Source organism: Buteo buteo, chromosome 8 (assembly GCF_964188355.1).
Source record: "Buteo buteo chromosome 8, bButBut1.hap1.1, whole genome shotgun sequence".
NCBI lineage: Eukaryota > Metazoa > Chordata > Aves > Accipitriformes > Accipitridae > Buteo > Buteo buteo.
Genome location: NC_134178.1, coordinates 47,112,177 through 47,234,374, shown reverse-complemented (window position 1 = coordinate 47,234,374; position 122,198 = coordinate 47,112,177). Strand labels below are relative to the sequence as shown.

General features: G+C 42.1%; 4 protein-coding genes across 11 annotated transcripts; 3 read left to right on the top strand and 1 right to left on the bottom strand.

Moving 5' to 3' along the window:
• The first annotated feature begins 10,617 nt into the window (after positions 1-10,617).
• LOC142034085 (taste receptor type 2 member 40-like) lies at positions 10,618-11,553 on the top strand. The gene has a single exon (XM_075034796.1). The coding sequence runs from the start codon at positions 10,618-10,620 to the stop codon at positions 11,551-11,553; it is 936 nt and encodes a 311-aa protein (XP_074890897.1).
• A 17,181-nt stretch (positions 11,554-28,734) lies between these two features.
• LOC142034084 (antigen WC1.1-like) lies at positions 28,735-57,472 on the top strand. Its single transcript, XM_075034795.1, has 16 exons — positions 28,735-28,804; positions 35,337-35,651; positions 36,268-36,576; positions 38,163-38,477; positions 39,212-39,523; positions 39,947-40,264; positions 40,962-41,276; positions 47,546-47,860; positions 48,614-48,676; positions 48,763-49,077; positions 49,273-49,308; positions 49,614-49,751; positions 50,053-50,148; positions 50,747-50,830; positions 52,740-52,892; positions 55,933-57,472. Exons 1-16 carry the CDS (start codon positions 28,735-28,737, stop codon positions 56,037-56,039), a joined length of 3,261 nt encoding a protein of 1,086 aa, XP_074890896.1. The 3' UTR covers positions 56,040-57,472.
• Positions 57,473-60,695: 3,223 nt separating this feature from the next.
• GSTK1 (glutathione S-transferase kappa 1) lies at positions 60,696-68,645 on the top strand. Its single transcript, XM_075034645.1, has 8 exons — positions 60,696-60,852; positions 61,454-61,535; positions 62,314-62,442; positions 62,787-62,887; positions 63,307-63,342; positions 66,158-66,274; positions 66,799-66,892; positions 68,196-68,645. The coding sequence occupies exons 1-8, from the start codon at positions 60,787-60,789 to the stop codon at positions 68,243-68,245; spliced, it is 675 nt and encodes a 224-aa protein (XP_074890746.1). The 5' UTR covers positions 60,696-60,786; the 3' UTR covers positions 68,246-68,645.
• Positions 68,646-68,706: 61 nt separating this feature from the next.
• LOC142033966 (rap1 GTPase-activating protein 1-like) lies at positions 68,707-114,517 on the bottom strand. 8 transcript variants are annotated; one of them, XM_075034639.1, is made up of 24 exons: positions 114,122-114,517; positions 108,194-108,287; positions 107,701-107,736; positions 104,008-104,055; positions 102,834-102,872; positions 102,517-102,708; positions 95,159-95,262; positions 93,578-93,656; positions 93,233-93,286; positions 93,059-93,142; positions 92,707-92,807; positions 91,937-92,066; positions 91,522-91,677; positions 89,179-89,250; positions 88,907-88,993; positions 88,081-88,215; positions 86,383-86,529; positions 85,050-85,153; positions 82,568-82,684; positions 77,556-77,682; positions 77,365-77,467; positions 71,822-71,907; positions 71,593-71,664; positions 68,707-69,636 (listed from the first exon to the last, which is right to left on the bottom strand). In XM_075034639.1, the coding sequence occupies exons 1-23, from the start codon at positions 114,205-114,207 to the stop codon at positions 71,641-71,643; spliced, it is 2,205 nt and encodes a 734-aa protein (XP_074890740.1). In that variant the 5' UTR covers positions 114,208-114,517; the 3' UTR covers positions 68,707-69,636; positions 71,593-71,640. The 8 variants fall into 8 exon arrangements, with proteins under 8 accessions (XP_074890740.1, XP_074890738.1, XP_074890739.1 ...); XM_075034637.1 differs by adding an exon at positions 72,951-73,010 and having other exon boundaries at positions 68,707-71,664; positions 82,568-82,681; XM_075034638.1 differs by having other exon boundaries at positions 68,707-71,664.
• Between the last annotated feature and the right edge of the window lie 7,681 nt (positions 114,518-122,198).

Here is a 122,198-nt window from a genome sequence, read left to right as displayed (position 1 = left end):
GGAAGTCCAAGTATGAAGATAGGAGGGTAGAGAATATTAGGCAAGAAAGCCAGAAGGGGAAAGACTTGAAAGTAAGAATGGCAGGAGAAGACATTGAAGATGAAATTACAAGACACCCATCTTATTTTCTTGAGTTTCCCTGGGCATAATCCTGCCCTACATGAATGTTTTGTATTATTTTCTATGTTACTTTAATATCTCATTTTATTGCTTCACTGGGCACAATCTCTAAGAATAACTAGGCTTAATTATAAAATCACTTCAGGCTATTGTTAATGATTTTGTAGTTTGTTGCAGTTACTGTACTAGTGAGAACTTGAATTTTTTCTATGCAACAGGGTAAAGATTTATATTAAAAAAGATTTTTTGTAGTTTATCTTTTTACACATTCAGACATTAACTGTGAAACCATCCCAAAACACCCATGAGGCATTGTTTTCCATTCAGAAAAGCAAGTCCTAGTCTCTGACACTTTTATTTAAAATGAAGGCGGGCAAGAAAGAATAAAAACATAATCCCTGAATAAGCAGCCACAGAGCCTGCTGTTGAGGAGGCATGCTAAGGCAAATGAAATGGCTGAGATCAGGAGACTACCAGAGGGATTCTGTTAGAATTGACTCTGTACCAACTCTGTTCTTGCTTCTTCACAGTGCACCACCTTCCCAAATACACCCTAGAAAACCATTTTCCACAGTTCTTTAAAGTACTGGTTACCTACTTTGTCTTTTACAATTGCTTACAGGCTGATTTAAAAGGATAGTTGCTCTAAAATTCAGTTCTGATTCTGAAAAATCAGTAGAACAAAAAAAATCCCCTTTCATATTCCACATAATCAGAAGTGGTGAATTTAATAATACAAAAGCTATGTCCTGTGTTTTACTGCATTAGCCCTACAGATCCAATTGATATGAGAGACAAGCTTGTGTGAGATGTGGAGCTGTTCACTAATATCTACTTATGGCAAACTGAGGCTAAGTTCTGTGCTTGGTGACAGTAAAACAGAATTAAGCCTTATAAACAATGGATGCTAACGTGTGAGGTGAAAAGGGCCTTGAATTTCAGAGATTATGGGGCAGAATCAATTATAATTCACATGTAGATTAAGTTCTTCTGATGCAGAATCACTTGAGTCATGACTGTTAAAATGCAATAGCCGCGTGACCAAAACTCAGGGACTTGTGTCTCAACATGTATATTTTAACTGTTATGCCACAACAAGAAATTATGTGGAAGCATAATTCCATGGCCATTGGCAATGCTTTAGAAGGTGTCAGCAAGAATACTGTTTTTCAATATTTTTTTGGATAGAAGTACGTCCATATTATTTACCATTTGTTACAGCTGTGGACCAGATATTGAAGTGTCATCAGTAATAAAAATTCTTCTCTTCTGTTCAGTCTCCAAATCTGCTGTCCCCATTTGTGTTTTAGATCGTACTTGATACTAAAGCTCTTCATATACTTAGCAATATCACAAATAACACTTGTGAAATGCAAAGAGGACTGACATATTTAAAAAAAAAAAAGTGATTGTCCTGGTTTCAGCCGGGATGGAGTTAACTGTCTTCCTAGTAGCTGGTACAGTGCTATGTTTTGAGTTCAGTATGTGAAGAATGTTGATAACACTGATGTTTTCAGTTGTTGCTCAGTAGTGTTTAGACTATAGTCAAGGATTTTCAGCTTCTCATGCCCAGCCAGGGCACCTGACCCAAACTGGCCAACGGTGTATTCCATACCATGTGACGTCCCATCTAGTTTAGGAACTGGGAAGGGGGGGGAGGCAGTTTTTTTTTTTTTTTTTTTGGCCACTCGGGGACTGGCTGGGTGTCGGTCGGCGGGTGGTGAGCAATTGCCCTGTGCATCATTTGTACATTTCAATCCTTTTATTACTTACTGTTGTCATTTTATTAGTGTTATCATTATCATTATTAGTTTCTTCTTTTCTGTTCTATTAAACCGTTCTTATCTCAACCCAGGAGTTTTACTTCTTTTCCTGATTTTCTCCCCCATCCCACTGGATGGGGGGGAAGTGAGTGAGCGGCTGCGTGGTGCTTAGTTGCTGGCTGGGGTTAAACCACGACAGTGATCTCATCTCTCCTGAGCAGAACCCTCAATTTCCTTGCTCTGTATTTCCACCAAGTTTTCATTTTATGACTTCTCTTCTTACCCTTTTCGTCCTGTTCGGTATCTCCAGCTATTGCACTGTGTTTCAGTAGTAAGGCCTAAACTCAGGATTCTGGTAATTTAAAGTTCCACTCCTATCTTTGATCCTGATGTAATATGTGGGGTTGAGTCATCTCCTAACTTCTTGTTTGTATCTGCCCAGCAATGTGGCATTTTTTTAAATTAACTAAATAATTTCCTGTGTGACTATGAGATATTATGAAGTACCAAAGACTCCAGTACACAAAGTCAAAAGACAAACTGAACAGGCTAATTAGCAGGGAAAGATTTTTCTCCCAGACTGAAACGGAAACAAATGCATTTTTAGTACACTTCTATGTAGTTAAATGAGTAAGCTGTGCTTTCATTCTCTTCTCAAGAGCAGGTTCAACTTTCCCTGTGACATTCCTGCAGCTTCTTGTTCAAACTTTTCTAAAAAGTTTGCCATGAGAATATATATGACTTTTTTTATCTAAATTTTAACACTCTGCTCATGAAAAGGATCTGATTTTGTAATTATGAAGCCTGCCACTCCTTGCCCTTCCCACAATGTACGTGGAGAAAAGTTTATTCTTCAGAGTTATTTTTCGCATGTGTAAGCCCTTTTGCAGGGGCTTCTCTCTCAACTAAACAAGGCTGGTGCTTTCAATTTTTGCAAATGTTTTTAACTTTTGGAGTTCTGCCACATAACCTTAATAGAGCTACATAGAACAGTACAATGCCTTAATTCGTACAACAAACAAAAATTGCTGTTTGTATATCCCAGCATGCCATTTGTCTTTTTTACAATTGTCTTCACAACTGTTGCTGTACCCACCAGGTCCTTCTCTGCAGTTTTGCTGACAGCTTCTTCCCTATCAAGTGTTTATGCATATGTTTATTCATATCTATAAGCATTTGTCTGTATTTTTTCACTCTGCATCTCCAGTTTGTCAAGATGATTTTGAATTCTGAATCTGTCTTCCAAAAACTTTGTGGCCAGTCCAAGCCTGATGTTATCTACAGATTTAATAGTCTCCTGTCACTAGAAAAATAAAATTATCCCTGAATATTGGATGCAGTATTCCAGATACTGTCTTAAAAAGTGCTGAGGGAGAGAATCACTTCCCTTAATCTCCTGTTAAAACAGCTCAGAATACTGTACACTGTATACTTATTCTCTATACTTTCACTGAACTACTTTATGTACTTAACTACTCACCTACTGTGGTAGTTAATTCTGTTTAAACAAACTGTTTTCTTGGTCAAACCCTTGGAATTTACTTGTGTTGAATAGCACTGATATTATTCATTTTACCACCAGGTGGTAGAAAGATGGTACTGGGATGGACTCATTGATAAAGTTCTCAGGTACTGCCATAGTGCATATTGTCAGGGCCTTGAGTGCACTCCTCCTCCACTGCTTCTGGGGTTTTGGCTGCCTAGATTCAGAGCCAACTTTCAGAGTGCAGCTGGCTGACCTTAAATCAAATCGGTGTGAGAAGCCTCAGTGGGGCTTGCCCTCCCTATTTTCAGGAGCTGCTTCTAAGCTGAGTGCTCACCCTTGGTCTCTACCTGAGCTATGCTGCAGCTATGCCTGTGTCTTTACACATGCTTAGCTGATCTGAATACTGATTGTGACCTGCAGACTTGAATTCCTGGCTTGATCTTGGACTTGCCTTATCACTATGGACTTGTCTAACAATCACTGGACTGCTGGCTGACCCTAGGTACCATTTCTCTGGCAATCACCGGACTGCTAGCTGACCCTAGTTACTATCACAGAGCTTATCTGTTATTCTTGCTCATACGCTGTGGGACTGCATGCCTGACAGTGCCCTTACTGTCCCTGCCTGCCTTGCGGTGGTGCTAACTTCTTGGCTCACCTTCTCTTATGGAACAGCTCCTCCTGCTGCTCCTTGACATACGTGGCCATTGCAATCCATGCTTCATCCATAATTCTCCCTCTTGACTTGCAGAACCTTGAGTAGCTTTTAAAATTGATTTACTGGTAGTAGCCTCCCTATAAACAGCGTATGGGGATATATACTTTGTTAACTGTCTCCAAGAAGATGGGGAGTTCAGGTTCAGCTAACACCCATCTAATCTCTGTGATATTGTTTTTGACTCATGGCTAGACAGTCTGGAAGATGGCCTGGAAGACCTCCATCTCCGTCTGCACTATGGACTTCAATTTCGCTGCCTAGCAATCAACATCAAGATGGTAAGGCTACACAATTCAATGGAGGACCTTCTTCACAGGTGTTGGCACCCAGAATGTGATATGGTGACACTTGGTGACAGGCAGTAGGTCACTGCATAGAACCTTGAAGGTAACCTTCATTATGTCAAAATTTGGCACTTCCTGCTGGTCCACCCAAGTGCACAACACCATATGACCCCAGGAACTGGAGGGTCATTTTCTGCAGTGTGAAGAAATTATCTACCCTTCAGCAGCTCACTTTGCCCCTTCCTGGAAAAAATTATTGGTCCAGAACTTTCTAGATAATTACCGAGCATGAGTGTAACTGAGAATACAGCAGCAGTAAAATCAAAAACAGCAGCTAGAATGGCAGCAGTATCAGTCAGCTTGTCAGTTAGTTGCCAGGCGGGGTAGGCTTGGCCTGGCTTTTGAGGTGTGCAATGAGTAAATGCATGTGAGTCACTCCAGGTGTCTCTTAGCCATGGAAACAAAGATCATTGCCTGGAATGGGTCACCAGGACAATAGAAAGTTGCATGAAAATGCAACGGGATGAATTGTAACATACTGATTTAAATACGGGATGAATTGTAACATACTGATAGTCTACCAAAACTAAATTAAGAATAATTTTTGTAAGCAATTTGGTGACATGATCTGTGCCCAATTCGCTAATTGTACAAACAACTTGTACCACTAGGACTGTACTGTAGTATGTTAATAACTACTAACAGACGTTAGCACATTGTTACGTAATTTCATTAAATGTAGAACTAATCTATCTTGTTGAAACATCACCAGCATTTAAAGTATTTATGATACTTGTTTAAAGCAATCTCTATACTTACTATTCCTCTTAATTATGTTCTATTATCTAGGGATTGTACTGCTGCAGGTTGCTTAATCCATTATCCTGATGATGCATGGATGCTGCTCTGTCTTCCTGAGGTTGAGCCAGTAGTGAGGCTGAGCACATACTCCTCAGGCATATACGGAAACACACAAGCACATACAGTCAGAATACTCAAGCACACTGCTGGCCACAGAGATCAGCACGCACAGGAAGTACCTCACCCCATATAATGTGCCTTGAAAAGTTAGCTAATGATCCTATGAAGCTATCAGAAACAGCAAGACATTTAAAAACTAAGCATCCAGAACAGGAAGACAAACCTCTACAATTTTTTCAGTGATATTTCAAACTATGTGATATTCAATCCAGTACTTTACAGAATTTCACTGAACTTAATGATAAATGTTTAGAAGCCTTCTTTGAGGTTTCTTACTTCATAGCAAAAGACAAAAAGCCACATACCACTGGGGAAACACTTGTTCTTCCTGCCATGGTAAAAATGGCTGCAGTGATATGCAGAAAGCAATATGGTGGCAAACAAATGCATTCCTTTGTCAGCAAACACTGTTGGAAGATGCATAGAAAACATTGCTGCAGATTTGAAGGAACAAGTATCAGTACAAATTACACAGGGTGAGAGGTTTGTTATGCAGCTTATGGTATTTGCTAGATTCTGTTTTGATAGTGAAATGCATGAAGAACTACTTTCTGTGAGCCACTAAAGGAAAGACCTACCAGAGAAGCTACATTCTCAACAGTAAATTACTTCTTTAATAAAAATGTTTTATGGAAAAGCTGTGCAAGTGTAATGACTGCTGGAGCAGCTGCTTTGGCATAAGAAAAGGATTGCATGGGAAGGTTACATAGACAGCAACACACCTGAAATTCATTCCCTGCGTTGTTCTTAGGCAAGCTATTGCAGCAAAGAAATGGGAGCCAGATATGCACAAAGTACTACAGGATGTCATCGATGTGGTTAATTTTGTAAAAACAAGACTTTGGAACAGCAGAATCTTTACAGTACTTCCTAATGAGATGGGGAGTGACCACGAAAATCCTTTGTACCATACAGATATTTGCTGGTTATCTCGTGGCAATGGGCTTTTAAAAGACTTGTTGAATTTAAAGACCAGTTATATGTTTTTCTTTTACAAAAAAAGAAGTGTTCTGAATTTGCTGATCTTTTCTGTGATGACACACGTCTGTCAGTAGCATGCTACCTAGCAGTTATTTTTTAAAAAATAAACACATACATCCCTTCAAGGTGAAAGTGACATTGTAACAGTGGGTAAGAAAATAACTGCTTTTCAAAATAAACTTGTGCTGTGGAGATTTTTGTGATTTTCTTGCCAGAAATGATGCGTGTCACCTACAAAAATTCTCATACATGAACACTTACAAAATTTGGAAACAGAACTTTCTAACCTGTTTAAAAATCTTCCAGGTTAAGACTTTCAGTGGGTTTTGAACCCATTTATTAAAGATATAAGAATGCAACACCTTCTGATTAGTTTGCAAGTTTTGACATCAGGCAGATGGAAATTTGCTAGCCAAATTTCAACAAAAATGTTTGCATATGTGGTAGATGGGATTGAAAAATGAGTATCATGATTTAGTAAGCATGGCCAACAATATATTTCTTCCATTTGGATCTATGTATTTTTGTGAGGTATCTTTTTCAGCTATGACAGCCATTAAGACCAAGTATCGAAATAAACTGAACATAGAACCAGACCTTTGGATCACTGTATCACAAAGTGTTAAACCAAGATTTTAAAAAATAATGAAACATATCCAATCACACTGCTCTCACTAAAAATAATTATTAATAATACTTTTAGTGAGAACAAAAAAGGGGTTTGTACCATTAATAAAATAAAACAAACATTATTTTTAATATATTGCTTATTTAATCTTTAATCCTTTTAAAATTTCTATTTTTGTGTATGCTTTATAATGTACATAATATGTGCACTGGTACATGTATATAATTTATAAATAAATAAATATACATATATCGGGGGTGCATGCTCAAAAATTTTTTATATATAGAAGTGTGTGATCAAAAAGTTTGATCACTGCCCTAGGCAATCATAGATTACATTAAAGCATTTGTAAATTCAAACTACACAAAGAAACAGCGTTGAAAAAATATTTCAAAATTTCTCCCTTGATAACTGCCCACACCTTCTACTGTACTACTGACAGCAATTTGTATCACTTAGTTTCTAAAAAGTCTTTGGGTTTTTTCTTCAGTGGTCTATCCTACATGTAAAACATCCTTCCCAAACCTTTTCACTGAACCCAAACCTGTCCACTCATTTAGAAGACCCTTAAAATTTTTCTTCTTGTATGTGGAAAGTGTTTGAATTCACTCCTTTTAGCAAGTACAACAGATTTAAAAGTATGCACATTCCATATTGGAGCAAGACTCTGACTCTTTTAACACTTGTGCCATTTCTCCTGTATTTAATGCTGTATATTTCCAGATGTTAAATTCCTCAGCTAAATCTTGTATTTTTTCAGGACACTAGAGTAAAATGGACTGGTGAAGTACTTTGGCAAAATAATTTTCATTTTCGCTTTTTCTATCTTACTACAAATTTATTATTTTTGTTTGGGACACTCAGAACAAGCCTGTAATGATAATTATAATGCTTAAAAATCTCCACATGCATAAGAAAAACATGATAATCCACTTTGCAACAACCCTTTTAATATATCTAATAAAGTTAAGGAGCTGACCTGAGGCCCCAGTAGAAGGACATCCATTTTGTTTCTTAATGCAGAAGAGGCCATGGTAAGTATTTCTCATAAACTCAGAAGTGATAATTGTGCAATCCAGGGAGAGGCTTAGGCATCAGATATAAAATACAAATATAGGCATGTAAAGTGGGGCATCAGATGCCAGAGTTCAAAACCGTAGTTGTGAAAACCCCAGTTCAGTGGCTGCATAACCTTAGACATGCTTCATAGCGTTAGGCTGTCTATATGCCTGGTCTGTCACCTCTTCCTCTGCCAGTGCTAAGGAAAGCATCTGGTTTCCCAGTCACCACTGAACAGACACAAAGGAAGAAAAGGAAAAGAAAATGCCCAAATGTCTCTCAATGGAGCGAAAGAGATGTAGATACTTTCCCATCCAGACTACTATTCACCTTGAAGTACTTTTTCAAGGTGGAGATACCTGTTCTTCTTGCTAATGTCACCTTCAGATCATTTCTGAAGTTACAATGCCTTTTTGTCATGGGAAGTGAGGCAGGGTCCCTATATCTTTCTCCTCTACTATATAGCAGTTAGGACATTGTTATGGGTTTGTGTGGCAGTTTTTGTTTGTTTTTTTTTTTTGTAGCGGGGAAGGGGCCGCAGAGCCGGCTCCTGTCAGAAGCTGCTCGAAGCTTCCCGGGCTCCAAGCCGGCCCCGCCTCTGGCCCAGGCCGAGCCCCTCAGTGAGAGTGGTAACACCTGTGGGAGAACAGATTTAAGAGCGGAACCCCCACTGAGTCGGGGGATTGGAATGTGAGAGGAACTTCTCTGTGGATACCGAGGTCGGAGAAGCAGGAGCGCCTGAGGAGGTCGATGCCCCCCGCAGCCCGTGGTGAGGCGGCAGGCTGTGTGTGTCCCCCCCACCCAGGCCATGGAGGGGAGCGGGGGAGCAGATGCCCCCCAAGATGGCCGGGACTCTGTGGTAAAGCCCGCGCTGGAGCAGTCTGTGACTGAAGGACTGCACCCTGTGGAAGGGACCCACGCTGGAGCAGTTTGTGAGGAACTGCAGCCCGCGGAAAGGACTCACGCTGGAGAAGTTCGTGAAGGGCTGTCTCCCGTGGGAGGGATCCCACGGTGGAGCTGGGGCCGAGTGAGGAGTCCTGCCCTTGAGGAGGAAGGAGCGGCAGAGACCAGGTATGACGAGCTGACCCCGTCCCCTGTTCCCCTGCGCCGCCGCGGGGAGGAGGTGGAGAGAACCGGGAGTGGAGTTGAGGCGGGAAGGGGGGAGGGCTGGGGGGAAGGTGTGCTCAGGTTGGGTTTTGCTTCCCAATATTCTTGTTTTACTTTGTTCCTTCCCCGACTTGAGCCTGTCTTTTGCCCGTGACCTGTGGGGAGTGATCCCTCCCTGTCCTTGTTTCGACCCACGAGCCTGCCGTTATATTTTCTCCTCATCCCACCGTGTCCGGGGGTGGGGGGGCAGTGAGCTAGCGGCTGCCCGGTGCTTTGTTACCGGCTGGGCTGAAACCACGACAGACATTTAACTGAAAGTTGGAAGGCAAGGCCAGATTCTCTTCTGGCCAGGGTAAGCAAGCTATCCTCCGGACTGCTATGCTCCAGCATGGTGGGTGAATAAAAACAAGGACAAAAAGTGGGCTCACAGCAGCCAAAACAAAGAAACAAGGCGGTAGATCAGATCAACATCATGACATGATGATCAGCAAGAGCAAATTGCATGCTTGCTTCATCAATTAGCTGGTAGGAATGGGCTGCCAGTCAGTGTAAATCATACCTTTCTCTTCAGTTGGCCTTGGTGTGATTGGTCCTTAAAGGTGTATTTAGGCTGCTGGCTGCAGAACTTTAATGGTTAGGGGCTAGCACTTCTGACTGGTCAATACATAAACAAAACACCATAGATTCAGGGAAGGAAAAAAAAAGGACTGTAAAACAAGTGTACTAAAGCATCCAGTTCCCTGATGAGTGGGAATAACACTAGCTATTCCATTACAAGTCATAAGTGGAATTGAACCAAGGTCTGAACCCTTTGTTTTGTTAGGAGAAATCAAGTATATAGTAGCCAAGCTGTGAATGTCTTTTCTGCAAACCTAGGACCCACAGTGAGAATGCCTGCCTAACAGTTGCAGGAGTGAGGGAGGAGGAAGAATGTTAACTGCATGATGACCAGATGTGGAAATCAGATCAGGCTCCTCAAATAGGTTTGAGAGACTTTAGGCATTTGTGTACAAAAGTTAGCTCATTCTGTATTTTCTGAAAATATCTCATATTTCTTGCATGTTCTGATATTGAAATGATCTTTCTTCCCGATAGGGCTATGGGGCCCAATCCTAGCATGAGAGAGAATACACACATTTGAAACTCTTCTCCATCTTTACATACATAAATTCAGAGGGTTCTGTGCAAACTGGATTACAACACACTTTTAAAAATGCATGAGTCCTTTAAATGCAAATCCTTTCTCTGAATTGAAAAGACTGTAATTGAATCTTCATCTAATTTGCATGCTTAGAGAAAGCAGCTGAGCTATTAATCATCAAAAAGATGTAAAATAATTATTAAATGACTTATTATGATACTTCTTCCTTTGAGATAAATAGGCGAGCATGTGCTGATAACAGCTAGTTGGGATTGGCATTGCCCTGCAAATCTAAGGCTTTCAGGAGCCCATGAAAAGCTGAGTAAAAATTGTGAATTCTTGAGGCGCTATGTATGCATTATTTTCTCTCCTTTTTGTAGCAATTGCTATAATTGAATCCATGGCAGGACTTCTAGGAAATGGAGCTGTTTTGGCTGTCTGTTCAACTAGCTGCATCAGGAGCAAAATATTGTCCTCGTATGATATGATTATGATCTTTCTGAGTTTATCCAGATTCTCTTTGCAGTCCTGGATGATGCTGGATTTGTTCCTAAGTCTGTTTTGTGAAACCTCCTATTACGAAGAAAATTTGTTTGTAATTTTCAAGACAGTTTTTATGTTTCTGAACTACTCCAGCCTCTGGTTTGCTGCCTGGCTTAGTGTCTTCTATTGTACAAAGATTGCTAGTTTTACTCAGTCTTTCTTCATCTGGCTGAAGCAAAGAATTTCCAGTCTTGTGCCCTGGATGCTGATAACATCATCTCTTTTCTCCTTTGCAACCTCTCTTCCTTTTGCCTGGGATGTCTACGATGTGCACAACAACTTCACTGCTCCTTTAACCATGACAAACTCTTCAGAAAGGAGAGTCACAATGAAAGCTAGTTTTTTTTTATTGCTTCTTCTCTGTAATGCTGGTGTAGCACTGCCTTTAATAGTGTTTGTTGTTTCGAGTATCCTGCTGATTAGGTCTCTGTGGATACACACCAGACAGATGCAAAATAATGCAACTGGCTTCAGGGGTGCCAGCTTAGAGGCCCATATTGGTGCCATCAAGTCAATCTTTTCCTTCCTTATCCTCTATGTTACATATTTTATTTCTTTGGTTCTCATTTTATCCAACATTTTTTTACCTTTAAGCATTGGGGAAGCCATGTGTTTAGCTGTAATGGCTGCTTGTCCTGCAGGACACTCTATGGTCTTAATCTGGAGCAACCCCAAATTTCGAGAGCTGCCAGCTAGGATTTTGCACTACGCAAACTGTCATGTCAGAACTAGATCCACGTAAAAGATGCTGGGATAGCCTGGGCTTTCTAGTTTAGATCCAAATTAATTAAACTGAAGTCCCCAGAGGTATAAAATAATAGAAGCATGAATGAGTAGACTATGGCCCTGATCTGGAATCATGAAGCTGGGAATTTGCTTTACTTGGATGTGATCCTTGTAATGAGGAATTCTGTAAGTTCTCTCCTATTTTAAAAGATGATTGCCTGCAGAATATAAGTAGTGTACTTGCTGTACTTTATTTAGAAATTACCAATATGTAATCACTTGAGATGGTTTAAGTTATGAATCAGACTCTCATGATAGTAACAGAACAGACCTGCTTAAGCACAGGCATGCTCAAATTTTATACATGAATATGAAGCTTGAAGGCTGTTTCTGGTTAGTGCAAGCACATATGAGGATGCTAAGGAATTCCCAAGAATTTGGGAGTTTCTTACTGGTCATTTTTGACTGCTTGTTGATTATATTAGAAGAAAAATATTTGTTGGTTCTAAAAGCATCTTTAAAAGATTCCAGTATGATTCAGTAAAGGATGACACAGCCTTTTGCACTTCCTGCTGTTGCTGAACTAGTAATTAGTGTCGCTGTTCCCAACAGAAACATACATTGGAAGACTCTCCAAAATCCTGTGACTAGAGCTAATAGGAAAAAGAATTTCCTCAATATCAGACTTTTCTGAAGAATGAATTGAAAGGTTAATTTTTGGCTTTTGCTAGGGAGAATAGATTCCTCAAATCGGAAGCATGGATTTGTCATTTAAATATTGTCAAATATAATTAAATTACTAAAATAGTGAGAAAATAGTTCACCAGTGTTTAAATATATGGCTTGAAATTCTCTTTAAAAGTTTCTAGAAATTGCACATCTTCATAAATTGTCTCAATTTTGACAGGCTGTGTCCTGTAATTTTTTTCTACACAGGAATTCCTTCAGCTTTAGAAATAAATTACAGTTTCCTGGACAAATCACATATTTTGTCAGAGTCCAAAACTCAGCACATTGGGACTGGAACTTTATGATTCTTTTCAGCTGCAGTGGGAGTTTACATTCTTTTAAAGTGATCATCAGTGAAATATATATGGCTTGAGGCTTGTGTTGACTAAGCCCATTCTGATTTAAAATATCTGGTTTTGATGTTGTCACAGTCAAATCTGTTTGAAGCAATATATCTGTATTTAAACTGAGTTTGTGTCAGAATTGGGTTTTTAAAAGGATTTAAAAATACCAAGTTAAAGAATTATTTCTGTTGGAGTCTTTCTTCCCCTTATGACATAAACTGTTCCACAGGTGACAGCAGTGGCTTGCAGAAGAATTTTGTATGGCATTTAACAGAGCTGGTGAAAATTCAGGGCGTGCCATGTCATGGTCTCATTGCCATTTTCACCATCTGTGAAATACGGTGGTTCCCAGTTTAGCACCATGAAACACGCATGTAAGGAGGTTTGGTCTATCCTCTGCCCCTCCATGGTGTCCCCTCACTGGCCTTAGGGAAAAAAACTCAGATCTCTCTTGACCACAGGAACAAGCAAGACACATGAGGTATGGTCAACCCATAGAACATGTCTTTTGTCCTGCTCCAGGCTGAGCTATAAGGTATGTGGCTGCTCAGCAGGGATACTCTGAACAGCCTCTGTTACATAATTTGGTTTACATTTTTCTTTTCCATTTCCCTCCTTGTGAATAAACAACCTAACCCCATTCCTCAGTGGATATGAGATTTGAAAGAGGTTGCTGTGTTATTTTTCAGACTCTTTAAGTGGATCTTCCCTCCAAAGCTTTCTTTGCATAGAGTTAGATGAAAAAGGTACCTGTGCATCAACATGCATTTTGGAACCTAAGAGGGAAGGTAGACAGACATACTGGAAGGCACCTTATAGGGTCAGTCTTCTGGTAGACCTTTGTTTCTGTAACTGACCAGTGAACTAACTTGTCATATTAATAATATCTTTAAAATGCATTTTATAAACAGTCTACTAAATCCTTGTTGTTGATAAATTAAATAAGATTGATAAACATTTTTTGTGGGAAGAAAAAAACCCCATGTACTAGTAGGAAAATAATAGTGACTAGAGTTATGATTCTTTGATGTTATACATCTTATCTGATAGTAGGCATTTTTCTCTTTACTCTGTTTTGTTTGTATGCTGGACGTTGGTTTGATTTCTCCATCTTAAACTTACCAGTTTGCAACCTGAAGAAAGTTTGAAATTCATCTTATGAGACCCTTCCAAAACATTCCAACTATTTCCACACACACCAATGCTACTTAGAGGCACTGGCAGCTCTATTTAAAATCCGTATGGTAAATCAAATCAGGAGACAAGCCAAGGTCAAAGCTCATCCTGTTCTTGGCTGGTGGTGATGGCATAACCCGCATGTCGATTACCATTTAGGACGTAACTGCTTCTGTCTGTGAACCAAGCTTCCCCGTTTTCCATGGGACTGTCTTTCAGGTCTGGGCAGCTTGCGTAGGTTGCTTCAGTGGTTTCCAAACAGTCATGATGTACCGGTTCTCCTGTGTTCCCGCTGAGAAAAGAAGCTGGGTTGACAATGTTAGTGACTACAATCTCCATGTCATCCTGCTACCAATATAGCTTGATATCTCGGGAATCTTTGTGGAGAGAGCCAGTGTCCGCCTTTTGCTTCCAGTACTGCTGATACTGTGTGGGACACCAGAACAGTCATTTTCTGGCCCAGAGTAAACTTTCGGGCTTCCTGTATATTCAGTATTACGGCCGCAACCGCCCGCAGGCATCCAGGCCAACCTTTTGCAGTCGTGTCTAACTGCTTAGAGAGGTAGGCAACTGCCTGTTGATATGGGCCCAGGTTTTGTGCTAATATTCCCAGGGAAATGCCCTGCTTCTCGTGGGAGTAAAGAAGAAACTGCTTACTCCCTAAGTCCCTACCTTTTGACTCCCTTTGTCTCATTCTAACACTAGCAGAATGAGATGATACAAATCATATTGTCTTGTAGCTCTTTTCATTGAGGATCCAGAAAATAAAAATACAAGATTTTCGAGGAAACTGCTCAAATATAGCATAAAACAGATGCCAGCATTTGAAACAAAGCTCTTTTGCACTAAAGAGACTTTTCTGGATTTCTGTAATTTACAAGTTCAGGAGCCTTTCTTTTTGCCTGAGGAGCAAATTCCTTGTAATCTATGATGTGATGTGATTTCTGTTCCCTGAAGGAGACATATTATAAAATTGCAACATTATGACTATATTTTAACAAGGTGTATGGCCTTTAGATTCTTTTGTAGTGGACAGACAGAAAATTACTTCAATTACACTGCATGGGACTGTGGACTATTGAGTACTGATTAAACTATACACAGAAAAGGCCCTGAACAAAATGGTTAAGAAAGGGATTCACAGACAGAACTTCACTTTTGTGATAATAACAATATATTGTATTAAAGTAGCCTATAGATGACTGGTAAATCATAGAATCCTTCATAATGATAAAAAAAATCATCAATGAGTAATTCAGAGAAGAAAGGACAACAGCCCTCATTTGTTTTCTAAATCACAGTCTGGCCTCTTTTCCAAGTAATGAAACAGTAATTTGATTCTAGTCATTAGCTCAAGGCAAAAAATGCAAAGATGTGCCATGTAATTGACAGATCACTACAGGACCCTTCTCTGATTTGCATAGCTGAAAGCACAGCTGGAATTTTCATAACTGAAATTCTGGAAAACATGCTACGGAGTCTATTTTCACTGCCCGTCAGAACATGATTTCCAGAAATTGGAACACCTAGCAATATACACAGATACAGTTCATTCCTCATACACCTTCCTGAAATGAAGGAACACTTCAACGTATGCATGCACGTGTACATATTGCCAACCAGGCATTTTGTGTGATGGTTCTTTATACCTCTGTATATGCATATAAAAATAGAAGGCAGGACTTCGACATTAAACTGGTAGCTACTTAAACCAAAATATACATCTTTTTAGAGGGCAAAGGTTCTTCATTACCCTTCTTTTTCTTTCATCTTCATGTGGCTTAATTTGTGGAGATATGGAAATGCAACTGTTAATGCATGCCTAAACCAGCATATCTGATATGGCAGGTTGCAAGAGTCTTACACAAGCCCAGTTTTGCTGTTTATTTAGACCAATTCACTGAGCTCTCTTTGCAGCCACCTTCTTCCTTTTTACTTAAGCAGTGAAACCTCTTAGAACAGTATCTTTGTTGCATGAAGGGGAGTTAAAGTGGTGATACCTACACATAACATTTGAATTCTTTTCTTTTCTTTTTTGACACCTGGAATGCTACACTAAGCTCAGAGATGAAAAATGGGATTTCTATTATCTTCAAGTTGTTGCAAAGATATGTGTTGAATGAATCTAAAATACAGCATGGACAGAAATTCCAGTTTATTGTGATAGTATATATGTGTATGTGAAAGCCCAGGAGCAGTTAACATCAGTTCCTCCAAAATGAAGGAAATTTCTGCTAAAAGGAATTGTCATCAAAACACAGTTTATTGAAACACAATCACAGTATGGGTGTATTCTTACATTCATATGGATTCCTAGATCACTTATTTTAAAGGGGAGAAAAAGAGACCTGTATAGAAACCTCATCTTTCCCAGTAAAAATGTTCATTTTAACACAACTCAGCTTGTGTGTGTGTGTCTGAAAAGTTGTCCTGAAAGTACATGTTTCACCAAACCCATTTTCTGCAGAAATCTCTTTGTAAGGCTTCTAAATTTAAACAACTTCACTGATTACATAGACACCCAGGTTTGAAAAGCTGAAGTGACAGACATCAGCCTTAGTAGTATAAGAGGAATTAGCTGCTAAATTCTTTTCTAATATTGTTTGAACAAAGCCTAAGAAGATCCCACTGCATGTGGTAACTGGCACTCTCTGAAGCTGGGAAAAAGTTGAAAAGGAACATAAACATGACACATACTAAGTGCAGGACAGAGAGAGCAAAAGGATCAGACAAAAACTGATGGAAAAAAGTAGACTATTGTATGACTGGTTATGTGTACAAGAGGCCAGCAATACAAAGGGAAGTAATTAATTAATTGGTGGAGCTTTCCTTAATCATCTGTATTGTTTTTTTCTCAGCATCTGTGTTTCTTCATTTATATTGGAGGTCACCACATTTTTCAACTCTTGGACAGGCAGGATCATCAAAGTCTTCACTGTTTTACACATTCCTTCCAACCAGAGGCAGGAGCATAAGGACACATACACGAATAGCCCGTATTATTTCTCAATGGGTTGTGTCTTTTATGGCAAAACTGGGTCATCTTCTGAAAGAGAAGCAGGGGGGAACATGTTCATATATGTTCCAGTTGCTAGAAGAACAATATAGCCTTTCTCAGGAAGCAAGAAATTAAGAGAAGGACATTGAATTGTAGAAAAATTTTACAAAGATGGATTTTCTCTGCGTATTTAAAAACAATTAAGACTATTTTTGAGGAAGTCACGGGTTTTGTGTCTAATATTTTTTAGCAGAGTAGCTTAGTCTTATAGTTACACCATAAATGAGGCAGAATTTTGTATATTCCTGTGCTCATTAAACACAAATGAGTCTCAAGGGTTAAGTGGATGACTTGAAACTCCATACATACTTTTTTAAGTACCCAATATTTTAATGAATAACTGAGTGTAAGGTAATGTTTCAAATTGTTTTGAAACTCCTTTGTACAGTTATCATATAATTGTATAATTATTTGGTTCAAATGTAAGTTTTTACTGTAAATGGTATTACAGTTTCACACTATATTTACATACAGTTTCAGACAGTTTATAGATAATTTCCTAAGTTTGAATAATTTTAGCTTTTGCATTTTTAAGGAAAACTTTTTATGATTAAATAAAAGTAAACTGTGCTTAGTCCTGTAAATTTTTTCATCAAATAACACCATGTTATGGATTGAAGTGTTCGGCATCTCATATCTGAATTTACAGGCATATGGTATCTGTGGGGATTTTTCAGACTATTTTTTCAAGGTTACCTGACAACAGTGGCTTTGAGAATTTGGAAAATAAGATGACTGTTACAACTGCTGTTATCTGGTGTAGTTCTTTACTAACGGGTTAATCAAAACACTTGAGAACTGTAGTATGTGCCTGCTCTCTGACCACAGTAAGAGCTCAGAGATACCAGGGCTACAGATAGCTACCTATTTAGGAGAGGACTACAGAGGAATTAACTTGAGAAACAGTATTACCAGTCTCATGTATGGGCATCATTATGCAAGCAGGTTTGCTGTTCTTGAGGAGTAACTTTTCTCTGTTTTTTATTGCACTTCTTTACATTTTTGTGACTTGCCAGCAATAACTCATCCTAAACAATAGTTGTGTCAAAGATAAAGATAACTCATTGTCATTCTGTTAGGAGCAACAACCATGCTATTTCTGCAAGCCAGAAAAGGACTTAACCCTTACTGTTGCCTTTATATAACACGTTGTAAGAAGACCAGATTCAGAATAGAAATCCAAAAAACACTGGAAGGAACTCCTAAAATTTTCTATGTCTATCATTGCTTGTCTTTGAAGTTTATATGTGCCTAGAGTTTGAGTTCTGCACACACCAAGAAGTACTCAATGCTATTTCTGACTCGAATTCTGGTAGAATAATAAAAAAAAAAAAACAAACTAGGTAAAGCAGCACATATATTCGCCATGCATTATGTTTGCCCTGCCCACATGCAGCATATATCGATAGAGTTGAGCAGCTTCAAAGATCTAATCACAGCTGCCTTATTTGCATTAAGAGTTAGTAGGAGAGGAATGTGGTTCTCCTCCCTTTCCTTGTCTACTGTCTAGAATACTTCTTCAAGAAAGAGAGCCTGGATTTAGTGTCTTGTGCAACCTGATAACATGCAAACAAACATACCAGCAAGACCTTACAAGGCTGTAAGCATGAAGGAGGTTGGGCAAGTAGGAGGTTCTCTCCACTTGCTTGGTGGAGATGTTTCCTGGTATAATACTAATTGGACACAACAGAGAAAGTGACTGCTACTTAAAATATTAAGTGTCCTGAGCTAAGAGACCAGAGTCCTTGTTTCTGGTTCCTTTTCTATCCATGGATTATCAGGTTTACACGAAACATTTATTGGACAAAAATCCAGTAGAAATGGGGAAAAAAAAAAAGCCAGATGCAATCCTACATAGGTGCTGAAGTGTCTTCCTGGGAATCCAATGTTATGCTCATGTTTGGGCTATACACCCTTGGCCTATGTTTTTCTATAGACCAGTCCTAGGTGTTCTTTCTTTGTACATGGGTTATCATTTCCCTATGGGGATCCTATCACTTTGCTTTACCAAATCAATTTCATACAATCACCAGAGCCTTGGTTATTGATATTAGCTAGGTTGGCTTTATTCTAGTTGTATGATACTCAGTTTTACTTGTGTAGACTGTTCAGGCAGCAGTTACAAAGCAGATGCAGTTTAGCTGGCACAGCTCTGAATGAATTCCTAATTTTTTTATTGCCTGTTCTTTCTGGGCACAAGATGGAATTGTACAGAAAGATGATACACAGGTTGAACATAGAAAGAGTTAAATGATCCAAGCAGGAGATGCAAACAGCCATTCACTGTAGTTTGCATCCTTGTGATTACTGATTGGGCTTTTAAAATCAAAGCATTCTTTCCAGAGCTAAGAGAAATGGAAAATCCTATTGCATCTTTGAGGCTTTCCCAGAGATCCACAACTTTGTCTTTATCTGGGTACATATCTTAAAAGCAGTACTATCATACTGATTTTAGTTTGATTAATGCCTACACACATATGGTACTTGTGAAAGGTGATAAATAATTTTAAGACAGCATCTTGAAAATATGCCTAATATATGTTGTATATAATATAAAAATATAAACACCTCGGAAGATTAGTCAAAAGTGACTAATCATACTTGATGCCTGAATTTTCAGTGCTGAAATTATTTCCTTGGAGAATAGAAGAATGCCTATATCTTTACAAACTTGAAAAATTAAGGATTCAATCAGACATACATAATTAGAGCATTTAAAACTCTTGAAAAGATTTTCTCCTGTATATCAATACATGGGGCATTAGGGTTATTGCAAATTCCACTTTCCTTGACAGAAGATTATGCTGTGGTGAAACCCAGTCCACAAACAATATTTACTTTAATGTCTGTTATTAATTCAGCTGCTATTTTATTAGAATACATTTTTTATTAATAGATAGATAGTCACACAGTAAATATGCTTACCCTCTTACACAGTTCCCTCTCTCTCTTTCTGTCTCCCATACACCCTCCCACACACCCTGTATACATGCTCACTCATAGTAACCTCATCAGAATAATGGCTGAGAGACCAATCCCAGCTGTTTATTCAACAGCTGTGCAACAGTAGCTTTTAGGTCAGTGTTCAGAAAATTCCTAAAGGGATATTTCTCTTATCAAATATACATATATATGTATACATATGTATACCTGTATTTGTATATAATCTTCTAGTCTAACAACTATTGCCTCCTTGGCTGTGCTCTGAGCTATTCAACCTGCTGTTGACACCAGTGTATGCTGGTCACTGTGCATCCATTCAGCAGTCTTCTCGTGTTCTGAATTTATCAGTACCTGTGTATTCAACAGTACCACTGGTCTCTGGAGTGTATCAGCTCTTGGGAGACTTTCTCATTATACCTCTAAGGATGTAGTTTTCAGTTCTTCCACCTGCTGTTTTCTGGTAACTATTTCTCCACCTACACCCTACACAAACTCACACAGAACAATTTAATGGTGTAGTGATGATAATTTTTGCAAGAAGATCTTGTGCTAGAACAGTGAGCATGAAGAGATGCTCAGACCTTTTTTGGACTCTTTCTTCCCACTCCTTTGACTTCCTTTAAATGTATTTTCTTTTTTACAGTACCAGATATAATTGGGTTTTTTTCTGTATTTCTCCTGTACGAGTAGGATACACTCACACACTCCTAATGTAATTACAAAAGGAAAACAGAATTAAAATATTAGCAATAATCAATCACTAGCACTGAAGGAAGAAAATATTGTGAGCAGCAGTAGAAAGTTGATTATTGACTGATTTGCATCCCTAGAATCACCATCTGAAATCACTTTCTTAAGCTAGAACTGAGTTATTTTCAATCTCACTCTTTCTGAATCTTTCTTTGATACCTAGGGAAAAAAAACCCTGAAGAACAGATGTACAATCATGCTCTAGTAAAACTTTTTAGCCCAGAATAGTTCCTATGTTTACAAGGAATGGAAAGGATCATGTTATAGAGGGAAATGGAGGAAGGGGAGTATAAAAGATGCCATTGCACATAAGCAGGAAACTTGTCTGGCCAGTACCTGCACTTGATCACTACAGACTGTCCTGTCTAACTGCTTTCACATGAGTATGCTCTCTGTTTCTTCTCTGTGTGTGGTGTCACAGCAAACTTCAAGCTGGACTTGCTGGTGAGTGGAGTAAGAAGTTTAGGAGCTAGGTACTGGAGAATCTGAGGGTCGGGAGGCCAGCTACCAGAAAGACCTGATCCACTGTTTTTTATCTGTGCCTTCAAATTCAGGGATAAAAGATTTAAGTATTTAGAGGAAAAGTGTAGAAACCTTATCTTACCAAGGGGACAAACACAGACATACACGTCACCTCATTCCTGTTGAAACTTGAAGGAATCATTTTGATCTTGAGTATTGAGATGCTGGCATTTAATTAAAAACTAAAGGTGACCTCACAGTTCTCTGAAGCAAAGGTCATAGCATAATGCACCATCATTAATGCAACTTTTCAGAAGCCATTGGATCAGCTCTTCTGTCATTAGTTGATGGCATACTCATCATGAAATCCTGGACAGTCACCTCAAGTTAATTTTACCATACATGGCTTGAATAAATAGTGATTTCATGACAACTTGGAATTAATAAAAACTGGAAAGAAAAAAGTAACAGAGAATCATATTAAAAGATTTTTTATTATTATTTTAAGGAAAAATGGTACAGAAAGAAATAATAGCCACAAAAAGAAACCACCAACGTTTCCATGTATAAAGTAAAATGTCTCAGAGAAAGTGCACCAAAACCATCTGCCTTAGACAACAATTCAAAGAAGTCACTAAAACTTTACTTTCAATTTGTTTAACTCTTGGGGGCAGAGACATTCAATGGATCATAAGATCAAAATACAGTTTATTCTGAAACTGGATGACATCTTAGCTTTTCTTACAATATAAATCATATTAGCCTGCACTTGAGCCCTCCCTAAAAACAAATTTTGTCAAATATATCTATTTCTTTAAAGTACGCTTTCCTCAAGTCATACTTTTATTGGAAAATTTCTGACTGCCACTTCTCCAAAAGCATTTGGGCTCACAAGAGAGCAAAAAAATGTATGACTAGCTTTTGGAAGTTTTTGAAAAATACATTCATAAAGATTCACAAAGGTAAGTACCACTCCAGCTGACTTCATTTCAGATGTTTGTTTAAACCATTGTCAGTTTGAGATACAGAGATTAATCCTTCTCAAGGCTCAGGTTTAACTTAACCACAGGATACATCTCATTTCTCTGAAACTCAAAATCCCTCCAGCACAGCCCAAGTAAGGAAGAAAGTGGTTTCCTTCCTAACTGCTTGTTTTCCTTCAGATACCCCCATCTTTACCTTAGCATTAAGTATTAGCTCCATCTCTTAGCTCCATCTATGTTTTGTTTCAAGATAACATCAGTTCAAAGACACATATATAGCCCCAAAACAAGTTTTGAAGCAGCCTGTATTAACTTTGGACCACAAGACGTGTTTGTGTGTGTGTTTATCTTCCTTACTCACTTTCAGAGACGTATGCGACTGAAGGTCTTAAGACCTGGAGGAGGCTTTTAGAAATGTGTACAGCATTCTGTACAAAAGGGTTTATATTCTGATTAAATCCATTTAATAGTACTGTAGGATATATATTTAAGAATTTGTTTTTACCTGTAAGCCTAGTAGTTTGAAAGCTTACCAGAAGCCCTTACTGATGGCACTGTCTGGTAAGCAGAGAGTACAGCATGTCTTCCTGAACACTACAGAGCAACAGTCACCCAGTGTTGGGGCAGTAGCTCCTTCCCCTGCCTACCTTTAGCATGTTGGAGAGGCTGACAGGGATAAGCAGCCAAGGGGCAGCGAAAGCAGCGGCAGGATGACAGTCACTGGAACGCTGTCTGGCTGTGCTGGGTGGAGACTGACAAATTACAGACAAAGATTTGCTGTGCTCTGCCAATGTTAACCAGAAAACTGTGTGCCCCTGGAGTTAAAAGTGTGGAAAACAGAGCTCTACAGGGATACCGTTCCTGTCATTCGAGGAGGAACACACTGTTGGCATGTGGTAGAGGGAATTAAAATAGTCAGGCAAGAGCTCCTTGCCTCTTAGTTATGTTGCAGTGAGTGACATATTTTAAAATTCTAAGTTTTAATATGTAGGAGCCATAAAGGTATAAATTTCACATAGATACAAGAGAACTGTGTCCAAAGGGATTGGAAGTAGAGATTGCTGCTAGAATCTGAAACTGTGGGATAGGAGAGTGTCTTGTGGGACAAGTGCTGGCTTATGGATCAGCTCAGGCACTGCATTTTGCCATAAAAGCCCGTATTGGGTGAATTTGCATGAATGACCATTGCCTATGTGTGTGAATGGAAAAACAGTAACCAGAAATCAGATCAAAGAAAGGACAGATGGATGCTGAGAGGCAGCATGTAAAAGTCTCCCAAGAATACATAAGGTGTGGAGACGCTCAGTCCTGTGCATCCACAAGAAGAGAAAAACTCAGAACATCAAGAAATCAAGAATCTCAAGTCTGTCAGGGCCCCCAACACACAATGATACCAACAGTGGGTTGTAAACTTAGACCACATCCTAGGATGCAGTGACTTCTATGTACAAATATAACAGAATTATATACACAGCTGCTGAAAAATGGGCCCTAAAGGACCTTTCTGAGCTCAGTGAGAAACCTCTGGCATGATAACCCTTTGGTCCTGGAATGGGCCTCCCAGCTCTTGCTCTAAACAGGTAACTGTCAGTGAGTGTCTGAGTGTGAGGCAATAATTGAGCATACCGTGTGAATAGTTATCTGCTATTAATAATAACTTGATTCTATTAACAATTTTACTAGTAAAAGGTGATCTAATAAACACTGATTGTGATCTTTTTCTCCCCTGATGTGAACATCTATCAGGAAAATTTACAGTTCTGCTCATGAAACCGTTCTGTCCTTGCTTGACTTTAGGATCAGCACAGGCTCATCAGTAGTTGTCTGCCAGAGTCCCATCTGTACCTCACTTGACCAATAAATATTCCATTAATACTGTTCATTCCCCCTTTACTGACCTGCCTCCCTTGCATTTTGTTGGTCGCGGTGTCAGGAAATCTGAGATTTTGCATGTTCACAGGGCAGAGTCCATTGTCAAGTACCAGGTGAAAATGCTGCATGGTTTCTATGGAGTAAGGTCTTTTTCTCTACTCTACAGCAATCTTCTCTTGTTCATATTCAGATTTACTTTTCTGGATAGTTTCAGGAAACAGAGGTGGTTGTAGTTCTACCACATCTTGCACTATGTATTCTCTATCTTTTTATGGCAAAAGTATGATTTATACGAAAGGTCTGTTGTGGTAATTACTGAATTATGGGGCAAGGGATTTAAGGGGACCACCTCAGTCATCAAGTCTACACTTGTGTTAACTGAAGGAAACATACCCGGTAATTCCTTTCAGTGATTATGACCTTGGTCATTAATAGAAAAGTTTCTTTCTGTTACCATTTTTATTGGAAGCTTATTTCAGGGTCTTATTTTTCTGATAGTTAGAAGCCTCCTTGTGACATCCAGTCTTACATGTCTTCACAGCAACTTTATACTTTTCTTCACATTATACAGTCCTTGTTCCGGTTAGTGTTAACCTGTCTGAAAATACTTAGAAACAGAAGGGGTTTTGTTAGACTGACATTTTTTGTTAGTCTCTTCATCACCCTTTGACCGTAAGATGGACTCTGTATTTCCCTGATCATCCTTGAAGCCCTTCTTTGTATTGTTCCAACTCTAGTACATCATTTTGGTTATACGTGAGTAAAATTGTTTACTGTAAAAAATACTCTGTAGAGTTATCTTAATAATACTCTATCTGTACTGCAAATTCTCAACTGATACAGCCTAGAATTGCATTTGCCTTTTTTTAATATTGATGTCGTTCCTGTTCATTGATTGAAGCATGACAAGATCTAGGCATTTTTCTTCCTTTTCTTTAGTAATGTATTTCATCCAGACACTTTACCCTTATCCTCAAATTATCTCCTTCCTCCTTGGTACTGTTGATGCATCCTAACCTTGCATCACCAGCCCAGCTTACTCTTCCCACTGTCTTAAGGCAGCACCATATGCTTGTTTCAGTAGACTGTCTTGACCACTTTATCTTCCAAAAAGTACAGTAGTACCACAGCCCTGTGCCAGTACAGGTGAGGTACCCATTCGCATTCTCTCCCATCCCTCTAACTATGACTTTCTCTGCTTCACCTCTGTTGCTCAGAAGATGGTCTGTAACAAATATTTTCCATGTTTCCTTTCCCATCCTTTAAAAGGGGCTGTACTGCCTCCTTTGTTGCTTACTCTGCATCAGTGTGCGTGCCTGGAATCCTGCAAAGGCTCCTGTGTAGTCCAGGTTATCCAGCACAGAGCTTGCTAATGGGTCTTCTTAGCGACATCCACTACAACTGCTTCCTAAGAGATCTCCCACTAGACAGCTCTGTATTGCCTGGTCTTGAAAACTCTTTTAGAAGGTTTTTTACAGACCACAAGGAAGGACTTTTCTTGCTGACTTCCTACTCTATATACTTCATATTCATGTGCATGGGGAGGGATTCCCCATGCTGCCATGGGGATGAATCCTGTCAGGTGTCAAGAAGATCAGGGCGCTCTTTAGCTGCAGGAAGGACAGATGGGAGGGAGACCCTGTGGGTACCCCTACACTGCACAATAAGCAAGCAAACTCAAGCACTTAACCTCTGTCTGTGGCTCAGGTGCTGGTTCAGTCTCTAGCTTTGGTTTGGCCCACTTCGAGGGAAATATGATATAGAGGGAATTAATCCTATGCAGTGTGGGTGCAAGTCAGTCTGTGCTACTTGACGCCAGACCCAGGAATCAGTCCCTGAGCAGCTTTTACTTAGTGCTGTAGACAATATTTGTGCTGATTGCTTCAAAAATGAGATGAGCCTCTAACCACATCCTTAGTTGTTTGCTCCAGGAGATGAAAGCCCAAGTGTCTCCATGGTATTTCTGTCTTAGGTGAGTCTGTGTGAAAGCAGTCCCTACACGCTTCTCAGCTGTGGGGTCCTGCCACATGAGTCTTCCATCTACTCTCGCTGCACTACCCATGGGTGGTAACCATGCAGCCTGCTTCAGAGCCATGCTGCAAGAACATCCTTAAGCGTGTCAGTTCCCTATGCTACATTTCTTTGCAAATGCAAAGTGGTAGGACTGAGGAGCATCAGAAGAGAAGAGAGAACCCTCTCTTCTAGCCTACTAATCTCTCACTATACCTATGATATAAGCTGGAGATTTCCTTATGGAACAGTGGGCTATTTATTGGCTGCTCCCGCCATGTATGTCCATTTTTCAGGAAGGTAAGTATCTCCTGTATATAGACAGACCCTGAGAACAACAAAGCTTCACTCTGTGCTCCAACCAGATTGGAGCCCTGCCCCATATCTACTTCTCTTCTTCCTTCCTTGCAAGCTGGAAAACAATGGGCTCTGCCCACCTCTTAATTTTTGCTCATCCCAGTAAGGAGAACTGAATCAACATCAGATTTTTCTTGCAAAAGAAGCAAGAAGTAATCCTTTAGCCAGAAGGTACCACTAGAGCTGACAACAGGAGCCCCTGGAAGGAAGTGCTGCTTGGGGAGCAGTATGTCTTGAAGCACCTACTTGGCAAACACAGAAACAGCTGTGAACCAGTATCCTCAGACCCCGTTTTCATTTCTGTGAAGAAATATACTTCATTCTACTCTCAGAATGTATAGTAGGGAACTGAGGAAATTGATACTAGTATGATGCTTCTCATGCAGCACAGGATTTTCTTCTTGTGTTCTCAGGCACTCTAACTATTGACTGCAAAATTTCACAGTTTATTAGGGCTCATGTGAGCTTCTATTTTTTTCAGATTCTAGACACCAATACCTGTTACATCTTCCTGTCCAAAGGTGTGTACTAAGCAGTGTCATTGCAACTTCATATGCAATATGATTTTTAGTTACAGAGTTGTAAAGTTTGTTCTCAAGCACACAAGGCTGAGTCTTGTCCCCAGCCCATTCTGTTGCATACCTCCAGTCCACAAGGGTTGTTTTTTGTCCATCTTCTCAGGCTTTTCTGATGGGGAAGCCAATTCTGAAAGAACCTTCACAAGCAACAGAAACCATGCAGAAGGCCCAGAAACTCATGTGAAGTCAAAAAAAGAGCACCAAGAATTCAGCAATATAAGGTCACACTGGGAAAACTAAACCTAAAGTAAATATAATTCAGTATTTCTTCATAAATCTTGATGTAATTCCTAGTCCTCCAGACCCACTTGACGACCTGCTGTCAGCTGCTCTTGCTTCAAACTTTCAGTTCCCCCTCTTTGCTCTGTTACAGATTTTTGCTGTCATGACCAATTCCTTGTGGAGAAGAGAGCATCTACTTCTAAGGCCAACAGTGGAAATACAGTGTGGAAAGCTGTCCTGGGAAAGCACCACTTCTGAAAAGGCAGGGATGGACCTGGCTTATAAGTGGGCAGGGAAAGAAGTGAAGAACAGAGAGAGATTGACTGAGGAGGGGTAGGTGGGTTCCTCAGAGAAGAAGGGTTTCATCCATCTGAGGAAGGAGCAGAACTTCTGGATATGTAGACCAAGATGTTTGTGCTTACTGGAGATAGTGCTGTTTTTTCTTCTGCTATCCGAGCATAGATGGTGTCCCAGAATGCCCCTCTATCCAGATAAAGGATACCAACAGTAATGATGGGCTGTGCAATGGTAACCAATGGGTTACTTTTCCATATAGGAACATTCTGTGTCCAAGTCTAGTGAAAAGATATCCTTAAGGTCCTGCGCAAACTTTACTAGGTAGATACGGCTGGATGACAGATGTGGTGTCATGTTGCTTTTTCCACAGCAGTCTGACCCAAGCTTACACTGCTGCAAGGTTATACTAGGCCTTGAACAGGCAGACAAAGCCCAGTGAGAAGGGGAGGAGGTTGCAGAGCTTGTTGGTGTACTAAGGACCTAACAGCTTGGACGTCACTGAACTTGGGATTGTGGATAAACACCAGATAGATGCCATCAGACAAAAAGAGTATGTGTGTCAGTGTCATAAAGAGGATTGTGTATTTAGACTGGTGTAAACAGGTAGCACTCCGCAACTTGTTCCAGTTGCCAAGAATTAGTCAAGTAGCTACCATTTGATTAAATTCATCATTCTAGAGTGAATGAGAGACTAGGCAGAACTACCAGCTATGGTCATACATAACCTGAAACAAAAAGAAACTTAGCAGAGGAAACAGGAAGTCCTGTAATTAGCATCCTAAGGAAGATGGTCTTTCAAGAGCTTCTGCCTATACAGTTCTCAAGTTTTGACTGAATAAGGAAACCCTGAGCAGTGCTTGCCTCAAAGACAGAGCGGGTGTCATTTTTCTACTCACAGAATTACCACTAGTGATAAATGCCATCTGTTGATTTTATAGTGAGAGTACAATTTCTCCCAAGGAGATGGATGAGCTACAAAGTTAGGGATTTTCTTTGCCTTTTTCTCTTCCAAAGTGATTCATAAAATGACCAAAGTTTTGTACTTTCACATTGCTTTGTCAGGTGAGAAATAACCATTTTGTGTACTGCTCTACCCTTACCGCCAATGTAGGTCTCATAGTAAAACAAGGCAATACTGATGATGACATCAGAAGCGCAATCATCCTTCATATAAGGTCACAGGCACAATTTTCAAATTTTATTGGAGGTTTTGGTTCTTTCAGATTTGAGATGAATCTGTTGATAATGTCTAAAAAGGTGAACAATATTTCTATTGGCTCCTTAATGTAGTTCATGCTAGCATGTGAATCTATATATTTCCTCCTTTGTAGTCATTTGTGAGACAGAGAAGCCCATGCAGAGTTTGGTCTAGGCAGCGCCTAACAGACAGTGAAGTTTCATCTGTCTGCAATCAGGATGGCAACAAAAGGACATCTTTCTACCCCAGTGTTGTGGCTGCTTCTCCTCTCCATTCAGGTCTCCCTGGGTAAGTACATACTTTATTTCACATAAGGCAGTGAGATAGGAAAAGAATGTAAATTCAGTATAAATACGTTGTTATTCCATCAACCTGTAAGGCAAAGTGTGAAGAGGGTGTTTAAGTACATTTCTGCCTTTGATTCCATCTCCTTGGTGATCCTGAGAGAAAGAAGGGTAAGCCATTTGTAATAGTTTTGTATTTTACTCAGACATCAGTGACTGGCCATTCTTACAGGAATTCGAGTCCAAGTTCAGTAAACAGCCAAGCTGTAATGGAAACCAGCTGGGTATTCTTACTACTGTCTTGCCTCCCCTGTTGAGCTCTGTGTAGACAGAATGAATAACTCCACATCTTTGTTCAACACCAGTTAAAATGATGTTGCTGTGCTCTGTGTGTCTAGTGGAGTTCGGCCGAGTATCATACTGTCCCCCCAGTTGTTGCTGTATATCTGAATCTTATCGCTATTTGCCTCTCTGCTCTTTAGAGCTATGTGTACATGTTGGAAGCTGATGATGAGAGATACATTTTGGAATCCTCATTTTTGTCTCTATACACATGGAGGTGGCACTGTGGCATTCTGGTGGTGGTCGCATCCCCATATGATGAGAACAAGACTTCATGGTTGATACTTCGATGTAGCATGGCCCTAGTCTTAAAGGTTCTCACCAGTTGTGTGGATGCAGTCACACTTCAAGTGGGCAGGAAGAGGAGGCACAGGCCTTTCTGTGCAAAGGATTGTGAAGGACAATCTTAAGCATTTGTATTTAGACATCTTTGTAGCAATGTTTGAGTGTCAACTGAGCAGTACCGTAGAAATGAGAGTGAGTTTTCTGCCAACTTCTTTTTAATAACAGGGAATAGTAATAGAGTGACTGACTGGCAGATGTAGAGAAGAGTAGCTTTACCTTGCCACCATCATCAGCACCTATGACCCCCACCTCTGTTCCACGCTACTGCAGCCACTGGCTCTTCCCCAGGGAGGGTGCACCACGCGGGCAGTGCAGGAGGCACAGCCCTCCGGGAGTGAGCGGGCAACCTGCAACTGAGGCAGCATGTGTGTGCTGAATACCTCCACTTAGGGTCTGGGTACAGGGATTCATGGCTCATTCTCATCCTTGGCCTATAAGGGGAACCAGGTCTTCAGCAAGAGCAAGCCAAAATCTGATGCCTTCTTATCCAAGCGCAACCTCACTCTGTGACTAGTACTGCTGAATTCAGTGAAGGCACTTGTGGGACATGCTAAGGAGTGTGAGGAATACAAAAGTGGTGCCTGTACGTATCATAAAAAATTCACATAAGATTGATTACAGCAAATTACAGTTTTGATCAGGGAATATTTAAATCTGTTGATTGGGTTATGCCTACCTTTGCCTCCAGCCTTGCATGCTGTCACATGTTGAAAACATCAGATGTTGGTTTATTTAAAAATTCAAGTGCAGAGATGTCAATCACTCAAGTGAGGAGCTGCTTGTTTTGCTCCTGCATATGGCTAATGGAAATAGGTTATCTGGTTCCTTTAATAATGTATTATGAATTTAACTTTTCTTAGAAATTATTTCTCTTTTAAATGTACATCTTTTTAAGGTAAGAAAACTCTTTTTTGGACTATGTTCTTCAAATAAACTGTGGGTTGTCCTCCAGAACATCTTTCAGAAGAGTCTTAAAAGACTTATTGCAGAAAGATTATACTCCTTCTGAGGCAACGTGTTGCAAGTACAAAGGGATTTATTTTGTAGTTATCAGAGGCTTATGCTATGTATGTGAGAGACTTTCTTACTCAGGAAATTTGAGGAGACAGACAGGGAAGTTTGCAGAAAAAATAGGGTTTGGAAGTTACTAGTTGTCATTCATTTGAATAATCTCCCTTAGACTTCTTGAGTTTCAGAATCTAAATGATAGGCAGGAAATTGTGAGGAAGTCCAGCACTGTTAGCAAAGAGGTAAAACTTTTGCCTATGTATAAGAGGTGATCATGTGTCAAATCTATATTGTCTGTGTCTGATGAAGCAGGGAAGAATCAGGCTACAGAACACATGGAGGTGGAGGCAAACTTGCCTTTCAGTTAGCTGCTGCTAGCAGTTTACTCTGGAATGAGAAACGAAACAACGGTTGGTTACTGAAGGAAGTGGCTGCATTAGCATCAGTTCTTGGGCTAAGACTGACATACTTACACGGAATAGATAGAGGAATTAGATTCATTTTCAAATGCAAAGAAAAATGATATATTCTTGTTTCACAATCTCAAATGACAGCAAGCAGTATGATATGTAGGAACGCCTTCCTCTTTTGAGGAAGAGAGGGAAGGCAATATTTTCCACACCAGATTGTTTTGAAAACTCTTACTGGAAAACCCAAGGCTCTTAGTGCAAATTCATTATCTTTTGTTGCTTATCAAATACCATCATTGATAGGCGGTGATCTCTGAGAGGTGTCTTTCTGGACTATTTGCAAGATGTGCACAGCTGCACTGTTTTCTGTTCACATCACTGCCCAGTGCTGGGTCATAATGAGTACTGCAGGTGTCTCTTGGTACCTGGTTCAGGTTCTGATACCCTTCTTGCTTCCAGTGCAGTCTTACTAAGAATTGTTGTCTGTCTTAGCTAACTGTGTCACCTTTGGAGAGGTGACTCATGAGTCATGAGCTGTAGAGTTGGTATGAGGGTACAGCAAGGGCCAGCTGCTCCAGCTGTGATAACACGGCTGGCAGGGCAGGGGCCTCACCAGCCAGGGTCAGCCCTGCCGTACCCAAGAGAGGCAAGCAGGGCAGACATAGGGGTGGTAGTTGGGTTCAACTCTTGTTGCCAGCTTGCTTCAGATGATCAGGCAAGTTCATGGTGATGAGTCAGGTCCAAGGTCAAGCTGAGAAGTCAGTCTGTGGCTCAGAGAGCAGACCGACAGGGCCCATGGCCAGGCATGGCTGTGCCTGAATTGAACACAGGTGCACCTACAACATAGCTCAGGCAGGGACAGAAGGTCCAGGCCTGTGCTTAAATGGAGGCCTTGGCCCATGGGAAGAGTGTGTGGGTGGAGACCCCAGGTGGGGAAGGTCAAGGCCATTAAGGATTATTAGTGCACTCCGGGCACTGACAATTGGATCAAACCTGTCCTATAGATGTTTGCTTTAATTTTCCATTGTGTGTCAGGTTTGAAGGAGTGCTAATTTGGGACCAAAGTTACTAGGCTTCTTACATGACTGTCCTGTAAACCTTCTCTAGTTATATGGTCAATCTGAATGATCCTCCAAGCCCCAAAAGAAGTTGCCAGCCCTCTTCAGTTCCATAACGTGATTAAATCTTAATTCGTGCACCTATGAGAAAAAAAAAAAAGAATTAGTTACCTAGCTAACAGTGAGAGTGCTCATCCTTCCTCCTCCATCACGATGTGGGTGTCCTCTCTATCACACCGGGAAGCACAAAAGCCTCAGCAGTCCAGCTGCTGTTGCATCTGCTTCAAAGGCTTTTGGGGTAAGCTGATGTTTTATACCTTCCAGCTTGGAAGTTTGGTCTATATTATTTCCATAAGTTAGCAGATTCTGCCAGACAAAGATGATGGCTGTAGGAACCAGCAATCTGCAGGTGACAATGGCTGCATAATGGCCCTGTAGCTCTTTCTGGGCACCTGTCCCGCCTACGTGGTGCTCTTGCTTTGACCTAATGGCGCTGCTCCCAGCGTACATCAGGCCTTAGCACAAGCTGTGTTAGCCAGAATCTGAGCAGGAGCTGAGTCAACAGTCACAGGTCTGGGAGAGAATCGGAAGGTTAAAAGTGAGAAAACTCATGGGTTGAGATAAAGACAGTTTAATAAGTAAAGCAAAAGCCACGCACGCAAGCAGAGCAAAACAAGGAATTCACTCACCACTTCCCATCGGCAGGCAGGTGTTCAGCCATCTCCAGGAAAGCAGGGCTTCATCATGCATAACAGTTACTTGGGAAGACGAATGTCATAACTCCAAATGTCTCCCATTCCTCCTTCTTCCCCCAGCTTTTATTGCTGACTACAATGTCATATGGTCTGGAATATCCCTTTGGCCAGTTGGGGTCAGCTGTCCTGGCTGTGTCCCCTCCCAACTTCTTGTGCACCCCCAGCTTCCTCGCTGGTGGGGTGGGGTGAGAAGCAGAAGAGGCTTACTCTGTGTAAGCACTGCTCAGTAATAAATAAAACATCCCTGTGTTATCAACACTGTTTTCATGACAAATCCAAAACACAGCCCCATTCTAGCTACTATGAAGAAATTTAACTCTATCCCAGCCAAAACCAGTGCAGCACCAAAGACACGTGCTTCTGTGACCTGTAGTCCAGCTCCAGTTGCTGGCACTTAGACCTCCATACACACACATGCACAGAGTGTATGTATGCACAGAGTCACCTCACCCAGGAAAACAGTTAGAAATAGATTTTAATGAGAAGACACAATGGACAGTGTTGATTAGGTGCAGGGCATAGCCAGAGGAGCATACTGACGAGCAGCCTGCTTACCCACCACTGGCTGCTTTTCATAGAATCACAGAATGGTTGAGGTTGGAAGGGAGCGCTGGAGGTCATCTGGTCCAACCCACCTGCTTGAGCCGGGCCACGTAGAGCCGGTTGCCAGGACCATGTCTAGATGGCTTTTGAATATCTCCAAGGAAGCCAACTCCACAGCCTTCCTGGGTAGTGTGTTCCAGTGCTCAGTCATCCTCCTGGGAAAAAAGTGTTTCCAGATATTCAGATGGAAAATCCTGTGTTTCAGTTTGTGCCCATTGCGTCTGGTCCTTTTATCCAGTTACCCTTCTATTTTCCCACGCTTACTCCTACCAAAACATCCTTGATCCCTCCCTTTCCCCACCTTTAAGTCCTCTCCTAAACATCCCATAATAAGCCTTGTGCAATTCCAAGATGCTTTTCTTGCATTCCATAGAGTGTCCCATACTATTTAGGCAGTCTCTAAGGTGACAGGGAAAGCCCTCATGTTGATTCATCTGATGGGTTTCACACCTTGACAGTGAGGGCTGATTGCTCTGCTGGGAGAGCCCTAGAAGGGGTCAAGGCAGGGCCCTGATGATTATTGGGATTTCCTCACCTGCCATTGTTTCTCTGTTCTCCTTTGCACTTGGAGACAAGCCTTCTATCACCCTAACAAATGAATGCCATCCATATTGTTGTTTAATTACAGTAGTGACTGTTTTTGATGGAATTTGACAGGTTTGGGGGTTTTTTTGTTTCAATGTTTTCACAAACATCTACAGAAAATCATTGTCTGTTTCAATTCAGAATATTAACTCAACATGTTCTATGATTCTGTGATTCTGTGCATACTTTTTACTCAAGCAGATATGAATCTTTCTGTAAGTAAAGAATCTTTTTTATGAAAAGATGTTCCAAAACTCTTGCCTTAAAATTCCTGACTGGGAAAAAAAACCTTAAAACAATTCCTGAACAAGTCCACTTTTTTTCTTTGTGTGTCATTACATCTTCGGTCACATGCTTCAGTTTTTCCAATGTTTACTGTGTCTGTGTAAGACACAGACTCAGACCCATTCCCCTGTGTTTCTTGGATCCTAGCAGGCCTTTGTGTAGCTTGGCTTCCTAAGAACTGCACCTGTGTTCCACCATCATCCCTGCATTTGAATGTAACAAAATTCTCCCTGTGTTTTCTAGCCTTTAAGTCCCTGTGCTAAGCTACTGTATAATTTTTGGTGCATCTATAGTAGCCGTCCAACACTGTAAGGCAAGAAACCAACATGTGCATCTTCCCTCTTCTGTCAGGCTCTTTATCAAGTGCTCTGTGATGACTGTAGTGTTATTTTGTGAGTCCACAGTTAAAAGGGCTGGGAAATGTGTACCCATATCAAAGGAAAGAGGCAGACCTGGGAGAAGAGCAGGAAAAGAGGGTTCTTTGGGCATCAGCTTCACCCTCACCCCAAGAGATGGTGGGGCATGAGGAACAACGTGAAGACCTACCTGTCTGTCTTGCTTATGCTGCTGCATCTCCTGAGATAGCTTGCCACCCCTCATGAATAATTCTCTTCTCTTCGGGTACCCCTGACTAGGGTACCCCATGGCTAGGGCAAGAGAAGAGGGAAAGAAGAGTATTGGGACACTGAGTTGCAAGTAATAGTTTGTCTGAGAGGAAGAAGTTGAGGCAGACAAGGGAAGTTGCTTCTTCACATAGTACTGAACACGGAAATGAAGAAAGTGGTGCTCAGTGAACGTTTTCAGCTGGATATCATCATAGCAGAACAACAAAGAGAAAGGAAGAGTTTCTGTTGAAATCTTTGTGAATCACACAGCAGGGACATTACTCAGCTTTTCCCACCCCTGATAGGTCAGAAGAAGAGAAAGCTCGCCTGTCATTAGAAATAACTTACATTTTAGCAGTGCTGTTAGCTCAAACTTGTAAATACAGACACAACACCCTGCAAAAAACCTTGAAGTTGAACTATTTAGAAAGGTGAACTGAATAAGTCTGATTTAAGAGTAATAACAATCTCGTTAACCATCTGCAATAGATAGTCGTGATTAGGCACTGTCCTTTCCATAACCTTGCTCTGTGTATGAAGGTGCTGATGAATTGAGGCTGGCAAATGGAACTAGACCCTGCTCTGGGAGAGTGGAAGTAAAACATCAGGAGCAGTGGGGAACTGTGTGTGATGGTGACTGGACCATAAAAGATGCTGAGGTTGTTTGCAAGCAGCTACGATGCGGATTTGCTCTTCAGGCCCTTAATCGAGCTCCTTTTGGAGAAGGATCTGGACCAACGTGGTTGTATCGACTTGATTGCCGTGGTGATGAATCCGCTCTCTGGAATTGCTCACATGCAGGATGGGGTGTTTTTACTTGCCCTCATTACTTTGATACTGGAGTGGTCTGCTCAGGTAAGAAGTCACCCAACCTTGTATAATAGAAAAATGCTACGAGGCTGAGGTCAAACTTTGTCCTAGCTGGAAAAAGCCACGTACTGCACAGAGGTAACACTTTCTCCATAGCCTCTGCTCAGCCAAAGCAAGTTGCACAAGCATTAAGTCTTCTGCTTACTAGAAGTGTATGTCTCCTTTGCCTGGGCACAGCAGTGACATAATGGAAGTAGACATAGTAAATGACATAGAAGAGTGTGCTGGTTTTGGCTGGGATAGAGTTAATTTTCTTCTTTCTCATTTGAATAATGAAGCCTCGAGGACAGACACTAGTAAATGGCTACTTATTTATTTGTTTGTTTGGGGATTGCTACTTCTCAAGCATTTGGAAAATGTTCAAAACTTCCCTCCTGTAGCTTCCTAAGGATTTAGTATTTTCACATACTAAGAAATAAGCATTCCCACACAGCATTTTCTGTCTTGGTGGTGGCATACAGGAATTGTCACAATGTTTATTTAAAAGTGTCAGTGGTCGTCAGAAAAGTGACATGTGTGCTGCCCATGAAGGTATGGGAGTTATTAAATTAGGTCAGTACAACCAACCCTTGATGCTGGATTTCTTGGATTTTTTTTCCAGGTTTCTCTAGGCTGCGTCTGACTGGAGGGGACACTGCCTGCTCAGGACATCTGAAAGTACAGCAAGAAGAAACTTGGGCTACAGTCTGTTTTTCACATATTGATTTCAAAACTGCCTCTGTTATATGTAATGAGTTAAAATGTGGCCAGCCTGTGGGTATCTTGAGAGGAACTCACTTTGGAGACGGACATGAACTGATCTGGCAAGAAGAGTTTCACTGTGTAGGGAATGAGACTCGCCTTGCAGAGTGTCGCAGGATGCTGCACCATAATAAGACATGCTCTTATGATGCCACTGTTGTATGTTCAGGTGAGACTTTGGACTGATGGATGTAATTTACATATGTCCTATATGTTTTCTTCCTGTCAACCCACCGTTCAGAGCCTCTGCATATTTCTGTGGTTCTCAGGGTTCTTGGGTGCTTCCCTAATCATGCCCTGAGCCATCCAGGGAAGGCCAGGAAGTAATAAAGTGCAGCCCCACAATCTCTCATTCACTCGAGAGTGTGCATTTAACATGGGCTGTTCTAACCACTTCACTTCTGCACCAGGGATGCAGATCTCAAAAGGGCTGTAATTTCTTTTATGCTACTAGAGGTATGCACTCAATAGTGCTGAGAATTCCTTCCATGTCTTTCTCATATACATAAAAGGAGAGATGGCCAGAGCAGACAAGCAGCAACATGGAGAAATGAATTTATTTTCTGTGCTGCCAGTGTGTATGTTAATCGCTGGCACTTCAGTTAATTATAAAACTGGGAGAGGTACCATACCTCCAAAAGGTCAAAGGAGGCACAAGTTACAAATTGAAGTTATCTAAAAAAGAAAAAAGAAAAAGTTGTCAAGAGGCCTGGATGACTTTAGTTGTGACTGCCAGGTAACATTATTTAAAAACTCCGTACAGTCATGGCTGCTGGGGGCTCTAAATACATCTAACTTACTGCCACCAACTACAAAAGTGATGATTAGACCTAGCAAACACAGGGCACAAATCAAAAGGGGTAAACTGAACATGGGGCAGAGCTACTGTCAACACCCTGTCACAAAACAAGCCTGGAAAGGACTGCAGTTCATGCCCATTTCCCAGTCAAAGGGCTGCAGTCTGTTTCAAGACTGCCTTGGGCACTGTCCCACTGGCCATGGCAATCTGGAGTGCTGGCTGGGCAGCTGTGACAGCCAAACAGCGCAGTTAAGGTATCAGTAACTGACAGGTCTTGGGTCCTTCCTCCATCTTGCTAGAGTCACAGCTCAGAGCGGAAATCCAGGTCTCATTAGGGGGAGTATGATGCAAGGACCAGGCAAGGGTAAGAAGTAACAGTGTGAGGAGACAGAGGGACTGCATGGGGCTGGCAGTAGGACACCATGGTCCTACCCATGCTGCACTTAAATTATTGTGAATATGCTGATGGGCATGGCCTGTTGTGTTCAGAGCCTTATGCTGTGGCATAGGTGAAAGTTGAGAATTGTACGCCGCAGTTGCTGCTTACTGGGTAATGTGAGATGACTAACTACTGGGAGAGGGAGTGCTACTGGTAGCTCCTACTCTGAGCTTCTCACGTGCTCCAAATGCAAGGCAATGCTGGAACTGCCTCTGCAAGAAAAGATGTTGCAAGGTAGCAGCAACAACCATTATGGGGGAGGAGAGAGCAGAGAAAAGGAGGAGAGACTGAACTTAAAGAGTCAAAGACTGTTAGTGATGTAGTGCAGGCTACAACATGGACAATAAAGACCTTTTTTATTTTCAGAGCTGGCTTATGAGCATACTGGTCTAACATGCTTCCCAGTAACCTGAGACACAGCAAGTATTAGTTCCTTGCAGTTAGATCTCTCTTAAAATTTTCAGTGCAATGACACACAAAAAAATATAACTGCTAAGTTCCTTTATTCTTCCTGCAGGCTATGGTGGGTACAGGCTGGCAGATGGCAGCACCAGATGTTCAGGGAGAGTAGAGCTTCTTCATGGAGGCACGTGGGGAACCCTGTGTGACTACCTGTGGGATTTACCAGCTGCTGACGCCCTCTGCCAGCAGCTGGACTGTGGAATTGCCCTAATGATACCAGATGGACAGTCCTTCGGGAAAGGAAATGGATCTGTCTGGAATGGCACATTCAGCTGCAAGAAGAATGGCTCACGCCTGAGAGACTGCCTTGTGAGTGTGCGAGGTCATGATGAATGCCCTGCTGGAAAAGTTGCTCGTGTGGTATGTTCAGGTGAGCAGCGGAAAGGTCTAAGAGGAGAACTGAAAAACTCCTTTGAGGACTTCACCTGTATCACAAGGCTATTCTTTGTGAAATGCTCCTAGTGTCAGGGAACAGCAAGAACAGGGCTGCTCCACAAGGTAGGATGAGCTGGGGGCAGCGAGTGAGGACAACACAGTCAGTGTGTCCTTACCCACCAAGGCACAACCCAAAGCATCTGCAGAGAGGACGGAGGAAGGTACAGATAACAAGGTCTATGCACAGTCCTAGACAAGGCAAAGTAATCAATCAGATGTAGGGTGCAACTGGAGAGCACAGTCAGGAGTAGCAGGAGACAAGACTGGAGGCAGTTACACCAGCCACATGGTTGAGGCAAGGACTGAAGGCCTGGTCCAGGTTTAAGTGAGGCCTTGGACAATTAGCCCAAGCGTACATAGCTGGAGGCCCTAGGTGAGGTGACTGGTCAGAACAATTAAGGTCTATTGGTTCACCCAGAGCCCTGAAACCTAGTGCCCTGGGTTTAAAAATGGCAAAGGGGACCAGATCCTGACTTCTAGTCATTCTTCTTAGTAAAATAGGGTGGGCTGAAGTCTAGTTATGAGTATGGAAGTTCCCGTGGCCCAGTGGAGTAATTTTTACTACTGAATGCTAAGGAAAACTCATTCCCATTTCCCAGTCACTTTCAGGTCATGCCCATGAGCAGTTATGAACATGACATCTTGGTACTCACTTTCTCTTATATTCAGGGTGCCCAGGTGTCAGGTTGGTGAACGGCACCACATGCTCTGGCAGAGTGGAGGTCCGCCATGGAGGCACGTGGGGAAGACTCTGCCGCTCCCACTGGAATTTGCAAGCTGCCAGCGTTCTCTGTCATCAGCTGAACTGTGGCTATGCAATGTCAATCCAGACAGGAGACCATTTCGTGGATGGGGATGGGCCCATATGGAGAGATGTTTTTCACTGTGAAGGGACAGAGTCCTGCCTATGGGATTGTGCTCAAGTGACTTTGGGCAATCCAGCCTGTTCAGCCAGAGAAGCAGCCACTGTTATTTGCTCAGGTAAGTCAGGAGCGGCTTTTTATGGGTAGTGCAACTTCAGACCAAAGCAGCGTTGGTGATCTCACACTGCTAAGCAAGTCTGTTATGTCAGCCTGTCTTTAATGCCCTTTCCTTTCCTTTTGCCCATCCCTCCAACCTTGGTTTCAGCATAGAAACTTCATTTAGTAGAGGGATTCACATTGTTTAGATGTGCCTGACTCCTCACAGGATCTAGTGTTTGAGCTGGGGAAGCTTTTCTCGCTTCCCATTGCAGACCCCTGTGTGCATGAAAGCAAACAAAGCCTTAGCAGTGGCTGCCTCTTTAACCAGTGGTGAGAATTATTTTTTTACCAACATAGAAATTTGTCTTCCATCTCTCTTCTGCATGTTATTTCTACTGCAGTAGATGTTATTCAATACATTTTCCAACCCTCTTGAGCCCAGGTCTTGCTGAACCACTCAGACTCTCGGGTGGTGAGAGCCGCTGTGATGGGCGAGTTGAGATCTCACTCCATGGCGTGTGGAGGAGAGTCCTGGATGATGACTGGAACATTAAGGATGCTCATGTGGTATGCAGACAGCTCCAGTGTGGAATTGCTGAGAAAGCCTATTACCTTCCAAGGTCTGAGCGAGGCGTGGGTCCTGTTGGCTTAAGAAGTGTCCAGTGTGCTGGACATGAGACTCAGCTGATGCTCTGTAACACCTCCTGTTCTCAGACAGTGCCAACAGGAGTTGCTGAAGACATTGGTGTGTTTTGCTCAGGTGAGTTACTATGTGAAAGGTACAGAATGCTTCCTAGGGTTGACTCTAGCCCACCTTGTGCTGTGGTCTCACCAGATCTATAGGCATGGGTCTGAGCTTGTGATACCCACCTGCTTGCATACTCTAAGGGACAAATGATAGTTGAGGAAGCAAGTGGAATTTACATAATGCTTTCTTCATCTGAATTTCTTCAAGAATTTCTCTCACAGAATCAAAAAGAAATAATACACATTCTGACTGTCACTTGGGAATTAAATAGGTTTTATTTTGTGACACTTCTGTATTTAAGATAAGTGCAGCCTTTCAAAGTAAATGAGAACTGTTTCTACTCTTGTCTTATTTTGTAACCCATCTGTAACAGAAACTGTCTCTGTCTAACTAAATGAGTTTAGATAGAAAACAGCTTCTCCAGCATTCTAAGATAAGGTGATCTCTGTATATAATTAGCATGACTAGACACTCCTCCTTGTTTGCAACATTTCACAGGAATTATTCAAATGTTTACCTGATGCAGGAGTAGGCCTTTCCCTTTATGCGGTTTTAGCATCACAGGAGTTCTGCCCAAGAAACCATAACAGAAGAACTGGGATATAACAAGAAGATGGTGCCTTAAAAGTGTTTTAAACATACAGCCATTATGCTGACCCTGTGCATTATCATTATATTGCTTGTTGATGGTTGGGTTTTCTTCCTGCAGGTAGCAGACAGATCAGGCTGGTGAATGGAACAAACCGATGTGCTGGGAGAGTAGAGCTTTATCATGACGGCATCTGGGGCACCGTCTGTGATGATAACTGGGATCTATCAGATGCTAATGTTGTTTGCAAACAGCTGGGATGTGGACATGCCATCAAGGAATTTGTCTCTGCTCATTATGGTGAAGGCTCAGGACATATCTGGCTGGATGATGTGAACTGCACTGGGGCTGAATCTGATCTCTGGGCATGTCCCTCTAGGGCATGGGGCCAGCACAACTGCCAACACAAAGAGGATGCAGGAGTCCTGTGCTCAGGTGTGTTCAGAAAAGCCTTTTCTGAGCCTGTGGGTTGAAAGGGGAGGGTTACGTGAGGGGAAGCAGAGAGTAGTGGAGGCTTGCTTGGACAGCCTCTTGCTCTCTGGCTACAAGCATAGCTGGTCAGCGTATCCCCTTGGTCCCACCAAGATGGAAAGGGTCTGCAGAAGTCCTAATTTTGCATTAACACACACACACAAAGAAGTGTGTGGTGGGGTGGTATATTTGGGGGGTAAATTGGAGGGTTTCCATAAAGATTTCCACAGCAAGGGGCTGTGGGTATTCCTTGTGCAGGAGGAGGTCATCAACTGCCATGTGCCCGTTACAGTCAGTTATAGCTGGCTCTGAGACCAATGGAAAGAACACACTGTGCACCAAAGAATCAATTAATCAGAAGAGCACACGGTAGCTCTGCTCATGCATATTTGAGACAGAGTGGCAGCTGCAAGGAGAGGAGAAATGAAGAAGTAGAAAAAGACACTGCTGGGGACATGGCTGGAGACACGGTTTCCATGCTAGAGGAGGTATCCCTCTGAGAGGGCTGTGGCCTGTGGATAAGCCACACTGGAACAGATACACTGCTGAAGGGACTGCAGACTGTGGAGGACCCACAATGGAGCAGGTACAAGCCATGAAGGGACTGGTCAGCCACGTTGGACCAAGTACAAACCCTGAAAGGACTGCAGCCTTTGGAGACCCCGTAATGGAGTAAATACAACCCCTGAAGGGACTGAAGCCTGGAGTAGAGGAAAATGAATAAGAAGCAAGGAGCAGCAGAAAAAAACCACAACCGCCTGCACTGCCACCCTCACTGAAGGAATTGGGAGGGAAAACAAAGGAATTTAGGACTAACGGAGTGGATCAAAGGCTTTTTCCCTAAATGTTTGTTCAATTTTTAATGTTTTCTTTTATTTCCTCATTACCCAAAGCAATAATTAAGATTATGTTAAGTGCAAAAAATAAAATTAAGTTAAATTTCCCAAGTGGGAACAGTTTTGTCCATGATAGCAGACAGTAAATGTGGGAGAAGCTCTGGCAACACTAGTACCTGGCATGCCCTGGGACTGGAATAGTTGTAGTGACTTCAAAGCTCCAGAGAAGCCTTGATTCTGATATTGGAAATTTGTCTTGTTGTGGTGTCATGTAAATGGCACATTCATTGTCGGGGGGGGGGGGGGGGGGGGGGGCAGAGCAGGGAAGGGTACAACCTATGTGTAAACAGGTGGGAAATGGAGAGTGTCACAGACCCTGTTGGAGGGGAAGGTGATTGGGAAGAACTCCAGTGGCCTGGAGCCTGGATATTTTTTGTGCAAGAATATCAGCCCAGGACATGCAAAGGGGTTATGTTGCCTGTGAAACCCCAAGAGAGTGGTGTGTTGCTTTGCTGTGGGGTACACCAGACCGTACCATGTCCTCACAGCAGGGCTTCAGGAGGCAGTGGGACAGCTTAGCAGAGCTGAGGAATCTGGTTGATGGTTTCTGTCAGAGTAATGGTCTGGTAAAGTGTTGTTAACTAGTGCTCAGCACAAAAGAGAGGATTCTGGCCAGAAGTTAGCCACTAGTAGCACTGAAATGGCCAAATTGCAAGCTTCAGGGCTGCTCTTGGGAGCACCTACAGCTTAGATTGACTGACCTGGAGGGGGACCCTGACACCTTGGGAGGGAAAACTAGGGGCTCATGATGGATTAAAAAATTAGTCCTTTCAGGCAGCCTGAGTTACAGTAATTAAGGAGCCCTACAGAAGAGGGTACGCTGCTCCCCAGACTGTGACCACTCAATGGGTCTTTACTCTGAGTGTAAATGAATGGAGAAATGTGGAGAAACTTACAGTCATTGCTCCAGGGAGAGGCCTCTACAGTGGCTATGGCATTGCTGGGACACCAGAGCAGAAGAGAGACAGCTGAAAGCTTGAGAAAGTAGAATTTTGGGGAGTTCAGGGCATAAGCCATTTGTAAAGACTGTACTGCACAATGTAGGAGGGCTTTGGTATCAGTTTATGGAGAGATATGTTGAGTAGTGCCTAATCGTGCTGATCCTACAACCAGAATACCCCTTTGAAAGAACTGGGAAGAAGGGGATAATGAACTGCAGTTTCCTGGACTGCCGGAGTGTGGCAAAGGGAGAGGGACACTGAAAAGCATGTGGTAACTAATGTTAGGGCTTGAAATCTCCAATGGCTGGGCACAGTTACTAATGCTCCTCCGGTGCCACCTGGTGGGATGCCCTGTTGATCAAGGAGTGACCTACGTATACCATTCTGGAGTGAGGATCCCAGAAAAGGAGTGCAAGCTTAGCAGCGTGAATGAGGTTAATACCAAGGATCCAGCAGTATGGTCAACCTCAGGAAACACATGAAGAGAGAATGAGAATTCTGCACGTCCCCCTTCTACACACTGAGACTTAAGGATGTATCTGAAAGAAAAGGGAGACAACATGAGAGACTGGGAGGAAAAGCCCTTCACAGACCTAGCATTGTGAGCACAGGAGAGAGTTGAGAGCTTATTTAAACGATTCCCTTCTGCTACCCCTGCTTCTGGACCACATACTGCTCTAACAACTGATTTGAACTTACTGTGTCGGGGGGTTCTCCCCTGGCCTGGCAGTGGATGAAGTTAACCAAAGTCATTAGACTGTCCAGATAAGGCAGCCAGGCACCCTTGCCTCAACAATGGTGTGTGCTAGTTGCTACCTAACGATAGCGGAACTCAGTGCACCTTATTGTCCTCTCTCTGTAGCAGTGATAAACAAATAGTTCTTGGAGTGACTGGAGGAGAAACGTGCCCAGCTCTCGAAGAAGGGAACCAAAACTTGAATAGATGTGTTTGGTACACCTTACTTGCTGCCACTGGCCCTACTGCCCCTGTCATTCTTGACACTGACTTTCTTGACCACTGGAGGTGGATGGATGGGACAGAAAGGCTTTGGGTTTTTTGGAATAGGCAGCATGACTTGCATAGGTGAGAACCAGCTATGGGACTCCCCAGGACTCTCTAATCACCCAAACATTGCTGAATTTGCTTAAATAGACCCAGGTGTCAGTCCCTTGGCAATCCAAATAATTTGCTGAAAGTGGTATCAAACTGACCAATGGACCACCGATAAAATCCCCAAAATAATTGTTTCCCTGGAAGAACAAGGGGTGGTCTTAAACACATGGTCACCTCACAACAGTTCTGTTTGACCGGTATGGAGGTCTGCTGGAGAATGATGGTTTGCAGTAGACTTCAGAGCTCTGAATGAAGTCACACCCCTGTTAGCTGTTACAGTTCCAGACACATTGCAGCTCTTGTATGAGCTAGAAGCTAAAGAATATACCTGGTATGCTATAACTGATACTACAAAGGCTTTTTTTTTTTTTTCAACCCCACTGGTCAAAGAAGCAAGACCTCAGTTTGCCTTCACCTGGCATGGTGTGCAGTACATCTGGAACCAGCTGTCCCAAGGGTGGAAACACAGACCTTGCTATCTGCCATGGCATCATCCACCAAAATTTAAAGCAACGGAATTCCAAAGAACTTTCTTCTACCTTGATGATGTATTGGTTGGAGGAACAACTCCAGAAGTACTAAGTAAAGGGCTATAGGTAATCATTACCTTTCTCAGTGCTGGATTTGCCATTAAGCACTCCAAAGTAAAAAGGCGCCCTCAAGATATACAGGTTTTAGGCATGCAAAATGGATGCAGGTATGTGACAGCTGACCAAATTGCTTGGATAAGCACCCTGGACCTCCACACAATAAACAAGAACCTGGGCTTTCTTGGGCATTACTGGATTTTGACGTATGCACATCCCTGGTGACAGCCAATTGACCAAACCCACATATCATGTGACCTGAAATAAGCCTCAATTTGAGTGGGAAGAGGAACACTGGCAAGCTTTGGAGCTGATCAGCAGGAGATAGTCCATGCCATGGCATTAGGACCAATATTGGTAGGTAGCAATGTAAAAAAACTTGTTATACACACATGCAGGAAAGAAAAGCATCATATGGAGTTTGTGGTACTGAGCATCTCAGGAGATGAGAGACACTGTTGGCACTCTGGTGTCAGAGCCACAGAGGAGCAGAAAACAACTACTCCCCTGTAGAGCAGTAAGTTATAGCTGCATATGCAGAGGGAGTATGAGTGCCACTGAAGTGAGTGCAGAGTAGTCACTGTGGTTATGCCCTAGACTAGCTGTCCTGAATTTTAGGTTCAAGGATTCAAAACCACTGAGGGAAGAAAAACTGCAACTACACGGCAAAAAATGGCTACTGGTCCTTTGCCAATCTGCACATACTGGTTCAAGCTCCAGACCAGGATTAGTTGCATTTACTAAGTCAATGGCCAGCAATCAATAGTATGAAGATGACCAAATGCCTTTGGCTGTCAAAGCCCTAGCATATGATGAATTAAGTACTGAAAATAAACAACAGAGTTTGTTTACTGATGGATCCTGTAAAAAGCACAGCAGGAAACAGGAGGTGGAAATCCTTGGAACCCCTCTACAGGAGAAGCTGCCATCTGGAAGGAGACTTGAAGAAGTTTGAAAGGCCTTGAAAATAGCTTTGGAACATACTCAGGAGCATGAACAGACCCATGTGTACAGATTCCTGGATGGTGAATAATGTGGCAAGGAAATGGCTTGAAGAATGAAATTGTGGTAACTGGCAGCAGTGAGGAAAACCATTTTGAGCTGAAGAAGTATGGAAAGTAATACAACAGCTGCTTGAAGAAAGACCTGCTTAGTATGTCATGCTAATAATGCACATATCCCAAATTCAAAGGCAACTCAGGAAGAGAAACACAGCAACCAAGCTGACTAGCTGGCTCAACTTGACAGTAGGGATTTGGAAAGGGAGCTTAAAGGAAAACTATTTTTTAGATAGTGAGCCTAGGAAACTGCTGAGAACGCTGCGAGGGATCTAGCACAGAGAAGGCTGTGTAGGCTTGTCTTGGGAAGACATAATGCAAGCATTTAGGCAGTGTGATGTCTGTGGAATAACACAACATAGAGCGTGAGTGATGAAACAGTATGCACAGTGAGAGAAATGAATGTTTGGAGATGCCTGGCAAGTGGATTATATAGACCAACACCTTCCTCCCCAGCAACACTGGCAGATGCTATGTTCTCATAGTGGTAGAGCATCACTAAGGTGGCTAGAAGATTTCTCCACTCAGACAGCAAACGCAGGTAGCACCCTAGAAGGTGTAAACAAAGATATCTGTTGGCACCATGGAATGACACTTAGGCAGGAACCAGACAATGTAAGTCATTACAAAAATACAACCATTCAAGAATGAGTAGAGTGGGTACATCGCCAGGCAGCTGGAAAAGTAGAGCTGTGCAATGGTTTACTTAAACCCATGCAGCCCAAAAGAAAACCTGAGCTCATCTGGGTGATAAAGTACCAGCCAGGCCTGAGGATGCTTGGATTGAGAAGCCTGCAACAGTTGAAATCCCTAAGAAAGTGGTCTCTATTGTTTGAAGAGCAGGGTTTACTTACTGGTTGGTCTTTGGAAAAAGAACAATTAAATGTATGCCTTTACATAAAGTAAATAGAAGAGAGTAGTCTTACTTCACTTCATAAACTATGTTCTTGTTCATGTGTTTTGAAGGGACAAGGTCTGAGTCTTGTAATTAATATATGTTGAGATTGGTATGATGTTAACTCCTATAGTGTGGTTCCCAGAATGAGAGATAGTGTTTTATTGACTATATGTGCACATTGTTACAATGTCAATGCCTATTGTCTGGGACTAAGGGTAGACTTTATAAAGTATGTATTTTATGACTATGATGATGGTAAAATAGAGTTTATAATGGGTGTATGTTCAAACACTTCTTAAAGAGGTGTTTCACAGAGGTGAGGGGTGAAATGTATTGGCTACAACTGGCAGTCATCAGAGGCTGCAGGGGTGCCCTGTGCTTCTGCAGGAGAGCCATTCCAGCTGGCTCTGAAATTATCGTAAACAAGTCATTGCACACCAAAACTTCAACAAATCAAAGGAGCACATGGTACCTACACTTCAACATACCAAAGAAATATGCCTGTAACTGGAGGGGGTGGCCATCACTGTTGTTTGTTGATGTAGATGCTGAACCAGAGAGGATCACTGTATGATTTTTGGTTTTAAGTGTTTGTCACTTTTAGGGTGCGTTTCCTCTGGCACTTTCTCATTCAGAGTGATGAACAGGATTGTTAGCAGATTCTGGATTTTGCTCATCACAGCCAAGTTCCTAGCAGAATCAGGCCCCTCTAATTCTACTTTTATGTCTTCACGTCTAGAGTTCCTGTCTCTGAGGCTGGTGGATGGCAATGGCTGTGCTGGGCGGCTAGAAGTTTTCTACAATGGGACATGGGGGAGCATTTGCTCCAATCGTATGTCTCAACGCACTGCAATAACTGTATGCAAGCACCTGAACTGCGGAGACAGTGGGGAAATCGCAGAAGACTTCAAATATGGCAGAGGTTTGGGGCCCATGTGGCTGGACCACATTGAGTGTACTGAGCAACATACCTCTCTCTGGCAATGTCAGTCAGACCCCTGGAATCCTCAGTCGTGTGATAACCGAGCAGAAGAGACCCATATTTCTTGCACTGGTAATTAGAAATGCATCTCTACAGGACTGCCCAGACATATACATAAACCTATGCATGCGTATATGGACATTGTAGTAATTACCTCATGTTCGTTTGTTACCTGGTATATATTATTTCTAGTTTCATGCAAACAGCACAAACATTTTTCTTTGTCTATATCCCTGATGTAGATGAGTGAATTAAAATTACATGACTGTCACCAAGTGCAGTTACCCAGTGGAAATCCCAAGGAAGTCCCTGATAGGATGCTGCTATTTCATATTTTTAAAGCAAAAATCTATGCTATACAGTCAGTCTGTGAGAACTGAGTTAGGATCAGGCTTCTCAAGAAGTCTAGAGGCATGTATGTTTCTACATGTATGGAGGCATATCAGAACATATGTACTGTGCATTCACGTAGCCATGGACAAGTGTATGAATTAGTTCAGTTCTGAAGGTCCATTTCTACTGCCTGCTCTTATGACAGTATTTCATATCTGTGGGTTCCCACTATAATATAAATGAATTCTAGATGACATTCAGATCTCCTGAAAGGCATTGCAGCTGCCTCACACAAGAAGAAAGAAAGCACAATCATCAGGAAGTTTTTTTAATTCACAGCAATAGCCAAACAGTGATCCACCAAGTACTAAATAGGCCATATATATATTATAGGGAAAAATTAACGTGATGATTGATTTTCAGGCATTTCATACTCCCTGACTCTTTTCAGAGAATAATAAAATTATTTACCTCAGTATTTAAATTCTGCAGGAAGAAAACAGGCAACGTCTCCAGCCCCATTTGCTGAGTGTCCAAATTCTACGAGTTGTTCAGGTACCTCTATCTCTTTGTTTCTCTTTATTGGTCCCTAAAGACCTTCCTGCTGTTTCAGCAATACAGAAGGTTTCTGTGTTTTGCAGACAAGGAGAAGTTACGAGTCATAGGAGGAGAGGACGGATGCTCAGGCAGAGTGGAGATTTGGCACCAAGGTTCTTGGGGAACAGTCTGTGATGATTCCTGGGACGTGGCAGATGCTAATGTTGTATGCAGGCAGCTGGGTTGTGGATCTGCTGTGTCTGCTCTGAGTGAAGCTGCCTTTGGGGAAGGGACTGGTCCCATCTGGTTGGAGAAGGTGCACTGTAAAGGAACAGAGCTGTCTCTTTGGGACTGTCCTGCCAAGCCCTTGTTCGGCAAAAACTGTGATCATAAGGAAGATGCTGCTGTGAATTGCTCCGGTTAGTGACTGGTCCTTTGGTTCATGACACAGATCTGGGAAGGAGGTGGATAGAGGAACATTATGTCAGCTGTACATCCCAGTGACTAGCCCCTTCGTAATTTTGACTGCAGGAACCTCACAAATTATGTGAAGATATTCTCCCTATTTTTCACACTTGCCTCTTCCTTAACCTGGACTCGCCTTCCTTTTGCAGGTATGACAGAAACAACAGCATCACCCACTAGAGCAGGTAAAACATTACTTCTTCCCCCGTTCTCTCTCCCATCAAATGAGGATTTAATGTCCCTGATACTGCATAGCAGGTAAATCACCAGTACATTCCAGCTCACCAGAAAGCATCTCCTGCAGCCTTTTGTAAAGGACAGCCGAGTGGCGCTATCCCAGCTGCTGAATTCTGGCTGCTTAAGCATGACCCACAGCTGGGCAGCAGATGACCTGCCTTACCCTGCTAGCATGGGCACAGCAGGAGGCTACAGAGGAGCAGCCCTTTGGGTCCCCTGGTTCTCTACATGTTGCTTCTTCATTTCCATTCAGATCTTCCCCGCCGCCCTGCCACAGAGAGTATGAGAATTTCAACGCCTGTCATTTTCTGCATTATTCTGGGGGCCTTTCTCTGCCTGGTCCTTGCCGTTTTTGCCAGACAGATCCGAAGTGCCAGGGCACAGCAGAGAGGTAGGTCCCTCAGAACTGGTAGGAAATGCCTCCTTGACATGGCTGGTGAGTGTTTAGTTGGCTGGGGAGGCTGGGGGGATGGGTGACTGAGATGAATGGCATCTGCTGCCACACTGAGATTTTCACTTACCATCTGGCAATAAGACACCCCAGCAGTTCTTATTCTCAGTCAGCACTCTCTCGGTGACTTTCTGGGTACCAACCAGGCCATGTAGACCCCTTTAGGTCACTTCTCCATTTCATGATCCCAGCCTGAGTATGAGCAGAGACTGTGTGAGTGATTGTTGCCTTTTACTTTCAGGCTCCAGACTGTCCTATGACCCCTTCTCTGAGGCTGTCTATGAAGAGATCGACTATAACGTGATGAGAGAAAAGCAGGGCATGACTGGCCTCTCAGGTCTGTGTGTCTTGATCTTGTCAAGACGAAATTCCTCTTGGTGGCCCAGATCCCAGTTTGATACTTTGCAGCTCCCAAATCTACTGGGAACTGGAAAATTCCTAGATTTGAGGAGAGGGATTTCCTGTCCACTCAACTCTGCCAGTTTCTCTCCTAGGGACAATTCATTTTGTGCTTTCCTCACTGCAGCCATAGAGCATAGATCAGTACAGGTCAAACAAACAAACAAAAAACCCCACAAAAAACCCAAGCAAAAAAAAAAAAAGGCTTTTGCTGTAATTATTTAAAGCAGGAACAAATAAAGGAATAATTTGTATCTCCCTCCCAGCAGCTATGTGTCTCTGTAGGCTTCCTCCTGTCGATTGCTTTTCTCCCTTCATGGCTTGCCTCCCCCTTGAGCCACGAGAGGTGTTATGGAGCCCCTGAGGTATTTTTGGGTGTTCCACCGTAAGCCCTTTACCTTGCAGGAGTAATACTGACTGCCCAAGAATCTGTTGGACTCAGATGGTATTACTGTAGCATACTCTTTTCCTCATGATGCAGTCTTAGCAGCTAAGGAGAGTTTAATCTGATGTCACGCTCTTTTTCATTTACCTAGATTCTTATTCAGAGAGTTCAAAACCAAAGGCACAGTTTTACAGTGGGGACAGTGATGAAGAAAATGATCCTGGAGCAACTCAAGGTAATGGAAGACAGGGATCCTACAAAGAAAGAGACCCCAAGTTGGGGTAACTTTTAAGTTCCAGAGCATTTTTGGTGATTAAACCTTTTTTCTTGCTGCACTTCATGTCTACTAGTGATGTTTTGCTGTGAACCAAAAATTTCTGTTTAACTCTTGTGGTAGGAGAATGTCATACAATCTCGTATACGAGTGCTAGTCTTCCCTTCTATATGAGAAGTTGAAAGTAAAAGTATTGCACTCTTCACAGGATCCAGTCACATGAATCCAACAATTTGACAACTGCTTCTCGCAGAAATCACAACTGTAACAGCTTGTAAGCTGTTGCTTCATTTCTGAGATAAATGGAGAGAATTAAGACAGAGGAAAAACCCGCTCCAAATAGGAACGTTGGCATACAATTGGAGTTGATTAGAGAATTTTAATCCGAGTGATCTGAAGAAAATGCAGTTTGCCATATATGTTTTTTTTTTTAATTTGAAAAAGCTGAGGGAGAGCAAGTGTTTGGAGAAGAACTGCATTTTCCTAGAGCTGATCAAAAAGCTCTCTTAGCTATAGCCTGGTCTCTGAGAGATCAACCGCCAAAGGCACAAGCAGTTCTGGACCTCAGCTGGCCATATCCCAGACTCTCTGCTGTGCTGTGTCTTTAATTTTATTTTCTATGGTTTTTCTTATATTAAGTTTTTTTATTATTTAAAATTAAGCTAAAAGCTTTTCTTTTCCTTACTTGCTTTGAAATGCTTGTCACGAAGATAATTATTCCAAATAAGATCTCTTTTTCTTCTTTAGATTGAATATTGAGTACTAGGTAAAAAGTGAAATAGGAGTGCTTTGATAGACTTTTAATTTTATATATATATTATTTGTAAGTCCACGTGTGTATGTATATACCATAAAACAGTGAAAACTAATATTCTCTGAGGGATGGATTCCAGTTAAGTACAGACCACAGAGCAAGCTGCCAAGTTCAACAAGGCCAAGGGCAAGGTCCTGCACCTGGCTCAGGGCAATCACCAGGATCTGTATAGACTGGGGGATGAATGGACTGAGAGCAGCCCTGTGGAGAAGGACTTGGGGATACTGGTGGGTGACAAACTGGACACGAGCTGGCGATGTGCACTCGCAGCCCAGAAAGCCAGTTGTATCCTGGGCGGCATAAAAAGCAGCGTGGCCAGCAGGTTGAGGGAGGTGGTTCTGCCCCTCTGCTCCATGCCGGTGAGAGCCCACCTGCAGTACTGCGTCCAGCTCTGGGGTCCCCAGTACGAGAAAGACGTGGACCTGTTGGAGCGGGTCCAGAGGAGGCCACAAAAATGATCAGAGGGCTGGAACACCTCTCCTATGAGGCAAGGCTGAGAGAGCTGGGGTTGTTCAGCCTGGAGAAGAGAAGCAGAACTGCAGATATTTTTCTCCAAAGGTTTGGCCTAAGTTTGTATCCACATGTCAATAGGCAAATGGCCAAGGGTGGCTACTTAGCTAGGCCATTTCAGAGAAATTTAACAGGTGTTTAAAGTAATGAAAAGACAAGGAAGCAGGTGAGACAAGGAAGCAGGTGCTACTCAGAGATAAATGAGGAGTAATTTGTCATTGTGCAATTATGAAATGCAATGGGGAATCTTACTCTGAAATAAACGCTGTCACTAACTACGTCCTTCTCCAGATCTTCTTCCCCCGCCTGTCCCTCTTCCACATTGATTTTCGCTTCCTACTTGTTACAGCAATGTATAACAATTATTGGAGCTATATCATTGTTGCCTGGAATACTTTAGAGTCCTCAGGAGGATTCCTGGTTTATTATTGTTCATTATCATCACGATAATGTCAGTATTACAGGCCCTTATAGCTGGAGCATCAGCTACTGCTTTCTCTAGTGGAAGATCTCTCCCCATTATAGTTAATATCTGTACTGTTCCAGAGGTCTCTCCACTGCCTGGAAATGCCCTGGAAGATGGTTATGATGATGCGACAGAAGCTCCTGGACCTAAGGATGCTTCTCTTTCTGGGCAGAATGAACAGGAAATCATTGAGATCCCTCAAGAACATGACAGAAACAAGGATGCACGGACAGGTGAGGCCAGATGAGAAGTGCTGTTAGTTTTCATCATCTATAGTTACTGTACTGAACTCAGGGAAAATTAAGGTGGAGGGTACCTCAAGGGATCACCTCAGTTTTTGCTAACCACTGTCAGGAAGGAACACTACCTACCTACACAGAGAGTGTTGGTTAGATGTTTGTTATGCTGTTCCTACAGCCATTCAATAGCAGTGTTTCCACAGCCTCTGCAAATAATCTTGTTCCCATGCTATGTTTTCCTTACAGCTATAAAATTCTTGCCTGTGGCCTAACCTAAGTCTTCACTGCTGCAAATTAAAATTGTTACTGATTATAATGACTGTGGGAATAGAGGAGTTGCATTCATTTTGTAGCAGCTTTTTAAGTACTTGAAGATTGTTAACATATCTCCCCACAGTTCTGTTTTGTATTTTGTTTCTCTAGACTGCTGCAACCTAAATTAGTCAATCTTCTACTTAGGTCTCGTTGACTAGATCTCTGCTCATTCTGTATGTCTCCACTCAGGCTATGTCAGTAGGTCCATATCTTTCAAAAAGTGTTTCAAACACAAAATTTTACAGTATTTCTGTACAGCGTGGTATTAAGACCTTACTAGTGTCAGGTAGAGCAGAAGGACCACTTCGTAGGTGTTAGAGGATATCCTTCTGTTTATGCATGCTAGTGTGATGTTTCCTTTTTTTGCAACAGCATGACTCTCCTGACAGTGTTCAGTGTCTGGCCTGATGCAACTTCAAATCCTGCTCTGTAAAATACTACATACCATTAGACACCAATCTTTCTAATTATGCAGTTGATTGTTTCTCCCTTCATTTGTAGTCCTTCAAGCGTCATTAGATTTCATTCTATCTTCATCAAAACTTTGCCAGGATCATTTGAATTATAGTATAGTATGGTACCATCTGGAGAACGTAATAACATGTGTCTTTCATCTTAGGACTTAACAAAAATACTTGGTTGTATTGAGGGCTGTCAAAGAATCTTACCTGGTACAGTGAGCTACATAAAGAATAGCATTTTTGACTGAATTTGTACCCAGTCTACAGAGGTTTGAGTTAGACCATATTTCTATAGTTTACTTGTGAGTTGAGTGACAATTTGCTCTACTCCCTTATAAAAGCACTTTTAGATAATGAAAAAGAAAAATCAGATTTATCTGGTGTGATTTATTTTTGATAAATCCATGTTACCTGTTATCTACCTGCTTTTTTTCTTCTGTGTCGTTACAAGTAGTTTATTTGTTCTCATGTCTTTCCGAAGTCAAACTTTCTGCAAGTCCTAATCTTGATTCTTCTCCCACACATACCGTCTTAAAAATAAGCATATGTTGTTCATGTTTTCCCAGTCCTTCAGAGCCTGTTCTCTGTGAGTTCTTAAAGACAGTGGATAGTGCCTGGAGGATGGATTCAGCTAGGTTTTTATCCTAGAACTAGATTTGGTCCATCTAAATCAAAAAGAATTAACAAAAAATTTAAGACAGACTTTTATTTCTCTGTGCACTTAATATAACTGTGGAACACCTTCTGATCAGCGGCTGAACTCCACCTTTTGGGGGAGTGATAAATACATTTGATAGACTGAAAACATGAAAAAATACTCAAAACATTTTAGGACTCAAAGTGATTAGAGAAACATAAGAGATTTTTTTTTTTAACAGCCCATGATTATATTCATTTTAACATTATGTAAGAAATTGTATACATTTCTGCCTTACGTGAACGAATTCTCAGTGTCTTTGTGAACCTCACTTGCTGTTGACTTCATACAAAGCTGCTCTGCTGTATTGACAAACTTTGCTGTTTGCAAAAACCATGTATAGTTAAGGTATATTCATCTCTCTCATCTGTTGTTTGTCTTCTAAAAATTAGGAGATACTAGGGGTTGCTAAATCTGGTAGTCTGATGGAGTTTCCATGACCCTAGGCCCAGCCAGTAGTGAGGCTGAGCACGCGTTGGCATGCACACACATGCACGCACATATAATACGTATATGCAGGTGCACAAGGCTGGCTTGTAGAGCCAACGCAGACAGAAAACACAGCACTCAAACACGAGCAGCACCGATGGCCTTTTCCTGCTCCCCTCCCTGGCTGACCAGGATGAAAGCCTATTGGTGGAAAATATGTATGTACACACACAGTATGGATCCCTCCAGCAGTTGGCCTTAGACACTTAGTCTATCCACCAGCTGCCCCTGGATCCTAGGTCTCTCAAGTTGCTGGCACCTGCATGTACTAACAGATCTACACACACCCACCCCTCCCACACCCACATGCGCACAAACACTACGTTTCCACCAGTAACTGGCCTTAGACACTCAAGTCTATCCAGTACTCACATGCAGACAGACAGGCACGCACATGTGCACACGCACGCGCACACACACGCATAGACCTTTTTATCCCCTTAGCATTGTATTTTCTCATGTTTCTTCCTCCCCAAACTACATCGGTCCCTCCTTCTCTGTGCTTTTGTTTCCTCCTCTAAGCAGCCCATAGTAAATTGTCTCTAATCCCAAGATGCTCTTCCCCTGTATCTCATAATAAGTCTCATACCTTTGTGGGCAACACCACCCCTCAGGCAGTAAGGTGGGTTACATCCTCTTAATGGGTTTCAAACACAGACAAGGGGCTGAGCACTCTCCTGTGATAGCCCTGGGAGGAGCCAGTTCAGGTCACATTTGTGGGATGGACAAGGACAGATCTACTAAATTTGCAACGTGTCAGGTAACACTCGAGGCAATAAAAACAGAGTTGGGTTATTTAGGGATTTTGAAGAATTGGCTTTATTAGAAGTGTTTAAAGTTGGATCAGTAACCTGTTTTCTGGGAACAGCAAGCTTGATCCTTGGATATGTGTACATGTAGCAGGAGGCAGGACGAGACAAGCATTTTTCAGGTCTTTCACAGCCATGCATATCTAAGGTTCTAATTTCTGGAGGTGGCAACTGACAGCCCATGCTGCCAGCTGCATAACCATGTAAAGGTAATATGTACAGAATATGCATTTCTCTCAGTGTTCTTCCCTTCATGTTTTCAGACTGGAGTCCTAATGTGTCAGGAAGCAGGACCTCTGAGGCTGCGAGACATTCATCCCCTGCTCTTGAAGATACGGGCTATGATGACATTGAAGAGCTAGGACAGTGATAGAGGCTGCTGAGCTGTACTGACCACTTTTGGAAATACACCTCTGTTCATAAAATGCTAATCGGGTACTAGTAGAACCAGAACAACCTACATTTAGGATTAGTTTACCTAAGTTTGTCTTATTTGCAGAGAAGTGATTACATACTTAGAAGATATACCAGCACGACTGTTAAGAAAATCTTTCTAACTTCCCGTATAATTTCTTGTTGCCAAGACTGCCTGGACACTTTTTGCGTTTTATTTCTGAATATTTTCATTGTAATTTTTTTTTTCTACTGAGATAATATATCATGACATTTTCTTATTAGAAACTGTTTAAAGATCTCCTCTCAAATTTATGCTTCTCTTCACAGATACACAGGACAGCTTTCTGGAGATTGTTAGGAATGGAGACTGAACTGCAAGAAAATCATCAAAGTTCTGTTTCATCTTTTGGATATTCTTACTTGTCACACAGAATGTGAGGACTAGAATTCATTTTCTAGGTAGTGCTTTGTGAGATGAGAAACTCAGCAAGAAGTTATTCTTGTCCTCACTTTAGATGCAGCTCTGCCATTTGAATTACGTACAAGAGAATCACACATTTGATTGGAGGGAAAAGCTTCTCTTTTCTTTCCTCCCTCCATAGCATGATGACTTATTGTCTCCCAAAGTCATACCAATTACATAGTAAGAGAAAGTTTAATTTCTTTCCATAAAGGGCAAGTGATGGTCATACCTATACATGTCTGTCATTTTTTTTAATCGTATCAAGGCAGATTGAAAAAGTCCTCATGTTGATGGAATAGAAGTTGAAGTATTGTTGTCTTGGCTCATAATGAAATTTCTTTCAGGTCTTGAAACAAAAAGCCTCCCTTGCATTCTGTCATCTCTCTTGGACTCCACTTATCCCTCAAAACCTGAGCCCTACCCTTCCAGTAGGCACTCCCTCTCCACCCAAGAAAGCTGCTAATTTATTCAAGAATGTGAAGGAAATTGTTTATAAACCTTATTCAGATCAACTAAGTATCTCAAAAGAAAAAGGTCTGAACCTTCAACATAGGTATGATTTTTTGGATCAGAGGTTAAATGTAGTGGAAACGCAGGCTGTTGAGAATTTGCCTAGAGCATGCCAGTGTAATGATGTGTCTAGAAGAAAAACCTGTGAGAGTCACCATAAACTAGATGAGACTTATTTGTACATAAAAACAACAGTTGTTCTAGCCATCACGATACATCAAGAAATGTGAGTTTGTCCCAGGCAGCTGAGAAGACACACAGACAAGCAAATCCTTTCCCAAACAATCTCACTATCCTCATTAGCCCAGCATCAGGACACCTTACAACCCTGTGCCAAGGACTGAGGCAGAAGAGATTGCACTGAGATGAACTGAATACTTCTTTGTATTCAGTGAGTATCCTGGCAAATCTACGCTTCCCTGGCTGTCTCCCTCTCTGCACTGAATGAAGCTTCCTGTGCAGTATCATGAGAGCACAGGTGTACTCTGTACTGCTATGATTCTGTGATGCATAGGATGTTTCTATCTGTGTAACTCTACCCTTTCCAAGCCAGACGGGAAGTAGTGAGGAGGAAATTCAAAAGGATAGACAAGTCTGGCAAAGACAAGACACTTTGTTAAAAGAAATCCTAAGGGAAAGGAACCACCTTAACATTTAGCTCCAAGCAAGAGTCATTTACTTCTTCTCTGGTTAAACCTAGGATCACAGGAGGACATAAAGCCATCGCAGCAGCCAAGTCTTTGAGAAAGGAATTCTTACTGATTGCTTCTCCTGCAGCATCAGCAAGACCTGACAGGCATGCTACAGGCATGCTGTGAGACACAGAAGGAGAGAAACACATACATCTGTGTAATTTAACTGCATCACACCATCTGCTTTTGCTGGCTCACTAATAGACAAACTAGAGTGGAAATAGAGAGCGTTTGCCAGGAATAGGAAAAGGCAGCAGAAACTGACAGGGGCAACCAATTCTGCACCAGAAATAGGTGTAGCAGATGACTTTTCCCTGTCAGAATTCCCTATACAGAACAGGACATCCCCTCCCTGGGTGCACTGGGCTGGGCTCCAGCGACCGGGAAGGAGGAATCCCCTGGGCATCAGAGATGGCAACAACTGATGTCATTGGCATGATCCAGTTGAGCTGAGTACTCCCCAGGTGACGGTATATAAGGGCATATAATCCTCAATGTGGCAAGTGGACTGATCTTGGAAATATGCCCACAGTGTTAAAATTTGTAACCAAAAGCCTATAGCATTATGGATGCACCTGAATGGGACCTGCCCAAGGAAATTTTTAGGATAATTGGAGTAATCGGTTTGAAAGCGTATTAACACAAGAATAAGAGATGTAAAGTGGCTTAACTATGTGTCCTGGTTTCAGCTTGGATAGAGTTAATTTTCTTTCTAGTAGCTGGTACAGTGTTATATTTTGGGTTTAATACCAGAAGAATGTTGATAACACACTGATGTTTTCAGTTGTTGCTAAGTAGTGTTTATACCAAGTCAAGGATTTTTCAGCTTCTCATGCCCAGCCAGCAAGAAGACTGGAGGGGCACAAGAAGTTGGGAGGGGACACAGCCAGGGCAGCTGACCCAAACTGGCCAAAGGGGTATTCCATACCATGGGACATCATGCCCAATATATAAACTGGGGGGAGTTGGCCTGGGGGGGATCGCTGCTCAGGAACCGACTGGGCATCTGTCAGCGAGTGGTGAGCAACTGCATTGTGCATCACTTGTTTTGTATCTTCCAATCCTTTTATTATTATAATTTTCTTCCTTTCTGTCCTATTAAACTGTTCTTATCTCAACCCATGAGTTTTACCTTTTTCCTTCCGATTCTCTCCCCCATCCCACAGTGTCGTGGTTTAACCGCAGCCAGCAACTAAGCACCAGGCAGCTGCTCACTCACCGCCCCCCCCGCTGCAGTGTCTGACTCCAAGGCCCATCCAGACTCTCCAGATTATAAAGGCTGAATGTCAGAACTGTGTTGTCAAGCTTATTAAGGGCCAGATTCCTGCAACAACTGTAAATTAAAAGGATATTTGTACTTCAGATTACTACATATAAAATCCTATGAGATTTCAAAATTCCTTTAATTTTCCCTACTATCTTTCTCTCTCTTTATATAAATACACATAATATGTAATATAAAGAGTAATTCTGAGCCAGTTTGGCTTCTCCAAGGGAAAACTGAACCTCTTGATTGTTTATAGTATCAGTGAATGACGAATTGAATAGAAAATTCAAGTGGATAAAACTCCTAGAAGGACTCAGAATCATTTAGAAAGTATGTATTGATTACAGCTGTTAATAATGTTGGCCCATCCTTACAATGTCATTTCAGAACTACATGTGAAACAGCACATTTCCTTTCCAAGGCTAGATATATAATGATCAATCAATATAGTTTCATAGGTGAAAATATTAAAGACAAACAGTTCTACTATAATGAACATCTATTTTTCTAACACATAGAAGTTTGTAAGCAACCATAGTTCTATGCTCGAAACTTATAATCTCAACATTTAAAATCTGTTGTCTGAAGTTAGACACATTCATATTTTAACTTCTAAAGAGGAACAGGCCCATTTTCAGAGCTCCTGAGTGCTTGGAAACCTGTAAAACCCAGTGGGAGATGCCTATCCAAGAGCTGAATTTAGCCCAGCGTACTCAATATGGTTCACTGATGTAAGGGAGGAAGCAAAGACCAAGGAGCTGAGTCTGTAGATGTACCTCGGTTACTTCAAAGAGCAAATACTGAACGGTGGAAGAAGCATACTGCACTTCCTGATCAGGCAGCATGAAAGATGAAATTCACTTCTCTAAGGCCAAACTGCGATCATCTCTGCACACGAGGAGTCACCCGAGGAAAGAGGTGACGGAATTCGCACGGGCTGCACGCTTCTGGAAGAGCCGACTTCGTGCTGTTGCCCGTGTACACAAGCCGTGCTTAAAATAATGAAACGAACTTACCGCGGACATCAAAAAGGAGACGGGAAGTCGCAAGGTAAGTGTTTTGCCGCCGTGTGCTATATGCTGCAGTGGGATATTGGAATATACTTGAGAAGACTTTTAAATATCATGAAAGGAGACAGAAAGAGACTTGACTTACAGATTATCTGACTGACGTGTGCAATGCAATACCAAAAAAAAAAGGGTAATACAAGAAAAGGAAAACCAGTGATCATCTCTTTGTTTTAGATTGCCGCGTAAGAAAATCCTTAAAAATGTCAGTGCACTTAGAAAGAATGGTTCATAACCGCATGATTTTTCCGGCTAGCAAGAACTTCAATTTGCCACCCCAACCGGTCAGTTTCCGGCGGGGATTTTTTTGCCCCTTGCCGCCCCCCCCTCCGCCGGCCGCGGCAGGGAAGCCGCGCTGCCGGGAGAACATGCCGGCCCGCTCGGCCGAGTCAGCTGCCGGCTGCCCTCCTCGGGAGCCTCCTCTCCTCCCGCCGCCCCATGGAGAAGGGCTCGGGCTCCCCCCACCCCTCCTCTTCCTCCCGAGCCGGCCTTCCGCGGGGAGACGGCGGCAAAGGGCACCTCACAGCCGGGAGCGGGAGCGGGGCCGGGGCGGGAAGGAGCTAACGAGGAGGAAGGGGACGGCGGCCCGAGGGAGGGAGGAAGGAAGGAAGGAGGGAGGGAGGGAGAGAAGGGCTCTCCGCCTCCGCCGCCCCTCGCCCGCCCCGGGGGAGGCGCCGCTGCCGCCGGGTCGCGCTGGGCAGCGGGAGCGGGTCGGGACGGCGATGGCGCGGACGCTCGTGGAGCTCTTTTACGATGTGGTGTCCCCCTACTCCTGGCTGGGATTTGAGGTGAGGGGGGCGCGGAGAGCGAGGGAGGGGAGGCCGTTCCCGGGGCGGCCCGCCCTTCTCCGGCGGCGGGCTGAGGGGCCCGGGCGGCCGCTGGCTCCCGCCGCGGGCTGCCCTTCGGGAGGTGGCTGAAGGGCGGCTCGTCCGCAGGGCCCGCCCCGCCCTTCCTCGGGGTTTTATTTTTATCTGGCCTGTGAGGGGTGCTTCGGTTTCTGCCTCGCGTGTGGAAGAGCAGGGACGCTGGGGAAGCGTGTCTGGGCCAAAGGGCAGCGCGGCCCGGCGTGTTTGGGAGTTATTGCGGAACGTTTTGCTTTTAACTGGTTTTGCTGTTTACCGAGTGCAAGGGCCCACTCAGGAGCTTGATCTTTTCCTTATTTACCCCTGCTTAAGACTCGTGTAGTCATAATACGAATGCAGTCCTTTCAGTTTTTCCGAGGTCAGAGTTCTCTGGCAGCCTCCAGAAAAGGCTTTTACGACTACCACTGAGGTAGCAGGAAAGGATTTATCTGCAGCGTTCATTTAACGCTTCCATTTATCTCCTAGCTGCACGCAGCTCTCTAGACATCTCTGACTGCTAATCCATCACTGCTTTTTTATGTTGCAGGTGCTCTGCCGGTATCGGCAGATCTGGAATATTGATCTGCGCTTTCGTCCAGCTTTCCTTGGGGGCATAATGCAAGCAACTGGTAGGCAATATGGGGAGATTGCCTCTGGAGGGAAGTACCTTCTTCACCAGTAGGACACTAGTGGGCAAGCTCTTAGTGAGTGTAGAGCCCACAGAGCCAGCTTTAAACTAGGTTTTGGCACCAGTAACAAATTAACTGTAGGATTGTGGAGGTCGATAGTGACTGAGAAATCAGCCACAAGGAATTTCATAAGGTTGCGATTACATGGCCACTGTTTGTGGCACATACAGTCTATGCCAAAGTTCATCAGTTTGAAAATACGATAATAATCATTTGACACAGAACGTTTTCTTAAAAGTTTTCTGTTGAGTTCAAACCAGAATTAATTTCTGGAACACTTGCCGTTTGTAATATGCATGAAGGATCCAAGTATGCCATAAAATATTAATTCTGGCCTTATGAGAACAAATTAATCACTGAGACTTAGAAGTCATAACTCCTGAAATTAACAAGTCTCTACATTTGTCTACCCATGCGTTAGTAGTTGTTTAGCTTAAAAGTCATCTGTCTGAATCAGTATAAATCCCTGCTAGAGCATTTGTACCTTGGTTTAAAACTGATTCGGCTAACTTAAAGGCTTGACATGTGCAAAACCAAAATAAATCATGTTTAAATCCTAGCGTTATCTTTGGAAAAGCTGTGTATGTTTCAGTAAGCCAATATGAAATTTTACTCTTCCTTAGGCACATGTATGCATGAGGTCTAATTTGTCCAGTTCTGTTTTTTCTGGAGTTACTGTAATACAGCTGAAAATCTCAACAGAACTTTTTCCTGGAAGGTAACAAGCCCCCAGCAATGTTGCCAAAGCGTGCAGAATACATGGTGAAGGATGTAAAACGGATGGCAAAATACTACCAAGTGCCTGTACAAATTTCAGAAAATGACTTCCAACATATTATTGGTACAAGTAAGTAAGAGACTTGGCTTAGCTGGTATCTTTCAACTCTAGCACTTCTGGTTCAAGTTCTCCCTAACAGTAAAGGTGAAGATGCATTCCCTGTCCACAGCCTCTTCCTGTATTTGTGAGCAATATGAAGTCTGTGCATTTTTAACCATACAAGGAATTTCTGGACAAATATGGTTGTGAATGATATTAGCATGGAAGATACTGTGAATCAACATAAGCTTTACTGTTTGGGGACTGTTACAGAGAAGATCATACTGTTCTTAGGTAGCACTTGTGCAGACCATATATGTTCCTGATCCTGTGCCTTGTTTCAGTATGTTTCCCTGTCTCCCCACTAATTCCAGGCAGTCTTGGGGCCATGCGCTTTATCACAGCCATTGATATGACACAACCACAATACTTGGAACCCTTATCTAGGGAGTTCTGGATACGTTTTTGGTCACAGGTCAGTATTTTATGAAGCCAGCTTCTTGATTCTTTCTCTGTCACCCTTCCTGGCCCACTTTGTTCAAATGTGGAATTCAAGCAAGAGAAAGGAAATATCTTTTAATGAAAAGTCATAGCAGGAAACTTAAGGTCATAGTGGTTCAGGAGCCATTACAAGAAAAGAGCTAGCTTATAGTCAGCTTAATTTGCTGCCTTTTAGGTGTGTATGGTGAGTCCTATCGGCTGAGTGGATCAGTAGTTCATATCAGAAAGCACTTAATACATTCCTAGATTTGGTGACTTAAAACTTTTTCTGAGGAAATTTCTCCAGCAACTAGTATTGGTTTTATTTCTATTTTCTTAGAAAACTTGCTTTCAAGTCCAGAGCTGAGCTTTTGTTCTTAAGTACTGACTTAACTTACTTTATTCTCTTACCAGCATGAAGATATCAGTCAGCCGGAGAATATGTTGGCTGTAAGTGTCTCCTTTTTGTTGGCGCTTCTGCATTTCTGATACAGATTCTTATTGATGGCTTGAGCCAGTAACAGACATAAAGACAGCTTAGTCAAATGATCACTTGGAGTTTTGAAAAATTTCAGCTAGAAAAAAGCGGATTTAATTTTCCTAGCAGCTCTGTTTGGAATGGTTTTTTTTTTTTTTTGGTCATGCTCTGAATGACACTCAACCAGAATCTCCTTTTCTGTTAAATCATGTGATGAGGTACCCAGGATGGACAATGAATTACCTGTTAATGCTGTTTTATTAGCAGTAGTGAAAGTATGACCAGTGTCTCCAGAATGCATTGAGGTTTTGCTACTGTATAAAATCTTCAGGTGAAGTGCAACACTTTGGGGAAGCTGACTTTCCTTGAAGTGATGGAGCCAGGCTTTACCATGAAGTTCAGTGCTGTATTGCCCTTTTACATGCTTAGAAATTGTACTTTTTGGATGTATTTTCTTTTGCTGTTTAGATTTTATTACAGTAAAAGCTGTAATGGCATGTAACTTAGTATACCATGAGATCCTCTTTAAGGGTTCTCATTTCTCCATTATTTTATTTTTTAAGTTCTTGGGATATGAAGAAAAGAGAGGAATTGTCCATGACTAGTTTCTCCTATCCAACATCCCTATTTGAAACCTGAAACTTGTAGTCTTGCTGTTTCCCCAGTCTAGTCCTTGCACTTCAGCTTCATCTTAGTGTACATTTTTTACCAGAATTTCAGCAAAGGTTTGCTTTTTGCCTTTTCAAGAGGCAAGATTTGAAGGATATAATTAAACTGTTGTGCGTTAACCCTGGTAGGCAGCTAAGCACCGCACAGGTGCTTGCTCACTTCCCCCTACTGCCCAGTGGGACAGGAGAAGAGGACAAGAAGAATAAAAGAAAGAAAACTTGTGGGTTGAGATAAAATTGCTTAATAAGCAAAAGAGAAGTGGAAGAAGAGAGAAAGAAAACAAAGCAAGTGATGCAAAGACAATCACTCACCACCTCCCACGGATAGACTGATGCCTAGCCAGTTCCCAAGCAAAAGGTTGCTAACCTCCCTGAACCCCCTCCTCACTTCTTAAGGCTGAGCATGAGGTTATACGTCATGGAGTATCTCTTTGGTTAGTTCGGTTCCTCTGCCTTGTTGTGTCCTCTCCCAACGTCTTGTGCACCTCCAGTCTGTTCACTGGTGGGGAGGGGAGAGTGAGAAACAGAAGGCCTTGGCACTGAGCAAACACCATTCAACAATAGCTAAAACATTAGTGTGTTATCAGCATTGTTTTGGTCAGAGATCTAAAACACAGAACCATAGGAGCTGCTGTGAATAAATTTAACTCCATCCCAGCCAGGCCCAGTACATAAATACATACAGAAAGTCCTCACATTGTCTCTGAATCTGTCATTATTTAAGTAAAGATAAAGCAAGGACATGCAGAACTTCAGAGAAACAAACTTCATACTCAGAAAGATCTCTGTAATTTAGTCGCTGGCGGGCTGTGAGTTTCCCCTGATATTCAGCAAGGCAGAGAGGTAGGCATCTCCTTGTTTGCTTGTGTCTGTCTTCATTCACCCCTGCAGCAAGTACTAGACTTCAGTCTCTTCTGGAAATATGCCACCCAAAGGTGAGTGAGGGGTCCCAACCCTTTCGTCTGAGTCTTTATAGGTGAATATTTTACACATCAATTAGAAAAATGGAATGTTGTTTACTTGATACAGTACCTTAATATTTTTTTACTTCTTTCTTTAGTCAGCAGTAACTTCACATAAATTACTATAGAAGCAATGTATAGTCTGAATCCTGTTCCAGTCCACTTAAATACCCCTTCTGCCCTAAAATGGTGAGGACCAGATACTGTGTCTGTGTAAATATTGCAGTCTAAACACTGGCTACAAAGCATACACAGCGTTTTGTTCTACTCCAGTGCTACACTTCTTTATATCCTGTTCAAGCAGTCAAAAAGAGCGCCTAATCTCCCTGATGTGGAAGTAGGAGAAGGTACAAAAAAAATGGATGCTAAATGAAAAAGTGATTGAGAGAAAGAAAGAAAAAATCATTAACACCTGCATGTGCAGGACTAGTGGTCTGTGTGCAATACTGTAAGAGTTTTTTAATTTTTTTTTTTTTTAAGAAAAAAGGGCATGTCATTCAGGTAGATGGCATGGAAGTTAACATCTTTTGTGAAATACTGTATTAAAATAGGTACTTGTAACATCGATGTTACCTGATAAACATTGGACCTTTACCTTTGGCCACTTTATCTCATTCCTGTGTGGCAGAGGCACAGAGGAGGCTAAAAAGATACAGCAATAACACTAGCAACTGTGTGACCTCTGAGTTACAGTCTCTGTCATGCAGTATCACATATAGATCCTGTGTGGCCACATTTATCATGCAAACTGGTTTTTGTCTTCGTAGGCTTGTACAGTAAGATTTTCTTTTTCAGAACAACAATTATTTTTTTTTGTAAGTTATCAGATAAGTCATTGGATCAGAGGTTAAACTTAGTATTTATCTTTTTTTTTTTTTTCCATTTCTTTTTTTTTTTTCTCTTTAGGAACTCCTGGAAAAAAGTGTAGATGTAGGGCTTGGAAGTTTATCCCTTCTACTTTCTATCTGAGAGTTGATAAATGGTGAATGGGTCGGGAATGCAGCAAGACAGTTGTGCAAGAAGTGCTTCAAGGGTATTTTGTAATTTTTTTGATAATAGACCTTAGGTGATAATACTGAAGGTTAAATTAATTAGACTACAGTAGGAATTAGAATATTTAGTATTAGAGTACTCTTAATTATATCATCTTTTCTTAGGTTGCTGGACAGGCTGGGCTATCATCAGAGCTCTCCCAGAAGCTACTTAAAATGATTTCATCCCCTGAAGTGAAGAACCGACTGAAAGAGACAACAGAGGAAGCAATAAAATATGGGGTGAGATGCTTCTAATGCCGTTTGGCATCACAGCTATGCGTTCCTTCCCTGTTAAGAATACTGGGAAGAAAGGAACAATGAAGGTGATGATTAGAAAGATGTATAGACCATCTCTCTTAGGTAGTCTTTGCTTTTTGAACACGTGAAAGCTAACTCACTGTTGATCGTAGTTTATCTCATTGTCGTCTGGGAAACCAAGGTTGACCCATTCAGCTCATTCCAGCTGGACAGCAAGGGTGGGGAGCTACAGGACCAGTACTAAGAGATACCATTTATTGCTACCTGACATAAAACTGTGTATTTATGGAGTTGCTTTTTTTGCCCCTTCAAGTGGGGCACACAGGCTCTGGAGACTCCCCTACTTTCTGATGGCTCCATTAGACTCATCTTTAAGAATGAAGAAGGTGAAAAGAAGGGGAGGAAAAAAAGTCCAAGTTACTGCTTTTTATTCCTGAAGATTGATCATGCGTCTGCAAAAATTTCTCATTGTAACTTTCTCTGTTTCATCTCCATGGTGTCAATAGGCATTTGGGATGCCTGCTGTTGTGGCACATCTTAATGGAAAACCTCATCTCTTTTTTGGCTCTGATCGTTTAGAGCTCCTAGGAAGCGTTATAGGTGAGTGTACCTAATAACATCACTTTTGGGTTCATGCTTTCACCCTCTTGTAATGAAATATGTAATACAGCTAAATAAAACACTCCTAAAGTCTTGCAAATATTAATGTTGGCTGTCCTTCTCATGGATGAACTGCTGACCGGAATGTGTCTCAGTACAGTTAAGAGTGACCACGGGTGTAGTCCTTTCCCAAACAAGAGGTAACTTGAGTTCATCCTCTCTTGGTATGTTTCAAAGCTTTGTGCTCCACATGCCATTCTCAAATTACTACTGAAACTCTGTAGTTTTCAAAATGTTCATATTTAACCTTTTGGTACTGGGCATTAGGTCTTGGCTAAGATTAAGACTATGGCTGATACTGCTTTTTTTTTTTGTAGTTTTAACATTTTCATTTTATATCTTTTCTTAATGTACTTTTTATTATCACAGCTCCCCAATCCATAACTTGAAATTGCCTAACTACACAACTTTTTAACAGATATTCATATATTGACCATCCTTCTTTTCATTTTTCCATTAATAGAATATGAACTTTAAATTTTTGAAGGTAATTGGAATAGGTTGTGATAACTAATAGAACTCAGTCACCTGCTTTTACATGAGTTAGAGGGCATTTGACTATTGATCTCAAGATTTGGCTCTTGAGAGAGTTTGTCACTAGAAAGAATGATGTACAGAATTAGCTCTGATGCTTTTGTTGAAAAATTTCAGCAGAAAATCTTAATGTAAATTAAAATTAGTCATAGGCTTAAACAGAAGGGATTTTTTTTTTGAGGTTTATTTTCTTTTCTGGATGGGTTTCTGATTCTATAACAACATTCTTGATGAAAGTGAGAGTGAGGAAGATGAATGCCCAACACCCACTACAATAGTCACTAATCCTAACTGGAATGTTACGGCCTGATTTCTAGTCTCAAGTCCAAGGACTTCAACAGGTTTTCCTTTTGTTTCTCTGACTCCCCAGCCTTCCAACCTTTTTTTCTTCCTTAGCCCCAGCCCCTCAAAAAAGGAGTCCTAAAAAGAATTGCCTTCACCCTCATGTGGAGTGTCCCAGACCTGCAGAATCTCTCATCTGTGACAGAGGAAAATAATTCTTCTGTACAGCTTCAGTTGTGACTAGACAGTGAAGGATTTATGGAGCTGGCTGAAGCATGCCAAACAAGATAGAAATCTGTATTCCATCATCAGTAGTTGCCCTTCAAAAGAGGTGTAGGAACAGTCATCCTACTGCAGAAATGTGACTGGCCAATCACTTCTGTGTATTAAATTTTAACTTTCTCTTTTGTGCTGGTTTGTCTTACAGGTGAAAAATGGCTGGGACCCGTTCCATCAGTTCCAAGCCCCAAGATGTGAAAAGTCCTGGGGAAATGCATGGGAATGAAAATATATATGTACATGGTTAATCTTCACTGATCATCTGAATGTACCCAATTTTATGGAGAGATAGCTTTCTTATCCTTAACAGCTAACTTTACAGCTCAGTCTCATCTCTAATTACGAAGAAGTTCAAGGTTTGCCAGTATTACCAGCCTGGTGAGGTCTTTACTAACACAAATGTGCTTTTTTTCTTTTAACAGATTAACATGAAAGATTAAACATAAAATACTTAACTTCTTGCAGATTAAACACTCTTCTTTCCTGATTAGTTCTCTTTCTCTTACACTAAAAGCACGAGGATTAAATTGTTGGTGTGGAACTGAGATCTCTGGATTTCTCCCTAAAAGTGTAAGGATTAAATTGCTATGGGACTGCAGTCTCTGGATTTCTCGTATCTTCCTGCTTGTCCTTTAGAAACACACACATACAGCCTAAGAGAAGCTGGCCACATTCTCCTTTTATTTTACATCCAAGGTACTACATAGACACTAGAAGCACAGGACAAGGTATTCACACTTCCCTTTACTCTGCAATATGGCAATTGGAGGGGACACAGGAGAGAAGAGTGGAAGAGAGAGGGACAGTTCAAGCCCAAAGGAAGATGTAGGGAACTAATCAAGTAGTTCGAAAGGAACTGTCCCCCTTCTGGACAGTATTTTATACACCTTGCTCTGCAGTGACTGACATTTGAGACCACCCCACACACATGCATTCTCAGGCACCAACCCCAGACCTTGCAGGGGTTTTTAATCAATAATTTACAGTAATGGCTTCGGAGGACAGTGGTGAATACCATGTAAGGTTAGTTGGTAACTGAACCAGATTGTGTTTTGCTTCCTCAAGGATGGCCTAATTGCTGCTTGTCCAAAGGTGAGTTGCATATGGCTAAGAGGGACTTCCCATCATACAGTCTACAGCGGGAAAGATGGGCAAACAATAAAAATAAGAAAATGCACACTGAAATAGTTTGAACCTGGCCCTGTATTGGCTGGAGTAACACGCTCGAATTAATTTGATTTGTATGAGGCTTGATTTCTCAATGATTCCTGGCAGTCTCTGACGCATCAGTGAAGGAAGCAGAACAACTAGCAGCATCTGGGATTCCATTTTTTGTGTCTTTCTGAACTTTAAGGTAAAGCATATTCATGCTTGTTCACTTGAACAGCAAATCCTGGAACAAAGCATCAGAAAAAATATCTGTATCGTTCACATTCTTACAGCTGTAAGTGTTGTGGGAGTATCATTTGTTCCCCCATCCACAACTTTTCCTTCTTACACCTCTTTCAGCTCTTCAGGAAATATCCTATAATCTGAGAACTCCTTCCTCCTTTCCACCAGTGTACCCTTTAGTCGTTGGCAAATTCAGCCTGGAATTTAAGGAAATCTTTGTGAGATACAAGAGTCTACATTCATTTAGGAGTTACAATGACAGGGAAGTGTCATGTATTTGGATGCCATAGGTTTCTTTGAGTCCCTTGAAGCCATGTTAAGGAAATTTTTTACTAATTCCCCCCTGAAATTTGCTAGTCTCCAATCTGTGCTATCAAACTGATTCTGAGGTTGTGATAAAAATGGAATGACTGAAACATCACTTTAATCCAGATAACCCCAGTGGCCTGGGGCCACTGCCGTAGCCAGTGCTGTGTCAGAAATGGGTAAAATGCACTTTTGTGGAGGTAATGAACTCTGGTGGGAAGGTGGGGAGAATGCAAAGAACATCTTGAAATAATCTCATGGTGAGAGCCAGGGTCTTAGGAAACTTTGTCCTTTGAACCAGCTTGACTGAAATAAAAAAAAAAAAAAAAAGCCTTTGTGACAGAATGTTGTTCATTTGGCAGATGGACCAAATGAGATGGATCTTACAAACTGCTGTGTATGTCCCAAATGATCTTAAAGGCCATTAGACATACTTGAAATCACTGGAAATGAAATGCTCAAAGCGTTAGGTACTTAAACACTACTGAGATAGATAAGGAAAATCCAGACTCAGGATTCCTGCCATTGCTTATTGCCTGTGATAACCACTAGTAAGTGGTTACAGCCTTTGCATTTTTTTATTGGTGACTATGCATACTGTTCCAATTCTGACTGTATACCTACTTCGAGCAAAATTTGCCTGCTTGGGAGCAGAGCTTTGAGGAAATTCTGCCTCTTGTTTAGGCAACCTTGCTCCTGTGTTACAGAGACCTGACCATGAGCACAAGCTCTTGGCAGACACTCTGGTGATTACCCCAGTAAACACTGGCTGGCAGCTACACTGTCATTCTCAGTACTTACCTTTGGCATAGCATGCATTTAGGTAGCCTCACTGCTGAGTACCAGCTTTCCCCGGCTTCCCTTTATGATCTGCTCTCTGTACATGTCTGTCTGCTGCCACACCAACAGCCGCCACTGCGTGGCATTGACCTGTTTATCTGCTCTGAATGTCATCAGGTGGCCGGGCAGCTAAAAGCTGAGCATTGAAAAAACATTGAGGAGCTGAACCGCTGTCTTTTTACCAGGTGCAGAGGTAGATGCTAACAGTAGTAAGAACTGCCAGCTATTTAGGAATGGCTGCAATAATTTTCTTCCATAAAGATGATACTTCTACTTGGCTATACACCAAACTAGTTCTTGAGGACCTCACATCCACATCACTTTCAAGGTAGCATGCTCTTTAGCTATCAAGCCAGAAGATACGGGGCAAGGAAAGGGACTTTGAGCCAGAAGAGAGACTCTTAGTGATGCAGGCAAAACTGGACTACGAGCTCTAGGGAACAAACTTGGAGTTGTGTTCCCCTTTGCTCTATTACAGACCTCACCAGGAGATCCGGTCCCACTTCCCCTGTCTGGAAAAGCTGTGAAACTGGCATGGAGAAGTAGGTCCCGCCAACGCTAGGCTGAAAGCAAACAAGCAAGTGTAGAGATAGGCACAAAGTCACAAAATCAGCAAAAGAAAATGGTTCAGTAAAATAATGAAACCATAGGAAGCAGAGCATAGGTGCAGAGAGAGCTAGGCTGCATCTGAGCAAAGGAAACCGAACAATGAAAGAAAAAGAAGAGAATAAAACTGAGCATAGATTAGGGCAGAGAGAGGTGTCTCAATGGAAAATGCTGTTCCCTGAGAGGGAGCAGGCAACCAAGAAAGTCAGAGCTTAGGTAGATTAAACAGGCCAGAGTTGGCTGGCCATGGAAGATCCTTTGGGGAAGCAGGTACAGGACTGACTCTATTTACTGTGAAGCTGTACAGTACTTGCTGCCCTCTTCCAGCGAGGCCAGGGATGGCCCAGGGGCCTGTCCCCAGCCTGAACCAGGGGCCGGTGGCACTTCTCCATGTCCGTTACCTGCGCTCCTCACCCAGTACACACCGAGGCAGTCCTCCAGCGGTGACCTCACACGCAGCACAAAATGGAGGCCTGCAGAACAAGGCAGTTCTTTAACCTTCCCCTGCAAGCACCTTCTTACTGTCCTTTCAACCCTCAGCAAGCAAAACCGCCTAAATTAAATCTCTCTTTTTTGTCCCATCCTTATCTCTGTGCAAGTGAAAAGGAAACATTTTATTAAAGCACTTACTGGGTTATGGTGCTGAGCATCTGCTTTGCTGCCTTTTCCTTTTCCAGTGGAGCCAGCAACACTGCTGGAAGGAAGCAACCTGCTTCCTAGAAGGGAACCAAGCACAGAACAATAAAGAAATCATCAAGAGGGTATCCCAGGAGCTGCGCACATAGCTGGTTTTACCCCAAACTTTTCACAGATCTGTGGCTCATCCGCAGGGAAGAGTGAAAGGAATGTATCTACACCCAACTTGACTAATGTTACTTTGACCTTCTTCTCATTCCAGCTTGAAACACAAGGAAAGTGACTACTTGGCTTTCATTTAATTCCAAATAAATCATTGACCACTGGTTCCAGACTGTATTTCAATGCCATAGCTGTTCTGGCTAAAGCAGCTAATGTCTATAGCTATCTAATGAGTAATGAAGGCATTCTCTAACCTTCCCAAATGTTTCCATCAGTCCCATTTTGAATTTCTGTATCAGTCTACTGTTATACATAAAAAATAACTTAAAATAATACAGCAGGTTCCAGCAGGTGACAGCATCATGCAGTCAAGCTAAGAAATGCCATTACTGAATACATCTGTGCAACCTGAATGCCTTAGCCTTAAGAATACACTTTACAAAGCAGAGTCTAATCTTACGCTCTCACAGTGTTTCTCTTCCTTCTCCTCCCTCTGCCCCCCCCTTAAGATTCCTACATCTGACCTCAGGGTGTAAGGAATTTGCCTATCATCACATATCAACACCCTGGCAAAACCAGGGATGAAATACTTTGCAAAATTCAGAAACTTAGAACATGCTTTTGCTTTCTATAATCCTCTAATATTCACCATACACATGTGACAAGAAACGAATATGATGTCTTTAACATAACAGCTCTCTTTCTTACACCATTCTAATTTATTCTTAGGTGACCCTCTATCCTATGCACTAATGATGGTTTAAAATTATTAAATATTGTAATTTCATAAATAGTATAGTTTCTGGGAGTTTGTGCATTGCTGTATTGACACAGTAAATCTGTATTATAAGTCTTTTCTTTGAATCAGAGGAAAATGGAAAAAGTTTGAGTTACAGAGTTTGTGTCACGTGGAATGTGCTAAGGGGGAAGAAGAAGCAGACAAATTACTTCAATGGCTTACCTATCTGCCATTCAATCACGGAAGTTAAGCAAGCTGTAAAATTCAGCAAATGAAGGATTCCTGCAATAAGATGGTAAGCCAAGATGTTCTTCACAGGAACGTTTTTTTTCTTTTGAACTATACATGATCATACCAATATTTTCTAGGGAACACATGAGATGCAATTGGGCTTCAGCAGTTTTTCAAAGGTAGACTATGCCCTTTCCCAATTTCATGATATAATTTAAAACTCTGAGGTTTAAAAACAAAATTGGTAAATCACTGCCATTTGTTGCTAAACTGTGGCTTTAAACAACATGAATTTGCAGTACAAAGGTTCTTCTCCATTTTGTGTATGTCCCAGCTCCAGTACTTTGAAATTTAGTTATGTTGTATGTTTGTAGGTAGCGACTAATAGACCAAGTAACTGAATAAAAACACATCTAAAACAACTATGCATATTAATTAACCTAGACGTGTCTTAAAGAAAGCATCAAGGAGCGTTATAGCTGAATTTATATCCTGGCCTTGAGGCTAGGGGGAAAGTCACCTCTGCCTCATGTGATATGCACTGGCATATGAAACATGTTGGTGTTTTAAAGCCAACTCCAAAAATAGCAGTTTTGGCAGTGGCAGTTCTCTATGTCTTTATTATCTAGCTCTGGTAGCATAATGACTACAGACTGTGGCCATTTTTTTTTTCCTTGTTTGTAACTTTGCACTCTCAATCCAAATGGCAAATTGGAGAACCCAAGAATGTGTTCACAGGTTAGGAATCCTAGAATCATTCAGCATAAGATTCAGACTTAGAGTGGGCATCCAAAATGTCTTGGGTTTCTTCATAAAAAATCAGTTCAGTCTGATTTTACACAGTACATTAACTGTGGCTGAATAGTTATTGTATAGCTCACTAAAGGGCAAAACTAAAACACCCGGATGCCTCTCTGTGTCCCAAGGTGTTTTCTTTGCTTTCAGATTAGCTTAACTCTGGCATTTCTTCAGTTTACTATGCTTGGTTATGGATAATTACAGTTCTTCCCTGTTGCATAGATTAGCCCAAATTATCAATGTTCATTTAAATGTAATTTTGTCTAGGAATATTAACATGTATTGGCACACTTAATCTTTTGGTAATTGGTCTTCTATCAGGACTGGCTATAGCACATAAATAGAAAAAATTTTAATATTTGCAAAAATAAAAATAAATATATGATTCCTGGGGTTTTTCTCCTAAAATTTTTAGCACAACAAATTGCTTTAATCCTATCTTTTCTAGCTCAAGAACTGTCAGAATTTCTGGAAAATAAAATTTCAAAGACTTTGAAATTCCTAAGGACAAGATTTTACTTTGTGCTTAGAAAAATGCAGGCTCAACTCTGCTACCTCATGTACCTCACACACACACCCCCCTCCCCCCTTTTATTTCCTTCCTCTCTGCCCCTTCATCTATTACTGCAAACACATTCTAAATGGTGTGGATGGTGACATCATCAGGCTTTCTTACTGCAACCAGCAATGGCACTCAAGACTACATCTCTACAGTCTCCTGATTAGGTGAGTTGATTTCAGCTAGTCAGAAAAGTATCATCCACTATGTTTATTCCTTTCAACCATGGCTCTCCTGGCATAAATCAGAAGTCCATATACAAACCTGCATGTTTGTTGTGTACCTTTATATACTTTTTTTTTTTTTTTAAATCTCTGCGCTAAAGATATAAGAGTAGATATGGTACAGCAAAAAATCACCACCCTTGCAGGATGCAGCTGTCTTTCTTACCATGCCAAGGTACTGAGAAACTACAGTGAAAATTTTGCAGTGTCAGTATCAGATGACTGCCATTAACAACGGAGTGTACAAAACCTAAAAATTATGTTGAACTTTACATCACATTCTCTGTAATGATTATTCTCAGTGGTGTATATTAATGATGTATACACCTGTGGGAAAATAAGGAGTCAGCAGATAGGGAAACTATCTGGGAAGAGCAGCAGAGGCCACTGGAAAGCATCCCTACTTCCAATATCCATAATAAAAAGGGAACAGGCAGGCTGAATAACCTAGCACTCTGCTACTGGAGAGTACATTGAGTCAGCAGCTTTCCTCGAGGTGGCAAGCTGGGAGCTCAGGGCGAGCTGGGCCTGTACTATCAACCTGGCACTTGGATCTGGATCTGAACTTTCACAGCTCAGCTACAGCTCTAGGATCCAGTGGGATTTTCTGGCAAGAAGAATAATGGAGGAAGGAAAATGTAGCACAAGTGAGTAGAGGGGTAAAAGGAGAGAGAACCTAAGCCAATATAATAAAAGTTTATAGTGGATCACTTCCACTGGGCTTTATGTGAATCAGGTAGATAGGAGTGATAAGTGGATTTGTGTGAAGATCATACTTGGATTAAACTATGGGCCGTGGCAGGGGAGGCGTAACAGCACTGTTAAAAACAGCAATGCAGTATGTCTGTGCCTGGGAGTGCTCTTGGAGAAATGGAGGGCAAGGGGAACTGCAGTTACCCACAAGGTCAAAAAGAACGTGAAGTCTTCTACTTGATGACAATATACAATTTCTGACACTCAAGCAAAACAAACTAGTTTGCATTTACACTAATGTTCTTCTCCCATTAGTACTTCTCATCACAAGTAAACACAAGCTGTTTGTTCACTTCTGACAGGGAATCATCTTTCACACCTGCTTGGTCTCACTGCGGTGCCACAAAGGCAAGAGGAGTGAATAAAGCTCAAACATTTGTGAGGGGAGCTGTGGCCTGCTCAGGATAATCCCAGACCCATGGAAACGGTGGCCTGGACAATGCCGTGGTGATACAGTGAAAACCCTCATACTACCAGGCACAAAGCAGCTATTGCTTTTATGGTGTCATTTCCAGATCCCTTCAAAAAGAGACAGTTTCATAGTGTTGGGCCTCCTGGCCTTACAGTATTTATTTATCACTCTTGCTCTGAGCTGATGACACTGAACTCTTTCTTCCCAGCCTTCAACACAAGGATCTACAGAAGCTCATTCCTATCTTCTGCCTCTTAATAGCAGCTCATGAGCTGTCTTCTGCTATGAAGGTTCCTGACATATAGCACCCCACTTCCTAATTACACCATACAGCATGGCTTTTGTCTTCCTCTGCACGATCAATAACTCCACTTGTTTTTCCTGTTCTTCCAGAATTTCAGTACCAGCCCTTTGGGTTCTCTTGTGCCTCTAAGTACACAAGCACTCATGCTGTGAGTTGTTCTGCAGAAATGGAGAAATCTTACAGAGCATCTCTCAGAACAGAGGTCTCTGCGGAACATCTCACAGTATCACATCTTCATTGCTGTTGCTAAGATACAGGCAATTTTAAGCAGGGATCTGATGGCCACTTGGTATCTCAGGCAGGGCTGCTGCAGAGATTGAGAGACCTAACTCTGTCTTCAAAGCAAATCGGCTTCACTTTCTGACCCTTGTAATCTTTTTCAACAATCCCTTTTCACATAATTCCTATAAAGATTTCAGTGTTCCTGCCAACCCTCTTCCTTGCCATCCACATAATCCCTAGTATCTCTTACCATTTCAACCTGCCCTATTCCAGAATCTTTTAGCAACAAATGTTAAGTTTTGCCTTCCACAGTTCCTAATGACCTCCCAATCTCGGAAGTTTAGTGCTTTCAATCATATTTCCGAAAATCTTACACAGTCCCTTCAGCCTCATTCCCAGAAATAGACGGAAACTGATTTAAATTTCCTATAATTTTAGCTTTAGGCTGATGCGTAACAAGAAATGCTTCAATCCAAATCAGTTCATTTTAACAAAGGGAAACACAACTGCAAACAGGGTCTGAGATCAGGGCAGCTGATAGAACCTCAGCAACAGATACTGCAATAGTTCTGCCTGCTGTGGAACTAAATAGAACTTCTAATGACTATAATCATCTCTGCACTGTGAATGGATCCAAGCTGACTTTAATCAACTACTTCAACTTTAATCAAGTACTACACAAAGAGCCCAGCCTTAACAGTCAAAGAGCTCAGTGCAGGTTAGCTACCTGATTACCCACCTTCTCAGGAGCATACTGCTTTGTTCAGGAAGCACTGTTTGTGTAATTCCCGTATCCAAACTATCTAGTTTATAAAAAGGTATGGGCACTGCATTCAGAAAAGCAACCACTGAGATACATGCTCTCCACAGAAAGACATAAACACATTAATTCTTTGCAATCTACTGTAACTCCTTCTGCAGTATGTACAGCACTATTTATTCACGCTACTGAAACACACTTCCCCTCCCATTCTCTCCCCATTTCTATGAGCCTATCATCCACCTATGCTTCTCAAATCTTAAGTATAGCATACAAAAGATTTTGCCAAATGAATGTGGCTCAACCTCTCATACACTTCTAGAAGCATAAGTAGAGGACTTTTTTCTTTTTTTTTTCTTTCTGTCTTTTTTACCTGGTGAGCTGGAAGTACTGGGGGTGCAGTCACTGTCATCCAGCCACATACTCTGAACCACTGAATCCTGTTTTGGAGGGCCCTCAAGAGAGCACGTCAGCTCCTGGAGAGGGCAAAGAAGACGTGTTTTAATAACGCACTTGGTAAAATCAGGAAGGGTAGCCTCTGTTTGTTAGAGATCATACACCCACCCTGTCATTCTCCTCTTCCTCAGATGTTTCATTTTCCCTCAAACCACTACAACAACTGCTTACGCTGGATGAAGAACGTGAGAATGGCTGCATCACACAGTATCCTGAAGTCTGACTCCTGAGCATTCTGTGAAATGCAAGCATTCAACATCATCATGCTTATTGTTACACATAGGCTTGCACTTTTTGTGACATAGCTTGATTATATAGCAGTCAGAAACAGAAGAAATTATTCATCCACAGCTAGTTTTTCCACCTAGGAACAGAATTCAGGTGAACTGGCTTGCATTCCTTAATTTCTAGTTGCTACTTCATTTAGTAGCAACACCACTTCTTTTTCTGTTCTGGGTAACCATACGAAAGCTGTATAAAAGGACAAGACTAACTGAATTTTTAAGTCACAGACCTAAGTGTCTTAAAGCAGAGTGAGTCAAACCACCTGCATTTAAGCACTGTTCACCTCTAGACATTCATTACAATCCACAGATGCCTTCATTTTGGAGATCAGAGATTTTAGGAGCCCAAATACAACATGGTGAAGTGTTAAACTGAGTATAAAGGGAAGGCACTACACAGCCTAGCCCACCCATTCCCACAGCCACTCTCAGCCTGTCATGTTTCATCTTACATGGAATTCCAGACAGTACAAGGGAACTATGAAAGCACATTTTTCATGTCATAGAGCTTATAAACTGTTACCACTGTGTTTCTGGACAGTTGTAACAGGAGGAGTCAGGAAAGCATATAGACATTAAAGAGTATTATAGAATGGTTAACTAAGAAAGTTCAGGGAAGCAATGGGGAGGCAGAAACAAATTACTGAGAACTGCATTATTGCAGAGTGTCTCAGTGCCCAACTATTTAGGATCAAGTGCCAAGCTCTTGCACAGATATGTCAGAATCCTCCTCCTGCTTACAGACAGGAACATACCGAGGTCAGGATGCCCATCCTGGTGATTTTGCACATGCCCAGCTGCCAGTAGACTGGCTCCTGTAGGTCCATCCCACTAGACTTTTAGCTCCCACAGGGTCATTACAAAGGGAACATCCCAAGCAAACTGTATTGGATCACTTGACCACCACTCTCTCAAATGTCACGGACACTGAGGTAGCCTGCTGCATGTTTCATATCTGTCAAGAAAGACCCTTAAGGTCAGCTTGTCCCAGCTCAGAATTTGGGACCCATTGCTTGCAGTTACCTAGGAGGAAGAGCAGCCCATGAGGCAGATATGCTTACATGGTGGAAGGTACACTGTGGGTGTAAGCCTAACATTTATGGTGAAATACTCACTGCCTGCACAAGAGACCAGCCAATAAGAGAGAGATGGAGTGCTTAAAATTTTAAGAAACCCAAAAAAGCTGAGAGAGGCAAGAAAGATAAGACACCTTTAACATACTAAATATATTTATTCCTTCAGAAACACTGCAAAATGTGGCCAGTCTTGACCTACAAGCAGTAATGAAACCTAAAGTCCCAGGCATATTACATGCCAGCATGCAACAGGGAGAACAGTAAAGATGGGGCCAATATAGGCCAAAGATATTTCCTCAGGAGATTAGGAAATATATTTTGGAGGAAATGAAGGCCAACATGCTTCTCCCTTGGCAGAGCAAATCAATAACATGAATTTAAGTGAGCTGGGACCTAGATTTCCACAAAGTATCTCCTTCTCAGCATCCTTCCTCAGCAGGTTTCTCCATTCTCATTCTCTGCACTGCACTTCCTGACCTATGTCATCCAAAGGCACTAGAGACAGAGGTGGAAACATGTTCTTCTGCTCTTGCCTTCCGCAGGCCAAGCTGTTCTCTTCTTGCTCATCTGAGGGGAGGGGAAGAGAAGGGGAGGCACTGAAGGTGGCCTCCTTTCCCCATCATTAGTAGAGGCTGATTCAGTGGCTGCTGACTGGGCAATGGAAAGGGCATAGAGCCAAAATGCTCCAATAGGAGCTATCTGTCCATTTCCCTTTCCCAGGATTCCTGCTCCAGGAACTGCCAGTGGAGCGTTACTTGGTGCCACTTGGTCTCTCCACAGTCCTTGAGGTCCTCTAAGTTCATGCTCCTCTTAGCCAGGACTCTCATTTCACCCCAAAAGTCTTGCCAGTATCTTCAGTGAGGTAACCAATGACTGAGTAGCATCCGGTCCACTCCTGATTGGCTTGATGTCCCCACTCAGATGTGTCTGAGGAGGGAAAACACACACACAAAAAACCCATGTACTTTTCCTAGGATATGGACATACACAGTACAGTGCTTGATTTTTCAGATGCAACCCAGAGAGCCATCTGATGCTGAGGAGTTTTGCTACCTGGTTACTTAGGCTGGGTCCATTCTTTTGAGTCTGTTCCCTGGGAAGAAGGATTATTTGGAAGGCTACCTGGGCAGTAGAGCGGAAAAACTAAGGACAATTGTCCCTGCATGTGGGAGAGAAGATGCTGTTAGCCCAAGTGAACAATGCGGTTTCATGGATTGCAGGCTGATCACTGCAGAAGGGTGTGTTGGAAATCAGCATGCAAGGACAGAAAGTAAGAGCTCGTTTGTCTCTACTGTAAAAGAATTAATCTATTATTTATGTGTTCCCTTTGCATTTGTTTCCAGGTTGGTTTTAGTAGAACATAGATGAAGAGTTTGATCACTCAAGTCTGGAATCTAAAACGATTATTTAAGACCAGCAGCAACATGCTGGACATTTTTTTGAATTTTGAGAAGTTTCCTGTGACACTACACCCTGGAGAGGACAGGAGTGGAGTGATGACATACTACCAGGGATAACATTTTTAATAGGGGCTGCATAAATTACTCTATAACCAGCTAGAACTCTTTTTGCATTAGAAATATGCCTACATCATGATCCTGATTTGTGGTTCCACTATTAATGAACAATAAACAGACTATTTCAGTAGAACTTCAGTAGAACTGTCTCTGAGAGAGACTTGTTGGAATTACACTCCTAGCCTGTTCCTGCAATACTGTGCTAGTATGGTCTTGGTGAAAATGGTGTGCTTTACATGGTTGAATTACATGTCCTTGATTCCCTGTCCGAGATATGACAAAGAAGGTATGACTGCATGTGGGCTGGTGCCTAACTCTGAAATCACAACTCTAACTCTGGCTAATCAGCAGTTGTGCAAAACTCCATGCTACATCCCACCTCCTAAACAAACTGTCCAGGAATGGGCTAAACCACCACAACTGTGAAAAGACTTTCTGGTGATCATACAAGTGGGTCTGAGTCCATGACTGGAAAAAGATGCATAGAGAGAATCCTGGGGACAGAAGCAGACTGACTGCCAAATCATACAGGTCATGCCTCGTGCATAAACAATATTCACGCAAGTATTGTTAGTGAAATCCCATGCTATGTTTGCTCTCTGAAAGCATGTGATGCCGATTTGAAACAGCCATTGCAGCTGGCTCACCTCCTCAGCTGATGAATGGAGAACAGGTCTGGGATGTGGGGGAAGCCCACAATCAAATGCAGATATCAGGAACAGATGTCAAGAAAGCTTCATCATTTTTTTCCAGGACATGCACACATTCTACAGTAGGGTAACCAGGACTAGCCAAGCTATGAGATGTTTTCTTGCTAGGCAGAATTCTTGCTGATTATGCAAGGTTACTTCAGCTACCTAATCAGAGCAAGAGTCCCTCACACATACCTAGCCAGGAACTTCTACTTCACTAGCAAGGTCCCAGGCAGGATGAGGAAGGGGAGGTGGAATGATGTGGTAATGCTGGAAGATGGGGGTTGCTGATCAATTAGTGGTTCCATGTCCTGTGTTCTCTCTTCTCCTTGGCCGCCAGAGCTAGCATCTTAAGTGCTTTGTATCTCCTAGCTGTTTTCCCATCCTCCTCCCCACCAAAATTTTGGACACCCACCCAACCCAAAAACTAGTATCACAAAAACATACTTACCAGAACTCTGCACCTTGGCTGTGACAAAATTCTGGGCAGTCCTACAGCATACAATTGGGTAGCTGAACTACTGCAGATAGTCACCAGCATTGGATCTAGTTGGAAGAAAGGCCCTTCCTAGCCCCTAGACTTGAAATCTGGAGCAATTACAACTATAAAGGCCTGGTTCTAGGGGACCTCCTGAAATCTTCTTACAGCAGACCCAGTCCTGAGAAAGGGACGTGCCCTACTACAAAGTACTCGGTACCCTTTTTGCCACAGGTCTCATCCAAGTTCTCATAAAAAAAAAAAAAAAATCAGGTGTGGCAAGCTGTTCCAGAAAGTCAGCTGCAGTCTTGGATTTAGAGACAGGCTGCTCTGGAGTCTTGGAAATTTAAATGTGTGGTTTCCGTGAAGTCCTGAAGTATCCTAGATAGGATCACATCCCAGCATAATACAGCTTAGCAACAACAAAGCTGCACTACAAGGAAAGTGCATTTTTCCAGTTTTCGACCACCAGAAACTGGAGAACTATTTTGCAGATTACTGCATGAAGTGTTTTGGAGAAGAACACTGGGTGTGGTGTGCTTTAGCAATGAAACATAGGTGCAACACGTGAGAACCTGCTGTAACACTTTGGGAGGATTTAAGACAGGCTAGTTCACACTGGTTGGGAGCAGCAGCATGAATCCTGCTTAAGAGAGCAGAACTTGAATACAACCCAACATCCCAACATACCCTTGTCCAAGCTTCTCCATGAAGCTCCAAAATCACTCCAGAGCAAACTACAGAGGAAACATATACATGAGTAAGCATGGGTAATTGGACAGCTAGGGCTTTGTGTATCCTGTTGGATGCAAGCTAACATTACAGTAAAGATATAGCCAAAATCACCTTTAAGTGGTCCAATTTTTCTTCACTGGCTGTTTAAGAACGCCGAGTTCCTTACTTACATGCTCTGAATTACTGTGCCACAGCCAGACACCTAACCTTTATGATGCTGCAATGCCTGATGTGGACAATCTCAGTAAAGCCTCCAACAGAGCAAGACATGCACCACACTTAAGCCAATACCAGACACAGTGAGCATCTTTCAAATATTAAAATTATTTTTAACTCACTTGCTCTTCCTGCTGGGGAACTCTGGGGAGCTGGGACTGGATGATCCATCAGACTTCAGGTCAAAGAAAGTTCCTGGACTGTCCAGCACCTTCTGTATCCTCTCTGCAGTATCTCTGCTGGGACAAAAGAAAAACCAGCTATACCCCAGGGCCAGAGTTAACCCCTATCTATTCTAACACTTCCTTGCAAGCCACAATACAAAGCTGGATCTCTCATATACACACAAAAGGGAAGCAAATGCAGTTGCGTTGAAAAGGGCAGACTCCTTAGATGTGACCTGTTGAGGGCAATATATTAGAAATGGCCAACTTTAAGCTCCTGTTGAACTGATATAAAAGCCTAAATTAATTTCAGTATTCTTTAATTCTTCAACTTTTTCTTCTACCCACCCCATTTCATTGGTCTTAAGAAGCTTTAGGATTGATTAGAGAGCTTATATATTTATTGCATAAAGAAAAAGGATTCAGCAAATTTTCCTGTTTCAGGATGGTTACAATAGTTTTATTGCTACTAGTACTGGTCAAGATACTTCTGAAGTAAGCTGTCTGTGTGAGTAACTGAAAAGTGGGGTATGTTTAATTAAAGATTGGAAAAATCAGGTTTTTGTTGGGGTTTTTTTTGTGGCTTCAGTGATGGAGTTCACAAAGTTCCTCCTCTACTCTCTTGGTCAGTTGATCCTACCTGTACCACTTGCATCACAGTTCCTCATGCCCTCACTTGTGCTAATACAACTGTTTGTGAGACTGGAAGTTATCCTGACAAAAAACAATCCTGAAACTAAAACAGCCCTGAAACTTCTGTGACACATGAACAAGCGGGATGGACCGGGTCAGCTCTGTCATCACAGCCTGCATATCATTAAACTACAGCTCAGGGTGAGGTCACACAGGACATGTTGAGCTCAGTGTTGCCAGAGAGAGCCTGCTCCAGCCTCCTTCACTCTTGCTGAGTGTACTTTCCATCCGTCCTGGTACCCATCAGACTTCTCCATGATCCAGTTCATGGCAGAACCTGGCAGACAATTAATCCAATGAAAGAAAGTTGATACTTTTTCTGTTAGATTAATGGGCTGAATCGGGTCCACGAAGGGTCCACTAAGTATCTGAGCCATCACAAGAAATGAGACAGGACTGGGTAGTTGAAAGAGACACTGGGAGAGGGAAAGTATGATACATGCTTTTCAGTAGCAATTAACTGTTAGAACAGACCAGTTGCTAGTGAAATTGCACCTTCCAGAATCACCCACTAAATCTTTCACAAAACACAAGATAAGGCTTACTGTTCCTCATATGCAAGATTACAAATAAGCAAAAGGAAAGCTAAATAAACCCAACAGCTTACCAATTCCCTCCTAGCAAAGAGCAGGAAAAAAAGAAAATAAATCCAGGGTTAGAAAGCTTTTACAGATCTTTTAAGAGGATAGTGAAGGATGTTGTACACAAAGTAATGGACTGAAGGGCACAGCTGCGTAAGGTACAAAACTATTTAAAGTAGTGAGGAGCTGTGGCTACTGTGTTGGCTTAGACTGTCACAGGGAAGTTGTCTCAGAAGATTTTATTTTTCTCAAAGGAAGTCCTATACTATTTTTATTCAGATTAGGTTATGGGCACCTCATTAAGGAAAGGTTCAAGGGAATAATTGGAAAGAAGGGAAAATGTAGTAATTCTTCCTGTTGTGAAATCGCTAGTTTCCAAATTAAAGAAGGCTTTTCCCCTTTTACACTGAGTCTTTAAGCTGTTCCCTGGAATTCTTGCAACTGGGAAAACTGTATATTAGATGCAGAGCATTCATGACTTTTGAGACTCTCTATAATCTTAAACAGGTGTCTCAGCTAGAGCTGAGACAAATTTATTGATTTAACAAAATAATCTCTCGTGACCAGTAAACAAACTTTTGAATGGTTATAATTCTGTCAAGTATGCCAAATCACTCCTTGAACCTGTATGTTACCCCTTAATTATAATTATTTCTCAGACCATCTAACTTAAAGTCTAGTTGTTTTGACTTAAAGCTTCTTTAAAAAAAATTCTTTCTTTAAGGCATTAGAAGTTTTGTCTGTCTGTTTGTTTTCATGTTAAAAAGTTCAAACAAACAATGAAGCACTCAATTCCCCCTTCCCAAGTAAAAGCCTTTCATCTGACTTATCTAAAAGTGGTGAATACAGAACAGGAGAACCAAGAGTCCTGGATCATACTGCACAATGTTTAAGAGCGATCTTACTATGTTACTCCACCATCTCCTCCATTCTTCCTCAAGTATTGATCCTCCCCATTTCCAAATGTCCTTTTTAATTTTGTTTCTGTCATTTGTCCATTTCTCCATTAGCCAATAATGAGGCTTTTCTTCTCACTCCAACAATTTCCAGTTCAGTTCTCATTCCTGTTGATTCCCCTTTCTGTCCTTATACGTGCCTTTCTATCTCCCTTTTCTCATCTCCTCCTGCTTTTTTCTCTCTTTGTCTCATCTTCCCATGGCTCATACCTCTTTTCCTCCTGTATGTTCTCAATGCCAATGGCACTACTCCGTCGCCCATGGAAGCGGCTGGCTCGAGTACGTGATGGGCTCCTACCAGGCAAGGCAAAAGACTAGAAAAAAGGAAAGTGTGACAGAAAGCAGAGAGGGGAACAAGACAGGAAAAACTGTGGAGAACTGGAAGCATGGGAGAAGGAGTTTGCGACGTGGATCCAGTTCCTCTCCTTTACTCTGCAATACAATAGCACAGCCCAGCTCCACTGGTGCAAGGAGGAGTACTTCTGTCAGCGAGAAAGAGAAGCTAGGGCCTACAAAGGTGGTATGAGAAAGAGACAGAGAGACATAGAAACAAAGGCAGAACAAGATACACAGCCAGTATACAGAGAAAGAGGCTCAGGAAGGGAGGTATCCCCATAGGAGAGAAGGAGAGGCAGAATCAGAAAGGTAAGGAAAACTAGAAGTTAAAGGAGACAATGAGGCAGAAACCCAAGTCATTACTATTCTATGACCTTGTTGTGCTGACATAAAGAATGCATACAATTCATCAAGAAATTTCCACACTGAAAGGCACCTTGGCTTACTTGGAGATTTTTTTTTTTGTAGTTTGCCTGTATTGACATCACTAGTGCAGAGAAAATCTGCTGGATGCACTTTGGCCAAGGTAACCATATTTCCCATATCAGAAACAAGGATCCTTTTCTGGAAACATTTGTCATGGATTTATTATGCTCACACTGATCATGTATGTTTAGTAGCCCTATCAAATAAGAAAGGCTTTGATAGTGCCTAGAAATATTCACTCTTTTCTCACCCCAAACTTTATTAATTCTGCTGTTTGTTCCCAACATGCAAATTCTGTTTACAGCAAAACAGCACCTTGAATAAACATTGTACAGCTGCTTATTATATTACAGAAAATAATCGGACTGGTGAAATTGAAGAAAATGGAACAGATCTAGTGTCCTTATGTTCTCAACTCTTGCCATGTGACAATACAGTACCATTCTGGTCAAACCACAGTGCATGCATTTTTTTAAGGTATGGCAACGTACAGGATCTAATCCAGGATAGCAGAGAGATATGTCTGATGTAGAATCATGTTTGGCTTTCTTCTCCCAGTGCATCAATCTCAGCTCTAGTTTACAGATGAACTGGGGCTAGAGATAGGCACAGACAAAACAGACTGCAACACATGCTGTCATCGCTTGTGAAATGGGATGATACAACAAAAAGATTCACAGAAGGACAAGAGGACAAACTAATAGGGAAAGAGAAATAAAATGTATGTGTGGGTCACAAAGGTATGCCGGGTTTCTTCTTACAGCCCACCCGAATACCTTACCGCAGCAATGGCCTTAGGGCCCTCGGCGACACTCTGGCTGAGAGCAAGGCCAGCTGTAGCTGGGCGGCTGGGCAGGGTGGCTGGCTGCTGCTTTCTCATGGATATCCCCATGGTATCCAGGCTCTGGCTGCGGCCTCTGATCACCCGCTGAACAGAAGGGAGGCAGGGAAACAGACAAACACAGATACACATATAGACATGCACACGGTAGGGTAGTATGAAAAGCACCACAGATTGGGTGGAAAGTTGTGACAGACCAACAGCAGAACCACAGAAATCCTAACTCCTAGAAGGCAGCATCTTAGATATTACCCCTTTTTGGTCCTAGCCAATTCACGGGGCTTACTGCCAGGGAAGAGTTCTTCCTCAAGTATATTCTCCACTTTCACCGCCCTTGTCCTGTTGCAATAGAGATTCCCTACCAGTATCCCAGCATACTGGATAAGACAGCATCATCTGGAGCAGTCCTACCCAGTGCAGGCTACAAAACACAAAATCAAACTCTTGTTTAAGACTGTAAGGTTCAGTCTTGCATGAACTTGAGTACTGGTTCCAAGGGGAAAGCAGCCATATCAAAATCTGCAGCATTTGAAAAAGCCATTTTCTGAGTTTACTCAGCATTTTCCAGCCTTTTACATAGGTCATCTGTGTACATGACATGCAAATCACAGCACCTGCTAGAAGTCAGAAAAGGACATTTGAGGATAATTAGTGTAAGACATGGATGGGTATGAAATTCCTGGTTGGCAGCAAAGGCAGGATAGATGATTGTATGTAAAAATACACCTCACCAAAGCATCTCAGCTCTGACCAAAGCTACACATGTAGCTACAAAGCCTATATGTGAATGGATTGGTTTCACAGCCCTTAACAACTCTAACCAGCCCACCATATAAAGCAGGTGGAGGTCATCTGAAGAAATGCTATTTATAATACATCTCTCTGTCCAGACAGATAACTTATTATACAAAGGAAGTGATGAGGCACTTCCCACAGAAGTGGAAAAGGGGAATTAGATAGGAAAGTGATATAATATAATCAGTTCAAAACTCAGTTTGCCTGTTCATACAAAACCTTTGCTTTCTCATATCATCTTGATCACTTTTAAAACTAAGTTCTGTCGCCTGATCCTGATTTATTTTAAAAAGCCAACACTGAACAAAGGTAAATTAACTCTGGCTTTTAGAGGGTAAGTAAAGCATCAGTTTTTCTCACTAGTACACTCACAGGTATGTTAGAAATTCTCTTGCAATGGCTCTTGCAACTCTTTCAGTTATAATGAAAACAAATTGGAAGAGATCTGCTGTAGGAACTGAAAGCTGCTTGCTACTAGTTATTACAATTCCTCTTGCAAACACTCACTCCTTTTTTTGTAAGTCATGGAGTGAAACCCCATCTGACACTAGACACCATTATGAAGCATAAAGAGTTTGACTTCTTAGGGACAGTATAGAATTCCACCCTGGACTATCCTGTAGTTCTGTAGGAAGGAGCACAGGAAGGGGAAAAAATCTTTTTTCTTGAGAGGTATGGTAAAGCACAGCTGAAGATGCTCTAAAGAAAGGCTGCTGGATGGAAAGACTTCTGTCTCACCCTAAGCACAGCTGATCAGCAGGGTCAATATTCCTTGGAGGGACACACAACAAGCTTGAGAAAAATGTGAGCAACTGGGTAAGGAATCAATCCACTATGGCTCACCTTGAAATTCTCGAGGAAGCCCCCACTGCCGTTCTCTATCTTGTCATCCTCCCCTACAGGTAATCCCATCATACTGCGGCTGCGAAGCTGCAGCTCCTCAAAAAGGCTCTCCAGGAGGGCACTCCGGGTTCTTTCCTGCTTCAACATTGAGAATGAAAACACAACTATTATTGGGAGTGGAGGGATTCCCCCACCACCATTTTGCAATGTCTCACATCATCCTTAAAAAAAAAAAACAAACCCAAACAAAAAACACAAAACCCCCAAAAAACCCCCCAAACCCCCATGAAAATCACTTTGAACAGTATGAAGTGGTTTAGTGGTTTTAACTGCATAGTTATGGAATATATTACAGTAATACCCAGCCCTTTTAAGCTCTTTCTACAGCAAGTCATAAAGGACGTCAGTACTTTTTTACAGGTGATGAAACAGAGGCATGCTTTTTCTAGATCAGGCAAGCAGCAGAGTCTGGAACAGAATTTTGGTACCTTGAACCAAAAATCAGTGATATTGGTACTCATCCTGTTGCACAATACTGAGTTTCAGCTAATACAGAACTTCCTCCAGCATAACGTATGCATCGTATTCCCATTCTTACTTGAGGATTAGACCTTTACATTACAATGAACCTGTTCATATTCTACCACGCCTGCTGTGAAATACAAAGGAAGCATCACATAACTGAGTACAATCACATTCCATCTTCCTTTTTTAGGCAACACAAAATTAGAAGTAGAAGAAAGTAAAAAATTGTACTGTATTTTACTAATCTGGCAGTAATATAGTTTTATGATTTTCAGTGGAAGCAACCAGGTAATAAACCCACCTCTAATTTAGCAAATTTCTCAGCTCGATAGCAGCTGTACTCGGCATTGATGAGCTTGACCAGGAGGAATTCACGAAACTCTGCACTCTACAAGACAAGATGAAGACTAGACTAGAGATGAAAACAGTAATAAAAGTATCACATGAGAAAAGCTCTGCCTTACTACTGTTTAGCCCTCCAAAGTCATCTAGCCAGACTGACAATACTGACTCAGAACACAAATGTGTGTACCATATCCCCTGGCCACCTAACACTGGACCAGAGAAACAAACCTTTCTAAATATTGCTGGATTTGGCAGAGGGGGTCCAAAGAAGGGAACATCATCTCGGGCTGTGACTGAAACCTGAAACAATATAAGCAGAAAAAAAATTAAGTATCATAACACAGATGAGACCATCAAAGCTTTCAAACTACTATGGTACATCTGATCCCTCCTGAATCATTTACATATCCAAAAGAGATCTAATATGCTGTCCTGTGCAGCCATCTGTTTCTGAACTCAGGGAATGGATGTGCTAATTTATTTCCCAGAAATTCAGTCAGCTAGATGTGCACACAGTAACAGCAACAAAAAACAATTGAACCGATTGCTTTTTTGATAAATATTTTTAATAATAACCAGTATATTTAGAACAAAAAAATAAGATACTTCTATTCAGCCTGCAAATTTACCTCTACTAGAAGAACTTTTGTCAATATGGTTATACTGACCTATTTTTTTTGACAGAGAATCCTCAGTGGAGATACACTGCACGCTGAGCGGAGTATCTCAGTGACACCACCTCTCTGTGGTGTACAGGTAAACATACAAAAGCACTTTCCCAGTAAGAGATAAGGAAATGCATGCTTTTATTTTTTTTTAACATGATCCTACCCAACACACTGATGCCAAAAAAAGTAACTGTAATGCAGTCTAGTTTTTACATACTGTCATTTGGCTCTTCACAGCACTTGCCTATCTTACCAGATACATACAGCACTTAAGAATATTTCACAGTTATTTGGCACATTTGAGATGGAACAATACCATTATTTGCCATTTCATACAACAGGGAACAATGTCAGAACAACTTAACAGCAACTACCTCAAAATAACATGCCAATGTAAATGTCACAGAGTCAATGAGGGGCATGAGTTTAATGAGAGGAAGAAGGAAAGGGGCCCTCGATTTAATTCAGATTTCTCACATTGTAGGCCAGCTCCCCTAATTACCAGGCCTTCCTCTCCCTCCCGATAGGTATCTACCAGTTAAAATCCTCCTTTGCATTTTTAATTTTCTGATTGCAAATATTGATTTAAAGAAATAAATGCCATTAATATTCCAATTTAACCACTAGGCACTAAAGCTTAAGTAAATAGAACAATGGATGGAAAAAAATCTTCCCAAACTGCAGTCTCTTAGGTACTAGAATGCTCTCGAGGCAGAATAAGTTAAAACCCCTTTGGAAAAGCCTTTACAGAAGACTCTGTATTGGCTTGAGGGTCTTGACTGGTACTATTTCTTTTTCATTAAATGATACAAGCAACCCTATTACACTGACAAAAACAATGGTATTGCAGACAGGCAGAGATGAAAACAATAGTAGAAAGAGACAAGACAAATGGCAAGCTTCCCCAGCTCCTTCCCTTGTCATTAAAAAGATCCAGTGAATTTCTGCGCTCTACAAAACAGAGAACAAGAGGAAAACTGGAACCCCATGCCCCTGATCAACATGAGGCTATCATGTCACTACAGACCTGGCTGCCTATAGCATAGGGAACAATGGAAGGTGGTTGTTCCACCCCCAGCACCCTCTTTGGTGGGCTGGGAGATGGAGATCCTGTCCTAATTTTTATATTCTTGGTGTTCTTGTAGACCTCCAAGGCATAAGGACTCATCCTCACCAAATCAGAATTCCTACATAATACAAGACATAGCACTTTGATTAAAATGCTTCTACAATGGAAAATCCATCACAGAACACAAGCTTCTATATATTTTCTGCTCTCTCAACATGACTGAACATTGAACATAGAGACATCCATACAGAGTCATGTGACAGAGAAAGAGCTGTGTCCAAAGGCTGCAGACAAGGAATTCATGTTCTAGCAGTGCTTCTTTCAACTGGAGGGCCCTAACAGGTAGCACTTCCCTGCCAGATGGCATCAGTTCTGGGATCCCCAAAAGCAGATGTAGCTGGTTCAGATTCCATAGACTAGGCCAAGCAGCTGTATCTGACCTGCAGTCTCAGGCAATGCAGGCTCTCAGCACTGTGCCGTGCAGCATGAGCCACGCAGACATGGCTGTCAGTTAGGTGAATGAGTTTTACCTGACTTATATAATGCAAGCAAGACATCCCCCAAAATGGGATCAATTGTGCCTCATGTTTTTGATGTAAACAATTTTTTTTTATTTTAATTCATCCTGCTTCAATTCCCAAGCTTAAAGCTTCAGAAATTCATCAGCTGCTTTGAAAAACATAAAACTACATTCTAGTTTCATGTGTAGATACTTAACAAATTAGGATGACAGCTGGCTGAACCTGTACCACTCCCAAAGGCCCAAGAACACCTTTCCACTTCAAGGATCAATATCAGTAAATCAGTACAGAGGAATCTATTGGCTCTGCTTACCTTGTAGAGAGTGTCCCCAGTGGTGTCATGAGTGAGCTGAACTACCACATAAGCATGTAGGAAATTAGAAGCAATCATATCAGGGACAAAAGGTGTGCTTTCGTCCTGGAAGATGATGGCTACAATGTCATTCCCAATGTGACGCTTCCGCTGAAGCTGGAGAGGAAAAAAAATAATAAAGCGAGAAGGCAGGTGAAAAAAAGAGCAGAACAGTATGATGGGGCCTCAAACACCAGTCTGCCTAGCATCTCCAACCCATCTGTTCAACCAAACTCCTCATCACTGCTTTTACCATTACTCCAGCCATAATTCCCAACATTATGCAGTTATGCATTCTCCCCTCTAGGCAGTCCCTCGTCAAATACCCATCCTCTCTTAGCCACACTATTATATTCCTTAGTTCTCCTTCCAATACCTGCTGGGAATCTCCCTCTGTGAAGGGCAGCTTTGTAGACACATGAAACATGATCTCCTTGCCCTGGAAATTTGTATAGACCGACTCAGTGCCCGTTTGACCTCTGGTAACATCCAAGCCTCCCCGGAACCTGAGCAAATCCATACCACACCATAGGTCAGGCAGGACAGAGGTGAGAAAGTAGAGAGAAGAAAGATGATATCAATAACAGTAGTTTGGTACATCGATAGTATCAAAGGTAATTTTTAAGAAATCAGTGATAGCAAGGCACCAGATCTTCCCAAAACAAATGCACTGACTGAAGCTGCACAATATTTCTGCTGATGAACATACTTGCTTGCTAAAAGCTATGAAGCTAAACCAGGGATCCTCAGAGGAGCTACTTTCTTTGGCATTCTGAGAAACACAGTCCATATTTTAGAACTACAGAAAGGATGGGCTGGCCCTCAGAAAGAGACTACAACAATACTGACCCATACTATTGTGAAACAAACTGACATTCACACAATTAAATAAAATTATTCTTTACTGATACTGTGGGTCAGATTGAGATACCAGGAAACCTTTAAATGAAAATACCAGCAGAGACCTAAGCTCCATCTTGTTCCCAGGCAGGATGGCTGACAAAAGCATTCTGGGCTTCTCCACCTACACTGGGATTCAGAGGCCACAGCACTTTTCTGAAAGCAGGGCTCTAACAGAGCCACAGCCTCTGAACACACAGTGGTTCCCTAACTCAATCTGACTTTCCAACTGCACTGGGTACACACCCACGGAAATCCTGCAGCTGAATCTTGTCACCAAGGAAATCCAGGAACTCCAGAAAACCCAGACTCTCTTCTGTGTTACCGAAGACTTCTTCTTCAGTCGTCTTCAAAAGGAAAGGAGAAGTCATAAGGAACACATGCAGTACAAAGAACAGGCAGTAATTTCTATACATAATTCAACCAGGTTTGAGGACTTGCACAAACAAATCAATCAACATAAGGCAAGCTTCTATCCTTTCTTTTTACAGCATCTGTATTTTTCACAGAATAGTACGGACCTTGTTATTACATTTAAGCTAAGAGAACTGACTCTTTTCGTTTTGCCTTAAGTATCGTAGGATCTGAGGGAGCTTACCTGTCCAGGTTTCTGGTAGATGACCCCAAATTTGAAGTTATTGCTTATGACATGTTCATCAAATGCAACAATAAGCTGCGAAGCCTGAAGTAATGAAAATACAAATTATCAGTTGGACGTCATTAGCCAGACCTTGATGGAACAGGGACAAACAGACATATCAGAACATTATACCTTGGGGTAGAGGACAGGAAAGAAGCGTTCAACATTCACATCCTCACACAGTAGCTGTTGAGTGAGAAAGAGAGAGGGAAACAGAAGTGTGATTATCATGTGCCCTAGCTTGCTGCAGACATGAGAGTGTAGGCACTTTTTATAATTATCTGTCAGGAGCCCCTTCAGGCAAAAAATCCAAGGTAAATTTAGAAGTGAAATTAGAGAAGCTAAATGGAAGTGTAAAAGGGAAGTATATGACAGTACTATTGAGGAATAGTAGAAAAGAGGGAAATGGGAGGATAGAGGTGAAAATAACTTGAAGAATGAGGCGTTAAAGAGTGAACAGGCAAGCTCAAATCTCACCTTTGCCATCTGGACAGCATTGGGAAACTCATTCAGACAGGAAATGGGGATCAGATCATGTTTGGTGCCAGTCCGAGTCCTGACACAAAACAAAAAAGGCATTAGTGCAAAGGCTGAAGGGAGACACAAGCAATGCTGGCTCTTTAAAGAAAGAGTAGCCATTCCTTCAGATTATCCTTAAAGCAGTTAATTCCAGAGGATTAATTTTAAGCCTAGTGCATAAAATCACTGGAAAAGGGAGGTATTTACACTTCTTATTGCTCATCACTTGTGGTGGGGAGCAGAGGAAGACAAAACAGGGATGCTTAGTCTCTTGCTCCTTTGCATTCTTTTCTTTCTTAAAGAAATATTTTGCTTTGCTCCCCCCACCTCCGCCCCCGCCATTTTCTTTCACAGAAATCTAAATGTTGAAATACAATTAATGGACACAGTATTATAATGCATTCATAAGATCATACAATGAGGGTTTGAAAGACAGTTAAAAGGTCTGTTAGAGATGGCCTAGGAAAGCAGATCTGTGCAAAGTATAGAAGGTAGAAACTGGTGTAGCACTGTTCCAGAAAGCTGATGGAGAAAAGCTTCCTTTCTCTATACATGCATATTAAAGGAGAGATGTCCTTCTAGGGAAGAAGAAATATTGGGCTGTCAGAGTTCTCTTCAAACCATTATGAACAAGTTGAGCAAGTGTGCTGCATATAATATGGTATCTTAATAGAGGAATTACTACCCTTTTATTCTTCACCAGTCTCTTCCATGTAGGAAGGTTGCTGGGGTCAGATAAGCATTCCCTGGCACAGCTCACAAATAGGCTCTCTCTTCCCTGCCCCCAGATTATTGCTCCACCTGGCACTCTGAAGTGTTCTGTGCATACAATGGAGGAAACCCATCAGTGATTCTCTTGTAGCTGACTCCTATGCAACCAGTATTTTCCCTGAGTCCTGGATGAATCCTTGTCAGCAACTGTACATCAGTTGGTTCCAGTAGCATATTGCCTACCGGAGGTGCACCCAGCCCATAGTCTGGTAATAAGATTTTCTGCAGCATGCCTCTCACCTATGCAAGACCCATCTCTGTTATTCCTCTAGCTCATTCAGCAGCTCTCTCTCTAGGTAACGGCTCTCTGTGGAAGTCTTAAAGGTTATGGCACTTCGTAGGCTGTCCTAGGAAGCTAAGGAATGTTCTAGCTCACCTTCAAGGGAGCCTTAGTCTCAAGCACAAAGTCCAAAACCAGGCCTGGGCTAGGCTGCCCTCTATCAGGGAATCCATATTCTCCTAGAGAGTACTGACATGTCTCTAAGTAAACAGAATAAACAGAAAAACTTTCTTTTTGAGGGAAAAAATGATGTTTTTCACACAGGAACTATAAAGATGGACCTGCAAACATCACTTCAGCTTCCTGAAGGAAACTGCTGAGAGAAATTCAGAGGGGAAGGCAAGAAAAGAAGGCTCAAAGGTTTCTTTGCAGTCCTCTCCAGGAGAAAGACATGAGATTCACACCAATATCTATGCAGAGGAAGTTCAAGGTAAGATGAGAGACACAGCGCAGTAACATACATACACTTCAACAACAGGCTCTGTTACCTCAGCAACAGGCGTAGATTTTCCTGTTTCTCAATCTGTTCATACTTCACAGAAAGTACCAGGTAGCCCAAGGACATGTCACTGGAGTAAAAGTTCTGGTGCTCCTGAAAACCGGAAGCCAAAATGCATTATTCCCAAAACGCTTCCCAGAAAAGTTTACCAGATTTTTTGCATACAATCTATCACTCAAGATTAGCTAATTTTTAATTTAACTAGCAATGGCGTGCTTGAAGACATGCATATGCTGTCTCCCAGCCCCCTCGATGATGAATGCATGAGCATATCAGTCAAAGTTCATCCACTGTCAGTTCAGTTCCTCCTCAGCTGTCCATCGTCAGAAGGGCTCCCGAGAAGGAATAGGATGAGAACATTCAGCAACACATTTTGAAGAAATTGAGTTTCTCGTAAATAAATTTGTATCTTTCATGGACTTTCCCTGTATCCATTCAGAGTCTGCATGACTAAGCAGTGGTTTCCAGCATACTCAACTGGACGTGGTCATGGGAATTTTCTATACAAACAGTAATGGCAGAATCATTATACCAAATGGCTGATCTATAAGAGCACTCAGATCTCAGGGAGGATGCAGTCAGAGCTCCAGGTAACTACTTTGCAGATGAAGACTGTCCTCAGCAGTGCCACTTACACTGCTTGAGCTTTAGTGGAGTGTGCCTCGAACAAAGTAATTCAGTCAAACAATGAACCATAATGCAAACTTTTTCACAGGCTCTATATAGAAATGGCTGTGGCCATACATTTGTCCTGGGTATACAGCCATGTTCCAATGGCCTGAGTGTAGCAATATATATTTTATATATTGATATATATATATATAAAACATATATATTGATATATATAACCTCTAACCTCAAAAGGTTGCCTTTTGACAAGAGATGTGAACGGAAACCTCTAGCACAATGAGAATACTATATAGGTGGAATCATCCAGAAATGCTTAGATCACTCCCAACTTCCTAGTGGAAAACCATGTTATGGCCAGGTTTTGGAGCCATCTGCTACATATAGTCTGACTAAAGAGCTGAGACTGAACTCATGCTTTAAGGATGTGAGGTATAAGCAGGAAAGAGAAACCAATGAGAATGTCATGCAGGGGATCCAATTCTCTTTGGATTAGATTTGATTAGATTAATATCTTAATCTCTTGCTGCTAATGAGGACTTCTGTTGAAAGGGGCAGTAGTACATTCCAGTATTTAGCCTCCAAACCAGAAGAATATAGTGAGACTGGTATGGTACTTCTGAGTTAGTAATGATGGAAGTTGGAGTAGGACTCCATCCCAGCAAAGCAAAATAATAATAAATAAAACAAAATAAAAAATCCCCAAACAAAAATCATCTCAGCTACCCTATAGCAGGCAGAATTATCAGTGCCCCCTTATGCCTTGGGACCATGAAAATCAGGAGAAAGTCATACAGCAATCTGCTGACAGTGGAATCAGGAATGTGTCCACAGAGATCTTCAGTGCAGAACAGTTTAGGCAACAGGAAAGGAAAAAAAAAAAAAAAAAAGCAAGGCTTTCTTTTGTTATCTTTTGTAAACAAATCTTAGGATTTTCCAAATCCCAGATGATGTACCTCAAGATACCCAGCTGGATTTCCCACTTGTAGTTCTGTAGGAAAAAGAAGTTCTGTCCACTCACTGAGAAGTCAGATGCTCCCAGGAGATTAAATGCACACACTTTAATGGGGAGCTTGACTCCCAAATTCCACTTGTCAACTCTTTCACAGAGAAGAGGTACCAACCGCTATCTTGTTTGTTGATATATTTTCTAATGATAGTGTTGCCCATCACCAACTTACTTGAAAGACATAATCAAAGTACTCTGCATACATTTTAGTGTGTACAGATTCCATTCTGATGTACACCAGTGGTTTTATGCTCCTTCATTGTACAAGTGTTCTCCTTGGCCTAAACGCAAAGTGTTTGTCATTGTCAAATTAAATGGAGGAAAGAACACCGTTCCCCTGAAAATATGAATGGGCTGTTCTACCACCAGAATAGCAGTCATCTCAAATCAAAGACAGAGTCACCTGCAACCTGAGAAGACAGCCAAGAAGCATAAAGTCAGTAACTGAGACTGCAAGACTCGGAGGGAGCATCACAGGAAGCACTGTATAAATGCATCCTTGTGCATGACACAAGAGCATTATGCACTGGGACAGTAAGTTAAGTGTCCAGTTGTACAGTCAGAACTTGCACGATTTGGAATGTGTTCTGTCAAGGAATACTCTGGACACAATAAATTAATATTAAGGACTCAATGGGAGCAAAGCATGTAATTTGATCAAGAAGAGTTGCTACACTGACACTTCCTTCCTCAGCCTTTTGCCTAGAAAGTACAGGTCTGTTCTGTCTCTGGTGGATTGCAATCTCTCTCAACACACTGGTGAGATTGCCTTTTGCTGTGGAAAAAATCTAAACAACTTTTTGTATTAGTCATAGTTCTGACTCACTGTGAAACAAAGATACATCTAGTGAAATACTCTGATATCTATGTGGACATCGGCATCCTGAAGTCAACAGACAAAACAATCCCCTCTTTGAAAAAGACAAAAAGGAATAAGTAAGACTACAGTCAGTACCCTAAACCTGGATGTGAAGATGAATCTATTATACTTCTTTAAGTATTAGAGATATCATTGTCCTCAATTCCTCTTTGAGGAAGAAAAAAACCCAACACCCAGAACTGCCCTACTAGTGACTCATGTTGAGAAAGTTTCATGGCTTCTGGTGCTAGCATAGTCTACCTTCTGCTGAAGCAGACCAAAAGAGTGGGTCCTGAAAAAGGGAAGGTATAAGTAGAGAGCAGCAAACAGGTAAACAGAATAATGTGGCCTCTAGCCACAGTGTTCAAATCACAGAAGTCTAGTGTGATCTGTCACACAAGCCAATGGTAGCGACTGAACTTATCTGTATGTGGGAAGAAAAGCTGAAATCAAAGGAAGCCACAAAGGCTGAGAGGACAGTTTATTTCTCCTGACCATGACCTTCAGGATACTAAGAGATTTTTTGGGATGTGAACAAGAATCAGGTGCAGTAGTCATTGTGACCAAGGGCAGAAAGACAGAGCAGCTGAGGAATACACAGATTCAAGGCGCAAAACAAGAGTATGCTCAATGGTCAGTTGAAGTCTAGAATCAAAGTAGTCCATAAACCAAAGCAGTCATATGCTACAGTGGACGCCCAAGATAGGCTGTTAAGGAAAAAGATGGCACAATGCCAACAAAAGTCAGGACTAGAAGGCACAACAAAGGAATAGGAGCCAAAGCCTGAGGTTAGCTGCAGCCGAAAGTAACACCGAGCTGCAAAGACCAGAAAACAGGATGCCTTTTGACGAGACTTCTAAGCCAGACCCCAGCAGGTCTGATACATTGGGATCTCAGTTGCTTTGTAGACTGGGCTATCAGCTCTGCAGGCAGCATAACTGGGCAGAGCTGCACAAAGGGGTGCAATCTTCACAGGGGATCAGGCACCAGAATTAGTGGACGTCTTAGAATAATTGAATTTTTGTCGAAGCTACTCTGGCTGTCTACCTTGATCCTGAATGTAAGATATCTGAGTAGTGGTATGTATGAATAAAACTAAAATTTCCTCATTATGACTTTTTTTTTCCCCCTCTGTGATTTTCTTTCTTTGTAAAAAACACATAGTCAATAAAAAACACATAGTCAACAGAAGGCAGACTCAAGAGTCCTTCAACGTACAACAGCATTTATCATTAGCTGTCCTGAAGAGATGAACCATCAAAAGGCTTTACGGCTAACACTGAAGACTGCAACTCAGCGGTGACAAGATACCCTGGAGCTGAGATGATCTATGTATAGGTACAAATTTGTTCAGCCACAGAAGCAGTTTCTGTAACATTTAGGGCAGTCTGAAAGGAAGCTCTGGATTTCAAATGGAACTCTGTAAAAGCAATTAAGTATCTTCCATGGGGCCAAGGGAAAAGACTAACAGATATACAAGGAGCGCTGACAGCTTGCCTGAGAAGTTATAAAGCTATTAAGACATTTGCCATGTTCTTAGCCACTTGGGTTCTTTTTGATGAAATAGGATTATTTTTCACTACTCAGTAGCAGCAATTGCACCAAAGATGAACAAACCAGACAAGAGTAAAAGACATCTTCCCCATGGGACCTGGTATGTTTCATCATCTTTTAGCAATAGGAGCACAGGAAGCCAGAGAACACTGAAAGATCTTTACAGGATTCAAAATGGGTTCATTAGCCCATTGTCTTCCTTCAAGACAACTGAAAATAAAAAAACAATTAACTTTGAAAAAACTTGGCAACCTCTGGTCACCTGGTAAAACACTGGGATGATTTCATCCCTGAAGAAGGAAGAAAAGCAGCTTTGGTGGTCAGATGATTATGTGGTGACCTCAGGAAGATAATGATACCTGAATATCCAAACCTATCAACAGCGATAGATAACTAATAAACTTACAGTACAGAGTAGGCAGCATCATTATTCCAGCAAGCATTCCTGTTGGAAAAGTGTAAGGTGTTGTTTGCCAGTCAGATGACAACAAGGATATAGAAGCTACTCCCACTGTTGGCAACTGCAGAACACAGAACCACTAAGGCTGGACTGGTGCTGAAATAATACCTGATAAGGTTGTCTCCTTGCAGGCCCTCACTGCATCTCTGCCTGGAGAAAACTAAAAAAAAATAAATAAATCTTGAGCTGATGTCAGCTTGTCATGACAGGAAAACAGTAACAAGCTCCAAAACACATGTATTTGCATACCAGAGGAAAATGACCCTGAATGAGAAGACCTGCAGTCTCTGCAAGTCAGAGAACATGTTTACTAAAAGCATAGACTTGTAGTAATGAAACAAAATTAGAGAGACTTTAAAATAACAAAAGAGATCATGACAATTAAACCTAATAATAAAAATGTCCTTTGACTGCTCAAGTAGTTTCCACCTCTTTGTCCTAGCTTAAATTAGAAATTCACACTAATAATTTCAGACGTAGTTCCTTCCGCTGAGAGGACTCCACCGAGTCAGTCCCCAACAGTTCACAGCACTGCAGAAACAATACTTTAACCAGCACAAAGGAAGGACAGCATAATGGAGAAATACATGACCACATAGGAATGTATGGCAAGAAAGCTTCTCTCATCAGCACTGCCAGCTTCAAGTGCTTGTGAAACTGCACCCTAAGATTCTTTGACTGGCATTTCCAATGTATACCTTTATGAAATCCTTCCTGGCTTCGGGCTACTTCTCTTTATTATAGACTTGAAAAACAATGCAGACATTTAATAATTCTCACAGTATAAGACATAAGGTTTTACAGCCTTCTTCCTACAGGCAAAATGAATCTTATTGTGTAATAGTCATATAAAATATAGACCATGAAACAAAGGTAAGGAACTGAGCTATGGCTTGTATGTCCTAGCACTTCTTTTTTTTGCGGTTGTTTTATAGGATCTGCATGTTCTGCAAAAGGTGTCAAAAGAACTGTCCAAATTTGAATGACTTGGTATATGCACACCCACAACACAGACATGCATATTAAGTTTATAATACCACACATACTCTAATCTCCCATCTTGCTTAAAGGATATTCCCAAAACCACTGGCTATGCCTGTCCCATCACGCGATGCTTATGGACTCTTCTTCAGCTAAGAATTGTTTGCAGTTATTCAAAGCATGCAAGAGACCTTTCTTCACCTTTCTGAAATAACCTTCCCGTGTTATCAGCAAGAAAAGGACCCAATCCACACAGCATCAAAATCACTGGTCTTTCTAACTGTGCACTGAAGAAATACTCTCCTTGTGGAAAAGCTCTGAGCTCTCTCCTTACCTAAGCCTTTAAGCCATGGGTTAAAACACAGGTTTTCTACCATGTGTAGAGTTTTCTGTGAGAAGAGTCCTGTTCACCTTGTTCTTTTCTGATACTGGCTTGCTCAAAAACTTGCATGTTTAATTGAACAGAGACACACATTCATGTCAATTAAGACAAAGAATAAAACACTGGACACTGTAGAAAAGGAAAAATATAGGAGAGGAGTTTTTCTGTAGTAATGAACATCGATGGTTGGGCACTTTGCAAATGCAGAGAGTCCGATGATATGGAAATTCCTGGATCTCACTTGGCATGAGCAATGATGATATGGCCCTGCTTGAGCAGGAGTATGAACAAGATGAGCTCCAGAGGTCCTTTCCAACCTCAACCATCCTGTGATATCAGGTCAGCAATGAATCCTACAATCAGACTGAAAAAAATAGTATCCCAATTTGCCTCTCATCCTGGCTGGCTCTGGAAACCTTCAAGCACAACACTAAATTTACCATGACAGAAAAATAATTACAGTTGGCATACTGAAAGCTTTCAGAATGTCACAGGGTAAATGTCCATTAACAGATTGTACAGCACAGCTGTCAGTCTAGAGAGGAAGCCTACAGAAAGGGTACTTTACATATACGTGATATTAATATCGGTTTCTACTGTTGCATACTACACAAGATCATTCAGACAAGCCCAACTACTGCTAAACACGTCCCAAGCACTGCTTAAAGCTCCACCTCTTCCTGGTTTTGAACTTATTAAGCAGTCGCAGAGGGAGACCACTGAATAAGATGCAGTGTGAATATACCTGCTGGGCTTTCTTATCTCCTTATGCCATGGGTTTGTTCTCACTTGTTCCTGATGGTTACTATCATCCTGAGATCCAGTCTGGGAATCAATCAATTCCCTAAACAGGCCAACGCAGATGGACCTTAATGGCCAGCCAGCAAACATCCACTTTATGAGGCCAAGCTCTGTTTCCCTATCTGTCAGACTGGAATTTTTAAAATCAGGGAACACTTAGCACCAAACTTACTTAAATCAAACAACTGTAAAACAAATTGCACAGTTTCTTCATACACATTCAGTGGTGATACTTACTACCTATCCACACTGAGGAAAATGGATCATTTTGCTTACTACTGAGGGGCTTGCACTATCAGTGCTGAAGTCTCCTCTAAAAATAATACCATCTCCATTTCCAATATTATTACACTTTTTTCCCCTTGTCACCCCAAGGTTGGTATCTGCCCAGGAGCCTCAAAAGAACTTCTTAACCAAATACAAGCATTTCCTGTGCAAATCTTTCTCTTCTGTTAATGCACAGGATGATGCACATATCACACGGGGACAGGACCAACTTACACATGCTATGGGCCATGCGGTTGTAGGTACCTTATTTATATTAGTTCAAGGCATCATGAGGAATTGAAATGGAGTGGCTGTGCAGTTATTTCTAAGTCCATCAGAAAAAAACCTGAGATACATTTCAGCCTTCAGGCTGGGTAGGCAGAGAAGGCACTGAAGGTCACCCTTACCTTCCCCAGAAAATGTTTGCGGTACAGCTTGGCTGTAGGGTCACTTTCCAGTTTCACTTTACCACTCCAGGGAAAGGGTACATCTGACAGAGTTGGACTCAGGCTGGAGAGGTTGTGGCTGGTCCCTTCAATCCAGTAGCCCCCAAACTGGGGTAAGATAATGAGAGGATATGGCCACCCTTTCTGTAATACCTGTAATAATTATAATAATTCAGGACAGAGAACATGAAAGCTGACAGGCCAATAAGCTGAAAGGCCAATAAGCTGAAAGGCCCATAAAGTCCAAGGAAAAACAGAGGAGAGCAGAACTAACTCACCTCATGGATGCTGGGATAAGGAATATACTCCTCTTCTGTCTGAAATCAGAAGAGACCATTAGCAAAAACGTGTGACATCTTTTAAAGTGTTATGCTCTCATAATGGCATAAGCTGTGCCCTCAGCTTCCACTCTGCCCTAGTCCCTCTTTAGAGTGTTACTTTAGGATTTAAGGTTAGACTCCATTTCCCAGGTTTTAGCGTTATAATACAAAACTTTGAGAACAATAAATTTAGGAGTCAGATTTCACCCACCTTCCTCCTTGAAACTACACAGAACACAGGCATGCAAAAGGAGGAGGTAGCCAAACTGTAGGCAAATTGAATGAGGTTAGGTGTGACAGCCTCTCTCCTTTCCTTCCACACAGTGTTAGACAGCTGCTGTTCTTCTGCAGACAGATGACAGTAGGGATGGTAGAAATAGTACTGTTATTTACAGTGAGATCAAGGTTGTGTCATCTCCATAGCTAGACCTGTGGTATACAAATGAGCAGTGCTGATGCACGACTGCAAGAATAGGAGCAGTATCTGAGCCACTTTATGCCAGCTGGATGCCCCTTCCAGCACCAGAAAGAGCACTGACTATCTCTGACAGAATTCAGCTATATCAATTCTCTATGTGGCTTTTTTTTAAGGTCATTGAAAGATTAAATTCAAGGTCAAGGTTGATTGTAAGGTTGCTGTGCCTGAGCTGAGACTGAAGGAATGGAGAGGAAGAGTTGAGAATTTGAAGATGGGAATCTGTTCTTATTGGCCTAATAGCGAGGGAAACAGACACACCTTCTAGTAGCACGTGTATGAGTCCTCAAGCAGACTACTGAAATAAATGCAATGTGGTTTCATAAATATTATTATAGCTCTTACATTTAATAAAATTTAAGAAATTACTTAGTCAAAACTAAGATTGTTAATAATAATAAACACTTATTGGAACCACTTAAATTGGAAAAAGGGAAGTATTTTTTCTGTTTCAGCTACATAGTTTCACCACCTTGTGCAGCAACTTTAAAAAAATAATTTTTTTTTTTATTTTTTTTTTTTAAAGGCAAGCATATATGTGTTCTTGGGCTGTTTGTAGGCTCCCTGTTTATTCGAAGATGAAAATACACTGCAAGCCAGGTCAGTAATGATCTGCCATTCTCAGCAACTTAGGAGGCAACAATGACTTGGCCTGACCTTGAGAGGAGCTGGAAGGGAACATCTTTGTTCGTCCAGACGACTCCCCTGGAAACATAAAGTCACAGACAGTGAATCCTATGTTTTAGCAGCTCTGTTTCACTTACCCTCTGTGTCCTTCTCTGTATCCCCAATATGCATATTTTGTTTCTCTGTAATTTTCTATTTTATGCAAGTTTGGAAGTTTGGAATACACAGGAGTAAAGCTAGAACTTGGCCAGTCCCCTAGTTTGGCGTTAAAACTGAAAAGCTCCCCCCACCTTACATGTCTTAAAAAGCAGAAAGCTAGCAGAAATCAAATGTGATCTCTGAAACTGATTCTCTAATTCTCTAATCTCTTCTAGCTACTTTATTTCCTATCCCAAGCAAGAAAAAAAAGGAAGAGGTAAAGACAAAATGCAAAAGAACAGTATTTCAAACCACTCATTCCTGTTCTACTCTTCCCTCTCCCTTGAATATACTGTCTCTCTTGAAGATACTTATTAAGCAGCTTATGTGCCTTGCTTCCATCCACGTAAGGGAACAAATCTCTCTCTTGGAGGTAAGACAGAAAATCAGAGCTGCTTTCCATCCATGCATCTGACTAGTGTAACAGACTCCTGCAGGCAGCAAGGAGCCACACAGCAAAGCCCTACACATCTGCTTTCCTAGGCACCATTACTGTGAGGTGGGTTGGAATGGCAGGGCAGAAGACTACTGGATGCCTAATTTCTTCCTGAATCAGCAGCTGGCATCCAGACTTGATTCTCATTCTTAAGGCTATTCCATCCTCTGCCTTCTCACCATGGCAGGAGTAGCTCACTTCCGCCACACTTCTGCAGCAGAAGCACACAAGAACAGGAAAATTTTAGTGTGGACAGCCCCAACACAGACTGAGCAGAAGCCCAGAACAAAAGAAACCAAAAAGATATGGGGCCCAACAGGCTGCATAAAATGCTGGCCATAGTCCAAGAGGGCATCAATACAGACAGAAGAGTAAGAGGCAAAATTTGCATTGTCAGATAGGAAGCTGAAGACCAGGATTTAAGCTTTCTTTTATACACAATACATAAGCATTCAACTACTGCCACCTAAATCTTGTAAATCTCATATCGGAACATGCTGCTGAGACCACATTTTTATACACCATCAGTGACTGCTTAATGGAGTGGCTAATCAGGGATTCCAGACAGGATAAGCAGCTCTTGACTTTCTTCCGAAAATAAGCAGGATCTGATTTATAACAGCTATGTCTATGCAAGTATTCTACAGTGGAACTAGCTTGTAAACTAGTATCTAGTAGAAATAGGTAAATCTCAGTGGAGTTCTACAGTGGAAATTTAAAAGGCTCAAAAGCAAAAGTTTGGGGCCAATGGTCCAGCCATATAGGGTGAAAAACTGCTAGTATAGCAACAACATTAACATTGAACAATAGCAACATTACATCAAGGATTAATAATGATCAGGATGCTCCTTGCAGGAGGAACAAAAGCAAAAAAAAAAAAGAGACACATCTATTACACATAAAAACAAGATATAGAAAAATCAGAAAGCTTATTAAAAGAACTTAAAAATGAGCCATAAAAAAAGCTAAACCTTCATGAAATTATGCGGACCAGACCTTGATCTCACAACAAATGCATAACACCTTCAAAAAACTCTTAAAAACACCGAAGTAAACCAGTATGGCTGAACTCCAGGGTAAGGGAGGCTAACAGTAGATGCATGAGGGCCTTCTTCATAAGTCTGAAGTTGAGTTCAAACACAAAAATAGCAGTAACAACAAATTTTAGTTGGTTAAATATAGAAACACTGTAAAGCAAGTGAGGAACAATCTGCAGATAACATAACAACAGCAAAAAAATTTATTTTCCTTAACTTTCCTATGTATTATATTATAATATTATATATTTATATCTCTATATATATAAATATATATTGATATATTTAACATATTGATATATAAATGTATAATTTGTATTATTATATTATTTTCCTATATATATAATAATATATTATTTTCCTATAACTTTCCTTAATATTATATTAAAGAAGCTTGCCAAAATGTCTACAGGGTGACACAGGATCAAACTATAAAAGCTAAACTTAGAGAGAGTTATCCCCCCAAAAAAAGAATAATTTTTTTTCATTTGTATTTTCAACAGAGGAGCCTGAACAAATACCAGCTTAGAACTGTTCTTCATAGGGAAATGTCAGACAAACACTATACAGTCTTAACAATGGGCAGCTAAGAAACCAATAGAGATGCAAAATTAGGTGGTCTGAATATGCTGGAAATTCTCATCAGCTCCCTCTTATATCTCTAACTAAAGAGGTCCAAATGCAGTGAGAGACAGTTTTCATATGGTAAACTGGGAGCTGAGAAACACTGAGAATCTTAAGCAACACAGTCTTCCAGTAAGGGATATCTGCTAGTGATTCTTCCTTATACAGATTCCAAAAGGCCTGGAAAAGATTGTCATACCTTTTAACATGTGCTTGAACTGAACAAGAAGCTCTGGACACTCAAGCTTACTTTCCAGCACAGAGTTAAATGAGCCAGGCACATTTATAGAGCTTGTTATTCTAAAGCACTGAGAATATACCCCAAACATAGTTTGGGTGTCAGTACAGTGGTTTCAAGATCTGTGTCTGTCTACACATGAACATATAGAAGAGATACCTTCAGCCCCTCCTTGCCCCACTTCTCCTGTCTAGTCTACCAAATAGTACTTGAGCCTCATAACTCTACACTCAGCATTTTGCTGCCACCTTCCACCTTCTCACCTTTATAGTCCCACCAAAGTCTTGCATTTTCCTCATATCCATAACCTGGTCACCCAAATTCCAGAAAATAAGTTGTTTCTTATAAGTTTAATTCCTGCACATAATAAAAGGCTGCAGTTATGTGCCATGTTACATGTTATGTTAGGTCAAAGTTAACCACAGCATTTTAAAAAAGGTGTACCGCTCAGAGAAAATATTGGTTGTCTGTGACGATGCTCTGAGAACAGAGCATCTGAAAAAATCAGGTTTAAAGATTTTGTTGTTAGATATATAACACATTATTATATTACTATCTCTTTATTTGATAGGGCAGGGTTGGGTTTTTTTCCCCTTTTACTCTATTTTAATTTTATAACATAATATATGCAACTAAATGCACGTATTCCCATAAGAAAATTAAGCCAGAGTCCTCTTTTCTTCTGCAAGTTAAAGACAAGGCCTACGATATTTATTTATTATACTTTATTAAAATTTATTAAAGTTATTTATTAAACTGTTTGACTTTGCTAAATGCAGTTATGTTAACATCCAGTTAATCACCAGTCATTAGCAGCTGCTACCCAGCAGAAACATAGTTTCTTGAAGAAAATGCCAGAGATACTTTAAAGCAACTTTGATTTTCTCTCAGAATCACACTTCTGCAAAGAACAGACAGAAGTATAATACTTTGTGTCTATTCCTTCCATCATGCTGGTTGGAAAATGAACACAGGAAAATGCTTTTGAAACCTGATTTAAGAGTAGGTATAGGAGCTTGGGTCTAGAAGAGCTGAACATTCTGCAAACCCAAATTAAAGGGTATTGGGAGTGAAGTGACAAGACAAATAGCAGCTGATTATTTGTTTGGCTATTAAAAATCAAGAGGTCCCAAAGTTGGACAGAATAACTTCAAAAGATCCCAAAGTTTGACAGAATAACTCCTCCTTACCTGCATTTTTTCAATCATCTCAAACAAGTCCACAGTCTGTGAAAAGGAAAAGACAACAGGGAAAAGAATTTAACATTTGCAGAAGTTAACGTTGTCTTCTGTGGTAACCCAGATATTGAAGAAGCCAACAGCTCCTTCCATGTTTTGGCACAGAAACTACTTGCTCTCTGAAGACAGGATGGAATCGTTCTCCCTTAACGGACAGCATGGACAATACAACTGCCCAAATTGTCTTCAGCTTGTGTTGCAAAAGCTTGACCTGGAACCTGATTGGACAGGTATGAGGAATTTCTCTCCTTCAATGGGTTGGACTATGACTGGATACAGTATAGCATAAGAAATTATTAAATAAACACGTTTAGGATTCTCACAGAAGTGGGCAACTATAGCTATAACACATGCATGCACATGAGCTTGCTTTCAGTCATTTCTTCTGCCCAGTGGTTCAAGGCACATGCCAACCCTGAGCCAGAGGAACATGAACTGCCTTTACCTTGCTGGGGACAGCAGAACCGAGAGCACATGGAACACCTTGGGTGGGAGAGTCTACAACATCACTGATGCAGCGCAACTCCTCCTCAGACCTTCTGCAAGAGACAGAGGCAAAAGGGGGAAAAAAAAAAAAGAAAAAGAAAAAAAAAAGAACAACTTCTAAAAGAACTCAAGATGCCAGTGCTTGCCTGCAGTGCCTCCTTTGCTTTCTGCTACCTTCTGTTTACTATTCCTCTCCCCAGACCATTTCTTGCCTATGAGGAAGCTGTCATTCCCTGTGAGATTCCCTGAGCTGTCTTCACTTACCACTTGGCACCTGCAAACATCCTGGATATAACAGCAAAAATCTTCTGGCCCTGACTGCTCTGTCTCTGTTCACACACACTATTTTCCTCACAACTGTCGTGAAGTGCTGAATGACTGTTTTTGCCAAGTTCCTCCTCTATCATAGATTTGCAGCAGAATAAAGAGAGGTCTCACAGGAAGCTTTGGGATCAGATCTCAAAACCGAACCATATTAAAAGAGCTGGAAGTTCTGAAATATCACTGAATTCAGCACCTAAAGGACAGCCCCAGTTACCACAGCCTGGGTATTAGTCTCCAAGACAGGAACGTAACAGAGATGGTGCTAGAACAGAACCGATACACCCTGCAGGAGAGACGCAGGCATGGGTCCATGTTACCACCACCGGTAAAGGCAGTGTGCACACTAGATGGGCTTTTGTCTGCACATCTTCTATGGAAAAAATACTATTATTTTGGCCCCTGCTGCAGCAGCAGTATACACAAATAGCAGCAGCACTTATTTGATTTCATAGAAGAGAAAACAAAATGTAACACAAACAATGCACTTTAAAAGACATGTATTGCATTGCCCATTGCACTATGGACAGTCTCACTGCTAGCTCCAGCTCTCCTACTGTTAGTTAATAAAATTTTCATGCCATTCGGAGTTTTTACTAGCAGTCACAACTGGGGTTTAAGTCATGGTGAAGGTCACATAGGTGGGACTGGGAACAAAGCCCAAGTTTCTAATACAAGAGACAAGACTCATCCACTTTGTAATGCCATCATAAATATGGTTGTTATGTGATCATATAATGCAATCATGAATTGCTATCCTCTAGCTGTTAGATGTACGACTCCTACTGCTTCCATGCTAAGAGATTGGTATCTGTAAGTCATGCAGACTCTTGCTTTGAAACCAGTGGCTACATTCCCTGTCATACAGAAGTTTTTGTATTTCTGTAATTATGAACCTACACTCTATTGCAAGCTCCAAGAAACTCTATGCCCACCCATTCTTTGACAATTCACAATTTATTTTAGTAGCCTAATGGCATCATGTAACTTGTACATAGGCTGATCTACACAAAATAACGCAATGCTTCCATCCCACAATTTTCTCCTAAAATTCAAGTGAGAGAGATCTGTGTAATGCATCTAGAGATTAAAGCCATAATGTATATGGGAGGGAAGATGTAGGAGTTAGTCTTGACATCCTCAAATAAATATTGGAATAGTTAGGTGGCAAATGTATTTTAAATGAATATTAATATTATACCAACACATGCTTTATTTATCATCTTAACTCATTTACTTGAAGCATGTTTGGGACTAACAAAATTTATGTCCAAAGCAGTAAATGAAAGATTTTCATTGTTTCTTTTAGCAACCTGAAGATTCTGTTCTGTGAGGCCTAAAAACATAAGAGCTTAATTTGATAAATTCTCACTTTCAGAAACTAGCCATCTCCAGAGAAGTGTAATAGTAGAACTTTTGTGCAACTGGATGCCCTGGGGCCTTGTTGCATGCTACAGTGTTTTCCTTTGATATGTCCCTGGTTTGAATCCTGAATCATTCAGTAGAGAGTAAAATACACACCTGCATCATGGAAATCTGGCAGGTCCCACATAAGGTCAGCATGGCCAGCCCTGCCCCTCTTCTCTCACCATAAATTCATCTCTGCACTTTGGACTGACCGGAGCACTTCATGCAGCAACTGCTCCTTACTGTTCAATCCTAGTACAGTTCTATTGTCAAAATTACTCCAGCAGATGCCAAAATCATTGGGTTTATCATGCATTTAGAGATGTTCTGAATTCTGTAATTATCCTAGACTAGGGATGTGCTGAGGGACTTTAAAATTCCAGGAGAGTTACTTAGATTTTATGTTGTCTTTTACAAAAGATCACAAAAATTGGGGCCATTTTAACTATTGCTTGAAAGTCCATTTGTGAATTTTGAACTTCCGGAATGAAAAGCACTAAGCTTTATTTATAGAAAGACAACGCACTTCTTTTCAAATTGGAACTTCAAACTCTTTGACCACAGAAAAGCAGAATACCATCCTTCTGAAAAAGCAAAGCAATTCTGCAGACTGGGAGAGGAGCACATATGTGCAAATGTATACGTGCTAAAGCTTTATTTTTAGGAAATGGCAACAAGGGGAAGCAGAGGGCCTGGAAAATGATGAAGACTAAACTAGGATTTTACTAGTGAGAGTAACCAGCGCAATAATTTCAAGCAGGTAGCCAAACCAAAAGTAGGCACTGCTGATCCACTGCTATAGACTCCACTTTCAATTCTGAAATGGTGCAACAAGCACCTTTGCAGCGCTATAAGCCACTATCTCCACACACACAACACTGCTCACGCCCCGTACTCATGTCTTGCAGCATCCTCTGCTATTTGAGTCCTGGGATCTCTCTATATGGCTCTCTCAAAATCATTCCCATCTGCTATAGCTAAGCCAGTTCAATAACCAAGTCAATGCAAATATTTGTTCCAAGAAAAAAAACACAAATTGGCCTCGACAAATGTGGAATGATTGCTGGAGGTGACTTATCGATATGACACCCACACCCCCTCTTAAGGGAAGGTAAACTTCCAGGGTGGAATGCAGTGGATATGCAAGAAATCTGTTCCATAATAATTCCCTAAGCAACATAACATGCAACCTCAGATATTAGCCACACCAGGGGAGCTTGGTGTCTTGACTCTAAGAGAAACAACACAGAAGGTGGAGTGGACTGGAGACACCGCGGCCAGGCTCTGTGATATCACCTCAGGGACAGGGAACTGGAACTACTGGAACAAGAGGAAGGTCCCTGCATTGAGACCACTGAAGCAAGGAGGTGAAACAATGGGGTTCTGTCAACGCTATGGCCTTACTTCTGATTTATATCAGAAGTGCCCAGTTCTGGAGTACTGACATGCTAAATTGTGTTCTCTGGGTGAACTTTGCTCATTATAATACCAAAATACACCTCCATCCCAAAAGCTACCTGCCTTCAAGGTGCAACCACCCCTCACTGAGCATGTGCTCAGAATTTCTCTAGCATATACCTTTAAAAGTGAGAGAACTTTATACCAATCAAAGTAAAGGTATGTATGACAAAAGTCACTCAAGCTCCACCTAAAAATAAGAAAATATGAAAGTGCTTAAGAGAGGAGGAATGCTAGGGAAGACACCGTCATAGACAAGTCGGGAGGACATCGCTGACTTCTGGGATCAGTCAACAGGCTGAATCTCTCTTCCCGCCCATAGGGAAGAATCCCTATTGGGGGACTGGGTAAGATTTGAACCCTCAGTTATACTGAGTGCTTCCCCAGGAAACTTAGAAATCTCTGTATAGTTTTTCCATAATTTAGTGTGCTTGTAGTCGACTGTATTATTATTTGCACATGCTTTGCAGAAAGTGTATTAATCACTGGCAATCCAAAAGAACCTGTACTGTTGTTTTAATAAATCGTGCTGTTCATTAATCTAGTCATGATAGTTCGTTAACGCAACCAAACTCCCTAAGTCTGGTAATTCTAACGCATTGAACGTGGCTAAGCTGAGAGTGCAGTACACCGCAAGTACATTTGTCATCGTGATAGTTCAACATATTGAATGTGACTGGACTTATAGCATTGAATTGGACATCGCTCAGAAATTAAACCTAGCTGCCCCCAGCCCCTCTGACATCTGAGGATAAGCTGGAATGCAAGGGGGTTTATTTTCTGCCAAACTTCTTTACCCTTCAACGCAACAGAAAATTGGCATAGTTGGCAGGATTGCCATGGATAAACTGCTCCAAAAATATAACTATGCCCCTTCCCCGGCTGGGAAGGAGCGGGCTCAAAAGTTTTGGAAGAATGAGAACGCACTGAGCGGCATCAGGCTATGCATTTGTGCGGTTTTAGGAGCCTGTTTATCTTGTGCTCACAGCAAGAAGCTAAGGAAGCCCCCGCTCCCAAACAAATTCCTGACGTAGAATATACAGCTTTGAAATCCAAAAATGAGGTGTCGAAGTCATCACTGGCCTTTGAAAAGGAGACAGGAGAAAAACTATCTGATAAACTTGTGAGTGAGGAATAATCATCTTAACTATTGGAAAGGGTGAATCAGCTACCTCATTCTTGCAGTGAGACACTGCAAGTGTTTTTTTAAATCCCTCACGAGAAGGGACAGGCAGTTCAGAAGAACTGCAGGTAATTTGAAACAAGACCAAGCCTGCAATGCTCCTAAGGAAAATTCCGGGCAACCACTTCCCTTGAGCAACAGCTTCCGCTCTTTCACTCCCTCATTTCTCCCCGAGAGAGACATATTTGCTCTACCAAATACGATTTTTAGGCACTCAGTGAAGACAGCTGAAAACGTGACACGGAGAGCCTTGCTCTGCTAACACCTGTACGGCTTTGAATTTTGCTCACACGCAGATTCAAGAGGAGGCATTACCAGGACAGAGCTGGGAAGAGGAAGTAACTTTACCCCGCCGTTCGCTCTCAGCTGGTCACAAACTCTTCTGCCCACAGGCCCCGACTTCCAGTCAGGAACCCCCCTTCCAGCTGCACCCCCCCCCCTTCCCCTTTCTGGCTGCTGGGGAGCTCCTGCCCCTCCCGGGAGGACGACGGGTGGGCATCCCCGCTCTCCGCTCACGGCGGCCTCCGTCTCCCCACACACCGACGGAAAAGCCGGGCCGGGCGCGGAAAAGGCCGGCAGAACCCCGCTGCCTCTCGCTCCCCCACCAGCTGCTGCCCCGCGGGGCAGGAGAACGGCGGGCTCCCGAGGGAAACTAACCTCGCCACGCACCCGCGCTCCCAGCCCCGGAGAAGTCCGAACCGGGGAACTCGCCCGCTCCCTGCCGGGGCAGGCGGGAGAGGAGCAGGCCCGCCTCCCTCGCGCCCCCTCCGTCCCCTCAGCGAGAGGAGGCCCCGCCGGCCTCTCCTCCCGCCCGGAGCGGGGCCCAGGCGGGGACGGGCCGGCCCCACAGCCAGACCCGGACCCGCCGGGCCGGGAGACCGTCGCCTTCCCGCCCTCCTCGGCTGCCCGCCCTTGCGGGCACAACCCGCGAGGGCTTCTGCCTCCCGCTCCCGCCACACGGCCGCCCGCCCCGGCGCGTCGCCCCAAACGCCGGCAGCCGCCGCCCTGCCCCGTCCCCGGGGCTGCCGGGGGAAAGGCGGTGCGGGCCAGGCGCCCGAGGTTAAGCGGCGCCGCCCGGTACCCGTCCCGGTACCCGTCCCGGTACCAGTACGTACCCTCCGCCGGCCGCGGCAGGGAAGCCGCGCTGCCGGGAGAACATGCCGGCCCGCTCGGCCGAGTCAGCTGCCGGCTGCCCTCCTCGGGAGCCTCCTCTCCTCCCGCCGCCCCATGGAGAAGGGCTCGGGCTCCCCCCACCCCTCCTCTTCCTCCCGAGCCGGCCTTCCGCGGGGAGACGGCGGCAAAGGGCACCTCACAGCCGGGAGCGGGAGCGGGGCGGGAAAGGCGGGAGATGAGGGAGCGGGGGATGGGGCCGTGACTTCTGTCCCTCCTCTGCTGTGGAGATCGGCTCTTCCCTGACTGGGACAGCCGCGCCGAGGAAGGTGGACGCCGGGTTGCCGGGGGTGGTGAGGAGGCAGCGTTGGGCAAGGACAGCGGGGCGGGGGGGTGTCCCTTACTCACCTCTGCTGTAGGGCAAGATGTCTCCCCAGGCTCTCAGTGTCCAGTGGGAAAAGGGAGCATCGAGGCAACCCTCCACAACTTCGCATTCCCTTCAGCGAAAGGCTAAGAAGGTACCGACCCACCGGCCTTTGGTACTTGGAGCTGACCTACATCGAGCACTACGGAGATTTTGGCTTTACATCCCCCCTTGTGACATAGCTCACTGATCTAACATGTAAGCTGTTCTCCAGGGAAGCTCAAATCTTGAGGGGTCAGAAACCCCTTAATTGCACGTATTTGCGTCCACTCATCAGTAGATTATCATTCCTGATAAAAGCTGAGGATGAGACCATGACCTTCCATTGCAAGAGTATGCACGTACTTGCATTTAAATAAGAACACAGAGCTCTTCTGGACACATTTTCTTCCTGTGATTCCCAATTTCATTCCACAGCATGATGTAATGTTTCCTCTTTACATCAAGACCTATAAAGGCAGCAGCTACAACCGTGTGCCAAGTGTCAGCCTCACACTGGGTCTGCTCTAACTCATGAAGGAGACGGTAGGAAACACAGAACAAGAGACAGAATTTGGGAGAAGAGCCAGAGAGCTAGGAAAAGATGCAAAGGAAGAGTAAAAGCAGAATGCAGAGAGACCAGACAGAAAATATGAGATAGCTGATATAGATGGGCAAAAAGAAAAAGAGAGAAAGCGAGCAGCTGCATCAAAGTTTTAGGATAAGAGTGCAGCAAATTCATCGTAATGCTTCCTATAAATTCTACTTGTGAAAGACCTGGATAGAAATTATTGTGGGGCCTTCAAGGGTTTGTGGGTGGGAAAAGAGACTATAAGGAATTGATCAAGCTAGGTAACAGCTTTGAACAGATAAAGAAATGATCCACTTGCTGTTTTTAGGAACTTGCATGGAGGCCGAGTGTTTCCATTTCCTCTTGTCTACCTCTTTGCCCCCCAGCCCCAGCAGATCTGATGCTGGAGTAAGGGCTAACTCATACAGCCCACCTCCTCACTCCAACAAAAATGCCTCCCAGACAGGTCCTGGGCACTGAATACAGCAGCTGCTGTCTGCACAAGCTGTTCTTACTCATTCACCTGAATCTCTGAGCAGAGATGTGTCTGGGCCAAGGCAAAGAGCCAAGCTTACCACTCATGCTGCATCCAGGAAGGAAGAAGAGACATTATTTTCCACTGCTAGAGAAGGCTGCCAGCAGTAACTACTGCCCTCCCCGATCCCAGGGTCATTAACAGCAGCAATAGCAAGCCTGGCCACAGTGAAAGCAAAGTATACAGAGAGGCCCAGGTCCTTCTGCCATTCTTCAGCAGCTTGCCACTAGAGGTAAGAGCCAACTTTGTTCACATACAAAACCACACTGGGCTCAGTTTTCATTTAACTGTCTCACAGCTTTACCTAACCTCCTGTGCAACTCCAGTTGCATACAAAGTCCTCAAGACCTACTAGCAAACCAGCAATTATTAAATACTCTAATTAGCCTCCTTTAGCAATAATCATATGAATAAATCACTTCCACATGTAAGCAAATCACAGGCCCCCCTTCCTCTTACTGTTCTTCAACTTATAATCAAGCTAACAATTGTTACTATTTACACAGCTGATGCAACAGTATCACCTAATATAAGCCTTTAGTTGTGCTAAATAGATTCAGTTCTTATTGATGCTTGCCTTCTTATATGATTAATCCTGTGTACTTATAATCTCACATTGTAATTCATACACCTGTCTATATTTGCATAGATCATATGCATTTTATAGTTATTGAGTGTTTTAGGAACTGGCACACAGATTTCTGTTCTTTCAGGTATCCTTCTAACATACGTATTACAGTAACTGGTGTCTATACCTTTTACTATGTATTTTCCCAGTTTTTGTTAACAGAATTTTTTTCATTCTTAAAAATGCATCAGCATTTTATCTTGCTCACAAAGGAAAAGTCTGTATTAGCTGTAACACAGAAACTGATCTCTGCAATTTTATTAATTGAGTCATCGTAAGAACATCAGAAGCTGCGCAGTATCACATAAACACAGCAGCATATCCTTCACTGGTAAACTTTTCAGGGCAGAAACTGTATTGTTTTATGTTTTACTACAATATTACACTCAGTCGTTGCAAACTCAGAGATGCACCTACAGAGAGAAACATACATGTTTTCACATCAGCTGTTTCCCCAGATCTATGCATTCAGCTTCTAAATATAGCACTGAGTGTGCACAGGCAGCACCTCCCACTGCCCACTTGGATTCATCATTTTATGTCAAAGGTTGACAGAATCAGGGTGGGATTCCTTTGAGTCTGGTCAGACCCTCTTTCATGCCCCTCCATCTCTTCGGTTTGTCTCATTTCCTACACAGATATCTGTCCGTCCCCCCCCCCCCCCCAACTGCTTCTCTACACAATGCAGTCTAGCACAATGTCTTTTAAAAAGCATACAGCCACTTTCCCTGCTGAGGCTGAAACTGCCCCAAGGTCCATCTGTTACACAACGCCACGCAAGCAGCAGAGAAGATCTGGATCAACCCTCCCCCAGCTTTCTTTGCTCCCATTCCTTCTAAATGCAAAATACATTTAATTGGCGTTGCAGGCAAGATGAGAATAAAAGCAGCTAAGCTGTTCATCCCCTACCTGAGCAAGGATCTCTCATCCCCAGCTGGTGAGCGGATGGAGACGGGGAACCCAGCTGCTCTCCTTTCCTTGCACTATCAATTATTCACGGAGGTTGCAGTGTCCTCCCTCTCCCTCCCTCCCTTTCTCTTCCGCTGCCCCCACCTGCAGATGACTGGAGAGGGAGCAGGTTCGCGCTGTCCTACTCAAAACTGGAGATGACGCCCAATGGAACAGCCGGCCTGCCGAGCGGCTGGGCTCTGAAGCAGGGAAAATTGGTCCTGGGGGAAGGGGCCAGACCGGCTGCTCCATAGGTGGTGGAGCAGGGGCAGCTCTGTACACCCACATCCCGCTCCCCACGTTCCTAATCCCAGACTGCAGGGATGACCTTTAAAAATGAGAGGGCTTGTTGGTTTTTTTTTTCCACAGACAAGCACATTTTTTTAGTCCTCTCAAGTATAATGACAGTTATTTGTTGACAGCGAACTGGGTCATGCAGATTCCTGTGTATAGATCAGAGTAGGAAGGGAAAGTAGCGGATGGCAAAAATCCGAAAAATGCTTACTTAGTGCTGACCTAGTCCCATAGCAAAGGCACTGAAAGAGGATAATCTGAGGGGACAGGATGACATGGTACTTTCTGCAAATGCTTTTGGTAATCATGAGTCGTGAGACTGACCTGTGGATCAGAGTGATTGTCCAGTCACAATTTTTGTAGATAATTAAAGAATTTCCTATGTGGTACCAGTCTTAGGCAATGGTAAAATGAGTTCCAGCAGACCTAGGTGAAGGCTTAGGCCTCAGGCTTAAAGCATTTTGCCTTTGTAGAGGGCTACTACCTACAACTGGGTGAGTGCTTTAGATCGGTCTCAGAGCAAAATTAGGTTTAATTCCCAGGGCAAATTAACCACTCCATTTAGCACTAGAGTAACTTAGTCTGACTCATTCTGGTCCCATCAGTCTGCCAGGGGGATCTCCTACTAGGTCATCTCAAACATCACGGTGATTTCTTCTGTTAGTTCTTCCCGTGACCATAGCCACGGCAGAGGCACCACAGAGACAAAGAAAAGCATACTAGGGTGCTCAAACAGTAGGTCATAAATAGGGCTTTTCTGCCCTATTTAACTTTCCCCATATTTTGAAAAAATATCTGCAGGAATCTTACCAAAAGTAATACAGAGTTGCCTGGAATTACCTTAAAAATAAAGTGCCTTATAAAAATTGTTGATATTGCGACCTCAGTTGTGAGTAAGGCTCCTGAAAACTGGCAACTCTTTTCGAGAGGGCACCATGACTGTTTGTATCTACATTTGTTTTTACTTATGTTCTTGTTTTCAAAACCTCATGGATCAAGATTTGTCAAGCTTTTCTCCACAATTATGCAGGCTGGAAGTGCTTTATTTTAAATAAAGACACAGAGTCAGCAGCTTTTTGTTTTCACATGAGCATGGGACCCAACAAATCCTATAGATGGAACAACAACAAACTTCCCATGGATTTGTTTTGTGTAGTTGTTCTGGGTCTAAGAACTCTGACTGAATCTACTGGAGCACTTGCAAGACCCTTCTCTTGTGCTGAATCTTTGATGAGATGAATCTTTGAATCTTTTGCAACGTTTCCCTCTTTGGGAACATTTATGGGAAATTTTTTTTCCTGATTGACCATTTTAATTAAGTTTATAGGAACTTTTTCTCTGAGATAAGAGAACAAATTCTCTTTGAGATAATTATCAAATTGTCAAAATATAATTTTGAGAAAACTATCAAATGAACAAATTGTCTTTGAGACCTAATTTTGGTAGAAAACTATTCTAAAGGCTACTAAGGGATAATGGTGTACAGACACACCCACACAGACTGTCTAAAATATATTTTGTTTCCAGAAAAGTAGGCTAAGAACAAAATATGGTAAAACTCAATAAAACTAAGAAAACCAGCATTGTAAATATTAGAAAAGCAGTCATGTTTGTCTTTTCAGTAAACGGCAGATATCAATACCTGTATATCTACCTGCAGATATAGGAGTATAAATTTATGCATTTTATGCTGAATGTTAGACTCATTCTGGACTTATTGTGTGACTATTCTGGTATCTTCCAATTTTAAATGTGTATTATCCATAACCTGATTAATAAAATTATAATATCCTTCCATTTCTACAAGCCTTCAAATCACCCCGAGATTATAAACTGACTGGGTCTTCACGTTTGTCTATAAGGAATCTAGAAGAAATTGTTTCCCTATAAGTACTAACACTTCACATTTCCTTGCCACCTTTATTTGAAGATCCCACAATACATTTTTTATATTGGTTCCCATTAGTACTGCTATTCCACATACAGATAAACTAGAGAGACTAACCCTCACTGTCACCCAGGGCCAGGAAAAGGAAACAGAGCTGGGAGTCCATCAGTACAGTTGCATAAACAGCTTGAGATGCCTGTGTACCCCACTGACACCGGGACAGTCCCACTCGGATCAGCCGGCTCAGCCGGGCGACATCCTGGGCACTAGTGCTGGTGCAATGAAGGGGACTGGAATAAGTGGCCAGGGATGGAAATGGGATATGGCAGGACTACTTTTTTTGCAAGAAACCGTATTTTAACCCGGCCTGTGAGACTGCATCATCAGTCTCCTGGCAGAGTCCCTAGGTAACAACTCTGTTTATTTTCGAGCTTTGAACAAAGTTGCCTGCTAGTAGAACTTAATGATATGAGAAATATTTATTCATTTATCTGACTGTCAGTACTGTATGAATTGGGGGAGATTTTGGCAGCATAACTCTGGATATTTGTCAACAAGGAAAATTCATATGGATGGAAATTATGGAATTGTTTGCTAATTTCAGAGATAACTGGAATGGCTACAATTCAGGAAAGAGGAAGCAGCTCCTCCACAGAAGTGACTTCTAGGTTCTCACGTATGTGCACAGCAGAAGGACAAGAGGTAACATTCAGGTTGCACCAAAGAAAATTTCAGCTATATGTAAGGAAAAATTGGTTCCTCGTATGAGGGTGGTTCAGTACAGGGAAGAAGTGCCAAGAGAGACTGAGTAATCTCCATTCTTGAAGATCTTCAGGACTTGTATGGACAAAGCCCTGAGCAACCTGTTCTAGCTTTGAAGTTGTCCATTTTGTGCAGGGTAGTTGACCTAAATGAGACTTTTCCATGCTGATTTATTCTATGATTTTACCCACTGCATGTTGGAACACCTGTGACATGAAATGTTCAAAAGCTCCAAGTTCATGGTTTCAGCACAAAATGTAAGAGCTTCAAGTTCTGCAGTGTATCAGATCATAACCAAGTTGAAATTCTTCACAGAGTATTGTGCAAACGGTAGTGCATTATCTATATAATAATCATGCCTAAGAGAAAGGACCTAGTTCCTGGGCACAGTTAACTTCATAATTGGCTTTAACTAATAATTTTAACAACGAAAAACTTTATACTCTCAGTCAGCCCAGTCCCTCAAAAGCAGTAATATATGGATATACAAAGCCAGTTCATATGGATATACAAAGCCAGTTCATGGCTGTGAATCACATGTGAAATCAAGGCAGAGAGGTGACGGGATTGCCAGGGTCACGTTAAAACAGGTGGGTGGACAGATTTTTGACAGCGGAGAGGCAAGTCCTCAGAGTGAGGAAAGGCTGGAGAGCACCTAGGTGAAGGTACGGGCCTTGCCTGCGTTGGGCCAACAAGTTTAGCGGTTTGCAGCAACAAAACGGTATTCAAACAAGGGGAATAATAGTGGTCTAATCCAAACAGAAGGACAGGGTACAGCTGCAAAGTTTTTGTGCTCTATATGTACCCACAATTTTCCCAGCTGGCACTGGGACTGCTAGAGAGATACACGGGGTGGGGAGGAAGGAGGTCAGACCCGGGGGGCTGCCGTGCAGGTGAGGACAGCAGGGGAATGCCTGGGTGGAAGGGCAACCGGACAAGTGCGTTTCTTCTGCAGAATTAGGGATAAAGCTGCTTTCAATTTCTCCCATCCAAATAATCCGAACCAGCTGGGATTCTCCCCCGAAAACCTCTCCAGTGGGCCTGAAACTCTGAAGGGAGCAGAAGGGGTTAAAGCAGCCCGCAGCACAAGGGCCGGCAGGCAGCGGTCCCTGCCCGGCGGCAACCTCTGGCACAGGTCACTAGCAGCCCAGACCCCCCCCGTCCGCCCCCCCCCGGCAAGGGTCCCCTCTTTTTGGCAGGATCCCGCGAAATGAGAAAGGTGCCGCGGCCCCTTTAAGAGCGGGAGCAGCTGCTGATTAGTGTGGACGGCACGATCCACTGCGGCGGGGGCGGGATGCGGGGGCGTCCACAAACTCCTGTGCCCTAAAAATGGGAAGGGAAGCCCAAGAGGGCTGACACCCCGAGGCACCAAAGTTCACTTATAAATACCGGGGGGAGGGGGCAGGGGCAGGGAGTTCGTGCTGATAATTTCTTAGACTTGATCAACACCTGAAATGTTGCGAGATTATGCATTTCAGTGAAACATTTCTACTCCTGTTTTCACTGAAGGAGGCTGCGAGACACCTCAGTAACATCTCAGCCCTATTTGCAAGGCACAAAATGAGTCAGTCCCTGTCCTAAAAAAATCCTTTCTCCAAGAGACCTGCAATGAACGAAGGGATTTGCTTAAAGTCACAGCCGAAGGGTTTGTAGCAACTGGAAATCGAACTGAGATTACCTCAATCAGAGATCGCTTCGTCGGTTACAACAACAGTCTCCTTGCTTCCCCTTTCCTTGCTATTATTCCTCAATAGAAGAAAAGCATGCCATACAGTGCCTTTCTTTAATTACAGGAAGGGGAGGACGTTGTTACTTACTTGAATCAGGACAGTAAACAAACAATATGCACACTGTTCACAATTAATTCCTCAAGAGAATTTAATCAAAAAGCACCTACCAATTATTCCACAATGATAGGCTACCCGGAAAGTGGCAAAGATGGTTTATGCAGAGCATTAGGAGGCAAAATAATGGATCATTTATTTGTTAACCAATAAAGACACATAAGGAGGGTCTAGTAGTGTAAGTATGTACAACAGCAAAGAACAGCCGATACTTGCTTTCACAAATACTTGGCGTATATAACATCTTAAAAAGAATCACTTCATGATATTCAGTAAGAAAATGTCTATCACGTAGGAGCCACACACTAAACACCCAGAAAATCTATTAATGAAGAATGTGGGGGACATTTCGCTTGCGTGAATGGCTAAATATATATCCTGCTGCATTTGTACAGTACATATCACAATAGGACATGATTCCAATTGGCATGTGTGGGCTGTACAATATAGGTACACATATATTTATAAAATACATAATATATTCTGTCTATCAGCCCTGCAGTAAAATCTGAATCTATGGCTTCAAGTTTACTTATTACAGAGAACAGCTCCCTAAGCTTTTTGGAGTACTGTCAGACAACATGTCTCACAAAATAGTGTTTCCACATCAAA

What these genes read in the sequence shown, in the direction of transcription:
- LOC142034085 (XM_075034796.1), top strand. Translation starts at nt 10,618, where the DNA reads ATGTATGCATTATTTTCTCTCCTTTTTGTAGCAATTGCTATAATTGAA.
- LOC142034084 (XM_075034795.1), top strand. Translation starts at nt 28,735, where the DNA reads ATGGCAACAAAAGGACATCTTTCTACCCCAGTGTTGTGGCTGCTTCTC. An exon ending in TACTGGAGTGGTCTGCTCAG is followed by an intron (nt 35,652 to 36,267) that starts GTAAGAAGTCAC and finishes TTTTTTTTCCAG; the next exon opens with GTTTCTCTAGGCTGCGTCTG. An exon ending in TGATCCTGGAGCAACTCAAG is followed by an intron (nt 50,831 to 52,739) that starts GTAATGGAAGAC and finishes GTACTGTTCCAG; the next exon opens with AGGTCTCTCCACTGCCTGGA.
- GSTK1 (XM_075034645.1), top strand. Translation starts at nt 60,787, where the DNA reads ATGGCGCGGACGCTCGTGGAGCTCTTTTACGATGTGGTGTCCCCCTAC. An exon ending in AGCCGGAGAATATGTTGGCT is followed by an intron (nt 63,343 to 66,157) that starts GTAAGTGTCTCC and finishes ATCTTTTCTTAG; the next exon opens with GTTGCTGGACAGGCTGGGCT. An exon ending in AGGAAGCAATAAAATATGGG is followed by an intron (nt 66,275 to 66,798) that starts GTGAGATGCTTC and finishes TGGTGTCAATAG; the next exon opens with GCATTTGGGATGCCTGCTGT.
- LOC142033966 (XM_075034637.1), bottom strand. Translation starts at nt 114,207, where the DNA reads ATGCGAAGTTGTGGAGGGTTGCCTCGATGCTCCCTTTTCCCACTGGAC. An exon ending in GCTTCCTCGAGAATTTCAAG is followed by an intron (nt 86,530 to 88,080) that starts GTGAGCCATAGT and finishes CCTTCTGTTCAG; the next exon opens with CGGGTGATCAGAGGCCGCAG. An exon ending in TTCCCCAGCAGGAAGAGCAA is followed by an intron (nt 77,683 to 82,567) that starts GTGAGTTAAAAA and finishes TGCATTTCACAG; the next exon opens with AATGCTCAGGAGTCAGACTT.